The 144,179-nt window shown below is 38.7% G+C and overlaps 1 protein-coding gene and 1 pseudogene across 1 annotated transcript; one reads left to right on the top strand and one right to left on the bottom strand.

Annotated features, from left to right (window-relative positions):
• Window positions 1-28,217: 28,217 nt before the first annotated feature.
• LOC121442587 (synaptotagmin-like protein 5) lies at window positions 28,218-131,421 on the bottom strand. Its single transcript, XM_041644181.1, has 17 exons — window positions 131,303-131,421; window positions 116,445-116,654; window positions 104,192-104,307; window positions 102,541-102,649; window positions 98,332-98,466; window positions 88,586-88,727; window positions 83,710-83,839; window positions 80,100-80,206; window positions 74,303-74,395; window positions 73,539-73,604; window positions 70,301-70,479; window positions 68,517-68,616; window positions 66,605-66,766; window positions 41,759-41,867; window positions 40,292-40,427; window positions 36,627-36,835; window positions 28,218-35,275 (listed from the first exon to the last, which is right to left on the bottom strand). Exons 1-17 carry the CDS (start codon window positions 131,419-131,421, stop codon window positions 35,133-35,135), a joined length of 2,265 nt encoding a protein of 754 aa, XP_041500115.1. The 3' UTR covers window positions 28,218-35,132.
• Window positions 116,977-118,146, top strand: LOC121442586 (annotated as a pseudogene).
• Window positions 131,422-144,179: the final 12,758 nt, after the last annotated feature.

Below are 144,179 nucleotides of genomic sequence, written 5' to 3'. Positions count from 1 at the left end.
GAAATATATCATCAGGCATGATGTAATCAATTGGCATGATTAGCCTCCCCCATCAATCCAGGTGGAGCAAAAAGAGAAGGCATGTGTGGTGACTAATCTATGGAGAGATGAGTTAATTGTAGCATTGATGAATCATGTGATTGCCCATGAGGACAAGAATCCATCTGAAAAGAAATAAAAGCAATAGTGGAGCTGGCATATTGAAAGATTGTTAGAACAGGTATTGATCTTAAGGTAGTTAAAGAATAAAGTAAAAATAGAGATTGAGTGCCTTTAGGAAGAAAGCATTATCAAAATTTGTCCATGGTTCTTCATGGTCATGGGTGCTTTGTCATCTGACACTTGTCCATGGTTATTCGTGGTCACTGTTAACTGTGCTTTGCCATCTCACACTTGATTGTGGTCACCAGTAACTGTGCCTTGTCATTTGACAATTGTTCATGGTTTTCCGTGGTCACTGGTAACTGTGCTTTGCAGTGTGATATTTCTCCATGGTCACTGTTCACTGTGCTTTGCCATCTCACACTTGTCCGTGGTTGTTCATGGTCACTGGTAACTGTGATATGCCATCTGACAGGTGTCCATGGTGACTGTTAACTGTGTTTGCCATCTGATACTTCTCTGTGGCCCACATAGATAAGAATAATGGGTTAATCTAAGTTATAAGAGTTAATAAGAAGCCTGAGCTAATGGGATAATCAGTTTATCATTAATACAGACCTCTGTGTGATTTCTTTGGGGCTAAATGGCTGTGGGACCTGGTGGGAGGACAGAAACCAGGCAGGACAGGAAACCCAGGCAACAACTGGTAACTGTGCTTTCTTATCTGACACTCGTCCAAGGTTATTTGTAGTCACCGTTAACTGTGCTTTGTCATTTGGCACTTATCCGTGGTCACTGTTAAGTGTGCTTTGCCACATGACACTTTTCTGTGGTCATTGTTACCTGTGCTTTACCATTTGACACTTGTACATGGTTACTGGTAACTGGACTTTGCTGTCTGCTACTTCTACGTGGTCACTGTTAACAGTTCTTTGCTGTCTGACAAATTCTGTGGTCACGGTTAACTGATTTGCCATCTGACACTTGTCCCTAGTTGTCTGTGATCACTGTTAACTGTGTTTTCCCATCTCACACCTAGCCATTGTTACTGGTAACTGTGCCTTGCCCTCTGACAATTGTTCTTGGTCTTCCGTGGTCACTTGTAACTGTGCTTAACTCTCACACTTGTTTGTGGTTGTTCATGGTCAATGTAAAGTTTGCTTTGCAGTGTTATAATTCTCCATGGTCACTGTTAACTGTGTTTGGCCATATGACAGTTTTCTGTGGTCACTGGTAACTATACTTCACTGTCTGTCACTTGTTTATGGTCACTGTTAACTGTCCTTTGCTGGCTGACACTTGTACATGGTCACTATTAACTCTGTTTTGCTGGTAGACATTTGTACATGGTCACTATTAACTCTGTTTTGCTGGCAGACATTTGTACATGGTCACTGTTAACTGTGCTTTGCTGTCTGACAACTTTCTGTGGTCACAGTCAAATGATTTGCCATCTGACACTTGTCCCAGGTTGTCCATGCTCACTGTTAACTGGAGTTTGCCATCTTATACTTGTTCGTGGTCACCAGTAACTGTGCCTTAACATCTGACAATTGTTCATGGTGTTCCATGGTCACTGGTAACTGTGCTGTCCTCTCTCTCACTTGTCTGTGGTTGTTCATAGTTATTGGTAACTTTGCTTTGCAATGTGATACTTTTCCATCTTATGCTTACCCATGGTTGTCTGTATTCACTGATAACGTTGCTTTGTGATCTGAAAGTTTTCCGTGGTCACTGGTAACTGTGCTTTCCTGTGTCTCAGCTGTCCGTTGCTGTTCGTGGTTACTGGCAAATATGACTTGTTGTCAGACAATTGTCCATGAGTTTTCATGGTTACATTTCTTTGCTCTCTGACACTTGTCCATGGTCACTGATAACTGTGCTTCGTTGTCTGACGCTTGTCCATGGTCACTGTTAACTGTGTTTTGACATCTCACACTTGGCCGTGGTCACTGGTAACTGTGCCTTGCTATCTGACAATTATTCATGGTTTCCATGGTAACTGATAACTGTGCTTTCCTCTCTCACACTTGTTCATAGTTGTACGTGAGTACTGTTAACTGTGCTTTGCCATCTGACAGCTTTCAGTGGTCGATGTTAACTGTGCTTTCCTTTCTCACACTTGTTAGTAGTGGTTTGTGGTCATTGTTAACTGTGTTTTGCCATCTGACAGCTCTCCGTGGTCATTCTTAACTATGCTTTGCATTTCACGCATGTCTGATGCCACCAGTAAGTGTGTCTTGGCCTCTGACCAATGTTCATGGTTTTCTATGGTCACATGTAGCTGTGCTTACCTCTCACACTTGTCAGTGGTTGTTTCAGGTCACTGGTAAGATTGCTTTGCAGTATGATAGTTCTCCGTGGTCACTGTTAACTATGTTTTGCTCTCTGACAGCTGTCAGTGGTCACTCTTAACTATGCTTTGCCATCTTCAACATGTCTGATGTCATCTGTAACTGTGTCTTTCCCTCTGAGCATTGTTCGTGGTTTTCCCTGGTCACTTGTAACTCTGCTTTCCTCTCACACTTGTCCATTGTTGTTCTTGGTTACGGGTAAGTTTGTTTTGCAGTGTGAAACTTCTTTGTGGTCACTTTTAACTATGCTATCTCATACATGTCTGTAGTCTTCAGTGACTGTGTCTTGCCCTCTGATAATTGTTCCTGGTTTTCGGTGTTGACTTCTAACTGTGCTTACATCTCACACTTGTCCATGGTATTCCTGGTCTCTGGTAAGATTGATTGCAAGTATACTTCTTTGTGGACACTGTTTACTATGCTTTGCTATCTCACACATATCTATTGTCACCAGTGATTTGTCTTGCTCTCTGACTTTGTTCGTGTTTTTTGTGGTCACTTGTAACTGTGCTTACCTCTCACACTTGTCTGTGGTGTTCCTGATAACTATTAATATTCCTTTGCAGTATGATACTTCTTCGTGGACACTGCTAACTATGCTTTGCCATCTCACACGTCTGTTGTCACCAGTAACTGTGCATTGCCCTCTAACAAATGTTCTTGGTTTTCCTTGGTCACTTGTCAATGTGCTTACCTCACACTTGTCCATTGTCACTGGTAACTGTGTTTTGCCCTCTGACAATTGTCCGTGGTTTTCCGTGGTCACTAGTAACTGTGCTTACCTATCACACTTATCCGTGGTTGTTCCTTGTAACTGATAATTTTGTTTTGCAGTATGATGCATTTTTGTGGTCACTGTTAAGTGTGTTTTGCCACCTGACAGTCTTCTGTGGTAACTGTTAACTAAGCTTTGCCATCTCACACATGTCCGTAGTCACCAGTAACTGTGTCTTGCCTTCTGACAATTGTTCGTGGTTTTCCACGGTTACTTGCAAGTGTTCCTACCTCTCACAGTTTCGTGCTTGTTTGTGGTCACTGTTATGTTTGCTTGGCAGTATGATACTTCTCCTTGGACACTGTTAACTATGTTTGGCTCTCTGACAGTTTCGTGGTCACACTTAACTGTGCTTTGTTGTCTCACACATGTGCGATGTCACCAGTAACTATGTCATGCCCTTTTACCATTGTTCGTTGTTTTCGGTGGTCACTTATGATTGTGCTTACCTCTCACACTTGTCCTTGGCTGCTTGTGGTCACTGTTAAGTTTGCTTGGCAGTATGATACTTGTTCGTGGATACTGTTAACTATGCTTTACCATTTTTCACATGTCCAATGTCACCAGTAACTGTGTTTTGCCCTGACAATTTTTTGTGGTTTTCCGTGGTCACTTGAAACTGTGCTTATCTCTCACACTTGTCCGTGGTGTATCTAGTCACTGGGAATATTGCTTTGCAGGGTGAAACTTCTCCGTGGACACTGGTAACTATGCTTTGCCATCTCACACATGTCCGTCATCACCAGTAACTGTGTCTTGCCTTCTGACAGTTGTTTGTTGTTTTCCACGGTTACTTGCAAGTGTTCCTACCTCTCACAGTTTCGTGCTTGTTTGTGGTCACTGGTATGTTTGCTTGGCAGTATGATACTTCTCCTTGGTCACTGTTAACTATGTTTGGCTCTCTGACAGTTTTCGTGGTCACATTTAACTGTGCTTTGTTGTCTCACACATGTGCGATGTCACCAGTCACTATGTCTTGCTCTTTTACCATTGTTCGTTGTTTTCGGTGGTCACTTCTAACTGTGCTTACCTCTCACACTTGTCCGTGGTTGCCTGTGGTCACTGTTAAGTTTGCTTGGCAGTATGATACTTATCCGTGGATACTGTTAACTATGCTTTACCATCTTTCACTTGTCCCTTGTCACCAGTAACTGTGTTTTGCCCTCTGACAATCTTTTGTGGTATCCTGTGGTCACTAGTAACTGTGCTTACCTCTCACACTTTTCTGTGGTGTATCTAGTCACTGGGAATATTACTTTGCAGTATGACACTTCTCCAGGGATACTGCTAACTATGCTTTGCCATCTCACACGTTTTTTGTCACCAGTAACTGTGCATTGCCCTCTAACAAATGTTCTTGGTTTTCCTTGGTCACTTGTCAATGTGCTTACCTCACACTTGTCTGTTGTCTCTGATAACTGTGTTTCGCCTTCTGACAATTATCCATGGTTTTCGGTGGTCACTTGTAACTGTGCTTACCTATCACACTTATCCGTGGTTGTTCCTTGTCACTGATAAGTTTGTTTTGCAGTATGATACATTTTTGTGGTCACTGTTAAGTGTGGTTTGCCATCTGACAATCTTCTGTGGTCACTGTTAACTATGCTTTGCCATCTCCCACATGTCCGTTGTCACCAATAACTGTGTCTTGCCTTCTCACAATTGTTCGTGGTTTTCCACGGTCACTTGTAAGTGTTCCTACCTCTCACACTTGCCCGTGGTAGTCCGTGGTCACTTGTAAGTTTTCTTTGCAGTGTGATACTTCTCTGTGGTCACTGTTAACCTTGTTTTGCCATTTGTCAGTTCTCCATGGTAACTGTTAACTCTTCTTTGCCATCTGATACAAGCTCATTGTCAACAGTTAGTCTGTCTTGCGCTCTGACAATTGTTTGTGGTTTTCTGTGGTCACTTGTAACTGTTCCTACCTCTCAAACTTCTCCATGGTTGTTTGTGTTCACTGGTAAATTTGCTTGCAGAATGATACTTTTCTGTGGTCAGTGTTAACTGTATTTTGCCATCTGACAATACTTTGTGGTCACTCTTTACAATGCTTTGCCATCTCATACATATCTGTCATCATCAGTGTCTTGCCCTCTGACAATTGTTCCTGGTTTTCCGTGTTCACTTGTAACTGTGCTGACCACTCACACTCGTCCGTATTTCTTAGTGTTCACTTGTATGTTTGTTTTGCATTGTAATACTTCTTTGTGGTCACTGTTCACTATGCTTAGCCATCTCACACATGTCCGTTGTCACCAGTAACTGTGTTTTGTCCTCTGACAATTGTTCATCGTTTTCCATGGTCACTTGTAACTGTGCTTAACTTTCTCACAATTGTCTGAGGTTGTTTCAGGTCACTGGTAAGATTGCTTTGCAGTATGATAGTTCTCCGTGGTCACTGTTAACTATGTTTTGCTCTCTGACAGCTGTCAGTGGTCACTCTTAACTATGCTTTGCCATCTTTAACATGTCTGATGTCATCTGTAACTGTGTCTTTCCCTCCGAGCATTGTTCGTGGTTTTCCCTGGTCACTTGTAACTCTGCTTACCTCTCACACTTGTCCATTGTTGTTCGTGGTTACGGGTAAGTTTGTTTTGCAGTGTGAAACTTCTTTGTGGTCACTTTTAACTATGCTATCTCACACCTGTCCGTAGTCTTCAGTGACTGTGTCTTGCCCTCTGATAATTGTTCGTGGTTTTCGGTGTTGACTTCTAACTGTGCTTACCTCTCACACTTGTCCATGGTATTCCTGGTCTCTGGTAAGATTGATTGCAAGTATACTTCTTTGTGGACACTGTTTACTATGCTTTGCTATCTCACACATGTCCATTGTCACCAGTGATTTGTCTTGCTCTCTGACTTTGTTCGTGTTTTTTGTGGTCACTTGTAACTGTGCTTACCGCTCACCCTCGTCTGTTGTCACGACTAACTGTGTCTTGCCCTCTAACTAGTGTTTGTGGTTTTCAGTGGTCACTTGTAACTGTGCTTACCTATCACACTTTTCGTGGTTGTTTGTGGTCACTGGTATGTTTGCTTGGCAGTATGATACTTCTCCTTGGTCACTGTTAACTATGTTTGGCTCTCTGACAGTTTTCGTGGTCACACTTAACTATGCTTTGTTATCTCACACATGTGCGATGTCACCAGTAACTGTGTTTTGCCCTCTGACAAATTTTTGTGGGTTTCCGTGGTCACTTGTAACTGTGCTTACCTCTCACACTTTTCGTGTTTGTTCTTTGTCACTGGTATGTTTGCTTGGCCATATGATACTTCTCTGTGGACACTGTTAACTATGCTTTACCATCTTTCACATGTCCATTGTCACCAGTAAGTGTGTTTTGCCCTTTGACAATTTTTTTCTGGTTTTGCGTGATCACTTGTAACAGTGCTTACCTCTCCTCTTGTCTGTTATGTTCCTGATAACTGTTAATTTTGTTTTGCCGTATGATACTTCTTCGTGGACACTGCTAACTATGCTTTGCCATCTCACACGTCTGTTGTCACCAGTAACTGTGTATTGCCCTCTAGCAAATGTTCATGGTTTTCCCTGGTCACTTGTATCTGTGCTCACCTCACACTTGTCCGTTGTCACTGGTAACTGTGTTTTGCCCTGTGACAATTGTCCGTGGTTTTCCATGGTCACTTGTAACTCTGTTTACCTATCATACTTTTCGTGGTTGTTCTTTGTCACTGGTAAGTTTGCTGAGCAGTATTATACTTCTCTGTGGATACTGTTAACTATGCTTTACCATCTTACACATCTCCATTTTCAACAGTAACAGTGTTTTGCCCTCTGACCATTTTTTGTGGTTTTCTGTTTTCACTTGTAACTGTACTTACCTCTCATACTTCTCTTTGGTATTCCTAATCACTGGTAATTTTTTTTCCATATGATACTTTTCCGTGGACACTCTTAACTATCCTTTAGTATCTTACACATGTCCATTGTCACCAGTAACTGTGTTTTGCCCTTTTACATCTGTTCGTGCTTTTCTATGGTCACTTGTAACTGTGCTTACCTCACACTTGTCCGTTGTCACCAGTAATGTGTTTTGCCCCCTGACAATTTTTTGTGGTTTTTTGTGGTCACTTGTAACTCTCCTTACCTCTCACAATTTTCATGGTTGTCCATGTTCACACTTAAGTATGTTTTGCAATATGATACTTCTCCTTGATCACTGTTAACTATGTTTTGCTCTCTGACAGTTTTGGTTTTCATACTTAATTATGCTTTGCCATCTCACTTATGTCCGATGTCACCAGTAAGTATGTCTTGCCCTTTGACCATTTATCGTGGTTTTCTATAGTCACTTGTAACTGTACTTACTTCTCACACTTGTCTGTAGCTAATTGTGGTCAACGGTTAGGTTACTTAGCAGTATGATATTTTTCCGTGAACACTGTTATGTATGCTTTACCATCTCACACGTCTGTTTTCGCCAGTAACTCTGTATTGCCCTCTCACAAATGTCCGTTGTTTTCCATGGTCACTTGTAACTGAATACCTCAAAAATTTGTCCTACGTGACCAATAACTGTGTCTTTCTTTCTGACAATTGTTTGTGGTTTTTTGTGGTCACTTGTAATTGTGTTTACCTATCACACTTGTCCATGGCTGTTGTGGTCACTGGTAAGGTTCTTTGCAATATGATAGTTCTCCGTGGTTACTGTTAACTATGTTTTCCTGTCTGACAGTTCTCCATGGTCACACTTAACTATGCTTTGCTATCTTTCAAATGTCCTATGTCACCAGTCATTGTGTCTTGCCCTCTAACCAATGTTCATGGTTTTCTGTGGTCACTTGTAGCTATGCTTACCTCTCATACTTGTTCCTTGTGTTTCTGGTCACTTTTAAGTTTGCTTTGCAGTGTGATACTTCTCCGTGGTCCCTTGTATTTGTGCTTACCTCTAACGCTTGTCCGGTGTTACCAGAAATTCTGTCTTGCCCTATGACAATTTCTCCATGGTTTTTCATGGTCACTTGTAACTGTGCTTACCTATCACACCTGTCTGTGGTTATTCGTGGTCAGTGGCAAGTTTACTTTGCAATATGATACTTCTCTGTGGTCACTGTTAATATTTTTTGCTCTCTTACAGTTTTTGTTCACGCTTAACTATGCTTTGTCATCTCACACATGTCCGATGTCACCAGTAATTATGTCTTGCCCTCTGACAAGACATAGTGGTTTTCCCTGGTAACTTGTAACTGTGCTTACCTTTCACACTTTTCTGTGGTAATCTGTGATTACTGGTAATTTTGCTTTCCAGTATGAAACTATTCTAAGGTCACAGTTAACTCTGTTTTGCCATCTAACAGTTCTCTGTGGTCACTCTTAACTATGCTTTGCATCTCAAAATTGACCATTGTAACCAGTAACTGTCTTGCCCTTGACAATTTTTCATAGTTTTCCTTGGTCACTAGAAATTGTGCTTATGTCTTACACTTGTCTGTGGTTGTTTGTGGTCATTGGTACATTTGATTTGCAGTATGAAAGTATTCTATGGTCACTGTTAACAATGTTTTGCCATCTGACAGTTCTCCGTGGACACTGTTAACTATGCTTTGCCATCTCACACATCTGCTGTCACCAGTAACTCTTTATTGCCCTCTGACAAATGTTCGTGGTTTTCACTGGTCACTTGTAACTGTACTTAACTCTTACACTTGTCCGTTTTCACCAATAACTTTGTCTTTCCCTCTGACAATTGTTCGTGGTGTTCTGTGGTCACTTGTAACTGTGCTTACCTATCACACTTGTCCTTGGTTGTTCGTGGTCAATGGTAAGTTTGTTTTGCCCTATGAGACTTCTTTGTGGTCAGTGTTAACTATATTTTGCTCTCTGACAGTTTTAGTGGTCATACTTAACTATGACCTTGTCTACTTGTCTCACACTTGTCTACTTTCACCAATAACTATGTCCTTCCCTCTGACAATATTTCGTGGTTTTCCATGTTCACTTGTAACTGTGCTTACCTTTCTCACACTTGTTTGTGCTTGTCGTGGTCACTGGTTTGCTTGCTTTGCAATATGAAACTTCTCCGTGGTCACGGTTAACTATGTTTTGCCATCTGATAGTTCTCTGTGGGTGTTCTTTGAAGGCATAAGTCATAAACAATGCCACACCAGTTTGGAATTATGATTAATAGGGTGGTATTTATTTAAAGGGGAAAAAACTTACAGATCACTGTCAGCCCTATGCGCAACCAGGAAGTGAGTCTAGTCGCCGGCGGAGCAGGAAATGAAGAGAGAGAGGAGAGGGAAGTGGCCGCTTTTTTAAAGAGAGAGAGACCACGCCCCAATGGGCTGGTATCTCAGCGGCGATAGGCTAGAGGAGTGGGAGGACCTCCCGTAACACCTCCCCCTTTTGTTTAAATAAGAGAGTTCTAAACCTACTATGAAATTATATACAATAAGTACAAATATCCTATTCTAACTAGCTTAGGTCTTGTATAATAAATAACTTGGCCAAGTCATGAGAGAAAGTAACTGCATTTATATAGTCTTCAACCCCATCGAAGATCTGAGAAGGGAAATAATGTTACCTGGGTAATTAGGAAGTTCAGTAAAACAACTTCCAAAACATGCAACAAATCATAGAGACAACTAGCTACCTAGGCAATCACCCAAAGTCACATTAGCAGCGTTGAAGCAACCAACATTGGCTAAGGCCTAACATAACTGACATACCATTTTTCAAAGGCAAGCAACTTTTCAAAACTATCTTACCCTGTCTTGGCAGGATATGACAGCCCTGTTTTATCCATTGATGCATGCTCTGTATCTTTGTCAGTGATTGGGGTATGGGCATTTCTTTGCCCCAAGGCCAGTTCTGCCAAAAAGAAGGCTCCAGGTGGAGTGTCTTTGGTGCTCAACATTCTCTCGGGAATAGAGTGGTGTTGCCAGGAGCAATTGTGTCTCACTACCGCAAAACTCTGAGTTAGATTAAAGGCCATTTTCTACAGCTCTTTGAAGAAGTTGAAGATTATCTATCTATACTGAGTATAATCTCTATATACCTAAAGAACCTATTAGTCTAATTATAAATGACAAACTTAGATGACTATTAGTCTATATAATTCTCAATATCTATCTAACTTAAAGACTAAGACAATAAACGACTGTGAAACAAATGAGGACAATGGCCTCCAAATATAAACAATGTACAAATATACATTGCAGTAGGTAAATATATATCAATACACAAACATTATATAAGTATCTTAATCAGAGGTAGAAATGTACACTGCAATATGGTAAATATATACAATATATATATCAATACAATATATGTAAATACATAAAAAATGTTTTAAGCAGAGGTAGAAACATGCATGCTTACAATAGTCAATATAATTTAACTTTGTGTCAATATACAAGAATCTATACCAATATATTTGTCTAAAAACAGCAACTCACAATTACAAATCTATTATCCCATCATCCCTCTTTTTTTTTTTCCAAAATGATCCCTGAGTTTATAAAATTCCTCCCCCAACCCTTAATCGTATACTAATTATAATCAACCCCTAAATGATGTCCCTAAACCCAAGGGCAAACTTTACTGGGAGAGGGGACGTCGTCCTCTAGAATTACTTCCAGCTGTCATGGGGGCGACGTTCTTTCTGGGTGATCCTGTGAAAGTAAAATGATGGTTAAATTTCCAGATCAATGTCTTTTAAAATTGCCAATAGTCTCTGAGTATTTTGTGCAGGTCTGGCCAAAATGTTGCATAAGATGTGCACCATTTCAGCTAACCAAGTTGGAACTGTCTTGTGCAGCTGGTATCCAAAGCAGGTCTTGTAGTAGCGCTATCAGTATCATGACGTCATATCAACCAGGTGGAGTTGTTGTTATGGGGCCCCATCTTCTTCCTGGAAACTTCAAATGTCACTTCAGGAAAAACTCATTGTTCATTATGAAAAACTTAAACATTAATCATATAGACATATATATATATTCAATGAAAGACATGATAGATATATTCAATGAAAAGTATGATAGATATGAAGAAAAGCAAAGATGTTTTCTAAACTCATATTTCTTTCTGTCCCACATCATGGCTCTTGACATGAGACAGAAACTCCAGAAACTCTGGGTTTTTCTCTTACTAACAGGCTTGGAATTGGAGAGGGACTGAGCCAGAATCCAACTTCAAAACCAGCTTTATAAATTTAGAAATATGGTTTAATTTTACTTACACAACCCATTCAGTTTTCTTGATATTTCCTATTGGGCAGGTATTTTTCCATCTGTCAGTATCCAAATATCCAGGGTCCCTTGAATTTTTCAAAGATGAGTGTTTTCCTGTGGAGATAAGAACAGAACCCTGCCCCCATTCTATATGTTTTTCTTACCACCTGTATGAAAATCATCATTGTGGATAAGTTGTCATTTCTCCTTTCCAAGAGGTTTCTCCTCTTCAAATCGAAACTTTATTAATTTTGATGGTATCCACAATTTTTCTTCTCCTGTGGAAACATTAGCAAAACCCCTTCCCCAACGTAGCACATCTCCCGGCTTCCATTGAGAGGTCAGCACATCTTTGAAATAAATCGGTTGATTTAGTTCAGCAGACTTTTCCATTATCCAATGTCTCTCTGCTGCTGTCGTTCCTTTCTCATTAGCGTTAAGAAAATTCAAGGTTAATAAAGCATTATGTAATCTATTTCTAGGGGTATTTTCGGTCCCTTTCTGTTTGTTCAGCATATCCTTTATAGTACGATTTGATCTTTCTATAACTGCCTGACCTGTAGGATTATTTGGTATACCTGTAATGTGTTTTATATTATAATAATCAAAAAAAGTTTCATTTTCTTAGATACATATGCTGGACCATTATCTGTCTTTATTTGCGCAGGTATACCCATGATGGCCATAACTTCCAATAAATGTGTGATTACTGAATCAGCCTTTTCTGAGCTCAGGGCAGTAGCCCATTGAAAACCTGAATACGTGTCTATGGTGTGGTGTACATATTTTAGTTTACCAAATTCCATAAAGTGGAACACATCCATCTGCCAGATTTCATTTCTCTTAGTACCCTTTGGGTTACTCCCTGCAGGCAACGGTGTTTGATTATAGAAAGAACAAGTAGGACATCTCTTTATAATGTCCTTAGCTTGTTGCCAAGTAATGGAAAATTCTTTCTTTAGGCCTTTACTATTGACATGATGCTTCTTATGAAATTCTGAGGCCTGCAACACACTTCCAATCAATAATTGATCAATCTCAGCGTTGCCTTGGGCTAGAGGACCAGGCAGACCTGTATGGGACTGGATGTGTGTTATGTACATCGGACAAAGCCTGTTCCTGATTATGTCTTGTACCTGGATAAACAATGAAGTCAACTCTGTGTCATCTGGTATAAATTCAGCGGTTTCAATATGCAAGATAACTCTTTCTGCATATTGTGAATCTGTAACTATATTAAGAGGTTCTTTAAAATCCCTTAGCACCATAAGAATGGCATATAATTCTGCCTTCTGGACAGAATTATAAGGGCTTTGTTCCACCTTACTCAATTCATCTGACTTGTAACCTGCTTTCCCTGATTTATTTGCATCAGTATAGAACGTACGGGCTCCAGTTATTGGAGCATCACGTACAATTCTAGGAAGAATCCAAGAAGTTCTTTTTATGAGGTTAAGTCTACCACTTTTGGGATAGTTGCTATTAATTTCTCCCAAAAAATTAGCACAAGCTCTTTGCCACGGTTCATTGTCTTCCCATAACTTTTTTATTTCTTCAGTAGTAAAAGGCACTATAATTTCTGCTGGGTCTATACCTGGTAGTTGATGAAGTCTCAGCTTACCTTTTATAATTAATTCAGAGACTTTCTCCACATAAGTTTTTAATTTTTTACTTGGTTTATTAGGTATAAATATCCACTCTAAAATAATATCTTCCCTCTGCATTAGAATCCCTGTAGGAGAAATTCTGGAAGGCAATATGACTAGGATGCAGCTAAGATTTGGGTTCACCCTATCCACATGTGCCTCCTGTAATTTTTCCTCAATCATTGTCAGTTCCTTTTCTGCTTCAGCTGTCAGTTTTCTTGGACTATTCAAATCTTTATCACCATCTAAGGTTTTGTTTAAATGAACTATTAGATCAGGTGTTATCCCAACAGCTGGTCGTAGACTGGAAATGTCTCCTAACAATCTTTGGAAGTCATTAAGAGTCTTTAAGCGGTCTCTCCTAATTTGTGCCTTTTGCGTTTTAATTTTCTCTAACCCTATTCTGTAACCTAGGTAATTAATAGAATTTCCTCTTTGAATCTTTTCAGGGGCAATTTGTAATCCCCACCTAGGCAAGACTTTCTTTACTTCTTCAAACATCCTTTCTAAAGTATCTTTATTTGAATCAGATAACAAGATGTCATCCATGTAATGATAAATGATGGACTTGGGGAATTGTTTACGAATTATTTCCAATGGCTTACTTACAAAATATTGGCATAGTGTAGGACTATTGAGCATACCCTGTGGGAGGACAGTCCATTGATATCTCCTATTAGGCTGAGAATTATTATAAGTAGGCACTGTGAAGGCAAATTTTTCTCTATCCTTTTCTTGTAACGGAATAGTGAAAAAACAATCTTTCAAATCAATAACTATAAGAGGCCATCCTTTTGGTAACAGAGAAGGCAAAGGAATTCCAGATTGTAGTGGGCCCATAGGTTGAATTACTTTGTTGACAGCTCTTAGATCTGTCACCATTCTCCATTTACCAGATTTCTTTTTTACAACAAACACAGGAGAATTCCAAGGGCTGGTTGATTCTTCAATATGGTGAGCATCTAGTTGCTCTTGCACCAGCTGTTCCAATGCCTGTAGTTTATCTTCAGCTAGAGGCCACTGTTTGATCCATATTGGCTTCTCAGTTAGCCATTTTAAAGGTAGGGCTGTTGGTACCTCTAAAGGTTTGGTATTTGCTGTATGTTCTTGTACAGCCTGAATGGCTGGTGACCTTTTTCCATAATACCTCATCATATCCTTCCCAGAATTATGAGTTCCTGGAACTACAGGAATGTTAACCTGGGTATTCCATTGCTGTAGCAGGTCACGGCCCCATAAATTTATGGCAATATTGGCTATATATGGCCTTAGTCTTCCTATTTGCCCTTCGGGCCCTATGCATTCAACCCATCTTGTGCTTTGTTTTACACGAGATAGGGTTCCAATTTCCAGGAACTGAACATCTACCTCTTGAAGAGGCCAATTCGGATGCCAAGATTCTGGGGTAATGATACTTACATCCGCACCTGTGTCTAATAAGCCTTCAATAAAAGTGCCATTTATACAGACTCTTAGCTTTGGTCTTTGATCATTAATAGAAGTCTGCCAAAATACACGTTTACTCTGTCCTACTGGGTTTTTTTTTGACTCATCCTCCACACCTATTTCATCATTTAGACCAGTATTACTTTTTACAGCAGAAATTGGAGCTTTTAATTTTCTTGTTGAGGCACGTTCTCCACTGTGACTGGGAATGACTGGGCCACTGTTGGCTTGGGGGCCTGCAAGAGGCCCCTCAAGGAGTTTCCCGACGGTATCGGGTTGCCTTGTTTGTCTGTTGTTGACCTGCATTCATTGGACCAATGTCGGCCTTTACCGCATCTCCTACATATACCTGAAGGCCTAGGTCTCCTATTTTTGTCATTCCCAGAGGAGATAATATTCCTAGAAATTCTGTGCCTGCAATCCCTTTCCAGATGTCCTAATTTACCACAATTAAAACACCTGGCAGTTTGATATCTCCTCATTGCTGTGGAAATCGCTTCTCCTACCCAAGGTTCATCGTTATAACTAAACGTCTCAACATTCATTGTATGCTGAATCCATTCATCCATAGGTGCTGATCTAGACTTTAAAGGCCCAATTATCTTTTTGCATTCTATGTTTGCATTCTCAAAAGCTAGAGATTCAAGAAGTATTCGTCTAGCTTCTGGGTCTGTTACCCCTATGTCCAGAGCCTTAATTAATCTTTGCAAAAAGTCAATAGAGGGTTCTCTCGGTCCCTGCCTAATTCTAGTATATGATTCAACCCTTTTTGCTGGATCTTATATCCTATTCCAAGCATTTAAAGCTGCTTGGTGACATAGACACAGTACTTCATCATCATAAAGAGCTTGGACCTGTGGATCAGCGTATTCTCCTGCACCAAGAATTTGATCTTGGGAAACCTCGACACCTTTTGCTCTTCCTTGCTGTTCCATATGTTTGGATTCTTCTCTGAAATAAATTCCAAACATCAAGGAAGGTCCATTATCTAAAACTGCAGACACTAACTGATGGAAATCATGGGGGGTAGCTCTAACATTAGAAGCCCAAGTCCTTATCATTTCCTTTACATATGCAGAGTGCAAGCCAAAATTAACAATAGCTTGCTTAATTTCTTTTAGATCATTCATTGCTATTGGCGTCCATCTAGCTTCTCTGACTCCCTTTGAGCCTTTAGAAGTTGACGCTTTGTCAGAATTAAGTATAGGGTATGCCGTTAAAACCTTTGGTAAGCTAGTTCTAATGGCTGGTATTGGCATTGTATCCTGTCCTTGTGCCTTATTACTCTGTTCACCAGCTCCAATCATTTCTTCAATCATTTCAAGTCTTTTTATTATTGTCTTTATTATTGTCTCTTTTGAATCCTGAATCTCCTGACCTGCATGAGTTTCTAGTAAAGATTGTATGGTTCTTAGGAGTGCCATGATCTTCCTAAATGATAGAATATTCAAAAGAATACTGAAGCCTAGTAACCAGTAAATTAAGTTATCCCCATAGTCATATAAATCTTGCATGATATAACCCATTGTATTGGCAACCAGAACAGTAAAATTCGCGTTGGAAACGAAAACTGCCATATTACCTATTATCCAGCAGGTGGCGCTGTTGCCAATTCGCGACGAAAACAGAGTCCTGTTTCAGAGTCCGCCTAGTATTTGTTAAAAACTGGAAAATGTAAGTTGCTCAACAAAGTAAATGTAATTAAATCGATTCCAGAGACGGAACCAGAAACCCAGAATCCAGGCATAGAGAGAAGAGCAACCTGGAAGCCGCTTATGCCTCCACGTGACAGAGTCACCCTGAGGGGTTGTAGCTTTCAGCAACCGCGTGCTCTGGTTCGTGCCACTTAAGAGCTGTGCTTGCAAGGGAGATTTAAAAACGACTCAGAAAAGAGCAAACCACGCGGCAGAGACTACGCGGGCCTGTGGAGTTTAAATCCACGTGGGGAGGCCAAGGCTGCGGGAGGCGGCTGAGGAAGGGAGGGCTCCCACCAAGCCAAACTCGCGGCCGGCAGCCGAGCAGGGAAAGGAGAGGTTCTAAAACCAAACGTTGGGCGCCAACTGAAGGCGTAAGTCATAAACAATGCCACACCAGTTTGGAATTATGATTAATAGGGTGGTATTTATTTAAAGGGGAAAAAACTTACAGATCACTGTCAGCCCTATGCGCAACCAGGAAGGGAGTCTAGTCGCCGGCGGAGCAGGAAGTGAAGAGAGAGAGGAGAGGGAAGTGGCCGCTTTTTTAAAGGAAGAGAGACCACGCCCCAATGGGCTGGTATCTCAGCGGTGATAGGCTGGAGGAGTGGGAGGACCTCCCGTAACAGTTCTTATCTATGCTTTGCTATCTGACACATGTATGATGTCACCAGTAACTGTGTCTGGCCCTCTGACAGTATTTCGTGGTTTTCTGTGGTCACTTGTCATTGTGCTTACCTCTCACACTTTTCTGTGGTTGTTTGTGGTCTTTGGTATTTTGCTTTTTAGTTAGATACTTCTCTGTGAAAACTGTAAACTGTGTTTGGCCATCTGACTGTTCTTTGTGGTCACTCTTAAGTATGCCTTGCCATCTTATACATGTCTGTTGTCACTAGTAAATGTGTCTTGCCCTCAGACATTTTTTCGTCTTTTTCCATGGTCACTTACAACTGTGTTTAACTCTCACACCTGTACGTTTTCAACAGTAACTGTGTCTTGCCCTCTGACAATTGTTCATGATTTTCCGTGGTAATTTGTAACTGCGCTTACCTTATACCCTTGTGGTTTTCGTGGACACTGGTAAGTTTGCTTTGCAGTACGATACTTCTATTTTCATAGTTAACTGTATTTTACCATTGACAGTTCTCCGTGGACACTCTTAACTCTGCTTTGCCATCTTACACATGTCAAATGTCACCAGTAACTGTGTGTTGACCTCTGACAATTGTTCGTGATTTTCCGTGGTCACTTGTAAATGTGCTTACATCTCATACTTGTCGTGGTGCTTTTGGTCACTGGTAAGATTGATTTGCAATATGATACTTCTCTGTGGACACAGTTTACTATGCTTTGCCATCTTACACATGTCTATTATCACCAGTAACTGTGTCTTGCCCTCTTACATTGTTCGTGGTTTTCTGTGGTCACTTGTAACTGAGCTTACGTCTCACCCTTGTCTGTTGTTACCAGAACTGTGTATTGCCTTCTGACAATTTTTTGTGGTTTTCCGTGGTCACTTGTTACTGTGCTTACCTCTCACACTTGTCCGTGGTAATTCGTCGTCACTGCTAAGTTTGCTTTCCAGTATGATACTTCTCTGTGGTCACTGTTAACTATGTTTTGCCCTCTGACAGTTCTCCATGGTCACTTTTAACTACGCTTTGCCATCTCACACATGTCTGTTGTCACCAGTAACTGTGTCTTTCCCTCAACAATTGTTTGTGGTTTTCTCTGGTTACTTCTCACTGTGCTTAACTCTCACACTTGTTCATGGTTCCTCGTGGTCACTGATAAGTTTGTTTGGCAGTGTGATACTTCTCTGTGGTGACTTTTAACTGTGCTTTGCCATCTCACACATGTCTGTTGTCACCAGTATCTGTGTCTTGACTTCTGACAGTTGTTCGTGGTTTTCCATGTTTACTTGTAACTGTCCTTACCTCTCACACTTGTCCATGGTCTTCCTGGTCTCTGGTAAGTTTGATTTGAAGTATATTTCTCTGTTTACACTGTATACTATGCTTTGCCATCTCACATGTACATTGTCACCAGTAACTGAGTCTTACCCTCTAACAACTGTGTTTTTCAGTGGTCATTTGTAATTGTGCTTACCTCTCACACTTGTCCGTGATTGTTTGTGGTCACCGGTATGTTTGCTTTGCAGTATGATACTTCTTCATGAACACTGTTCGAGACAGGGTTTCTATGTGTTTTTGGAGCCTATCCTGGAACTAGCTCTTGTAGACCAGGCTGGTCTCAAACTCACAGAGATCCACCTGCCTCTGCCTCCCAAGTGCTGGGATTAAAGGCATGCGCCACCACCTCCTGGCCTGTTGTCACTTTTAACTATGCTTTGCCATCTTACATATGTCCGTTTCACCAGTAACTGTATCTTGCCCTCTGACAATTGTTCATGGTTTCCCGTGGCCACTTGTAAGTGTGCTAACCTCTCACACTTGTCCATGCTTGTTCGTGGTCACTGGTAAGTTTGTTTTGTATTATGATATTTCTCTGTGGTCACTTTTAACTCTGCTTTGCCATCTCACACATGTCCATTGTCACTAGTAATTGTTACATGGCCTCTGACAATTGATCATGGTTTTCCATAGTCACTTGTAACTGTGCTTAACATTTTCACAATTGTCCGTGGTGTTCGTGAAAACTGGTAAGTTTACTTTTCAGTGGTATAATTCTCCATGGTCAATGTTAACTGCACTTTGCCATCTGACAGTTTTCTTTGGTCACTGTTAACTATGTTTTGCCATATCAAACATGTCTGTGCTAAACAGTAACTGTGTCTTGCCCTCTCACATTTGTTCGTGGTTTTCTGTGGTAATGTATAATTGTGCTTACCTATCACACTTATCCATGGTTGTTCATGTTCACTGGTAAGTTTGCTTTTCAATGTGATACTTCTCTGTGATCACTATTAACTGTGCTTTGCCATCTGACAGTTCTCCGTGGTCACTGTTAACTATGCTTTTCCATATCACATTTGTCCGTTGTTACCAGTAACTCTGTCTTGTCCTCTGACAATTTTTCGTGGTTTTCCATGGTCACTTGTAACTGTCCTTACCTGTCTCCCTTGTACGTGGTTGTTCGTGGTCACTGGTAAGTTTGCTTTCCCGTGTGATACATCTCTAGGTCACTGTTAAATGTGCTTTGCTATTTGACAGTTTTCCATGGCCATTGTTAACTATTCTTTGCTGTCTCACTGATGTCCGTTGTCACCAGTGAATGTTTCTTCCCCTCTGATAATTGTTCATGGTTTTCCGTGGTCACTTGTACCTATGCTTACCTATCACACTTATCCGTGGTTGTTCCTTCTCACTGGTAAGTTTTTTTTTGCAGTATGACACTTTTTTGTGGTCACTGTTAGCTTTGTTTTGCATCTGACAGTCCTCCATGGTCACTGTTAACTATGCTTTGCCATCTCACACATGTCTGTTGTCACCAGTAACTGTGTCTTGCCTTCTGACAATTGTTCGTGGTTTTCCGTGGTCACTTGTAACTGTTCCTACCTCTCACACTTGTCCGTGGTTGTTCGTGGTCACTTGTAAATTTGCTTTGCAGGATGAAACTTCTCTGTGGTCACTGTTAACTGTGTTTTGCCATCTGACATTTCTCCGTGGTCATTGATAACTATATCACACATGTCCGTTTCACCAGTAACTATGTCATGCTCTCTGAAAATTGTTCGTGGTTTTCCATGTTACTTTGAAATGTGCTTACCTCTCACACCTGTCTGTGTTTGTTGGTTGTCACTCGTAAGTTTGCTTTGCAATGTGATACATCTCTGTGGTCACTGTTAACTGTGTTTTGCCATCTGACAGTTCTCCATGGTAACTGTTAACTTTTCTTTGTGATTCAACATAAGCCTATTGTCAACAGTTAGTCTGTCTTGCCCTCTGACAATTGTTCCAATTGTTCGTGGTTTTCTGTGGTCACTTGTAACTGTTGTAATATGAGTGGCGGGGCTATGTTCCTGGCACCAGGCTGTACGAATGGCTAGCTTATGCCCCGAAATAATTACACGGAAACTGTATTCTTTCAAACACTGCCTGGCCCATTAGTTCTAGCCTCCTATTGGCTAGCTCTTACATATTGATGTAACCCATTTCTAATATTCTGTGTAGCACCACAAGCTGGCTTACCAGGAAAGATCTTAACCTGAGTCTGTCTGGAGTGGGAGAATCATGGCGACTGTCTGACTCAGCTTCTTTCTCCCAGCATTCTGTTCTGTTTACTCGGCCTACCTAAGGGTTGGCCTATCAAATGGGCCAAGGCTGTATCTTTATTAATTAACCAATGAACGCAACAGATTAGAAAGAAATCACTCAGTGACTATGCTTTGCCATCTGACAGTTTTCTGTGGTCACTGGTAACTGTGCTTTCCCATATAACACTTGTCAGTGGTTGTTTGTAGTCACTGGTAACTATGATTTGCTGTATGGCACTTATCTGTGGTCACTTTTAAGTGTGCTCTGCCATCTGACACTTGTCTGTGATCCCAGTTAACTTTTCCTTGCAGTCGGACACTTGTCTGTGCTCACTGTTAACTGTGCTTTGACATCTGACACTTGCCCGTGTTCATTTTTAACTTTGCTTTGCCATCTGACAGTTGTCCATGGTTACTGTTCACTTAACTCTACTTTGCTGTCTGACACTTGTCCTAGGTTTTTCGTGGTCACTGGTAATTGTGCTTTTCCATCTGACACTTGTCTGTGGTTGTTCATGATCATTGTTAACTATGATTTGCCATCTAACTGTTTTCCGTGGTCACTGTTAACTGTGCTTTTCAGTCTGACGCTTGTCCGTTGTTGTTTGTAGTCACTGGTAACTGTGCTTTGCTGTATGGCACTCGTCTGTGGTTGTCCATGGTCACTGTTAACTGTGCATTGTTGTCTGACACTTGTCTGTGGTCACTTTAAACTGTGCTTTGCCATCTGATACTTTTCCATGGTTGTCCTTGGTCACCGTTAACTGTGCTTTGCCATCTGACACTTGTCCATGGTCACTGTTAAGTGTGCTTTGCAGTCAAAACATCCAAATACTAACAATGCACTCACAATTAGTCATCCCCAGAAATCACAAATATTTCCTCTTCTCCATGCTTTACTTACTTTTCACCATCATTAGTGCTATACTGGGATTTCAAGCAACAGAAACACAGCAGCACCCTAAGTGCCTCTACTCAGAGAGCAGGTGTTTGGAGCAAAAGACCTACAACCATCGTACCCCTGTGTTGGTGTCTGGTGCCAACCTTGCCCCTAAATTATTTCTCCAGACCAGAGGGGAGGTTAAGACACAACTCACATGGCTATATTGGGAGAGAGATTCTCAGTGATTCCCTCATGAAATCCCGAGTTCACATTCTGAAATTTTCCCTGTGTTTATTCTCCAAACAGCCTTATATACCAAAACATAAACTGAGGGGGAAGTTCAATAGCATTCTGTTTCCTAGGTAACCAGGTAACTGGCTGTGGTCATGTCCCTATCTACCTATGCCTGCTCTGTCATGTCTTTCTATCTTCCTGCTTCGTATGCTAGGTCTGTCACATAGGCTGTATTAACTTCCTTTTTCAAGTATCTTCCAAATTACAAAGAAGGAACAGAACAACATCCTGACCCTTTGTTAGGGATGGTAACAGGCTAGATGACTGAACACCTCCTATATGGCAGTTACAAACTATGGCCTGAAATTCTGGGCACCATACCATGTAGAAATATGGGTCTATACCCCTGACATCATCTCAACGCCTTTTTGTGTTAACCTTGCGTGCTCATTGGGACAGCTTGAGACATTTTATAAACTACTGATGCTCAGGGATGATGATGTAGTATGCTGTAGGCAGACAGCACATCCATATAAAATAACTTCCAAGGGTTGCCTGGCAGTGGTGGCACACATTTTTTTTAATCTCAGGACTCCGGGAGCCAGAGCCAGGCAGATCTCTGAGAATTCAAGGCCAGCCTGGTCTACAGACATCTACAAATAGTCATTATTTATTCAGAATTATGAATAATAAAGGGTTATTTATTTAGGGGAAACTTTCAGATCACTGTCCTAGATAACATACTCTGCATGAATGGGGAACAGGAACAGTCTAGCAGCTGGAGAGCCAGAAGCAAGAGAGAGAGCACGCACTTTACAGTTATATTTACAGTATAAGAAACTCCACCCAAGTGCATTTACAGTATAAGAGACTATACCCAAGTGAGCTGGTATCTTAAATGCTATTGGTTGAAGGAGTGGAATGTGCTCCCACAGCAGCCAAGGCTACAAGATAAACCCTGTCTCTAACAAAGAAACAAAAACCCTAAAACAATGAAAAGAAAAACCAAACCAAAATGACACAAAGAAACAACTTCCAAGGGAATGTTCATTGTATCCTGTTTCATGTGAAGTGAGGAGGTTGGGGGTGTTTTTCCTTCGGAGGAACACTAATTAGTGCTTCTCTGCCTTGGACAGTGCTTAGTGTCTATACTTACACCACTAGAATTATACTCAACTCATTTCAAATGTAGCACTCATTTCTTCTTAGGCTAAAGGCAGAGAAATGTGGGAATCTAGCTTTTACAGTTGTTGTTGTTTGAAATAGTCTCATCTAGCCCATGTTGGCCAGTGTAATGATTGTCCTGTCTCTTTAAGAGACAAGCCATGCCCTTTCCCTCCCCCATTCACTGAGGCAGGCACATCTTCCTTCCAGCTTGCAGCCTTAGTCTCTCTCTCTCTTTCTCTTTTCCAGCTCCCTCTTTGAGAGGCAGCTTCGGTCTCTCCTCTCTCTCTCTCTCTCTCTCTCTCTCTCTCTCTCTCTCTCTCTCTCGTCTCTGTCTGTCTCTCTCTCTGCCTCTCTGTTCTTCTCCCCTTATCCCTTCCCTTCCATATCCATAACCACTAAATAAATATCCAACCTCACTCTACATGGTGTGCCTATCTGTCTGTCTCTTGCCCACCACCACCACAAGGTTCGCTGCTGTGGACCAGTCACCTTCAGTGACCTGACACGTGGTCTTGTGTGCTGTCCCTGCCTGGGACTGGCTGCTCTTGGGACCCACCAAACCCTGCCTGCCACCACTTGGGGACCTGCAGCATTTCTGCTGCCTGCTGCTACCAGGGATCCTGCAGCAATTTTTAATAATCCATTATAGCTAGGATCTGACTCTACATCCTGAATGTTGGAATTTATATGGATACACATCATTCTTGCTTATACAGTGCTGACTATTGGATCCAGACTTTTGGGTATGTTAAACAAGAACTCTATCAAATGAGTTACACCTCCAAGCCCTAGATTCTTTAATCAGAATCAATTTTACTGGTGGTTGTACATTCCTGTTTATTTTATGACATTGTCTGTCTAAATTCTCTTAGATTGTCCTTGAACTCAGTCTGTAGTGAAGATTGGCCTTGAACTTGTGATCCTTGTGACCTAGACTCCTGAGTAGCAATGATTGCAGGCCTGTGCCCCATAAAGCACGAACTGCTAGATTTAGAGAGAAAACATTTGCTTCTTTTTTAAAACCATAAAGGGGAAAATGTTAAGTGGCAGTGATGTAGACTTCTGAAAGAACTGAGTTCCAAAACGCTCTAGACAAAAGCTTCTCACAGTTTGGTCATCCTATTTGTTGCTAAATCCTGAACCACTTATTATGGGTCATCAAGATAAGGAGGCTCTGCAAGATGGCTCAGTAGATAAAGTTTTTTCACCAAGCCTAACGACCCGAGTTCAATTACTCATTCCCACATGTTGGTAAGAAAGAATTGATTCCTGTAACTTATTTTCTGACCTCCACAAGTGTGCTTTGGCGTGTGGGTGTCCCCCTTGAAAGAATAACTAAATGCAATGAAATAATCTAAGAAAAGAAGCTATAGAGCTTGCCCCTGAGCAGGTATTAAAGATGTCAACAACTATTACATTGTTCAGCTGGAAGTTTTGATAGCAAAATTTTCTCAATGAAGGAATCAGCACATTGATTTAACTTCTGGTGAAAACACTTCATCTTATCCAGGATTAGCACTCTAAGAAACACTGAGGAGGGCTAGGTGTGAGATACTTGTTCCTTTATCTCCATATGAACAACCAGGAAGTTGTAAATTAAGGAGGAAATGCAATAGACTTTTTCAAAGGTACAGCTGCTTCTGCTTTGGATTGAGTAGCCATCATCATTACTAGTTTTCTGTAATATGACATGTGCAGCTTTGCTAGAGGGTTTCTAAATTCAAGATAGACAGTCTGAAGTAAATAATGTCTGAGAAGTGATGGCAGTAAAGAAGACCATGTCTGTGAGAAAGCCTTGGCCACTATTGCTAGGAGACTTCTTAATGTGCCAGAGTTTGTTGACTCCCCATGGTAGCCCTTAGCCATTGGGAGGAGTGGATGGGGGGGGGGCTGCTGGGAGAGGGAGGAGGGGTGCAGGGAGAGCTGTGCTTGGAATGTAGAATGAAATTTAAAAAATAAATTCAAAAAAGCCTTGAAGCCGGGCGGTGGTGGCGCACGCCTTTAATCCCAGCACTCGGGAGGCAGAGGCAGGCGGATCTCTGGGAGTTCGAGGCCAGCCTGGTCTACAAGAGCTAGTTCCGGGATAGGCACCAAAGCTACAGAGAAACCCTGTCTCGAAAAAACCAAAAAAAAAAAAACCCTTGATCATAATATATCTGTCACCGCATAAGGCAGTGGCTATGAGTGTAACCTCCCCCTGAGGAATCTGATGTGCTCCCATGCTGCTGAACTGTTCTTCTCCAGAAAGCTTAGAATATAGTTTTTATAGACACAAGTAACCATCTTGACAGGTCCTGCATTGCTAGGACTTGATCTGTCCTGGGAGGGGCATTGGGGAAAGAAGAAATGACAGATACACTAACAAGCACATATATAGAAAAGCTGGGACCAGGTGGAATGTGCACCTCTGACGGAGGATACCTGACTATTCAACAATCCAGAACATCAGCATGTTTATTATGCACAACATGGGAGGAGAAATTAGCTGGTTTCCATAGGAGAACAGTCTCAGGTTGCAGTCGTTGGAGAGGAGGAAGCTGCAGTAGTTAGTTTTTGCAGACTAGTCAATCATTCAGAAACACTTATACTTGCACATACTGTCCACTCTCAAACTCAGACCAGAGGAAAGCTTTGCCATCCCTCTGAGCATCACCCTGGGAAGGCTTTGGGCACTATCATAGAGACTTTGGATTCCTTGAGGTGCTCAAGTCAAACAGTACATGCACATTCACTCAGGATTCCATCTGCTCTTTACACATTTGCTCAAGGCTTCCTTGGATCCCTATGCAGTCCCTACTACCATTTCACAGAAAGGAAAAGTATCGTTGGAAGCATTTGCTTTGGAATGATCTCTTAAGAAATGGTATCACTCAATCACCTTTTAAGGTTTTTGCTTCTGGTCTAACAACTAGGAGTCCTGAGATCTTTTTTGTTGGTTTCCAGAAACAACGCCCAAAGACAGCATCTAAGTAGTTAGCAAGGAGCTGTGTTGATTCTGATTTTTCAAATTCATTCTGTATAACACATAAATTGATAAAACCACACTGCCCTACTGACTGATAGTAACTCATTGATTCATTCATTTATCAGGCATGCAATACCAAATGGTATAGTTCATTGATCTTAAGGTACAGATTTCTTTTCAGATTTTAACATCTCTGAAGTAACAGTGTCTTTAAATTAACAACATCCTTCTCAGTCAAGGTCCTAGTGGGAAACACAACAGACTGAAATGGGAATTAAAGAAGGCATATTGAAAGGATTATTTTGCAAGGATGTGGGCATAAGAAAACGAACTCAATAAGAGGTTTGGGAGCATTCCAAGCCAGCAGCACCAAGAAACATCTATTGCAGGCCTAAAGGGCAAGAAGAGGGCATGATTGATTGTGGGAAGCTAAAAAGAACTGTGTGTATAGATTCAGAAGTCATAGAGAACAGCAGTAGAGAAGCACAATCTTTGGGCCAGTAGGAAGAAAGCACTGGAAATAAAAGCCTAACATTGCTGCTCCTGTTCTCTGAGCTCCTGCTATTGGCTGAAACTGTTCCAAACCAACCAAAACCCAGAGGGTAAAGGAGCAAAGCACAAAAGTCTGGGAAGCTTTAGAGAGTGGATGTGGTGGGACAAACCAAACTACCCAACACAGTTCTTCCTTTGAACCCTTCACACCTACTCTACTTTTTTGTTCTTTTAGTATTTCTATCAATCAATCTGCTGTGGGCTCAAAAGGAAAATATTCTGATGTACTGATACACTGCAGGGCAATGGCAGATAACAATAATGAACTTTACATTTTAAAATGCTGGAAGAAAATACTTTGAAAGTTTGTGGCATCTTTTTTTTTTGTCCAAATAAAATCTCATTCCTCAGGACAGGAATCCCATAATTTCACCATCATGTACTCCAAGACTCAGCAGACTACAGCCCACAGGCTGGCCATCTGATTTTGCTAGGAAACTTTTAGTTGAGACACAGTCACACACGTTCTTTCACATATTGTTTATAGCTCTTTTCATGCTAGAGCAGCAGAGAGGAGTCATTGTGACGAAGAGCATATGGTTCATGAAGTTCAATTTAACATCTTTCCCTTTAAAAAAAATGTTTAGTCTCACAACTACTCTCAGAGAAGGGCAATATCAGTTTGTCATATTCCCATATGAGCTCTAAAACTTTATCTACCACAGTTTTTCTCCATACAATATAGCGAGGAGACAATCCATTTGGGGAGAAGAAGCTAATTAAAGTAAAATTTATGTGCTTCAGTCTCATTTCTGTGACTAGTCATGAGATGAAAGTTCATATGTCATTTAGATTCTCTTTGAATCTTTCCCAGCACTTCAGCTACATTGATCGCTTTACCCAGATGATGAATCCAACCTTTCATTTCTAGAATGTATGCTTCTTAGTGGATCTGTTTTGATTGTTTGCTTGGAGTTTCCACTGGTCAGAATTATAGATCACAGTGCTAGGAAGAGTTATCCTTAGACAACCCCCTGGCCTGGTTACCCATTTCTCCTTGTATCCCTGTGTGTGAACAACCTAATCTCCTTTCAATAGCCACTCTCCCATTCTTTACCCAGATCAACTGAGTGGCATGTATTCAGGACACATAGGCTCACTGAAGTCAAGCTTATGGAAATAAGTAAAGGACATTTCTTTAGTAGTCAATTAGGTTTAAAAATAAGAGGAGTCATTCACAGCTCTACATCATGGTCCTTCACCCATGCTTTTTGGCGTTCTGAGAGACAATGCCATATATATATGGCACATATATGGTAAACACATAAATACACAGATATGGTGTACATGCATATATATATATACACACACACAAACACATATATGTGTCTCTTGTTTAAGGTACACACTGTATCATGAAGTTATTTCTTCATCCTCAGTAAATGTTTATCAGTTGTTTTAGATACTGAGCTTTGAGAAAGACATCAAAGCAACTATTTTGGAATGATGTGGTAAGACTAATAAATTTCATAACATGAGCCCACAGGTGCATATTCTTCATCATAAAATGAATTTCTTGGCCAAAGGCATGTAAGGTGTTCTTTGAGTCTAAGTATGTGGTACAGTCACACTATAGGAAAATAACATCTCTCTACTTTCCAAACTAAGGGCTGCATTAGTCCTATTATTTTTGTTAAGACCTTGATTATTTTTGTACATGAGATCACAGGTTAAGCTTTAATTTATTGAGGATAAGACAAAATGAGTGTGAATGCCAGGGTCCAGCTGGAGGAGATAAGTTAGGAAAAAACCAAAGCAGGGGGCAGATGTAATACTAAGCAGGGATAAGAATTGTCCAGCACCACTTTACCTTCAAAATGGAAACGTCATGTTTATCTATTCCATGTCAGCTCAGCAAATGTTCATGTCTTCAAAGACAAATAAGTATAAGAACAGTAAGACTAGATGGCACATAATCAGTCTTCAAGGACATACAATCCATCTTCCAGAACTCAGATGACTTGGAAGACACAATGTTAGAGATGTTGGAAAGTGAATTTAATGAACAATACATTATCATTTGCATAATGTACAAGATAGCATACAGCTTTAGTCTAGCATAAGAACTCCATTAAGAAGCTTACAAACAAACATATTCAACATTTAAATAGGATCATTACTAATTTTGTGCTATACATGTTAAGGTAAGCCAATAGGAACTTTGTAGCCAACAATAACAAAATAGACAAAGGAGCGCCAACTTATCATCTATTGAGATTAAAACATTGATTCTATACTTTGATTGTCTTATACTTAAAAGGAAACTTAAATACATATAAATATATATTATAATTCAAATTTTGTGAAGAGCATTGATATCATATTAAGTGCACTTACAACAGGAAACATTAAAGTATCACATCACAAAAAGACAGGAAAGAAACTTAAATGCATATTGCTAAGCAAAAGAAACAAGTCTACAAGGAGTCTTTACTGTGTTTATGCATTTATCAGGGCAGGCAATACTCTAAAACACAAAGCATGGGCCTTGTTATAAAGCAGTACCTTAAGTTTAAAATAATGCCCAAATATTGTCTCATCAGTTCTAAAGAATGTGCCACACTGATAGAAGGGGGCAACTAGAGAAACTATGGAAATGGACAGTATATATTAAAATGCTCTGTAACTTCCACACAGCTGTTCTGTAAACCCAAATTTTCTCTAAGAACTAAAATCTACTAAATATAAACAGGCAAAATAGGTCAACTTTTGACCAGGAAAAAATTTGGAAGGGTACCTTGGGAAGCGAATGAACATGTGGATAGATGGTTCAGTCTGTAACAAAATTGAGAAAACCGCCTTTTTTTATTTTTCCTCAAGTGCAGGTCTGACTCTGGCCCAGTGATTCAAAGATGTTCATGAGACATTGAAAATGTGCCTTTCTTCTGAAATCCACTAAACCCGCAAACTCATCTATAGGTGCCAGAGAAAATCTTGGCTTGCTCATCAGTACAATGCGTACTCCAGGAATGGGAGACCCAGTGCATTCACAGAACTGATGAAGTGATGTATTTCTCAGATCAATTGAATTTAATGTTGATGCTGAAGACTGAACCCAGGGTCTCACACATGTGAGGCAAGGGCTCTAACACGGAGCTCCAGCTCATGTCTTAAAAAAAATTTTTTTTGAGACAATGCCTTCCTAAGTTATCCAAGCTGGCCCCAAACTTGTGATCCTCCTGCCATAGCATCCTGAGTAGATAGGGTTGCAATTGTGCCCCATCACTTTATGGCCTTGGTATCCTCCTTAAATATTTGCCTGACATTTATATTGAGGCACACTTTACTGATGGAAGAGATACAAAGGAATCCCTGAAGGAAGGCAAGCCCCTCTTTCTCCTTTATTCCTAGCAATTTATGTCTGGACCAAACTGGTAAATCATAGTCATCAAAACAACCCCATTGTCCTACAACTGTCCTTAGAAAGCAATTTACTACTCATGAATTGCTCTTCAGGGACAGGATCTCTGCCTCATCTATATACTAAAGCAGCTGCTATAGGTTTTTTTTTTCTGTTAATACCATATTCTTCGTCAGAGCAGTTCTCTACTTCATTATACTTTCAGTAATGCTTGTTACCTCTTGGGACCTTGGAAAGCTGCCAGGGTACCTTGCTCTTCACATGGCTGTGATAGTTCGTATGTTTTATGAGTAGTCTTGTTAATATGGGTTCTGAGGTTCCAGAAAATAATTTAATTGAATAATGATTTTTCCAGAAACCTATATGCAAAAAAGCAGCAAAGGGATCTCCTAAACCTCTGTGAGTACTCCATCAACCTGAGGAGCACCAGAAAGAGTGAAAAAAAGTCTAGATGTCCCTTTCTCTATGTCAACTGGGAATAATCTCTCTTTTAAAATATCCATTTACGAAGAGAAGACACAGTCACACTTCTCACTCTTACTCTCAACTATACAGTCCAACTCTGAGTGACAGACACGACTGCTTTTGATGGAATGACTTCCTTTCTTAGTTGTTTCTAAAAGAGAATGAAGGAAATTGAAGTGTTATGGTTCATCAATTCCTAGGCATTTTCACAAACAAGTGTGAACTCTCTGATGCCCAAATAAAATCTCGGTAAGTAAAAAATTCAGTGGCAAGTATAATAGGATTCCTGTTATTGGCATGAGTGTATTAACAGCAGAGATGACACACATCTGGTTCTCTGACCTCCCAGCGGAGTCTACTGACTTACACTTTACTGTAATTGTGTGCATTCATTTCAGCCTCATTTAGAGAAAAAGGAAAACATAGACAGGTTTCTTCTTGTGTTAAAACATTGGATAAAAATATGAGCATTTTCACCTTCCTAGACCTGGATGGAGGGGGGAGGACCTTGGACTCCCCACAGGGCAGGGAACCCTGACTGTTCTTAGGACTGCAGAGGGAGTGGGAAGGGGAGTGGGAGGTAAATGGGAGGATTGGAGGAGGTGGAAATTTTTAATAAATTAAAAAAAGAAAATATATGAGCATTTGGCACTTACAGGCTATATACTAAATAGAAAAATGCCAACATTCTCTCCCTTCTTCAATTTTCATGCAGATATCTTAATAATCATCAGCGTTATACCTATAACAGTGATGAAGAATCAGAAATCTTAATCCAGGGGAAAACAGCCTGCAAATCACAGCTGTGCAAACTAGAATAAAAGCCCTCCCTACAGGCTTACGAATGATAATCCAGTTACACTCTTATATAATCTTAAGGGTATTTTTTGTTACTTGTAGTTGAAAATAGACTGAGTGTTGCAAGCTGATCTCTCTTCACCATGTCCTGGATACAGCAGCTAGGGGGATGCTGTTGAAACACATTCTAGTTTACCATTCTTTGGCTCAGAACTCTCAGTAGTTCCCATTTCATTCAGCCAATGACCCAAATCCCTGGTTAAGACATGCAAGTCCCTATCCACCCTTGCTCTATCTCCTCCTTCCCCTCGCACTTCGAAAGAGTAGCTTTAAAAACTGCTTACTTATGTAATGCTCTGTGGAGCTATTTTGTTTTTCTTTGATCACCTATTCTCAGCCAAGCACTGGGGATACTGCTATGAAAATGTATTGCACCTGCCCTTATGAATCTTAAGTGAAGAGACAGTACACATGGGCATGAAAAGTTTCATTACATGAATAATTTAATGTAATTGTGATGGGTGCCATGGAGGGGAAATGAAAGCAAGTTTCTGTGGCCTAGCTTAGCACACGATCAGGAAGGTTTTCCTGAGGAAGTAGCAGTTAAGACCTGGAAGATTTATGGGGATTAGATTAATGAGAACAAAAAAAAAAAGTCCACAAGGTGGCTTAAGAGAAAGGGAGGATGGGGATGGGGAGGGGAGGCACAGCTTGGGATATGCTAGAGAAAAGGCAGTGGTCTTCATATTCTGGACCACATACAATAATTTGTATTTTATTTTCAGGTCAACTGTGAAGATGGAAAGAGAGGAGTCCACAGAGCTGTTCTCTGACCTCCACATGTACATTCAACACATGCATCACAGATACACACAATAAATAATAATAAGCAATTCAAAATGATTAAAGCTAGGAGACTACTGAAATAGTCATGGAAAGCAGTGATGTTAGTTCGGCTTTGGGTAATATCACAGAGACGAGGAAACACAAGAAGTAGGCTCAATATGATTTCTTGACTTATTTTGCTTCAGGGCAAAAAAGGAGCAAGAAATACATGTATCTACTTCTGTAGGGAAGATGTATGAAAGTGGAGGGCTGAGTAAAATATATATCTCATTTTGAATTTCAAAGTGTTTTTAAAAAGAAAAGATTGCTTGGAGAAGCCATTGAGCACAGATGTTTTACCCATATTTCTTGTGGCTTCTGCTAATACCAGCTGAACATATTCAGTGGACTGCTATGAAGCAGTACTCTACAGGCATAGAAAAGCCTGACACTGACATGTGGAAGTGGTGGACAAGGCTCTTCATAGTTTTTAAGCTCTTGAATTCTATGCCGTTCATAGAATATTTTCCTTCTGACATAGGCTCTTGTTGTAGTCTAGGCTGATGTTGAACTTGTGGTCCTCCTGAATTAGTCTCCCAGATGCTAGGATTCCAGCTATCTACCAACACATCCCACTTATATTTTAAACTGTTGTTTTGTATGTACATTTAGAAAAAGAGAATGATCTTAAGGTGTTTGCTTTTGTTTCCAGGAGCAACGAGAGTGGGTTTCTGATCTTTTTTTGTATATGTGGGGTTTGTTTTATAGAAATATCCAGTTAGACACAGGATATCATGAAACCATTGTACAGAGAATTGCTTTGAATTTGACCTGACACGAAGATTCATGCTTTTCTTGAGTTTAAGTTGTAAATTTAAAAATCATTTAGTCACATTTTCTTAGTGAATAAATCTACTTTGTTGTATACACTCCAGAGACAGGCTTCACCGTCATCAGCTTCTCACATCCCCTAAATGTCACTGAATAGTGTTTGAGTCCCATCACATTTGAAGACAATTTATTTTCCAATGTGGGAAATTATACTGATGTTCTATTTATGATTTAATAAATAAAGCTTGTCTGAAGATCAGAAAAGCAAAACAACCAAGCCACTACCTCTTACCTCTACTAAAGTTGGGCAACTGCAGACTGAGCCCTGAGCCTGTCTCCTCCCATCTTATTTTCCCCTCTAGTGCTGGGATTAAAGGTGTGAGTTACCACCATCTGGTTCTGTATTGATCTTGTGTAGCCCAGGGTGGCCTTGAACTCACAGAGATCCATTTGCCTCTGTCTTCCAAATCGTGAGATTAAAAGTGTGTGACACCACTGTCTGGCTTCCAGTGGCTTATTTTTACCTTCTGATCTTCACCTTGCACCCCAATATCTGTCTCTGGGTTTTTATTATTCATGATCCAGGAAATAGTACCAAGCATATAGGTTTTTCCTGCTTTTGAGAAGGACAGAATAATGGTGTGTAAATTCTTAAGAAGTACTGTATTTATTGAGCTATGATAGGTGAAGTTTTCTACAGATGGTCTCTTTTTGAATAATGCTTAAATGGTTTGTGTGTTTCCTTACTATGAAGAATATTAAATAGATTCTTAAATTAGTCTTCAAATTTCAAAAACATACCTATAAACTTGCAACTACTCTGTGGAATGAATCTGAACATGGTTTTAGTTCTACTACTAAAATTCATTTGCTATATTTTAAAGGGTTTGCATGTTTACATGTATTCAAATGAAGAAATGAGCTATGGGGGATTGAATCTGACTCCATAACATCTGGAGCATACATATTTTGGTACATGAGGTGCCATTGAGATAAGCCCAGGATAGCTTAAAATTCTCTACGTAGCCAAGGCATACCTTGGGCTCCTGATCCTCCCACCTCTACCTTCAAAGTGCTGGAATTACAAGTGTAACCCACCACACCTGGCATAGACTATGTATGTTTATGCTTACATAATCAAACCATGATCTACTTTCTTTGACATGTCATCTTCTATCCACCTTGATAAGCATAGAGTCACGTCAAAGTTGCCTAGGAACTGTCCAGATTCAGTCACAGCCTCTACACGACCGTAGACAAATTATTTCAGTTCTCTGGACTGCAAGGTTGTAACCCACAAAATAAAGAACCAGACTTGGCATCCTTTCTGGATTTACCTGACTTTGCTTCTAAATTTGGTAGCTTAGGCACATAAATGACAAGACGTAGAGTACATTCAACTACTTGTCTCTCTTTCACCATCCTTTCTTGAACCTTCACTCTTGTCATTGGGCAAGGCATATTTCCTTTTCTATTGATTTTGGTATTAGCAATATGGCTTCCTTTTGACCAATGAGGTACAAGACACTTATGTGCTTGAGCAGTGGGACTTATCCAAGTACACCTCTGCTATCACCATACTCAGGCTATTCTTTTGGTCTAATGAGGATTGAGAAATAAGTACCTGATTTAGACCCTCGGGCTTATAAGGAAAAAACAGAGTTCTCCTAGCCAACCTTCATAGACACCCAAAAAATTGATTTTCATTTTAAGTCATTGATTTTTGGGGTGGTTTGTTACTTGTCATTGTAATAGCTTAAGAAAGCAGTAATTACTTGGGTAAAGAGAAAATGAAAGAGAGAACATGGAGTTCCTAGCTCTTTCCTATAGCAGCACAGCAAACAGTGGAGTATCTCCCTTTTCACTTAACTAGTCTCACTAGTAAACAAAATGTAAAGATAAGAATTAATTGCTTATTTCTTATTTCCTTATACTTAATGGCTTTTAATATTTGATGAAATAATTTTTGTAACAGAGTTCTCTAATTCCTAGTTTATCAACAAGATGGTCCTACATTCTAATTTCTCTACACACATTCCAGTTTGTGTCTGCTTTTGTATTTTGTTTTTTTTTTGTTTTTTCTTTTGTTTTTTTAGTGTGAGTGTGTATAATCATGGAGCTCTCTTCACTTTCAAAAGGAGCCTGACTTCTCCCAAACCACCCCTAGCATGTCTTCTTTGCATTACAGGCAATCTGCTGAGAAGACAAAGATCTCTCTCTTTGTTAGTCTCTAAGCAATCTACCTTCTTGGTGTTTCCTTCTTTTCTCAAACTGAAGAAAACTTAAGTAACTTGGTTGGAAAAGAGTTGAGGAGCCCAGCAATATTTTCCAGTAAGCTCTTGTCATTGCGGTCAGTATAAAGCCCATGAGCCATTGCACAGTCTGCTTGTTGGCAAGATGGTGGGGTCCACTTCCTATCGTCTAATCAGGGAAACCTGAGTGGGGGAACATATAGAAGGATATGCTTTTCAGACAATCAGCAAGATCCTAGATGTTCACAACACTGACATATCTCCTCTCATGTCCTAAGAGGTGAGAAATAACAGGGCAACATAATTCAAGGGCCCAGTGTTTGCTTAGAGAAAACAGTAGGCAACCAGAGATGTAGTTCTTGGAGAACTGATCCCTTCAGAGCCTCCATTTTGCCATGCTGGATCGCAGCATGAGAATGCCCTCTACAGATACCCCAGGGCTGTCAATCATCCTTTGCCAAAGGCGTTGTTCCTCTCCTCGAGAGTCCATCCAGTACACATTCTTCCCATGACTGACACCTGAAGAAGAGAAAAAGGGGCACAACATTTCACACAGGGGCTGGAGCTTCTAGAAGGCAAGTAACAATCTCTGAGGACCTCTTCTTGGTTCCCATATCTAGTGAGAGGTGTTAAAACGAGTCAGTCTTTTGAAGCCTGCATTATTTCCTTCTGTTTAGGTTGAACAGAGGAACCAGAGTGGCCCCTGGTGACTCATATTCTCCTGACTTTGATAGAACCAACTCATCAAAACCAAGTCAATGTGAGTTCACAATATGCCCTGAGATATGAAGATCTCTATTTCAAACACAGCTACTCTCTGACCCTGGAGGTTTCAATTTTACTGACACATGTATTCCCTGATCTCCTTAATTTTTTTTTTTTTGGTTTTTCGAGATCCTTAATTTATAAAAAAAAAAGTGTCATATAAATGGGGACTTTCTCAACCAAAATGTTGACATGGCACATGGCTGGCCTAAGATATGGGGTAAAGAGACTTGGGGTCTTCCAGTGTTAGTTCATGTGCACTTCTAGTGTTAAAGCATTTGACCACCGGGATGTCTCCCTACCTAGTTCACACCTTGTTATATTTTATGACGTGAGTTATTTGTTTTCATTCTGTGTTTAGTATCCTATCAACGTGACACACTCAGGTCATCGGGAATGCATCCATCTGATTGGCCTGTGGACAAGTCTGTGGGGGCAGTTTCTTGATTGTTGATTGATGTGGGAGGAAACAGCTTGCCCCCTTAGGCAGGTGGTCCTGGCTTATATTAAAAATATCAGGCTTAGCAATCAAGTAAGCAGGATTCCTCTGTGGTTCTGCTTCAGTTCTGCTTCAATGTTCCTACCTTGACTTCCTACCCTGATTCACCTTCATGATGAAGTAGGCACTAAAGTGAAATAAACCCCTTTTCCCCAAGTTGCTTCACATTGTTATCTTTATCATAGCAATAGAAAGCAAACTAAGAACACATTGCTTGATCATTGTTGAAGTACTAGACACAAGTGAAAGGAAGATGAAGTAAAGACAACCTTATGAGGCCTTCCTCTCCTGTCTTGATTTTCATTTAAGCAAAACCTTAAGACCCAAAAAAGTACTTGAAATTCCCTTATATGAATGTATTGAAGATTTTTCTATGAAAGGATCAAATATAACATTTCTTCAACTTTAAGCCTAAGAATACAAAGTTGTTACAGAAACACATTTTAACAGTGATCAGATCTCCATCTAAAAGAATGAGGCACCTGGGCTATTTCAGGAGCTAGTTGTAGCTCACACTACATAAAAATCTACAGCATATCACACCTGGAGTAATCACTGTTGCCCATGCCCAGTCATACACCAGCTCTAGTTCTCTCAATTCCTTACCGCTTCCAGAATTTAAACGAACACCTCCTAGAAAGATGTTGCTGGAAAAGGCTTCCTTGTCCCAGATGGTGAGTTCTAGGCAAACATTCTTTATATCCTGAGGATACAGGCCGCTGAATATGAATGTATGATTCCATTGAGGGTTAATACTCTTTTTGACAACCGCCGTTTTGTGCTTGGTGGCTTTGTTATCATCAGGAAGCAGGTAGCTGCAGAAGGAAACACAGTTACATTGGTGGGAAAGTAAAAATGCAACCTTTGAGTTGTCATTTGGATCTCCTACAATTCTGTGTAACTGTATGTGACTACAATATGCATTCTTGATGTTCTCTCCCTGATATCTTATTTGGAGAGATGTCTAGTAAATACATTTACAATAGTAAAATGCCCTTCCTCCATTTTTGATTACAATTTTTGTCTTTTCAAACCCTTCCAAATATTTGGTTCTCCATCTGGTAAAGAAAAGACCCCTGGTGGTAGCCACTATTGTTTGACTTTGTATGTTTTTGTTTGTTTGTATGTATCTGTAAACTGATTTGCAGCTAAGGTGGATAATTCCTGAATGTTTTCAGCTTCTTACCCGTCTTACATGAGTTTACTCCCTCATGTTCAGAGTACCTAGAGTTACTGAGGACTGAAGGCTAACCCAAGCAGTGGGTTTTAGAAAAGGCCGATGAGTTCTGCAGTTCTTCAAGGGATACTCCTAAAGAACATTACATGGAGTTCTTGCTGCTTTCTTTCCCAGTGGAACTGAACCCTACAGCGATAACCTTTCCATTAACATAACTTTTAAAACTGCTTCCCTCTGTCTTTTGTTTCATGGTCTACACTCTTTCACTGATGTTTCCTGGAAGCCCTTCTCTGATAGACTACCTGTGCCCTAGGTCTTCTCTACTGTGTTCAAACTCTAAGTCTCAAAAACCTTTGTGCCTTCAAAACACATGGTTTGGGGAAGAAAATGAGTGTAGATGGAATCAGTACATAAAACAATTATGAAAAATACAAGTAAATGGCCCAGGGATAAAGAAGATAATTGAGTCATGTTGTATTTCATTTACTATATTGGTCAGCATGAGTAAGTAGGACAATGACAAAGTGCTTGCTGAGCAAGGACCTGAGTTTGATCCTGGCACTACCACCAAAAAGGGGAAAAAATTAATAAATTAATCAGCGAACACTGTTATTTCTCAATCTCCATTCTACGCTTATTCTCTTTTAAAATTCCTAGTTTTTATTGTTACCATCTTACATTTTATCTTATTTCAATTTTTGTATCCATCATTAAAAGAAAACCTTGGTTCTAAATTTGAACACATGTTTCCCCAGAATAAAGACCATAAAGCTGTCTTACAATTCACATAGCTACAGACCTAGGTTCTGGTCAATAGAATACAAGTACCTCTATGAAAAAGTTACAGGAAGCTCCCTATAAGCTTGGATTTGCATAGGATGGCTGAACTCTGTATAACTAGGTATCTTGGTCCATGGAGAAGATACGATAATGATATAGAAAAACTCCTTTGTCCCTGATAAACATGATATTTCCACATCTATCCTAGATAAGTTACCTTCAATCACTGTTTCAATGTAAGAGAAAGTGGTTTTTAATTTTTTTAATATTTATTTTGAATGTGCATAAATATGTATGAGAGCAAGCCATGACATAGATGTGGAAGACCAAGGTTAACCTGTGAGAGTCAGTTATCATGACCAAGAGGATTCCAGCTATCAAAATTGGCTTATTAGGTTTGGTGGCAGGCCCATTTCCCATTATTTGCCGAACCATCTTGTGGGCCCTAATGTCTTTCTTAAGTCACAAATATTTCAGTTCATAAGTAGAGAATATGAAATTATGTAATTTACATATTTTATAACATTACCTATGTATCTGTTCTTGCTTGCTCTCTGGCTCTTTGAAATTATATATCAGTTTTTTCTTTAAGGGTATTTATTTTTATGTATATGAAGGTTTTCCCTACATGTATGTTTATGTACCATGTGCAAGCAATGCCTATGAAGACCAGAAGATAGCATCAGATCTCCTGAGTCTGGAGTTAGAGATGGCTGCGAGCTGCCATGTGGGTGTTGGGAATTGAAATTGGGTCCTCTACAAGAGCAGCCAGTGCTCTTTACTACTGAACCATTTCTCCAACTCCTTGGATAATTTTTAAATTGGCTTAATATTTAAGTATTCACTGAAAAGTTAGTGCTTAAAAAATAGGATGAATTACTGTTCTTTATCATTTGTCCTTCATAAATTCTCAACAAGAGCATGTAAAAGCTGTTCCAGACAATATTAACTCATGCCTGGAAGGGCATGTTAGAGCCACAGGCCAGGGACAATATTTTTACCATACAAGACAGTAAGGAGCAGAGTCCTAAACTGGATGCGGGGCTTCCTAAGTTGGACTGTAGCAGTATGACTCAAAGACAGTGTGTCTTTTATGCTAAAGAACACAATTCAACAATGGGGAAACCCTAGTCATCTTACTCTCATCAATATATGGTTTACTGAACTTAAAACATATAAGAATAAAGGTATGACTTATTTCCTGTGGGAAAATACACCCATGGGAGGCCTACCCCTTTCTGAATGGAGACGGAGGAGGAGTGGATAGGGTAGATGGTAAGATGGTAGGCAGGAGATGGTGAACAGGAAGAGAAGAGAAAGGGGGAACTGTGGTCAGTATATAAAATGAATAAAATTTTAAATAAAATTTAAAAAAAAGATTGTACAAAAAAGCAGGATCTCATCCTCTGTCCCCTGCTGGTCTGGCACTGCTACATGTATCCCAGGATGGACACAAACTTGTGATCTTCCTGACTCAGGGTCCACAGTACCAGTATTTCAGGCACTGCTATCAGGCCTGGATCACTTTTCAAAGAGGCAACATCTCTGTCAAAGATTCATCCCATGGCTTGGCATCATGGGAACTGGCTTTACTTCATGGTTCTCTGTGAGGTCAGCTATCATATCTATTTTTCAAAGATCAGCATCTAATTCGTGGTACATATACATCTGAGTGTTTGCTTGAATGAATGGAAAAATATTCCTTTAGCCCAGCTTCTTCTAATTACACGAGAAAAGTCTACAATAGTCAGAAACTAGACTATTTGCTATTTGGAAGGCCTAGAACGAGCAAGAATATTCATTTAAATGGTAGTATTCCCTCAAGAAAATGTCATTTGCTCCACATGGAAATAAATGTATATCAAGTAGTCCTGGAGCCTGCCTCAAACACTCTTTAGGGAAGATGCTGAAATTTTTCTGCATTTTACAATTTTCCCCAACAGAGCAAACCAGCAAGTATTTAGTATTTTTGTTGGTGTACCAAATGATAACAAAACAAAAATAAAAGTAAATTATACATAGAACATCATATTTTCTTCTCTTTTTAGAAAGGAATCTCCTTGGGCAGTCAGGGTGAGAGCGATCCTCACAGTGGCCCTCCAGAAATCTGCTGGAGACACAGTGAGAGCCAGAACAGCAACTCTGTCCCACACTCACATTGCTTTAGATGAAAGAGCAAACACGTAAGGGTAGCTTTTCCAACGTGCATGCAATAAGCAGAACGTGGGCCTTTCACAACTACCATTGTCTACTGGATCATAGCTCCTTTCAGTACCCAGGAAGTGTCATGGGCGATGAGCTAGAGCAAAATTACCCCTTCACGAAGCTATCAGAAGTGCCTCCCGATTTGGCTGCTGTCAGATTCTTTGCCTCTTTGATGAACACTTCAAGTATTCCCCCAGAGATGACAGATGACTCTTTCTTCTTTCCCTTTTTAAAGATCTTCTTTCCTGCACGAACCAGCAAAGAGGAGGTGGAAGTGGAGGAGATCGGAGATTCTACTTCATAATTTACCAAGAACATCTACAAAGAGCTACTTCATTTTCTGACAATCAAGCCTTTTTGTCATATGTATGTGTTTGTATACATATACAGACATACACACACACAAAGCTTCTGTAAAGGAAAAATGCAACGATTCTAAAGGAATAGAATAATGGAAAACATCCTGCCAGCACCATCATCTTATTCTATTGCGAAGGCCAGACCCAAGTCCCAGAGCTGCAAGAGAGACATTTCTATGACTTGGATATATTAACCTTACTTCCAAAGGGTCTATTCAATAATCCCCTTTTTATAAATTGTCAGCTTCAGGAAGGGTCAGGTTTAGAGGGTGCAACCTAGAGTCAGTTACATTTTGTGGTTGGGAGAAAACCTTGTCACTTTTAATATTTATTTTGATGTAATAGACTAAACATGAGCAATAACCACTACATGACTGCCACCTTTACATATATGAACCTATTTAATCCTCACAACCCTCTTAAATTTTTTTCTTTTTTCAGAGATTATACTATAATTCTATCATTTCCCCTATTCTTTCTTCCCTCCAAACTCCAAAATGTATTCTTCCATTGCTCTCTTTCAAATTAATGGTCTCTTTTTTCATTGGCTGTTATTACGTGCATATATGTACATACATATTTATTCCTAACTATTACCTGCTCAATCTGAATAATGTTATTTGTATGTGTATTTTCAGGACTGACCATATTGCATTGCCAAATTAGATGGGAAAACAACATGGGGTCTCAACCCGCCACAAAGAACTATGGACAAGTGAAGTGAGGAAACTCAGACCAAGAGCTGAGTTCCTTTCACGGGGAAGCCCTGAAAATGGTGACCATGAATGGAAAGAAAAAGGAAGCTGCCTAAGACACTGATGAAAGGAGGAAGAAAAGGAAAATTTCAAATAGATTTCTTCTGGATTCCCCTTTGTTTTCTATATTTTATGCCAGATATTTCTTTTTTAGACTCCCTGAGTAGCTGTGAATGAGTCCATAGAACAGCTTCCTAGAAATCCCCTCACACAACACATCTCTCCCCCTGGGGAAAGATCGTGTATCTCTTGGACTGACAGTAAATAATCTCCCTATCAGGGCTGGCTTATAAGTATGGATTTTTGTCCTGTACTTTTCTTCTCCACATATGTTATAGCATGTACTTCTTAACTCTCAAAAGATCCCAAACCCTATTTTTATTATACTACATATGTAACACAGTCCATCCAAACCCTAATATCTACAATGTGACAGATAAGAGGTATTGATTTTAACCCTACCTTGAGGTTGTTCTACTTGGAATATAGGGCTCTCCTCTGGAGGAATGTATCGTAAGACAACCGTTAGCTCTCCTTTGTATTGAAGGCCAATATCAGGAGCCAACTCCACCTAGTCAAGGGGAGATAAGTGAAAAGGACGTTAGAATACTGGACATCATCTTCTTAAATGAAATACAGAATATTTAGAAAGACAAATACTTCATGTTTTCTCTCACATTTGTAATAGAAGGAGTACATATTTCCTTAGATATTATTTCATCAGGAGACCTGACTCCCCTATGGGGAGGACCCAACTAAGACTCCTAGCAATAGTGAACAAAGAGCCTGAACTGGGCATCTCCTGTGACCAGATCGGTGCTGGGCCCAGTTGTCATCAGAGAGGTGTCACCCAGCAGATGATGGAGGCAGATGCAGAAACCTACAGACAAACATTAGGCAGAGTTTGGGAATCCTGCAGAGATGGAAGAGGAGAAAGGAATGCAGGAGTCTGATGGGTCAAGGACACTACAAGAAAACTCACAGAATCAACTAACCTGGGCTTATAGGGACTCACAGAATCTAAACCAACAACCAGGTAGCCTCCATGAGACTGACATAGACACTCGGCATATATGTTACAGTTATATAGCTTGGCCCTCTTAGGGGACTTCTAACAGTGGGAGCAAGAGATGTCTCCAACTCTTTTACTGACTTTTGGGACCCCGTTTCTTTCTTTTACTTTTTTTTTACATTTAACCTAATTTTATTCATGTTTGCCTAGTGATGGGGTATAGATCATTCAATAAAAACATACAGTAAAAGCAGGGGTGGGGGAGGCTTATCATGTACAATGTTTAAACTACAATAATGATGTACCTTAATTACTTTCATGCACACAAGTCTAACATTACAAGTTTTTTTTTAAAAAAACACAATTAAGACTTCTAGGAGCATTTTATAATAAATTCCTAATTTTTCTTTGTGGATAGATCAAGCACCATCAAAATACAGATTCCTATACACAGTGAGTACTTTACTTAATATACATGGACAGCCTCAGGGCAAGCTGACGTTATATCATCTTATAATAGGTCATCTTGCCCATTCTTAATAATGGGGAGCTGTTTAGTCTTATTGAAACTTGATATGCCATGTTTTATTGATATTTTCAGGAAACATGCTCTTTCCTGGATGGAGATGGAAGAGGGAGGGGATTTGGGAGTGGGAGTAGGGGAATGGGGAAGAAGGACTGGCAGGGGAGGATGGGGGAGGCTGCAGAGAGGTTGTAAAATGAATAAATGAAAAAAATTCTTTAGAGAGAGAGAGACAAAGAGAGATAGTGATATTTTAACAAATAACGCTTGTCTGAAGATCGGAGTGTAGAGCTAAGCCACTGGAGGCCAGGGAGTGGTGGCACACACCTTTAATTTCAGGACTCAGAAAATAGGCAGAGGGATTGATGATAACTCAAGGCCACTCTCGGCTACACAAGATTGAATCTGCCTAAAAGAGAAACAGCTCATGCCAAGATAATCCCAGCTCTTAAAATCACACACTTTTAATACCAGCATTAGGGAGATGAAGACAGGAATGATATGGCTGGGTGGGGAGAGGAATCTAAGGCTGAAGGAGACAGGAGCTTAGGGAAGTCTGAGGTTTGGTGGAGAAAGTTGCAGTCTGAGGTTTAGTGGAGACAGGTTCAGTCTGGAGATGCAGTCTAAGGACAGGATTGCCTCATTGGTAGAGGTAAAATAACTCTCCAGTGGCTGGACTCTCTACTTCTCTGATTTTTAGCATTAACCCCTATATTTGACTCTGGGCTTTTATTATTAATATCAAATAGAATTCAGGCAAAATCTGGCACCCAACTTTTGGGTTACAAGTCAGTATCTTTGAATACTTGGGACAGAATTGAAGAAGTAGAGAAAAAAAGATTCATTTACTAAAGTCATATAGGGCCCAAAAGAAACCATCACTGATTTCTTACAAATATTGACATCAGCAGTAACTAGAATGATAATAAATTCTAAAGCTGGAATAATAATAATTGAATCTCTGGTCTTTAAAAATGCTTATTGTCAAGGCAAAAGGATAATTAACGTTTTTAATGACAAGATCAGCACCCTTAGAAGAATGGATTTGAAATATAATTGGTATTAAATTTCATGACCATGATGATACTTGGCTAGGAGAGGTGATTTCCAGATATCTGAGGAAAAATTGAAATGTCAAGTGTTATAATTGTGGCAAACAAGGTAACTTTAAAAGAGACTGTAAACAGAGTGTTCCTAGAAACAATGTTTTTTTCTAAGCATAATTCAAACAAAACACCCGTCCCTTCCAGATTATGTAGAAGGTGTGGCAAAGACAGACATTGGACTAATGAATGTACATCAACAAAGGACATTCAAGGTAAACCTTTGCTATCAGGAAACTCCTTGAGGGGCCTACAAAAGGCCCTTATGCCAAATCTGGTTTAGCCATTTTCAGTCATCATGGAGGAAACTCCTCAGAGCAATTGAAGAATTAATGCCTATTGTAAGAAATCATTGTGCTCTGGATAATATAACAGCTATAAAAGAGAGAACAAAAAATTTTGGAAAAACCATAAAGTGGGTATTATGAACAAAGTCCTAAATTAAAAATATGAAATAATGACATTATCAATGATGTCTGGTAGACACAGTTGTGAATGCACCAGAATGTTGGCATCCAAATTGACCTCTTCAGGAGATAAATGTCTGGCTTTTAGGGAGTGAAACTTTATCGCAGGTAAAACAGAGCACAAGATGGGTCAAATATATAGGACTAGGAGGTCAGAGAGAAAATTAAAACCATATGTGGCTAATGTAGCAGTGAATTTATTACAGCAATGAAATACTCAGATTAACATTCCTTCAGTTTTAGGAACAAACCAAAAAATTATCATACATTACTGGGAAAAATATTAAAAGGTACTGAAAAGAATAGTCACCAATCATACAGGTTGTACAAGAACAGGGCACAACAGCTGCTTGTCTTTCAAAGGCACCAAGAGTCTTGCCTTTAAAATGATTAACAGAGACGTAAGCGGCGGGGACCGGCGAGGTGGCAGACGCACAAGGCGGGGACGGTCACACAATAACGAGAGCAGATCGCCCCACTACAATTAAATCAAAGAGGTAGGCCTTTTGTTGGCGAGGTCACTGGCAAACGGGGAGCATGGTCATGATTCTGAAGACCCTTCGGAGTGGTGACAGGGTTCTTGGCCTGCGGCAGGAACCAGGAAACAGAGCAAGGGCATTTGGTAAGAGGAACCCTTGGCCAGCAGGGAAACCTGATCCAGTTTTAAAAGACCCATTAGATAGGATCAATAGGAAGAGATGGGCAGGCCCCAAGGCAAGAATTCACCCAATAACCTGAAAAACAACATGAAAACACCAGAACACAATGATTTTACAACAGAAGTATTTGAACACCCTAACAGAGAAGAAGTGGAAAAAATTGACTTTATGAAAGCAATAGAGTCCCTTAAACAACCTGTAAAAAATGCCCTTATAGAATTGGATGAGAAGTATAACAAAAAGTTTGAAGAAATGAGTAAATACGTACATGATACCCTGGGAAACCAAGAAAAAACGATCAAACAGGTAATGGAAACAGTTCAACAATTAAAAACTGAAATGAAGGCAAGGAAGAAAACACAAACTGAGGACCACCTCGTTATGGAAAATCTAGGTCAACGAGCAGAGTCTACAGAAACAAGCATAATCAATAGAATACAAGAGATAGAAGAAAGAATCTCAGATTCTGAGGACACCATAGAGAAAATAAACGCACAGATCAAAGAAAACAGCAAAGCCAACAAATTATCAACAGAAAACATTCAGGAAATATGAGACACAATAAAAAGACCAAACCTAAGAATAATAGGAATAGAAGAAGGAGAAGAGTCACAACTCAAAGGCCCAGAAAATATTTTTAACAAAATTATGGAAGAAAATTTCCCAACCTAAAGAAAGATATTCATTTAAATATTCAAGAAGAATAGAGAACACCAAACAGACTGGATCAAAGAAAAACATCTCGCCATATAATAATCAAAACACAAAATATACAGGTTAAAGAAAGAATATTAAGAGCTGCAAAGGAAAAAGGGCAAGTAACTTATAAAGGTAAACCGATCAGACTTACACCTGACTTCTCTATGGAAACTATGAAAGCCAGAAGGTCCTGGATAGATGTACTGCAGAAACTAAGGGACCATGGATGCAAACCCAAACTACTATGCCCAGCCAAGCTATCATTCACTATCAATGGAGAAAACAAGACATTCCAGGATAAGAACAAATGTAAACAATACATAGCCACAAATCCAGCCCTACAGAAAGTAATAGAAGGAAAATCGCAACCCAAGGAATCCAACATTGCCAACACTGCCTACAATAACTCAGGCATCTAGCGACCCTTCACCAGCACATCTCAAAGAAGGGAGACACACAAACTCTACTATCAAAACCAATAAGAATAACCGGAGTAAACAACCACTGGTCATTAATATCACTTAATAGTAATAGGCTCAATTCACCTATAAAAAGGCACAGGCTAAGAGATTGGATACGAAAACAGGATCCAACAGTCTGCTGTTTGCAAGAAACACATCTCAACCACAAAGACAGACATCTACTCAGAGTAAAGAGTTGGGAAAAGGTGTTTCAAGCAAACGGTCCTAAGAAAAAAGCAGGTGTGGCCATACTAATTTCTAACAAAACTGACTTCAAACTAAAATCAATCAGAAGAGATCGAGATGGACACTTTATACTCATAACAGGAACAATTCATCAGGATGACGTCTCAATCCTGAATATCAACGCCCCTAACATAAAAGCACCCACTTATGTAAAAGAAATATTACTAGAACTCAAGGCAGACATCAAACCACACACACTAGTAGTAGGAGACTTCAATACACCTCTCTCTCCAAGGGACAGGTCAATCAGACAGAAACCTAATAGAGAATTAAGAGAATTATTGGAGGTAATGAAGCAAATGGACTTAACAGACATCTATAGAACATTCCATCCAATTAGGAAAGAATATACCTTCTTCTCTGCAGCTCATGGAACCTTCTCAAAAATTGATCACATACTCTGAAACAAAGGAAACCTCCACAGATACAAAAAAAATCACTGTCCACCTGTGTCTTATCAGATCACCACGGACTAAAGTTAGAAGGCAACAACAATGCTACCCACAGAAAGCCGACAAACTCGTGGAAACTGAACAGTCAACTACTGAACCACACCTGGGTCAAGGAAGAAATTAAGAAAGAAATTAAAGTCTTCCTTCAATTTAATGAACATAAAGAGACAACATACTCAAACCTATGGGACACAATGAAAGCAGTGCTAAGAGGAAAGTTCATAGCACTAAGTGCCCACTTAAAGAAAACGGAGAATGCATACATTGGGGACTTAACAACACACCTGAAAGCTCTAGAAAAAAAGAAGCAGACAAGCAGACAGGCCCAGGAGAAATAGAAGACTGGAAATAATAAAACTGAGGGCGGAAATCAACAAAATAGAAACGCAGAAAACAGTCCAAAGAATCAATGAAACAAAAAGTTGGTTCTTGGAGAAAATCAACAAGATCGACAAACCCCTATCCAAACTAATTAAACGACAGAGAGAGAACACGCAAATAAATAAGATAAGAAATGAAAAGGGGGACATAACCACAGACACAGAGGAAATTCAGAGAATCATTAGATCTTACTTACAAAAGCCTGTATGCCACAAAACTGGAAGATACGAAAGAATGGACATTTTTTTTAAATAAGTACCATATACCAAAGCTAAACCAAGACCAGGTGAATGATCTAAATAAACCTGTTAGTCGCGAAGAATTAGAAACCATTATCAAAAATCTCCCTTTGAAAAAAAGCCCAGGACCAGATGGTTTCAATGCAGAATTCTACCAGAACTTCCAAGAAGAACTAATACCTATACTCCTTAATGAATTTCACAATATAGAAACATAAGAGTCATTGCCAATTTCCTTTTATGAAGCTACAGTTACCCTGATACCAAAACCACACAAAGACCCAACCAAGAAAGAGAATTACAGGCCTATCTTACTCATGAATATCGATGCAAAAATTCTCAATAAAATACTGGCAAACTGAATCCAAGAACACATTAGAAAAATTATCCATTATGATCAAGTAGGCTTCATCCCAGAGATGCAGGGCTGGTTCAACATATGCAAATCTATCAATGTGATCCACCATATAAATAAACTGAAAGAAAAAAACCATATGATCATTTCATTAGATGCTGAAAAAGCATTTGACAAAATTCAACACCCCTTTATGATAAAGGTCTTGGAGAGATTAGGGATTCAAGGGTCATACCTAAATATAATAAAAGCTATTTACAGCAAGCCGACAGCTAACATTAAATTAAACGGAGAAAAACTCAAAGCCATCCCACTAAAATCAGGAACATGACAAGGCTGTCCACTCTCTCCACACCTCTTCAATATAGTGCTTGAAGTTCTAGCAATAGCAATAAGACAACATAAGGGGATCAAGGGGATTCGTATTGGAAAGGAAGAAGTTAAGCTTTCGTTATTTGCAGATGATATGATAGTATACATAAGCGACCCCAAAAACTCTACTAAAGAACTCCTACAGCTGATAAACACCTTTAGTAATGTGGCAGGATACAAGATCAACTCCAAAAAATCAGTTGCCTTCCTATACACTAAGGATAAGGAAGCAGAGAGGGAAATCAGAGAAGCATCACCTTTCACGATAGCCACAAATAGCATACAATATCTTGGGGTAACTCTGACCAAGGAAGTGAAAGATCTATTTGACAAGAACTTTAAGGCATTGAAGAAAGAAATTGAAGAAGATACCAGAAAATGGAGTGATCTCCCTTGCTCTTGGATTGGGAGGATCAACATAGTAAAAATGGCAATTCTACCAAAAGCAATCTATAAATTCAATGCAATCCCCATCTAAATTCTTCACAGATCTGGAGAAGACAATAATCAACTTGATATGGAAAAACAAAAAACCCAGAATAGCCAAAACAATCTTATACAATAAAGGATTGTCTGGAGGCATTACCATCCCTGACTTCAAACACTATTACAGAGGTACAGTATTGAAAACAGCTTGGTATTGGCATAAAAAACAGAGAAGTCAACAAATGGAATCGTATAGAAGACCCAGATTTTAAACCACAAACCTATGAACACCTGATTTTCGATAAAGGAGCTAAAAGTATACAATGAAAAAAAGAGAGCATCTTCAACAAATTGTGCTGGCAAAACTGGATGTCAATCTGTAGAAGAATGAAAATAGATCCATATCTATCACCATGCACAAAACTCAAGTCCAAATGGATTAAGGACCTCAATATCAGTCTGAACACACTGAAAAGGATAGAAGAGAAAGTGGGAAGTACTCTACAAACACATGGGCACAGGAGACCACTTCCTACGTATAACCCCAGCAGCACAGACATTAAGGGCTTCATTGAATAAATGTGACCTCCTGAGACTGAGAAGCTTCTGTAAAGCAAAGGACAGTGTCACTAAGACAAAAAGGCAACCCCGCAACTGACAAAGGTCTCATCTCCAAAATATATAAAGAACTCAAGAAACTAGACCGTAAAAGGCTAATCAACCCAATTATAAAATGGGGCACTGAGCTGAACAGAGAATTCTCAACAGAAGAACTTCAAATGGCCAAAAGACACTTAAGGTCATGCTCAACTTCCTTTGCGATCAGGGAAATGCAAATCAAGACAACTTTAAGATACCATCTTACACCTGTCAGAATGGCTAAAATGAAAAACACCAATGATAGCCTTTGCTGGAGAGGCTGTGGAGTAAGGGGTACACTCATCCATTGCTGGTGGGAATGCAAACGTGTGCAACCACTCTGGAAAGCAGTGTGGCGGTTTCTCAGGAAATTTGGGATCAACCTACCCCTGGATGCAGCAATACCACTCTTGGGAATATACCCAAGAGAGGCCCTATCATACAACAAAATATATGCTCAACTATTGTCAGGAGCCAATTTCCTCCTAAAATCACTACAGGAACCGTCACCCTGGGGAGTCTGCAGAGAACCCCACACCCTTAATTGTGTTAGGAATAGTTGTATTGACAGAGCCTACCCCACACCCAAATTGGCTGTTAATGGGAGCTATCTGTTAGCGGAACCCACCCCACATTCCAAACTATCTAGGGAGCTAGGTGTGTCAACTCGTGACTTCTTGGCCTACAGTGACCTGACCGAAGATAACCTCCTGCCTACGTGACCAACTCGGATCATGTGACCAACGTGAACCACGCGGCAAGAGCCCAGGCCCCTGTGCCTATCCCCCAACTCTTTACACTATAAAAGTTGTACCCCGTCTCTAATAAACGGAGGCTCTGACAAACTTAGCATGGCCTCCTTCCTGTCTCCTAGCCCATATCTTACAGGTAGTGCCTCTCCGGGACCCTGGAATAACTGACTGCCGGGTGGGTTACAACCCCTAGACTGAGTAGCCCACCCAAAGGCAATCAACAAACTATCTTTATAGCAGCATTGTTTGTAATAGCCAGAACCTGGAAACAACCTAGATGTCCTTCAATGGAAGAATCGATGAAGAAAGTATGGAATATATACATATTAGAGTATTACTCAGCAGTAAAAAACAAGGACTTCTTGAAGTTTGCGTGCAAATGGATGGAAATAGAAAACACTATCCTGAGTGAGGTAAGCCAGACCCAAAAAGAGGAGCATGGGATGTACTCACTCATTTTTGGTTTCTAGCCATAAATAAAGGACATTGAGCTTATAATTTGCGATCCTAGAGAAACTAAATAAGAAGGTGAATCCAAAGACAAACGTAGGCATCCTCCTGAATATTAACCTTCATCAGGCGATGAAAGGAGACAGAGACAGAGACCCACATTGGAGCACCGGACAGAAATCTCAAGGTCCAAATCAGGAGCAGAAGGAGAGGGAGCACGAGCAAGGAACTCAGGACCACGAGGGGTACACACCCACACACTGAGACAATGGGGATGTTCTATCGGGAATTCACCAAGGCCAGCTGGCCTGGGTCTGAAAAAGCATGGGATAAAACCGGACTGCTGAACATAGCGGACAATGAGGACTACTGAGAACTCAAGAACAATGGCAATGGGTTTTTGATTCTACTGCAAGTACTGGCTTTGGGGGAGCCTAGGCAGTTTGGATGCTCACCTTACTAAACCTGGATGGAGGTGGGCGGTCCTTGGACTTCCCACAGGTCAGAGAACCCTGATTGCTCTTCAAGCTAATGAGGGAGAGGGACTTGATCGGGGGAGGGGGAGGGAAATGGGAGGCGGTGGTGGGGATGAGGCAGAAATCCTTAATAAATAAATAAATTTAAAATAAAAAAATAAAATGATTAACAGATAAACTTTTATGCAATGACCTTTATCAACAGAGAATTTGCAGGCTTTAGAACAGCTGGCACAGAAGCAACTAAATGATCAGTATACTGAAGAATCAATCAGCCCTAAATGCTGGCTTTGGAGTTGAACTGTGGTTCTATCCTTTTCTAAACCCAAGCATATTTAATAAAGTAAAATTCAAAATCTCTGTCTCATGTCAGAAGAGCCACCTGATATGGGACAGAAGAAATATAAAAATTTAAGGACACAAATTTAAGGACATTAATATAACCAGAATTGCCACTAATGTCATAATCTTTTGATTTTATTTTGACTTTTTAACAGCTTTTCTTGAGGTATAAATATTATCTCATTTATATAATATATATAATACATATATATTATAAATTTTTGTCATGATATTAATGGTCATATAGAGTACTAACTAATTCTAGAAAAAGGCTTCATCTATCTTCCTGTACGTGATTTCAGATTTGATCTTCTATCAGTTCCCTACAGTGAAACATGAATATGCCTAACAGTGAACTTGAAGTCTCCAAAAGGAATATGGGACCTCATAACAATGATTCCTCCAACACTTTGTTAATACCATTATGCTGAAAACCACCTAACAATAGGCTTTGGACTACAAACTGCTCAGAACAAATTGGAAGTGGCTAGCTGAGATGATTCAACCTCACAGACTACTTTAGCCAGGACTTGAGAAAAGCCCGAAACTTTCCTACTACACAGGAACTAGACAATAAATCATTCAGCTGCCTCTCCCAGGACTTGACAATTAAGCCAAATTTTTTTTCAGGATATCCTAAATGAAGTTGTCACCTCTAGACAGCAGGAAGTAAATTTAAGAACATGACTCCCACATTCCCAAGAGGTGGGGTGTGTGGTTTTTGGTCTTTCATTGGGTTATGAATATTTGTCATTGTTTAGGGAGATTGGTTACAAGTTGTTATTGGTAATGGTCAGAAAAAAAGCTAAACAACAGGGTTTATATTCAGGGTTCTTGTTTTGAAAAGAAAATAGGGCTTATAGATATGATAGGATAAAAGGGTAGGTTATTGAATCTACTCTAAAAGGAATATCATATCTATATGATATAAGATAAAAAGATTGATTACTGAGTCTACTTTTTAAAAAGCAACTACTAGTTTTAAATATCTTACTTTAAATTGGACTTTTATATATTATATGCAAATTTTGTATATTGATACAAATTTGAGATTAATTTCGTTAGAGCATACTGTACATACATTTCTACTCTTGTTCAAGGTATTATACCTATACAGATCAATTAACAATGCAATGCAAATTTCTAGTTCTTGAAAATTATTATTACCAACTATTTAGGATAATAAAGAAACGTAGATTAGTAGTTAGTTACCTATTATAATCAAACTTGTAGTCATATTGGGTATGTTTTCAAGGTCAAACAGATATATTTTAAATAGACAGGGTGTTCTCAAATACTTCAGAGATCTACAGAAAATGGTATTTAAGATGTTTTAATAACATAGGTTCTTTTATATGATAATGAGACATGTCTGCTCCTGACAGTACCAATCAACTTCAGAGAAGATAATGGGCATTGAAGAAAATCCACATGAATTTTGCTTTCTTTGTGGCAAAAGTAAGCCACTGGACAAGAAAATGCCCTTGCCTCGACTGTTGACAATATACTGTTCTTATTTGATAAACAGGACACAAAAGAGAGTGGCTGCCAAACCTTGCTAAGTCAAGTGGGATAGTCCTTTTTAAAAAAAATCCTGCTTCACTGTAAAGTCTGTTGAATATTCCAGGCTTATAGGCCAAATATGGATGCCCCATAATTGCAGAGAAGATTTGATTGTCCTTCCAGAGAAGGGTGACTATCCTGGCAGCAAGCTATTTTTGTCATTTCTCCCATTTTTAGAAATCACTTGCTCACTCTTCATGCTTACTCAGTTAATATTATTTCCTTCTCAGATCTCGGGGGTGGGTAGGTGAAGATTAGGTAGTTATAGCTACAGTTTTCCTTGTTTGCCAGATTCAAAAAAGAAATTCACTATGGAAATGTAAAGTATATAAGGTTGAGAGACATAAAAAGATAATTTTGAATTGGTAATGTAAGTTAAAATAGAAAGTGAATTATATACAACACTTTGGACTCACCAAAAAAGGATAAACAATGGAGTATTTTTTTCTGAATTTGTCAAATGCAAATGGATTAGACATTGTTGATGCATTTATTGCCTGCATATATAGTTACTGCATTTATTATATTTAGTTTTTCTAATATTAATTATAGCTGTTTTATTTTAGACAAAAAGGAGAAATACTTTGTTTACTTTTTAACAAATAAAGCTTGCCTAAAGATCAGTGTGCAAAGCTAAGCCACTGGAGGCTGGGGAGTAGTGACACACACCTTTAATACCAGTACTTGGGAGACAGAGGCAGATGGATCTCTTTGAGTTCAAAACCACCCTGGGCTATACAATATTAAATCTGTTTTAAAGAGAAACAGAGCTCATACAAAGGTGATCCCAGCTCTTGGGATCACACAGATTTAATTCCAGCATTAGAGAGGTGGAGACAGGAGTGATATGGCTGGGTGGAGAGAGGAATCTAAGGCTGAAGGAGACAGAAACTCAGGGTAGTCTGAGGTTTGGTAGAGACAGATTCAGTCTGGGGATGATGCCTGAGAACAGGCTCGTCCCTTGGGTCTTAGCATTGGTAGTGATAAAAGAACTCTCTAGTGGCTGGCCTCTCTGCTTCACTGATCTTTAGCTTAACCAATATATCTGTCTCTGGGTTTTATTATTAAGATCAAATAGAATTCGAGTGGGGAGGGAAGGAGGGAGAGGGGAAGAGAGAGTAAGAATAAGAGAGAGTTGACTTCTGCACACTGAATCAAGGAGAACTGTGCTCCTCAGTTCTCTGAGAAAGTAGATGGAAGGTGCTCTGGAGCCAAACTTTCACATAGTAAAGCTAGAGACTCTTGAAAACTTAACACACAGACATATACACAGATACACCTCCCCCCGCCAACACACATATACTGGAAATATTTTACTAATTTGCACAGATAATATTATAAACTAAAGTACATCAGGTAATACTTTGTTCTTTTTAAATAAGGTATGTTTCAAAGACTTTTCTTATTATTCTATAGTTTTTAGTAGTGCTGAAGGTAGGACCTAATAGTAGATCTTTGCTCAGAATACATGGCACTTAGGGATTTGATCCCCAATTCTACCAAAACCCAAAAATGCAGCAATTTTAGTTTATATGTCATAATTGAAAAATTTTACACTACAGTTGATTAGAATAGTCTTTACTGTTTTGATACTATGACAGGCTATTCATCTTTTCTAAGACTGAGTAGCTGTTGCTTTACTTTGGTTAATGGAACATGACAGAGGTGGCAATATATTTGTTTCTGGGCTCATGTCTAAAGGTTGACAGCTTCTTTCTATTTCCCTTCTTGGAATGGGTATTTATAGAATACGCTCTCTTAGACCCCCCCCCCATTGTGAGAGTTTCAGCCCACATGTTGAAGAGACAAATACCTGATCTAGTTTGCAGACCTCATTGTATCAGCCAGAATATAGCAACACCAAGTATGGGATATGGAAGTAAGCTAACCTAAACATCCAATTCAGTCAGTTCTTCAGCAATGTCAGATTTAGTCAACTATCTGGCTGCAACTCTCCAATACCTTGACTGAGAACTGTCTTGATGAGCTCATTCAATACACAGAATTATGAGAAACAGCAATCCCAGATTTTTGTTTAAAGCTTGGAAGGTTTCCATTAGTTTACTATACTGTCATAGTTAATCGAAGAAGTCCTATTTTATATTAGGTGAAATTTTAAAGTTATGAAATACATTGTCGGAAAAGTGATAAGTGCAAATTGTACATACAAATACAGAACATATTAGGACAGACTCACACCATGCATTGTCGGGATGCGTTGATGCTATGCGGACTTTCAGCTAAAGGGAAAATATACTAGTGATTTTTTTTATAAACACAAACCTTAAGAATTATAAAAGTTGATCCCGAATTTCCTGAGAAACCGAAACACCGACTTCCAAAGTGGTTGCACAAGATTGCATTCCCACCAGCAATGGATGAGGGTACCCCTTCCTCCACAGCCTCTCCAGCAAAGGCTATCATTGGAGTTTTTTATTTTAGCCATTCTGACAGGTGTAAGATGATATCTCAAAGTTGTTTTCATTGCATTTCCCTGATTGCTAAGGAGCTAAGTAAGAAGGTGAACCAAAGGAAAAACATATAGTTGTCCTCTTGGCTATGGGAAGTAGACAAAATGGCCGGGGAGAAAATTGAGATCTTGGGGGTGGGGTGGGATGGGGGTAAGGGGAGATGGGGAGAGAAAAGGGAGAAGGGGAGAATGGGGAAAAAGGAGGATTGGGATAAAGGAAGGTTGGATAGGGGACCACGGAAGCACAATTCTTAGTTAAGGGAGCCACCTTAGAGTTGGCAAGAGACTTGAACCTAGAGTGGCTCCCAGATGCCCAAGCCAAGGTCCCCAGTTAGTTCCGTGGGCAGCTGAGGATAGGGAACCTGAAATGACCCTATCCTATAGCAATACTGACGAATATCTTGCATATCATCATAGAACCTTCATCTGGTGATGGATGGAGATAGAGACAGAGACCCACACTGGAGCATTGGACTGAGTTCCCAAGGTCCCAATGAGGAGCAGAAGGAGGGAGAACATGAGCAAAGAAGTCGGGACCACGAGGGGTGCACCCACCCACTGAGACAGTGGAGCTGATCTATTGGGAGCTCACCAAGGCCAGCTGGACTGTGACTGAAAAAGCATGGGATAAAACTGGACTCTCTGAGCATGGCGAACAATGAGGGCTGATGAGAAGCCAAGGACAATGGCACGGGGTTTTGAACCTATGTAATGTGCTGGCTTTGTGGGAGCCTAGCCAGTTTGGATGTTCACCTTCCTAGAAATGGACGGAGAGGGGAGGACCTAGGACTTACCACAGGGCAGGGAACCCTGACTTCTCTTTGGACTGGGGAGGGAGGGGGAGAGGAGTGGGGGGAGGGGGAGAAGGGTGGGAGGAGGGGGAGAAGGGTGGGAGGAGGGGGAGGGAAATGGGAGGCTGGGAGGAGGTGGAAACTTGTTTTTTTTTCTCCTTTTCTCAATAAAAAAATGGAAAAAAAATGGAAAAAAAGAATTATAAAAGTATAACATAATAGCAATGAGATCTTATGATGTTTTAATTTGTTTTTTAGTGTTCTGTCAAACCACATGTCCAAAGCAATTTTGGGAGTAAAGGGTTTATTTCACCTTACAGTTCATCCTGAAGAGAAATCAGTGAAGGAACTCAAAAACAGGAGCCTGGAGGCAGGAACTGAAGGAGAGTCCATACAGAAAGTTACTAATTAGCTTGTTCCTTGTGGCTTGTTCAACCTCTTTCTTATACAGCTCATGAATACCTGCCCAGGGTTGGAACTGCTCCCATGTGCTCCCCTCCCACATCAATCATTCAAGAAAATGTCCCACAGACTTGCCTACAGGCCAATTTGATAGAGACAATTTCTCAGTTGAAGTACCCTTTATCAGATGTCCCTAGATTGTGCAAAATTGACAAAAAAGTAACCAGTGCATTTTATAGCAAAGTAATATACAAAGACAGATAAAATGTAGGGTTATTTTGAAATCTGCACATATATATTTGGGTATATTTGATATTCTGGCTTGGAAGTTTTGAGGTAACATGTTCCTTCCATACCATAATTTTCATTATCCAACCAATTTCTGCTCAGAAAAATATAGGATTTAATTCAGTTTCATACAGGGCCTTTTTGTAAGTGTTGTGGGGATGCATTAGACATAGATGCTACTGTCAATAGTGTTTAGAAGCTGTTTTAAACTACCCAATTTCTAACTCATTGAATTAATGTATTATCCTCAGCAATGAACAGGGTTACCTCTACAAAGATGGTATGTTTCTTCTGCTCAATTCATATCCACAGAGAGTCAGCTGTATTAGTCTCTAAGGTTCTTAATGGCAGGCACATTGGCGTGGTAATTATATAACTCAATATTACATAAATTGATTTGTGTACAAAGACAGCTGTCATTGTAGAAATTAGGCTTAAATACTTTACAGAAACAAATATTTGAATGCCAAGTTGTTGGTTTATGTAGCTGTAAAACTGTAGATTAGAGCAATTATGAATAGTTAGAAAAATTTATTAAGAATGACACCAAGAACTGACAAACAGGCAAGAGACCTGTTTTCAGGCTGTACCACTATCCCTGCCACCCACTGGACTCTGTCCTTCCAATATCCACTCCAGCACCCAACACCATGCACCTGAACATCTTCCTGTGGCCCACCTCCTCTACAACCCCAGCAGACTACATAGACATAGGCACGACATATTCTAGTTAGTAGAACAGGTGAGTGACTGACCTCCTAGCTGAACTGCCCCAACATCCAAACCCTAAATCCCAGGACATATCTTTTTCCCCTCCCCTTCTCATCATAGTACCAGCAAGGCAGCTTGGCCCTCCCCCCACCTCTGGATGAACTCCAGTGTTCTGGCGCAGTCCCCACAAGCCTGCAGGCAGGTGAGAGACCTGTCTCCCTGTTGTACCAACCCCACCACCAACCACTGGATTCTGTTCCTCCAAGACCCACTCTGCGGCTCAACCCCATGAACCTGAACACCCTCCCCATGACCAGCCCTCCCCTGCCACCCCAGCAGACTACATAGGGACAAGTACAAATCACACCAGTTGGAAGAACAGATTGCATAGACACAGGCATGACTTATACCCTTTGGAAGAACAGATGAGTGAATGCCAGTGTAAGAATACATGTAACAATTGAAAGAACAAGATGGCACCACCAGAACCCAGTGATCCTACAGCAGTAAGACCTGAATATTCCAATGCAGCTGAAACACAAGAAGGCAACCTTAAAAATAACTTAATGAAGATAATAGAGGTCCTTAAAGAAGAAATAAAAAATTCCTTTAAAGAAATCAAGGAAATGCAAATAAAAATTTGGAAGAAATCAATAAATCCCTTAACAAAAGTCAAAAAATAAAGCAACAAACATGTGAAGGAAGTGGTTCAAGACTTGAAAATTGAAGTAGAAATAATAAAGAAAACACAAACTGAGGGAAATGAACAGGAATTAATCATTTGTCATCAACATCTCTTAATATCAATGGATTCAATATGCTTATACAAAACACAGGCTAACAGAATGGAATCAAAAACAGGATCTGTCCTTCTGCTGCATATACGAAACACAACTCAACTTCAAAGACAGACATTAATTACCTCAGAGTAAAAGGTTTGGAAAAGATCTTGGAATCAAATGAACCTAAGAAGCAAGCCAGTGTAGCTATCCTAATATAGACTTCAAACTAAAATCATTCAAAAGAGATAGAGACGGTTATTTCACATTCATCAAAGGAAAAAAATCCATCAAGATGAAATCTCAATTCTGAACATCTATGTCCCAAATACAAGGGAACCCACATTTGTGAAAGAAACATTATTAAAATGTAAACACATCAAACCTCACATATTAATATAGGGAGACTTCAACACTTCACTTTCTCCAGTGGACAGGTCTGCCAGACAGAAACTTAACAAAGCAATAAGGGAAATAGCAGATGCTATTACTCAAATGAACTTAACATGTATCTATAGAATATTCCACCCAAACACAAAAGAATATACCTTCTCAGCCCTTCATGGAACCATGTCGAATACTGATCACATACTTGGTCACAAATCATATCTCACCAGACAGAAAAAAAATTGGAATAACCTCCTGTACCTTATTGCATCCCCGTGGGTTAAAGTTCAACAACAACAACAAAAACTAAAGAAAGCCTACAAACTCATGGAAATTGAACAACTCTCAACTGAATCACCAGTGACTGGGTCAAAGAATAGATAAAAAAAATAAACACTTCTTAGAATTCAATGAAAATGAATCCACAACATATTCAAACTTATGGGACACTATGAAAGCAGTGTTCAGAGGAGTTTATAGCACTTTATAGGTACCACATACCAAAATTAAATCAAGACCAAATAAATAATTTAAATAACTCATAAAGAAATAGAAGTAGTCATTAAAAGTTTCCAAACCAAAACAAACAAAAAAAAACAAAAAAAAACCCCTCAGGGCCAGATGATTTCAGCATAAACTTTATCATAATTTCAAAGAAAAGCTAATACCAATACTCCTGAAATTGTTCCACACAATAGAAACAGAAGGAACATTACCAAATTCTTTTTATGAAGCCATAGTTACCTGATACCCAAACCATACAGAGATGAAACAAAGAAAGAGAATTACAGACCAATCTCCCTCATGAACAATGATGCAAATGTACTAACTAAAATACTGGCAAACAAAATACAAAAATATATCTGGGACGGGTGGTGGTGGTACACGCCTTTAATCCCAGCACTCAGGAAGCAGAGAGAGGCAGATCTCTGTGAGTTTGAGGCCAGCCTGGTCTACAGAGCTAGTTCCATGATAGGCTTCAAAGCTACAGAGAAACCCTGTCTTGAAAAAACAAAACAAAACAAAAAATAACATATCCAAAATTCCTTCAACATGATCAAGTAGGCTTCTTCATTCCAGAGATGCAGGGATGGTTTAACATATGAAAATCTGTTATTGTAATTCACCAGATAAGCAAACTGAAAGAAAAAAAACATATGAGCTTCTCATTAGATGCTGAAAAAGCCTTTGAGAAAATCCAACATCCCTTCATGACAAAGGTTCTGGAGAGACCAGATGTACAAGGAACATACCTAAACATAATAGAAGTAATATACAGCAAGCTGACAGTCAACATTAAATCAAATGGAGAAAAATTCAAAGCAATTCCACTAAAAACTCAGGAACAAGACAAAGCTGTCCGTTTTCTCCATATCTATTCAGTATAGCATTTGAAGTTCTAGCTAGAACAGTAAGACAACAAGAGGAGATCATGGGGATAAAAAATGGGAAAGGAAGAAGTCAAAGTTTTGCTATTTGCATATGCTATGATAGTATACATAAGCAACCCCAAAATCTCTACCAGGGAATTCCTACAGATGATAAACACTTTCATCAATCCATCAGGATATGAGATTAACTAAAAAAAAAAAAGTCAATAACCCTCCTATATACAAATGATAAATGGGCTGAGGAAGAAAGCAGAGAAGCATCACCCTTTATAATAGCCACAACAATAAAACAAAAATATAGCCAAATTTTAATTACCAAACATATATCCGAACAAGATTGTTTCCTATCAATATTTATATACAAATGCATATTTATTAGCTTTACACTGAAACACATATGTGCTCCCTTGTAAAAGTAATGAAAACAATATGGTACTGAGATAAAAAATAGACAAATATGCATATGGAATCTTATGAAGAATCCAGAAATAAATACAGGACCTTGTGGTCAACTGATTTTCAATAAAAGTACTGTAGTGGTTTGGAAAAGAATGCCCTCCATAGGTTTATATATTTGAATACTTAGTTGAAGCACAATTAATAAAACCTCAGAGAGAAAAATTTGGGGTTCAACCTGAAGATCTGAAAAGTAAAACAGCCTGGCTCTTATCTCGACCTCAGTCTGAAAATAGCAATCCTGCCACCAGGAATCTCAGAATGAGACTGTCTGAGAGCTGTTTTGCCCCATCTTATATTTTTCTCTAGGACTGGGATTAAAGGCATGAACTACTGGTATTAAATGCATGCACCACCCGATTTCTATGGCAACTAGTGCAGCTACTGGGTTTAAAGGTGCATCTCATTATGGCTACTGAGATTAAAGGTGTGTGCCATTGTGGATATTGGGATTAAAGGTGTGTTACCATAAACTGGTCCAGAAGACTGACCAGTGGGACTGTTTTACTCTCAGATCTTCAGGCAGTGTTTATTTATTAAAATTCAACTTAAATGTCACTACGCTTAGTCACAAAGGAGTGAAATTATTTGAATAGGATTAGGAGATATGACCTTGTTGGAGCAGGTGTGACTTCGTTGGAGAAAGTGTCATTGAGAGGTGGGCTTTACAGTTCCAAAAGCACATACCAGGCTCAGTCTCTCTCTATTTTCTCCTTCTCCCTCTTTCTCTCTTTCCCCACCCCTCTGCAGATCAGTATGTAGTTTTTAACTACTTCTCCAGCACCATGTCTGCCTGTGTGGCACCATGGTCTCTGTCATGATGATAATGGACTAAACCTCTGAAAAGGTAAGCAAGCTCCAAATTAAATGCTTTCTCTTTGCCTTGGTCAAAGCGTCTCTTCATAGCAATAAAACAGTGACTAACACACATGGACAAAGGACCATATCTTTAATAAACAGTGCAGGAAAGATTGGGTGTCTACAAACAGAAGAATAAAACTAAATACTTAACCTATGTAAACATTATATAGCATATATAAAGTCAAAACAAAATGGATTAGAGATTTACCTGTAAGACCCAAAAGGGTAAGACAACTAGAAAATAATTTGGAAAGTGTAGGGGAAAAGTTATATGGCACTGATTTTGTCAATCATTTATTTTGTCAGGGGCAGGGATATGATCTCAGAAGCATAAGAAACAAAAGCAAAAACACAAGTGGGATCACATCTTATAACCTGGAATGACAACAATTTCAATACTTCTGTATAACAAGGGAAACACTCAACAAAGAGACAGTCTAGGTGGTGTGAGAAAATATCTACCCCTGATAGGACGTAAGTAACCAAGATACAGAGGGAATTCAAATAGGTCAAAATTAAACCAAATAACCTTGTTAAATTTTGGTAAAATTGTCAAAAGAACGCATGTAAATGCCAATGGGTTTATGAATAGTGCTTAAAACTATCAATTTTAGGTAAAAACAAATCAAGCTCACATGCCATTTATCCTCAGACCTGCTGGAATAGCTCCTACTACAAAGATGATATGTACAACTGTTAAAGATGTACAGATACAGATAAGGGAATGATTGCACATTGTTACTAGAGAAATGCAGATTAATAAAGCTGTAATACAAAGTAGCATGGATGCCTTTCAAAAATGAAGATAAAAACTGGCACTACCATATTATTCATTATTCCTTCTATTGGTTATATGGCCAAAGGAAATGAAAAAGACCTTTGCATTCTCATGTTCATTGCAACACGTTCCGGATAGCTAAAATTCTAATCAGCTTATTCCATATTACAAGGGCCCTTCACCTGCAAATACTGGGAGGTCAGGGAATGTGGGTAAAGAAACAGTGGAGAGCTGTATTTATTCGAAAATAAAGGTATGGTATGCTAGGCTGCAACCAAATCTGGGGCATATCAAGTGAGGATTTTAGAGTCAGGAAAAGAGGTAGCATTGATTAAAAGTATACCCCAAAGCAGTAAAAAATTATTGAGATTCTCAAAGCAGATGGGTGTGTGTTTGTGTGAAATAATCAAATGACACTCACTGTCTTTTACTGTCTGAAAAGACAAATCCACTTTCCATGCAGAAAAAAAAAAAAAAAAAAACAACCCTGAGACATTCAAATACATTTGCAGGTGTAAGGTAGGGAAATAAATTACAGACAAAAGTGTCAATACTGTCAAGTAAAGAACAGCTTTTAGCTAGGTAATAATTCTACAGAAATGTACATTTACTCTTTGCTTGGAGGCAAAATAAGAGAACATTTCCTTAGAAAACCACTTAAACTTTCTGTCGGTTTCCAGAGGCTTTTGTTTTTCTAATAGCGCCTCCTGGGAAGGCTTGAATGACAATTCATACCGACAAACACTTCTTGTCTAACTAGCTAACGTGACTTTCAAAAGGATAATGAGTCATAGGTAATCAAGCATTCCACGTCATGCAGTAAAATGGAAGTTGTACTGTGAAACTACTTCACAGTACTCAAGTTTGACAACTTGAATCCCTTTTTTTTGTCTGCACCAGCCTCCCCACTGGCTCCTGTTGTAGAACCTAACACAAATAAAGCTGTCAGTACTGAAGGACTTTCAGTAACACAAGAAAAAGCAGTACAACAGCATATTGCTCTGCCATTTCCCCTGTAAAGGGAAGTTAGGATTGCGGAAATATTAATTCTGATCTTTTATTACTAGAGAAACCAGTCCCTATAACTCACACTCCACCTTAGCTGGATAAGAGATAAAAACCTCAAGACTCTAGGGTTGCTCACAATAAATCCTAAGCAGCCGGTAGTGTGTCACCTGAACTGAAATGACTGACACAGGAAGGAGACTGTTTCAAATAATTGTACTGAATTTGATTTTATGGTTTGTTATTGCCTTTATTTTATTGGCAGAAAAAGCAAGAAATTTTGTGAAAATCAACTCTATAACACACAACACGAAGATCTATAACTAGAATTACTGTCTTGCTGGGTATGGTGGTATATACTTTTAATTCCAGTACTTGGGAGACAAAGGCAAGCAGATCTCTGTGAGTTTGAGGCCAGCCTGGTCTATGTAGTGAGTTCAAAGGCAGCTAGTGCTATATAAAAATACAGTGTCTCAAAAAAAGACAAAACAGACAAATGACAATAATCAAGTCTTGTCACTTCTGACCTTTAATCAGTGAAGATCATCTGTCTTTAATGGAGGTGAAAAAAATCATCACATTAAACCACACAAGTTTGACATTTTATCTTTTCTTTCTAAGCTTTTTGCATTCATCAACTACTATTCCTAAGTACATAAAGGTTGAGGAGTTCTAGGTGTGTTTGTCTGAGAGCACACATGTCATAGCATATGTGTGGAGGTAGAGGAAAACTTTGAAGGTAGTTTGAATGTAATTGGCCCCCACAAGTTCATAGGGAGTGGCAGCATTAGGAGTTGTGGCTTTAGTGGCCTTGATGAAGAAAGTGTGCCACTACGGAAGTAGGCTTTGAGATTTCATATCTGCTCAAGCCATGTCCAGTGTCTCAGTTCACTTACTGTTGCCTGTGGGCCAAAGATGTAGGATTCTCAGCTCCTTATCCAGCACTATGTCTGCCTGCATGCCACCAAGTGTCCTGCCATGATGAAAATGGACTAAACCTCTAAAACTATAAGCCACCCAATTAAATGTTTTTCCTGTATAAGAGTTGCTATGGTCATGGTGACTCTTCATAGCAATAGAAACCCTAACTAAGACAAGTAGGTTCTCTCTTTCCACCCTTTTATAGATTCTGGGGATCAAACTCAGGTTACCAGGCCCACAGAGCAATTGCTTTTACCTGTTGCGCCATCTCAGAAGGCTATGTGTTGTAAGGCTATGTCTTTAAAATTTGGAAAACATGGGACCATCAAGATAGTTTAGCAGATAAGAACTTGCCAGCAAGCCTGGTGCAATCTCCAGGAGCCACATGGCAGGAAAGAATGGACTTCTATGAGTTGTGCTTTATCTTTCACACATGCTCCATGGCAGGCACTTATTATAATAATAATAATTATTATTATAATTATTGTAGCCATACTTATTCTTTGATGGAGGAATCACATGGATATTGTGAAGATAGACATTGTGGATCACCATTTGGTAAAGTACATTACCTTCTTTCATGATTTCTTCAGTCTTTTTGTCAGTAGACTTATGCTTAACAAAGAAGTTTGAATCTTTCACATACAGTTTAGCTCCTGGTAGAAGATGGACTGAACCATCAACTGTTATAATACTGTTGACAGCCATTTCTCAGTTCCTTCTAATGTGCAATCTGAACAAAATCTATGCAGAGCAGAGGGAGAGGAAAAGATTTCAAGTCTTCTAACTTTGTAGAAATGTGGTAGTGCCAGTCATATTACATTTGATAGGAAACTCTGTTGCCTCTGATGGAGACAAGTACTTACAACTCACCCTCTCTGCCAGCACCCTCACTGCTTGGCCAATTAGCTCTAGCTTCTTATTGGCTTACTCTCACATGTTAATTTAACCCATTTCTATTGATCTGTGTATCATCCCCAGGTTGTGGCCTACCAGCAAAGTTTCAGCATGTCTATCTCTGGTGGAGGCTCTATGGCGTCCCCTGACTCAGCTCTTCCTTCTCCCAACATTCAGTCCAGCATTCCCTGACTACCTAAGTTCTGCCTTGCTATAGGTCCAAAACATTTTCTTTATTCATTAATGATAATCACAGCACAATAGGGGGCTCCCACATCAACTTTCAAATTAGTTATATCTATTGGGTCTGATTTTTTGTGGCTATCCTACAGTTCTGACCAGACTGTGTTTTCAATATTTTTATTCCAACCACTACATCTTACCTCACTGGCAAGTTATCAGCTTACGATTGGAAGGATAATATATTTAGAGTTAAGAGAACCAGGCAGGCCAAAGACATTGTTTTGACTGTTAGAAGAGAAAAAAAAAGTTTTCTTTTCTGAACAGTATAGTGCAGAGCTAATAATGTACAGGTTTAGCATTCGTGGAGCTAGGAAGAGAGGTCAATGATGTGTGTACCTGAAACTGAAGCCAAAGAAGTATAGAAAGCCGAGACTCCAAAGTCTAGGTAAGATTTGCCAATCTGGGTCAAGCTACTAATCAATGCAAATACTACCAAGCTTTTATTTACAGTTTACAGTGTGCCTAACAGAATGCTGACAGGCTTATAGAAAATGCTTATACAAATATAATACCAATTCTCTAAGAGAACCAAGCACTTCAGATATCCCAGGTCTCAGAGTTATAGTGACAGATACCATACTGATTATTATGTTACAAATTAGAATATCAAGGTTGAGAAAGTAACTTGCTCAAGATCACATAGGCATTTTGAAGCCATGAGGAAATCAATGCTAATTTCAGTTCACTACCTTTACCGAATGACCTTTTGCTACAACATATAAAGAATAATCTCTGGCAGCACAAATGTAACCTTTTCATTCTCTTTCTTACTTAGAAACTGACAGTAAATGTCAAGAAATTTAGTTGGTTATAATGAATTCAAGGCTTTGTTGTTCTAGGACTGAACATGCTAGATTACACGGCCATTTTATGAATCCCTAAAGTAAAAATATTTTGGCAAGTAGTTGCTTTTTCGTGTGAGCCAAGAAGACCATCCCTGCCTATGAAAAAGAGAGATAATGTTTTGAAAGTGGTCATACTCTGTGGATATGTTTTTGATGGCATAAAAAAGGCTTTCTTGTTATAATAGGATCATGTAGGATGGTCTTTAGCAATCCATGAAGATCTTCAAATGATAAATGGATTTAAGTAATAAAAGTTATTCATATATGATTACATATTTTTATATTATACAACATGCATCTATGAAGAGCTTCTAAAATAACGGATTTATAGTATCTATTAAAATTACAATAATATTTGTTATTACTTGAAAATAGAAGCCTTCAGCATTTTCAGGCCTAAACTATCACATTTGTTCACGCTTGTCTAATTGTGTAGCTGGTGGACTAATCTGAAAGTATTTCCTACCTTGGGCTGAAGCACAAACCACTCATCACATGGGTTTTCAAAGTTCCATGAGTCAAAAGCTATCTCCACCTCTCCAAGAAAACTGTTGTGCCCAAAGCGATCGTAGTGCCAGACTGAGAGCTGCAGAGTTCTTGTTTCCAGCTGGGTGTGGCTGATGGTATACTACAAATGAGAAGTAAAGAATCACACTCTGCAGTGAGGATTCGATCTAATTGTAGAGCAGGCTAAAGTTTACTTCACCAATTTTCAGACCATAGGCATCAGCAATATGAAAAAAAAAACCCTGATACTTTTGCTACAATTGAAGATATGCTTTAAAACACATTCTAGGTTTTACCTAGTTAAGAACTATACATACACATTACATATATACATGTATACATACATACACACACATATATTAATAAACAAATTATTATAGGGGTCAACAAACTTCAGGGACAATATTGAAAGTATTAGGTGAAGAGGAAAGCTCTTTCCAATTTTACTTGGTTTTCTTTTTTGTCATTTCCCTGTTTGTTTTTGTCAAGTCTACTTTGTAGCTCTAGGTTTAATATAACCATACACCAGTTTACTAATTCATAATAAAAAACCTCGAATGCAGACAAGTATTAACATGTGAAATTGTAGCCTAAGATTCATAAATCCCAGTCGAAGTTAAAACTACACACAGGTTTAGCAGAAAATAAATACTATGGGGTTTGCAGCACAATATTTTCCAGCAAAATGTTCAGCATGGCCACGTGACCACATATTCTCTAATCTTCTGTTGTTCTGTATATCCATCTGGGTCATGCTTCAGACTGACTCATTTCTGAGCTTGGATTTGCATGTATCCCTGTCCCAGCTGTTACCATCATGACTAATTTTAGCTCTCTACCTCCTGAATTTATCTGTCACTGTAATTATGTGTTCTGCTTGGGATCATCTTTGCTACCCTATTATGACCAGTGGATTCAAAGTCAGCCTGCATTTGTTCATTTTTCATTTGGTCTGTCTTAATATTGACCCCTGCTTCCACACGTACCTCTCCTAACGCATGTGGACAACTTGTGGCTTTCTCCCATCACTACTGCTCAGTGTGATAAACTCTGAATCCATTACTCTGGGCACAAGTTAAAACATTTTCTTATGATTATTAATATTATTAATTTATTTTATCTTTCCTTTGTCTTTCTTACCAGGCCATGTGGATTCAAAGTGAAAGAAGGGGTTGTTTATGGCTACCCATTAGAAATAGAAATTTCTTTAGAATTTAGAACCCAAAGTCTGGATCATGTTTTATCTAGGCATTTTCTGAGACTTCTCAAACCTGACCTTGCATTGCTAGTGCTCATTAACCACACACCTATATTTATCCAAACTCAGAGATCCTAATAAGAAACAACACAAAGCAATAAATATGTACAAAGTGATTTGCTGAGTTAGTGACAAAGTTCATTTAAGAAAAATGTCCAAGAAAGCTGATTTCTCAAAGGAGCAACTTATTTTGTGACAAGATATACCAGCTTAGATTTAATTTGCAGTTTCCTGGCTCATCTTGACATAAGGCACAACCCCAGAAATAGTGGAGAATGACCAGAGCAAGGATAGTTTACTGTTTTTTTCTTTTCCATAAACTTCCAGAAAGTTAATAACATTCAAATTCAAGCTTTCCAAAACACATATAAACTTTGGAATTCACAAATGCTCCATTTAGTTATTTCTTCATTTCTTTTTGGTATCTTTGTATTTTTGAAATAGGGACTAGTCTTCTTCTGTAGGCCAAGCTTGTTTGAATGTCACCATGCTATCTCAGACTAGCCTTGAACTTTTAACAATACCCCACCACAACCTTCTGACCTGTAGTTTATTATAAATTAAAGAAGTTCTAGTTAATATGACATAAGTCCCTATATTGGTATTTATTTACCTTAAGTGTTTCGTTAAATTCTGGATTGGTGCCTATTCTGATTTTGGTCTTGCGCTTATTGTTTCGGGACTTGTCTGGAAGAAGGTATGACTTGACATAACTGTAAATAACATAGGATAAAAAAAATCATTATTTACAAACATAAACTTTACTAGAAATATTCCAGGACTTTAGTGAGTAAAGGGAATGGGTAAGTGGATAAAAGATATAGAAATAAGAGACTTCAGGGTGTCATAAATATAATTCTGGGCTTTCTATAAGAAAGAAGCAGTGTTGTATATTGGTGGAGAACTACCCATGCATCACTGCTTTTGATAGCCTTGGGTTTTTAACTTTTCTTTATCTGTTTCCTCAAATGTAGAAAGTGGGATATCAGCAATACCTAACTCATGAAACATATAGGAGGAGCTGCCATATTGTACTACTGCACAAATGGAATCTGCTAACAACAATGATCTTACAACCTTTTCTGAGATATATGTCTCTCCATTACTAGCTCTATCTTCTGATGTCAGGGCACAGGGTTAATTGGAATGAAAGAAAGAAAGCAGTGAATTGGAAGCAATGGAAAATGGCAACTTGACAGAATTTCAATGCCATTTCTTGGCTTGTGTTGGCTAGCCATTTTAGAAGTGTTTTGGGACAGAGACATTAGAAAAGACAGAGACAAGAACAAGATTGAAACATATTATACTAGAGTTCTGAAACACATCCACTGGGGTTTTAGATGATTCCTTTCTATGCAAGCCAAAATAATTATGTTTGTCATTTAGCCATCTAAAATTTAGAGAGTATAAAATGAGCAACAAATCACACCCCCCCCTCTTAGAAGCTATTTATGATTAAGAGATGCTGGGAGAGAGAAAATGGATTTCTTCAATGGCGTAACACTGGGTATAATCAAGTATACTCCAAAGCAGGCCTCATGCTCAGGAGTAGTTGACTAGCACAAATTGGACTCTGTATTGTGTGTGTGTGTTGTGCACACGCATATGCACACATGCGTGCACACACATGCTTTAGTTTTGTTCTAAGAGAGAGAAAGAACATAAAGTTGGTAGGGGGAATCTGGGAGGGTTGAGAGGGAAAAGAATATGATCACAATATACTGCATGAAAAATATTTTAAGCAATCAGCACAACCCTCTTAGGCATCATGCTGTGTGCCAATATGTCAGTTTTCTTCCTCCACAAGTGGCCTCTGTTAGTTCTGAATCATTTAAAGGCCTCTTTCAAATCAGATAATCGGGGATACAATATTTATATTCATACTCCAGAGAATATTTAGAACTACAGTATAGGAAGGAAATGAAAAATAGCTTTCTTTCTTTTTCTTTTCTTTCTTTCTTTTGTTTTTTGAGACAGGGTTTCTCTGTGTAACAACCCTGGCTGTCCTGGAACTCACTTTGTAGACCAGGCTGATCTTGAACTCACAGAGATCCTCCTGCTTCTGCCTCCCGAGTGCAAGTGCTAGGATTAAAGGCATGTACCACCATGCCTAGACACAAGTAGCTTTCTAAGAAGGTTTTTGATTTTGTTTGTTGGTTGGTTTATCAAGACAGAATTTTGCTGTATAACAGTTATGGCTGTCCTGGAATTGCTCTGTAGACCAGAGTGGCTTTGTTGTTGGGATTAAAGGCATGCACTGCCACCTCCTGACTCTGAGAAAGTTCTTAACTAAAGGTAATCCTTAACTTCTTCTGAAGAGGACATATGCGTGACATGGAAAAGTGAAGACAGAGAATGTAGTACTAGAGACAGCTCTGGAGCATCCCATGTACTTACGCATCTGTCCTCTGTCTCTTTTCATCACCTATGGCCAGGTTTCTGCAATTCTTGACAAAAATGTAGAGGTTGCCAGTTTTGTAGCAGTAGCTGATGTGGAGGAGAATTTCCCCGGTTACCTTCACATTGCCGTAGTCTCCTGTCTCACTGTAAACACTCATCATGCTGTTAAGGCTGGTCTGTAGTAAACAAGATGAAGAAAGTCAGCCAGTAATATTTTCAGGCTCTATGCAAAACTCAACCCCCTTTAGTCAATGTTAGTTGGTGTTCTATGTAACTAGCAGGGGAGTCAAAGGTGAGGGAAGGAAGCAAGTTAATACCTTTACTTGTTTTGCTGGTGCTGCACAAAATTCTAACCTGAAAAGAATACTCACTTAGCTCCATCAGTAAGGGAGGCAGAAAGCTTGCGAGAGAGGAAGTATCTCCTTTAAGTTAGCTAAAATCCTTTATTCATGTCTTCTAAAGAATACGGAGTCATTTGGAGATTTCTAACACAATCTTGCTTCTCCATCCCTGTCACTGTCTACTTTTTTTGATGATAGACTCAAATGCAATATATTTACATATCTAGACCATAATGATCAGAAGAAAGAAAAGTTCACTCTACATTGTGAGTTAACAAAAATCTTAGTGTCTTTCTTTGCACTCTTAAGGTTTGTGTTATCAGTCCTCAGGGAACCACAGCTACAGCCTTAACAAAGGTATAGCTAGACATCCTATATTCACAGGGTGTAAGTTCCCCAGCTTCATAGCTGTGTGGATACATAGGTAGTTTAAGAACCATGGCTTTGAAATTCCATGTAATAGTAAACGACCTAAATATAGCACCAAGAAATTAAGGACCTCATTTAATATAAAAACCTAAAAAATTCTATAAGGGTGAATAAAAATTCTGTCAAAACATTCAGAACATAATATACATATTTTAAATCAATGTAGCATTATTATTAAGTACCAGAAACAAAGACTCTGTATCTTATTAACATGATGGAAACAAAAACCCAGTGACATTCATGAATGATGCAGTAATTTCATTAACCTCTTATTCACCACTGAGAAGCAAAGACTACAGAAGTACAAAGAATGTAGAATTTTCATTCATTCATATACATGGATATATATCTGTATCTATATCTCATCTATCCATCATATATCATGTGTGGATACATGAATGTATCTATATTTCTATCTATTTATCTCTGTGTCTGTATATGTCCATGGTTGGATTTTTATTGTCATTGTTTTTAAAAGGCTATTGTGTTTTAAACAGGATGTATTTTTTCAAGAAACAGGATTATCTGACTTAGTTCAATATCTCTTTTAAACAGAAGTCAAAGGCAAGAATGAACCAATAATTTTAAAATTGCATATACGTTATTTCTTTTTCTTTTAATGTATAGCCCAGGCTGATTTTGAACACATGATCCTCCTGCTTGTGCCTCCTCCAGCAAATCTTACAGGTGTGAGCTATCACAACCCACACAAGCGATTTCTTAAAGAGAATCAATAAGTAACAGAATTTGTCTTTCTTATTCTTAAAATAATGCAACAGAATTTAAAATGTTAACTACATAAAAAATCTACTGAAGATCATTTTAGAATGAAGATTAAGTCTGGATTACAGTCTGGCATTTTAGTTTTTCTACAGACAACTAGATCTTAGGGCCCGAATAATGTGTACTTGTACCCCAGAGTATCACTGTAAATTCAAGGAGTTCCAAAAAAGATTTAAAAGGGAAACACAGCTACAGCAGCATACATCAGACAGCATACAGAGTTGGTAAAGCACTAACTAGCAGGTTGCAGTGTCATTATTAAGATCATACTTTATTTTTATAATGAATTACTATTTGTGATATGATGAACTTTTGACAATTTCTTCAATCTAAAAAATCCATTAAAATCTATATAGAATGCAGGTATGGTGGTGCATGCCCTTCATCTGAGAATTTGGGAGATGAAGGCAGAAGGATCTTGAGTTTCTCAAACAAAATGAACTTTTCTCAAGGCAAAAAAAGCAGAAACATTAATTTTGGTTGAATATGGTGCTATCTAATGAGATTCTAAGATCTGAAAAACTATATAGTACTCAGCAAGTACACACATGCTGTTAGTAAGTAATGAAAGCACTTAAGTTCAGAACTTAGTCACTATTTGAAAAAAGAATAATTCAGGTAAATTAAAAAATTCTGTTCTTAAGTTTTTGGGAAACTAGTCCTTACTTCTTCTCACTTAGGAGTTACATTAGAGAATTATTGAGATTCTAGGGGCTGCATTAATTGGGAAAGTTTGGGGGTCCATGGTTATACAATATTGTTGATATATGGAGCATGGTTCAAGCCTTAAGAGCTTCATGAATGAACCTCAACTAATCTACACACGGAGAAACTCTGGTTCACAAATTTGTTAGTAAAACTAAGCCATAGAGGAATGTTGGGAGCTGCATACCCACAGACCCTGAACTTTCTATCACTTTTGCCTGCTGGAAGTAAATAACTTGTTTTTCTATGCTTGCAGCTGCTCTGAGCCCAAAACCCACATGAGCTCCTGATGACAAGGAAATGGTTTCTGGAAGCTTGCACTAGAAAATCCTGAGAGCTGGGGCATGGCCACTAGTCAAGGAGAACACTATATAAGCTGCCTTGGAACATAATAAAATTGACATTGTTGCTTCAAGAGTGACCCACGTCTCCGTGTATTCTTTAATCTCCAGACCCTTGCCTGACCACAGTTCCAGGTGTGCAGGATGCCACAGAGAAAAGTTCTGGGTTTCTAGTCAAAAGCCGTGTGGACTACAACTCAACACCTTCTTGTATAACTGACCCATACTTTCAACAAAGCCTCCTGTAACTATATGATCAGACAAGGATGAGGGATCCCTATGAGTAGAAAAAATTTAAGCAGTCACAAAATTGAGACTTAGGAGGATTTAAATTAATTATGACAATTTTACTACTGATAAACCACTTTTTTAAAATCAAAACATGGCTGTGACTTAAAATAGAGATACTCATCAATAAACCATTTTGGGACATGTCTTTTGACTGGTACTCAGATTCTAACATTTAATGAACTGGAACTATTGAGATGTTTCAGCTTATGAATCCCTTCTGAAAGGAGTATCTGGCTGTGTACCAGTCAGAAAACAAGTGGAACTGCTAATCCAATCATATTTCTCAAACCATGGAACTTCTGAAGTATGGTTGGAAAGGGGAAAATAGCAAGGGTGAAGACTCACGGTGTCTGAATCAGCATCAGGCACATTTAGGTAGCTCCTCTTCCTATCAGATCCTGCTTGGGAGTTCTTTAAGGATGCCATCCAATGACCAAAAGAAAAAGGGTATTAGAGCATCGAAATCAGAGAAGCAAAGAAATGCACGGCTCTCAAAGGGGATTTTTAACTCAAGGTAAGAGCAGAGTTTTCCTTGAAGACACTGGGAAACTCTGAGCAGTTCTTTTGAGTAGGAAAGAAAGGAAAGTAGGGATGTTTTGTAGGAAAATGGCTGGCAGTAGTGCAGAGAACATTTGGGGAATTGTGAGAATGATATGAGAAGAACTTATCAACAGAGAATTGGAATAATTTATAGACTTCAGATGACTGGGCCTAAATTAGAAAATGAAGAAATTTAAGAATTTCTGCAGATATTTACGAAACAATTGTGTATGTTTATAGGAGTGCCAAAGACTCATGCACCTGTCAATGATCATATCATCGCAATTAGCCTTTCTAACTCCTTCACCATTTAATTTTTTGTGCTGTGAGTTTTCAAACTCTTCTTTATCCAGGACTTTATAAAATGGAAATGAATCCAGTTCAAAAGCTGGATTATGATCATGGCAGAAAAGAAAGGATTCAAGTATCAAAATAGAGTGTAAGGTGGTGTATGGGCACAGGGCAAGCAGGAACCTGTGGCAGCTTGGGACGTATGATCAAACCTTCCCACCTCTTGAAAATGCACAGGGAATGAACAAGATAAAGAAAGTTTCTGTGAGAATGTTTACCATTGAAAGGCCTGTTGCCAGACTGTGGGGACTTGCAGAAAACCCAGAGGACACTAAGTCATTGGCATCATCTTCAGCATCTTCTAAGGAGTTCTAGAAAGGATGTAAAAGTCAATAGTTTAAGCTTATTTTTACCATAGGAGGATATCTTTTTAAATGAAATAAAGGTTTATCTCACAAACAGTTGGAAAATCAAAGAAAAACAGGCTTAGGTTTTTGCATTTTCAGTTAATCTTAATTATAAAATCAAAGGAGTAGACAGGGGTTGGGCATTAGAGGGTATCTTTTCTAGCATCACTTTCTTGAAGGAAATTTGGAATTCTTCAGATCTGGGTTTAATTTCCACCTTCCTGGTCTCTATGGCTTGTGTATTGGACAATGCACCAGATATTTAGTTCAGAGTTGCACCCTGCCCTGCTGCCACACACACCTCTCTCTCACACACACTCTCCCTCTTGCTCCAGGCTCTTTCTACCCTATCTCTGTTATGATTTCTTTCTTAACTAATTTTTAGCAATGCATTTTTAACATAAAAATTCATGAATGATTTTGTTTTGTGTAATTCATGAGTTCCATTTTTTGTTTTTGATGCTTAATATAAGTGCTATAGGATTAGTGATTTTTAATCAGAATTAAAAGACTTGTTTAATGTGTTTCCTTTATTTTCTGCTTCTTTCATCTTAGCTTTTTTTTTTAGTATAACTTGGCCAATTTATGTAATGACATTTGCTTTTAAAACCTTTTGCAATAGTTCTAAGATTTCTTCTTTGCATAAGTATATTTGAACCTAAACTGCTTTTAATATGGGCTCTTGTTGAGTATGTCTTGGAGGTCATGCTATATTTAAGTAGGTTTTTAAAGGCTTGAGTCTAAAATAGTTTTCTTAAAATAATTTAAAAATATTACTGCTTTCATCTTGTACTCAGTGTTACCATAGAAAACTGATACTAATTGGATCTTTATTTATATTAAATCATATTTCTACTGGAAGTTTTTAAGAATTTAATATTTCTGGTCTGAATTATTATTTATTTATCATCTTGAATACTTTCAAACTAGACATTTCTTTAAAGTATGGCAAAAATATCCTTACTACTGCATCAACTAGTGCTTTTTCTGTATTTACTACATTTCCTATTTCTGAGTGTACACTTATAAACTGGTTATAACACAAACTTCTAGTCATCATGTCTCTTTACTTTACTATTTTATTTAATTGTTTTTAAAAGAAAACAATCTTTTTTCATTATATATACCAATCCAAGTTTCCACTCCCTCCTCTCCTCCCATTCCCTCCACATACCCCCACCACACCCCCAATCACTCTTCAGAGTGGGTAAGAAACTTGCTTTGTGGAAGGCCCAAGGCCCTCCCTACTATATCTAGGCTGAGCAAGGTATCCATTCAAAGAGAATAAGTTTCCAAAAAGCCAGTACAAGCAGTAGGGATAAATCCCAGTGCCACTGCCAGTGGACCCCCAGTCTGCCCCAGCCATACATCTGTCAACCACATTCAGAGGGACTAGTTTGGTCTTATGCTTGTTCCTTCCCTGTCCTGCTGGAGTTGGTGAGCTCCCATTAGCTCAGGTAAACTGTTTCAGTGGATGAACCCATCATGGTCTTGACCTCTTTGCTCATATTCTCATTCCTCTCACTCTTCAACTGGACTTTGGGAGCTCAGCCCAGTGCTTCATTGTGAGTCTCTGCCTCTGTTTCCATCAGTTGCTGGATGAAAGCTCTATGGTGATATTTAAGATATTCATCAGTCTGACTACAGGACAAGGCCAGCTCGGGCACCCTCTCCTTTATTGCTTAGGGTCTTAGCTGGGTTCATCCTTGTCTCTTTACTTTCTTTTAAAAGTAGATTATTACAAAAACTTCTAAGCATCCAGATGAGAAGGGATGTGTTCAAAAGTGTGTTCATGCATTCATAAAAGTAGAAAGATTAATATAAAGAATTCATAGTAACAACTATTTAGCTTTAAAGTCTTTTACACACGAAGGTGACTATTTGTCTTTTTACTATTGAATGTAGGGTACCCATATATATGTCCAAGACAGAAGTTCTTAACAAATATATGATTCACAAACATTTATGTCTGTTTTCATTTTTGTAACAGTGTTTATAGTAGTACAAATACTTTTAATCTTGATGAAATTCAATTTTTCTTAAGTGAATCACGCATAACAATTATGGTGCTCTGTCGATGTATTGCCTGTACTTGCACCAATAACTTTATAAATGAAGCTATTTAAAATCAAATCATGCAAGTCATTCAACTTTGTTAAAATTTTGTTCTGGTCTCCTAGTAAGTTCATATGAATTTCAAAATTCTCATATTCATTTCTATAGAATATCTTAGTTGAATTTGATTGGTATATATTCACTAGATTAACCTGGAAGGAATTTTCTTCTTAAAAACACAAAATTTTCTAATCTATAAATGAATTATCTCTTCATTTATTCAGGTCTCTAATTTACGTCAATAAAACTTTGTAAGTCACAAAGTATGCCTTATACTTTTTAATATGCACTTATTTTCTACTTTTTAAAACTATTTTCACATTATTGATAGGATTACATTCTTAACTTTGTTTCCTACTGTTTACTGATAGCATATAACATATTATTGCTTTTTATATTAATCTTTTGTCTTGCAACCTTTATGAATTAGCTGCAGTCATACCATATTTTATATCATTTAGGATTTTCTACACATAGGATCACATCATCTGAAAATTAATGACACTGAAACTGTTTTTCCCCACTGAGAACCTTTCTTTACTTTGTCTTTTCCATTCTTTTCTTTATCCCTTTTATACCAATAGCTCTACCTTCCTGTGCAATGTTGAATGAAGGAACTCTGATTATATGTTGGACTTAGACATCATTTATTCATTTTTGCCATTAAGTACCACTTTAATTGTATTGTTTATACATGCCCTTCATTAGGTTGAAGAAATTCTTCATTCTAGCTTGTTGAGGTTTATATATATATATGGTTTTTTCAAATAATTTTTCTCCTACTGAGATATTATGGCTAGTAATTTTCTAATATTGCCTTCATTTAATTTTAAAAGCTTTACATTTTATTTTGATTTCTATGTGTATGTACTCATGGAGGCCAGAAGAGGGTGTCAGATCCCCTGGAACTAGAATTAGATATACTTGTGAGTCAGCTGATGTAGGTGCTAGGAACAAAATCTTGATTGAGGGAGCCAATAACCAGACTAGCTAGAAAACTGGCACTAGAGAAATTCCAAGGAATCCACAAGGATGACCCCAGCTAAGACATTAATCAGTAGTGGAGAGGGTGCCCGAACTGGCCTTGTCCTGTATTCAGATTGATGCCTAACTTAGTTGTCATCATAGAACTTCATCCAGCAACTGGTGGAAGCAGATGCAGAGACCTGCATTAGAGCACTGGGTTGAGCTCCCAAAGTCCAGTTGAAGACAGGGAGGGGTGATAATATGAGCGAAGGAGTCAAGACCATGATGGTGATATCCAGTGAAACAGCTGACCCAAGCTAATGGGAGCTCACTGGCTCCAGACTGACAATAGGAGAACCTGCATAGGACTAAACTAGGCCCTCTGAATGTGGGTGGCAGTTGTGTGGCTGGGGCAGACTGAGGGGCCACTGGCAGTGGGACCAGGATTTATCCCTACTGCTTGCATTGTATTTTTGGAATCCATTCTTTTTTGAAGAATACTTTCCTCAGCCTAGATATAATGGGAAGGACCTTGGTCCTGCAACAAAGCAATGTGCTAGACTTTGGTGACTCCCCATGGGAAGCCTTACCCTCTCTGAGGAGTGGATTGGGAGTGGACTGGGAGGAAGGTGGCAAGAACAGGAGGAGGGGAGGGAGTGAGAACTGGGATTGTTATGTAAAATGAGAACAGATAGGGTTTTTTTAATAAATAAATTAATTAAAAGTATTCAGGTCCTCTTTAAGAGCAGTAAGTATTCTTAACTTTTAAGCTCTCTTTCCAGCCCCTACATTCATTTATTTTTTTAAATGGTTGATCAACCTTGCTTCTATGGAGTAAATCTCACTTAGTTATAGTATGTGATTCTTTTTTTCTTTTTGTAAGAGGATGGGGCTTATTGAGATTTTATTAAAGAATAGCACTTGTATTCGTTCTATGTTCTGAGCTGCTGTTTTCTCTTCTCGTGATGCCTATGGAGCTTTGTTAACCAGAGAAGTAATGGACTATGGGAATACTTCCATCATGCCCTCAACTTTCTGACTGAATTTGTGAATTGCATGGTTTCTTTTTCAAATACTTAATGGACCAGGCCTGGTGGCTCACACCTTTAACATCATTATTAGGGAAGCTAGGGTCAGAGGACTGCATGCAAGTTTAGGGACAGCCTGGGCTACATAGTACCAGTCTAGTCTGGGTTACAGAGTGATACTGTGTCTACAACAGCAATAAGCTCAAGTATTTGATGGAATTCATTTGTAAAGCTGTATACACCTTGAATTTTTCCATAGGAAATTTTAAGTTTGACCCAAAGAGGCTTCCATATAAAATTTAAGTTTGGCCTAAAGGTGTTTCCATACACAATGCACCACAAAATAACTTGATATGTAAATAGCTGTAACTTAGATAACTGTAGATGAGTCTTAGCCAATCATGAGCAGACAATCACAAAATTGCTACTAAAACAGACAAGCTACAATCTCTTCCTCAATTCCATTTTCAGTATGTCATTTCCTTTTTAATGCCCATTATTCTGGTTAGGTCTATCTGGAAAGAGGGAACCTCAGTTGAGAAAATATCCTTATCAGATTGGCCTGTAGGCAAGTCTGTGGGGGCATTTTCTTGATTGATTAATGTGGAACGGCCCAATTTATTATGAGCCCTTATAAAAACATTCTAAAAACTTATAAAACATTTCTATTTTATCTTATTGCATTTTCCAAACCCCCAGAACCTTATTTATTAATATGAAAATCCATGATGTATTCTAAGTTGTAATGTAAATGGCTTAATAATATCAACATTTAAAATGGCATATACTGTGACTGTTTGAAATCATATTTTAATGACTTTCATCAATCAATTTTCATTTTTATTTTTAAAAAGAAAACAAAACTATCTTTTTTTCATTATATTTATCAATCCAAGTTCCATCCTCCCATTTCCTCCACTTATACCCCATCCCCATCCACTCCTCGGAGAGGGTAAGGCACATTGATGGGGAAGGTCCAAGGCCCTTTCTACTGTATCTAGGCTGAGCAAGGAATCCATTCAAAGATAATGGGTTCCCAAAAATTCAGTGCATGCAGTAGGAATAAAACCTGGTGCCACTGTCAGTGACTCCTCAGTCTGCCACAGCCATGCAACTGTCTAGAGTTAAACTGTTAAAGTACAGTTTTATAGATATAACTAAAATTTTACCACAAGGTTGTGGCTTTATAAAACACAGTTTTATGTGTTTTTAATATATAGTTGGAATATAATGTTACTTCATTTCATGTACATATTAAATATCCCATTCATACTGAGAACACAATGTACTTTCTCTTACTATATAATTTTTAATTCATTGCTCTTTCTTTATATCATCTCAAATTACATGTATATATTGCAATTTTAATTGCAGTACTGTTTTTAGTTTTTCGATTACAGTGTTTTAGTTACTTTTATATTTGATCATAAAATCTACCAGAAGACATATTCTGTGTCTTCTTTCTACCCTCAACTTGTCACCTAAAACTGCAAATGCTTGAAGCAAGATCATGCCTTTCTTTCCATGTGTTATCGAACTTTCTCCCGCATCCAACTTACCAAGTCTTTGTCTAATGTCCCAGGGACAGATCTGCTTCTTATGCTTGAAGTATCCTCTACGTCTTCTGTAAATGACTCACTGAAATCTAACTCAGATTGACTTTGGTCTGGAGGGATAAATACGAAATGCAGATGTGAACCAGCTTATTCCATCGTGGTTCTGCATTTCCATTGCAAACATTTAAGTATTTCAATATTTCAGTTTATACATGCATACACACACACACACACACACACACACACACAGAGAGAGAGAGAGAGAGAGAGAGAGAGAGAGACAGAGACAGAGAGACAGAGAGAATACAATACAGTAAAAACAGCATCCAGGCTCACAAACTCCATGCTGCTTTAATTTGACACACTCACATTTTTATAGTGTTTTTGAAATTGCCTTAATTCGACCATGAACACATCTGTGTTCATTTGTCCTTTGATCACAGGGAGTTAAATGCTCTATTATAAGATCCAAGGGTAGGTTTAAGCTGTTTAAAGATTCTGATTTACTCCTTTTGAAATACTAAAAATGCTCATAGATTGGGTCCTTAAGCTTGACAAGAAAAGAACTTAACATTCTTGAAGAGAATTCACTGTTTCCACATTTGACATAAGATGAAGTCAACCGATCATAAATTTCCACTTTTAAATGATGTGACTTCCTTTCATGCAAAAGGGAGTGACTATAGAGAGATTGAGAGGTTTTAATTTCATTAGCTACTAGAACATTCCTTCATGAATAGAAGATCTTTATTTCAGTTTTTAAATTAACAGTGAAAAAATGATGTGCTTCTCAGCAATGCTGTAGACACCTTACCAAGTCAGGGCAGCTTACTTTCACAGAATAGTTCTGTTCTAAAGCCCTGCTGAGACAAATATAGTTGCTTATGGAGGAGAGAGACTGGAGAGAGCAATCAGATACTTAAGTTTGAAATGGCAAATAGAGTGATGAGGAGGGGTTTAGCACAGTGCCTGGTAGAATACACTCTAAATGATCGGGGGTTGTGGAAGACATGCAGTAGAAGGTAACTTCATGACGTTAGCGTCTAGGATATGTTACAGCTTTTCATCAAATGAGTGAACTACTTTATTATCTTTCTTTTAAAAAATATATTCATTTATTTAACGTATGTGCACATTCATGTGTGCCATGATGCAAAAGTGAAAATCACAGGACAGCTTTTGGGAGTTGGTTCTCTCCTTTCATCATGTGGGCCCAGGGAACTGAACACAGGTTGTCAGGGTTGGCAGCAAGTGCCTTTACCCACTTCACCTTGTTGTTGGGCCCCCTTTCCTAATTTTAAGAACATGCATTTTTAGAGACCTCCGGTCCCCAGTGCCACACCTGTACATGGGTATGCCCACAAACACACAAAAACATGCACACACAAACCCTTTAGGAGCCTGTTGCCTAGAAAAGGCCTCTTTGCAAGTCAAGTTACAAGCTAGAATCCAGCCTTAGGCAGCATGCAGATATTATCCTTTAGCAATAGATAATGGTTTAATGCTGAGCATTTAATCATGAATTGAGTTCAGCATATGGTACATAAACATTACAATAACAATGTATTTCTCTGAAGAATTTTCTTACTCATAGGTAATAAACTGCAATATAAATATCTATATAAATAAAAAGATTTCTTGCTAATATCTTTAATATACATGCTTGATAGTTTTTTCTTTAAAGTATCATGGAATTCCTCTTATAGAGATGATATTGTACTTATTTATTTTATTTATTTATTTATTTTTTTTAGAGTCTAAAAACATTTTATTATAAAAATTCCAAAGCAATAAATAGGGCTAGCTTCTTTTCAAAACTTGCTTTTATTATTATCATTATTGCTCCTTTAAAATCAACACATGCAGCTGTGCCATCAACAAACTAAGACACTGTTTTTTTTTTTTTTAAATCACAGAAATTTGCTAAAAGCTTTCCAAGGTCAGGCTTTTGATGATTTAGTGAAATACTATATTTCCCGGCCCCTCTTGTCACTAGAATTGCATGAGCAGGAAACCTTGATAACAGTTTTACTTCTTCAATAAATTAAACCCAACAATGTTAAAGTCTATAGAGTTTGTCCATGGAGAAAATGTGGGCATTGAGAGATGGAAGAATATGTTTCAAAAGGCATTACTGACAAGATGTGATTGAGGTTTTTCAAATCCTTCTTCCTTGGCTCTCCTTATTCTCCTCATTCTATTCTGTGAGAGAGATACAGAATCCACACACTATAGGGGTGACCAGGTCCCAGACCTTCTTGGTTCTTCACACATTTCACGTAAAAGATTTGAAACAACCATTGCGTACATAGATTCAAAACTTGGTACCTTTTTTTTTAAAAAAATATTTATTTATTTATTATGTATACAATATTCTGTCTGTATGCCTGAAGGCCAGAAGAGGGCGCCAGATCTCTTTGCAGATGGTTGTGAGCCACCATGTGGTTGCTGGGAATTGAACTCAGGACCTTTGGAAAAGCAGGCGATGCTCTTAACCACTGAGTCATCTCTCCAGCCCCGAACTTGGTATCTTTTTACACTGTTTTTCTTTTTATCCTTGAGAAGTTGCTTTATGGGAGTTTGTTTGCGATTCAGCATTTTCTGAACTTGTTGGTAAACCTGAATGTAGTTAGTTTAATTGACAGTTTCTGGAATGTTAAGTATTCAATGAAAAGGGCCGTAGGCGATACGTATGTAGAGATAACTTATTTATTTTAATATATATTTGAAATTATAGTATAATTTTATCACTTCCCCTTCCCTTAGGTCCCTCCAAACCATCCCATGTACACACCCCACCCAAACTTTTTTAGACTCATGGCTCTTTTTTTAACTCTTATTACTGGGAAGAGGCAAGGTCAGTTGAGAAAATGTCTCCCTCTCTCAGATTGGCCAGTAGGTAAGTCTGTGAGGAATTTTCTTGATGGTTATTAATATGGAAGGAACCAGATCAGTGTTGCCAACACTACCCCTGAACAGGTGGTCCTGGGGTGTAGATGGAAGCAGGTTGAGCAAGCTGTGAGGAGCAAGCTAGTAAACCACATTCGTCCACAGTCTGACAGTCTGTCATTAGTTCCTGCTTTCCCTTCATGAGAGACTATAAGCTATATAAGGAAATAAACCCATTCTTCTCCAAGTTGCCTTAGGTCATGGTGTTTATCACCACAATAGGAAGCACACCAAGCTACTTACAAATAATTCCGTTTTAAAGGATGAAACAGTTTGTGTGGGTATATGGAATGTCTGGTCTCTACTGATGGAACTTTCATTTCCTTGATCCCTAGGCGAGAGTTATTACCCGTCATAAGAAATGTACCCTAGAACTATTTGTATTTTCTATCTTTCTAAATTGATAGCCTTGTATAGCTTTGAACCGTAACAATGACTTAGAGCAAAGCTATACACTCAATAAGTAGATTTTATTTTAGTGCATTGGACCTAAGGCTCACCTGGGATCACTCTTGGAAACTGGTTATGCTTTGACCTATTACTATAATGGATGATTGTCTTCTCAAGTCTAAAACATCTACTCAGTACCCTATAAAGCAGGCAATTCGATTTGTTTCAGTCTTTTTTTTTTTAGCAGTACAGTGCTCATATTGTGACTACCTACCTGAAGAAAGGGAGGCACCCGACACGGCGATGGAAGGTGGCCCAGATGTGTTTCTGCGGTGACTCTTTGTCAGCTCCTCAGAGGGGCTTTCCTTGGCACCCACAGCCATGGACTTTTCAACAACACGGTCCTTCCCGCAGAGGAAGAAAATGAAAAACAGGAACATTATACTGACTGATTTCTCTTAAAACCCCTTCATATAAATACACTTTAGTATAAAGATATTTATATGTATTATTGGAGGAGAGGATGAAATAACATTTGAAGGATCCTTATCAGAAGCCCATACTTAGAAAGCTACTGTATAAAATGGAATTCAAGAAGGTTTCAATTTGGCATAAAACATATTTGAATACTTCTTTCACTCATGAACTAGTGATATAAGATTAGCAAGAAAGATTGTATAGGAACTTCTAATCTTACATGGAGTAGCGCTTAGCCTTAGAACTGCTTGGTTTTTGATTTGTCCTCTGTCAACATCCATCTCCTCAAATACTCTGCTGTGGTTTTAATCAGGGAACTTACACCAAAGGGCCAAACAACGGGTACTTTGATCTTCAGGTTGGTGTTACGGGATGATAATAAAATCCTTTAAGATGTGTGCCAAGTGCATGGTTTTCAGTAATTGGCAATCATGACATGAGCAGTTTGCTTCTGGCATATTCTTATTTTATTATTTGCCACAAAGGAGGGTATTTTTTCTCTTTATTTTTTTTCTGATCTGTAAGCCCCAAAACTTTAAGCTAAAGCAAACTTTTCTTTTTAAGTTGCATCTCAAACATTGTGGCAATAATGGAAAACCAAGTAAGCCAACTCACATAAACTATACTTCCTCTGACCACAATTATCCAAGACCCATCATAGTTTCCACCTAGAAGACTGGGTGATCAAAATATAGTTACATGTATGTTGAAATAAAAATGTCACGCATGATGCTTATCAGTGTTTATGAGAATGGAAACGTAGGCAGCAAGTGAAGTCCTGAGTGTATGTATATCATTCAATAGAAGAATAGCCATGTCAAGGACCGATGCCTCATTCACAGAGGAATGGCAAAGCCTTCTTCTGGTATTTATACAATGTTGATAGTGTGTGTAGAAAATATCCACAGTAGCTTTATTCTCCCTTGGATGTTTATGGCCAGAAGACAGCTACTGAGTTTAGCTAAACTGTAAGCATGTTCAGCTGTACGCAATGAGCCCACCTCCCTACTAGACTGTTATATAATAAACAGGCTGAGATTGGGATGGGGTTGCAGCTTTTCCATCAGAGAGCCCAGTGCACCCAATCCCAACAGTCCTGCAGGATGCAGCAGGTACTTCTTCATCTTAGAGCCATAGGTGATTTAGGGGATGCCAAGCTACAAATAAATGTTTGTACAGGTGGCAGAATACAGTCTGAGATTAGTTTTCATTGTGTACTCTGACAAAAAGCAAACCCTATCCCAGATCTGCTGATTTCTATAAGGGCAGTGTAAGCTTGCTTTTGTAAAAAAAAAAAATGGTGAGTACTTCCATCTACATCACTCTACACCTCAACTCCTTTCTTGATTCATTCCCAAATTAATAATATCTTCTTTAATTATTTTTAATCTGTCATTAATATTAGGCCATTATTGAATATATAAAACAATAGTTCGTATAAACACATATAAAAATATAGTATAGTATATACTATATATATATATATATATATATATATATATATATATATATATATATAACATGTGTGTGTAACTTACTGTGTTCATTTAGCATTGCCTGTATGTACATGTGTGTCCAAGGCTGACCACTTGAGATTGGAAAACCTATGTGAGAACCCAGCCTTGGAGGAAACTGATTCACCCCCTCAGCAGTCATATTGTTGACATTTCATAGGTACATTTTCTCTGTCATGTCTAGGGGACACTATGTAGTTAAGCTTTTTTTGTTTGTTTGTTTCGGTTTTTTTTTTTTTTTTTTGAGACAAGTTTTCTCTGTGTAATAGCCCTGGCTGTCCTGGAACTTGCTCTGTAGACCAGTCTGGCCTCAAACTCAGGTAGACACATCCCAAATGCTGGGGTTAAACATGTGCACCACCACCTCCTAACACTGAGCTTTATTTAATATTTTATAAAAATCCTGTACTTCTCTTGAGAACTAGGCTGAGATTAAATGTCAAGGAAGATGGCACCATGGTGTGATAACTGTTAAACCTAAGAGACATTTTACCATTCTTTTCATTATAAATGGTTAAGTAGTGCCTACAGGATGAAATCCCTCTTGGTTGCCTGACATCTTAGACCTACAGGAATACTTTAATGAAGTCTCCACAGATAGATCTGCTTCTTACTTGTTTAGCATGCTAATCAATTCAGCTCCAGTAGACTGTATTCAGTATTTCATAATTTCCAACATGTAAAACCTATAGCAGAAAGTATATTTCTTCTAATTCCTCTAATTATCATAGCCTAGCAAAGTTTGTCTGGACTGTAATAGAGGTCAAATGGATGAAGTAGTTTAGGTCAGTTTTTAACAGCTCATCATAAAATTCTTTGCACATGAAAGTCCTCTAACGAAGCAAGACTAAGCTCCTCACCGGTAATTATGATGATGGAAAATTTCCCCACGGGTGATCTGGTGGTGCCATTAATATTGAACATTAATAGGTCAGTTAACATTGTACAGTCTTTAACATGTAACACATAGTCTATAGCAAGGGTTCTCAGCCTTTGGGGTTGAAAGACCCTTTCATGGAGGTCACTTAAGACCATCAGAAAACACAAATATTTACATTACAATTTATAACAGTAGCAAAATTACATCTATGAAGTAGCAAGGAAAATAATTTTGCAGTTGGGAGTCACCACAACATGAGGAACTGTATCAAAGGGGTGCAGCATTAGGAAGGTTGAGAACCACTGGTCTGGAACTTCAGGTGGTGAAGCCTAGACTTAGCAGTTTATATCTAGCATAAACAGAGATAGTCAAAAGGTTTTCATTTATAGGAGAAACTGTGCTTAGATCAGTTACAACACAAGAACAAGTTCCGCTCCCTCACTGTATATGAATCGAAAAATTTTCCAATTTCATTGTAGGAAATAACTTTAGGCAAAATTGTTCTTTCCCTTCAAATGACACCTGGGAAGATAATCCTTCTTTTGTGATCAACCAAACTGAGTTCCCTTATTGGCATTCAGCTGTTACCCACTGGCACAGGCACAGCAGTTGACAACTTTTTTGAATGCTTGTTTATCATAGTAACTGGTAAACATTATCATAATCTTCATTGGAACCCTCCTTTCCTCATGCCTTTCCTTGCCCACAATTCTCTTTATAAGGAATGCAAGGCTCCTGAGCCTTGTACAAGTAATCACTCTGACTGGTCAGTGTCTCCTTACTACCAGCTCCTAAATACATTCAATATCACTCCTTGCTAGGTTACTGAAGAAGAAAATATAGTCATCAACAACCTCTGCACTTTTCTGACAGCTGAACAGAAGCCAGTTGCTGAGCTTAGCATAAATATTTATGAAACTCAGAAGATGCCTTTTATCTAAGGAAATACAGTTTAGGCTATATTGAAACAGATCAATCAGTGATATTCAGGCTGTCTGAATGTCTTTTGATTCTTCCTCCAAAATACTGAACCACTCTGCTCACTACACATCCTGCTGCTACCTTCCTGTTTCCTGTTTCCATGCCCCCTTTAATAGCTGCAGTATGGCAAAGGCTTCCAAAAGGGTCTGTAGGCTTCGCTTACTTCCCTCAGCTGTTTCTCAGCAGCTCCCTCCCGAGATCCTGCCTAAACAAATGCTAAGCCATGTTGCTCTGCTATATGAGCCCTACAGCAGCACGCTGGCCCTTTTGGTCTTCCTTTAGTAAATTGGCCATGCCTATCTCTGGTTCTTTGTGCTGGCAGCTCCTCATGAAGTGTCCAGATATTTTACAAACTATTTGAGTCAGGGCATTAATTATTAAAGATAGATCAGCCTTCTTTCTATGTGTTGAACATTGATTTAGTCTGTCTGGAGGATACTTTGCCAGTCCAGACATTTGCATGTCTGATTCTTTCACTTATTTTAAATCTTTGTTTGTCCAGGACATTTCAGGAGGTTTCACTTCGCTAAATTATGGCTGAATCAAAGTACTAAAGTATATATATAATGATTTCTTAACTATATATTCCAGAAACATGGGATTTCTTGCTTAATAAAAAGTTCTAGAGTGGGTGGTGGTGGCGTGCGCCTTTAGCGAGGCAGAGGCAGGAGGATATCTGTGAGTTCGAGGCCAGCCTGGTCTACAAGAGCTAGTTCCAGGACAGGCTCCAAAGCTACAGAGAAACCTTGTCTTGAAAACATCCCCCAAAAGTCTAATAGATGGTAATGTTTTCCAAGAATGACTTCCAATAGAATAGTGGGTAAAAGAAAGTATTACTCCCAAATGCTTTGTGCCTTTTCTTCCTTAAAGGAAAATAATGTGATACAAACAATAATTTCTCATTTAGCATATTTATATATAATAGCAATTTAAGCATTTATTATGTGTTTGACCTGTCATTTTAATAGATGTAAAGAAAGAAAATTATAAAATCACTCCAAGGTTCTACTTTTCCTGTAGAGAAACAGCTAATTTATAAATATGTCCTCGGAGAAGTAATGTGAAAGTTTCCTATTTCTTTAAATTGCACAGCCATTTAAGGATGGGCCACATAACAGCACGTTTCAAAACTGTCTTGCCCTTTTGTCCTCACTTTGGATTTCTGGCGCAAAGCTACGGATACAGTCCATTCAACAGTATGAACAACATGTGCAGAGATACAGAGAATTTAAACGAGTCATGGGTGGTGGTAAAGCAAGTCCTGGAGACTGGATGTCTCTTCACAGTTGTATACTCACTCTACTGCTGATGGAGGTCACACTACGAACACTTGGGGCTGGTGACCTCTGGGTGGCTGGGGTTCCACCGTTGCTGTAGCTATTTGTCGGTGTTCCTCGTCCTGCCTCCTGGTCAATGAGATCTGGTGAAGCAGTACTTCTCCTATACATAAGGATAAGGCACATTTGAACTTTGACAGCAGTCAAAGATGCCAGCCCAGAAATGTTGATGAGGAATGCAAACCACACCACTCTGACTAGGGCCAGCCACACTGGAGCTGCTCAGTAGTGTTCATGGTGCCTTCCTCAAAGACCTGCAGGAGTTCACTAGGTCCTGTGTCCACATCCCAACTTGTCTAATTCCAATGTCATTTAACTGAGCTTCACCCTACCTTTCCAACTTTATTTCCCTGTTTTCATCAGTACTCTAAGTCATTCATAATTCTTAAATGACAAAATTTACAGGCACATCTAAGTCATATGCATCCACCATCCTCATCTTTTTTTTTTTATTCTTTGTCCATGAGAACCCTCCTCTCCTTTCAGTACAGAAGTTCTGCCTTCCCCATCAGATCTTTCTTGACAAGCACAGACCTTGTTTTTCTTGCTCTGTTCACTTACAGGTTTTAACTAACTATTCCCTCTTGCTACAGAGTGTATTGTTTAGTGTCTTAAGTCCTGTGCATATGTGCAAGTTTTTGACATCTGACTAAGAATCTTGAAAAACCTGCTATATAGCATCCTTTTGATAGCACGGAGCATGTTTGGCCTCCTCTCTCTAGTGGTAACTCCAAATTTCAGAACTATGGATATAGCTCAAAGTAGTTGCTCACTGCTTGCTGATCCTGACAAAATAACACATTTGCTGTTTCAATTGTTTGAAGCAATTTGGAGTTCTAAGTTTTAGAACAATTTCCCTGAACCACTGCATTTTGACAACAGTTAATCAATCTGCACTTTTCTACATGCGTTCATCTCAGACACGGACCCAGTGATGTGTCATGTCCATAGATGATCAATTCTCAGAACAATATTCTAAATAAGTACATCTCCATAATGTTTTTTTGGGGGGGGATCACCTTTAAAAATGTCTCTTCAAAAAGAGCTCAAGAAAGTAAAAAAGAATTCGTGTGAATATTTGTGCTTCCCTGTGTTGAAGGCCTTCCAACACCCAAGTGGCTTTGCCAAATTTCCCAAGATGGTTTCAAAAGGGCTGAAAGCAAAGTCCTATTTACTGTAGATTCTCTGGCAGCATCTGGTTAATCAGAATGATAACATTTAACAGGTTCACCTGTAGTAAGAAAAATCTTCTTGTGATCCTAAGTCAACTACTGGAAATTATTGTTGCCAACAGCATTAGCTGAAAAATGACACAGACTTTCCTATTTGTCCATGACATTTACTGTGAGTGTCAAAAATATTTCCTTTTGCTTGATTATACCAAGAAAAGGTTGAATCTAAAGAGGCACAGACTTTTAAATGCTTAGCTGCCAAGTGTTTTAGATGCTATTTAAAATAGGATATAAGTTCATGGTCTTTTGCCACTTAAGTAGGAAGATTATGATGGCATCTACATTAAATTTAGAGAAGTTTGAAATCCATTTTTGATGTTACCATGATTTAAATATGTATTAGAGACTATTGGCAACAAATGTTCAGGCTCATGTGGCTAAGGGGAAACTGGAAAGAAGGAGACCCAGTTGACAGGGTCTGTGGTGCTTAGTTATGTTAGGTTATGGGAAGACAGATTTTCGAGATTAGAAGAGTTTTGTCTAACTTAGTTTATGAAATATACTTTGAACAGCCTACGTGTTTGTTATCTCTAATTCCGTGATGCCCCCAAATATTGATAATGGCTTTTGAGATATGTGCAATTCTGGACAGAGGAGCCAAGGATAAGACAGATACTATAAATTGCCTTGCCTTTCTGAGCTTACATAATGCTCTCCCAGGAATGGTATCTAGGAAATAATTTTCCAGCGTTCTCCCTTTCTAGACTGATAATGTTGAGCTTGCGCTACATGGTCAAATGATTATGTCCAGAAGGCAGCATTAGAGCCATTAACACTGAGATCAAGGTATAAAGCATGGTACCACACAGAATGCAGGGTATTCCTACCGAGGCATATAAGCCTTTTTTAAAGTTCTTTTAATTATTTTAAATCTGAAATGAATTCATAAGAAAATGAGAAATAAAAAATTATAACTAGAAAATAAGATAAGTCTGATACATGAGGAAGAAATACCAAACTCTAAAAAGAAAAGAGAAAAAGGCTAAATGCAGTTCTCTTCTAGTCTTTGGTGTCCCCAGATGCTACATCTTTAAACTTTATGTGAGCTAAGCCTTGACCCCCTATGGTATATCTGAAACATCACATTGGATACCCTGAGCATGTGATCTAGAAATAAATATATTAAAACCCCCTGTCTGATTCCAATACACAGAAAAAGCTGGAAAATATTGTGCTAAACTGCTCAGTAAGTTCATTAGTCTCAGACATGCATCTGCCTACACTCATTCTTTCCCATGCACTACCATGTTTCCTGCTTAGTATGGTGCTCACATGGAAAGTGCTGAGCTGCCCTCATGGTGACTGTCTTAGATAAAGATACATTTTCTGGTTTAGTGAGTGACTGTGAGATACTAAGTGTTCCCTTATAATAATTTTGTGGCTAGCAAGATGAAAATAATTTCTCATTTTTAGATTGATGATAAAAACAAAAGAAAAGTATCTTATGATACATAAATACTATAATTCATATTTAAATATCAATAAAGTTATTTCATTTTCTAGACTTATCTCTTTTAATGTTGTTGGAAAGCAGGCATACCCTTTCATTTATGTATTGTCTGTACTTCTTTCTTTCTCCAACAGAATTGAAAAATTGAGGTGGAGAATTTATAGGCCATAAGGCCAAACATTAGCTTGAATATACATACTCATTCACAGATATGAATATCTATATTTAAAAATCAAACTATTTGGAAAGGCTAACACATTCCAAAGGAAAAAGTTGTAAATGGGTTATAAATACAGACTTTATGCATTTCCTGATGATAATATGACTGAATCCGTATTTTCCTACCTGTTCTATCATTTATCCTCACTTTAATACTTAAAGAATTCTTTATTCATAAGCTCTCAATTGTCTGACAATTTTGCTTTAGGCTGTTTATGACCATTTGTGGCTTTGGTTTCAAATCCCTTGTTTCTATTAAAGAAAGGTCTCCTTACCCAATAGAAGTTAAAATAGAAAAAGAAAGAATTAGTAGATCTGGATGCAAGGACAATAGTGGCACAAAGCTTATGAGAATAACCAAATAATAACTAATTTGACATAAGGTCCACTCCTTATCCCTGACACTGCTTGGGTGACCAAGAACCAGAGACTAGATAGCCCAGGGACTTAGAGTAAAAGCAAATACTACCAGTATTTCATGTTTTCAGTTGTCATCTACCTGTTTTTTGATGTAGTCTCTCAGTGGTACTTGAACTCACCAAGTAGTAGCCTGACTATGGGTACAAGCATGTACCTCAATTTCCCAACCATTTTAAAGGTAGAACACTATCCCCAACACTCATAGGTAAATTTATGGAATAAAATTCACAGGTTTTTAGAGACACAACACACATAAAAACAGTTTTAAAGCTTCTTTTCTTTTTTTGAAGAAGTTTGCTGAGTAAATTATAGTGTTTCATTTAAAGGAAAAAAGTCAAATAAACTAGTGTTGACTATGTACATGATCTTGACTGCAAACTAAAACAATCCCACCATGCTATAGAATACTACCATGAAGAAGATACTGCCTACCTGAAATCTCAGTTGCAAAGAGATTAAAAATTCTATATAGGACATGAAAATAATATTACTTCTAATGAAAGTAGAGATAGTATTAAATCATGGGATGGATTTAATAAACTTGCTTTCACCAAATACACATACGGAAAACAGAATTTTTGAATAGTGAAGGTACCTAATGTGACCTATTTCTAGTAGACATGGAAAATAGAAAAGTGAAGCATAGAATGAGGATGAGCAATTAAAAGTAAAAGGATAATCTTAGTGTGTGTATAGGGGACCGAAATGGAAGAAAGAACCACAAAATAGGTGAGTATGATGATGTGCAAAGGCTCATGGCAAGAATGCTTGCCATACCCTTCAGCAACATGGAAGAAATTCTGCCTAGAAATACAGCTCCATCTTCTACCAACTTCTACTAAACAGCACATTTCAGGCTCAGTGTTCTACATTTTTATATAATGTTAAGGGGACATTGCTAGTGTCCCACCTAAACCCTCACATCCTATTACTAGTTCTATGTAGTGATATTTCATTTGTATTGTAATAAATAAAGCTTACTTGAAGATCAGAGTGTAAAACAGCCTCATTGATTAGCCTTACAGACCAGGCAGTGAAGGCATACCCGTTTAATCCCAGTAGCCACGCAGTTTGCCATAGAAACTGGGCAGTAGTGGTGCATGCCTTTAAAGCCCTAGAAAGGAATATAAGATGGGAGGAGACAGCTCTCAGACACAGTCTTATTCTGAGATTCCTGGAGACAGGATTGCCATTTTGGACTGAAGTAAGAGCCAGGAGCTAGCTGTTTTGCTTTTCTAAACTTCAGCTTGAACCCCAATTTCTGTCTCTGGGTTTTTATTAATCATGGTACAGTTCTACATAATTCTCCATAGTTTCAAAGAGCATTTCTATGGTGCCTTGCAATTTATGTCTTTAGGATTTGTCTATTGACACTACAGACAGTTACAGGCCTAGAAAATGACTTGGAATTTTTCTCCCTCTCACCCACATGGTAGAAAACTTAGATTAAAATACAAAATTCTAAGTTAAATTTTAATTTTATATAAATAATCAAAATTTATTAAGAATTGGAACCTTCTAAATATTTCACTATGTATACTTATACTAAAAATATTGTTTATCTCAAATTCATGTTTATCTAGATATATTTTGTCTTTATTTGTTAAGCAAGGAAACCCTATGTGAGGGGATTCACAGTGGCAGAGTTGGATGAGAGTAAGATGGCCTAGCTCCTCCAATTGCAAAGGGACAGTTTATATTCCTAAAACTGTGGCTAGGCCCTCAGACTCAGTCCTCACCTGAGCTATGTCATTACCTATCTTTCCCTGTAGTAATAGGAGCTGCGGGGCTGCGTCCCCAGCACCCAGCCACCCACATGACTAGCTTATGCCCGAAATAACAACACACAAACTGTATTCATTTAAACACTGCTTGGCCCATTTAGCTCTAGCCCTTACAGGCTAATTCTGATATCCCGATCAACCCATCTCTAATAATCTGTGAGCACCGGTCTTACCGGGAAGATTCTAGCCTACGTCCATCCTGGGTCGGAGCTTCATCGCGTGCATCTTCCCGGGAGTGGGGAGCATGGTGTCTCTCTGAGGCGTCTGACCCCGAGAGAAGAGCTGTCGAGTCTGAGCTCACTTCCTCTTCCTCCCAGCATTCTGTTCTGTTTACTCCACCCACCTATGTTCTAAGCTATGAGCCCAAGCAGTTTCTTTATTACTTAGCCAATGAAATCAACAGATTGATATATGACACTCCCACATCATTTCCCCTTCTCTGTTCTGTATCTCCTACTGCCTTCTTGTTTTTTTTTCCCTCAGAATCAGTTGATTGAGGGGCTAGAGAGATAGTTCAATGGTTAAGAGCACTGACCACTCTTGTAAAGGACATACATTCTTTCCCCACAACCCATTTGGCAACTCACAACAATCTGTAACTCTAGCTCCAGGCACATGTGTGACCCACAGACATACATGCAAGCGAAACACCCATATACATAAAATACATTTTTTTAAAAAATAAGTTGTTTGGTTGATAAATTTCTTACATGAATTCTTGTCTGAAGGTCTGTTTCTGGTGGAGCACAACAACCATTCACTAGAACTTAGAAGGAATTTGGAATAGCTGCTTTTAGTGGCATCCCTTTGATTAAGTACAGTTTACATTTACAACCGTTAAAAAATGCCTTTTGTTTTGTATGTCCAGTCTCTAGCAACTAGTGCATAGCAATTTGTTATGCTCGCCTCAGAGGCTGCTATGCCTTTCGTATCCTGTTTATATTTCTCCAGTTTTGAAACTACTGACGATAAATAAATCAACTAGGCACCTGATAAAACATCATTTCCACTCATATATGATATGAGTTTTTTAAAAGGATGCCTTAGCCCAGCTGCTCCAGGAAAAAACTAATGAACCATGAAGAAATATGCTTTATCAAGAAGAATAGAGAATAATTGCTTAGCTGGGTCAGGTCATTGATGAAAGAAATGGGCATCTCACAATCTCTTTAGATGATAGTTAAAAAAAGAGATAGCCCCCTCCACTTTTTAAGCAATCACTTGGAATGAAGTGTTGCCATAATGTGAGTCATCCCCAAGGTCAATAAATGTTCCAGGGAAAGGACAGCTTGCTCTCCTGATCTCTTGAGTATCTTCATTTTCTTGATAGGAAATCCTTGCTCTTGACATGCTAAAGCCGAATAACTCTGAGGCCAATATTTGGATTGCCTATAAACTATTTCAGATATTCACAACTTAAAAGATAAAGTCTTCTTTGGCAACATAAAGGAGCCATCTGGAAGAGGTTGTGGGGACAAGTGGGGAATGAATATGATCAATATACATTGTGTGAATGCATACAATTTCCAAAGAATAAATATAAATATTTTTAAAGTCTAATTACAGACTGTCTTACAGTTTATAATTACAAGAAAGTCTTGTGTCAAAACACTAGTATATGATGAAACATGCCCATATGGCATAACTGCTTTATAGTTATTCATGCCCAGCAACAGAGCAGACAAAAGAAACAAATCCAGGCAGAGTGATTCTGGAATAAAACACCTTGATGATCATGGGGAGAAAGCCCCTCATTCTTGATGAGTCAGTATAAGGTAAATAATTCAAAATAGCATAATTTAATTTTCCTCAATAGGCCCAGGATCCTTTATTTTCTTTAAACAAGGAACTCAGTCTTTCCTCTTCTTACATGGTACCCTTCTTAATGTTAGCCCAAAGTGGAAAACAGTCTGACTGGGCTGGAGAGATGGCCCAAGGCTTAAGAGTACTGGTTGCTCTTCCAGAGAACCCAGGTTTGATTTCCTGCACCCACATGGCAGCTCATGATCACCTGTTACTCCAGGCCCAGGAGATCCGATATCTTCTTTTATGGGCATCAGGTATGCATTCAGTGCACAAACATATATCCAACATAACATCCATGCGCACAATAATAAAAATTAAATCTATTAAGAAAAATGAAAGCAAAATGGTTCAGCAACAGGGTCCCAAAGAGGCTAAGAAAAATAGACCAACACTAATTTAGGTACAATATCATTTTGAGTGACTTTCATATCTACTCAGAGCCAAGGAAGCAAAAAGAAAGACCAAATGTTTCTTTTTTTTTTTTCTTATTGAATTTCTGAGATATGGCCTCACCATGTAGCCACAGCTGTCCCGTTACTCATTATGCAGTCCAGGCTGAAACTCACAACAGTCCTGCTTTATCATCCTGAAAACTGAGTTAACAGGCAATACCATGACTGATTGAGGTTTTGAAGAAAAAATATATAATGAAGGCAGCATAGAAGAGAAGTCAAACTATCCACAAACTATCAGGCAAATGGATGGAGCTAGAAAACATTTTATTTTGTGAGGTAACCCAGACATATATGCAAGAACAGAAATAAATATATTATATATTAAATATATATATATGTTATATTATAATATATAATATATATAAATATATGTTATTTCTGCTCTTGTTTAAGGTATTGTGTTTGTGCAGCTCATTTAAAAATGGGCTCATAGGAAATCACAGAGACTGAACCAGCAACCGGGAAGCCTGCAAGGCTGCATCGGACTGACCTAGATCCTCTGCATATATGTGATAGTTATGTAGCTTGGTCTAAATAGAAACTGAGGAAGAGTAGACTGGGGATGCAGAGAGGAGGTAGGGGGTACTTGGAGGAGAAGAGAGAGGGGAAACTGTCATTAGAATATAAATAAATAAATAGAAGGGAAATGAAGTAAAACTATTTTTTATTGATTTTATTGAGCTATATGTTTTCCTCTGCTCCCCTCCCTGCCTTTCCCCTCCCCTTCAACCCTCTTCCATGGTCCCCATGCTCCCAATTTACTCAGGAGATCCTGTCTTTTCCTACTTCCCATGTAGATTAGATCTATGTATGAATCTCTTAGGGTCCTCATTGTTGTCTAGGTTCCCTGGGATTGCAATTTGTAGGCTGGTTTTCTTTGCTTTATGTTTAAAAACCACTTATGATTGAGTACATGTGATAATTGTCTCTCTGGGTTTGGGTTACCTCACTAAATAAAATGTTTTCTAACTCCATCCATTTGCCTGAAAATTTCAAAATGTCATTCTTTTTCTCTGCTGTATAGTACTCCATTGTATAAATGTACCACACTTTCCTTATCCATTCTTTGGTCGAGGGGCATTTAGGTTGTTTCCAGGTTCTGGCTATGACAAACAATGGTGCTATGAATATAGTTGAGCATATGTCTTTGTGGTACGATTGAGCTTCCTTTGGATATATACCCAAAAGTGGTATTGCTAAGTCTTGAGGAAGTTGTTTCCTAAGCAAAACTAGTTCAAGGGCAAAGATGCTTTGCTTGCATTTTAATCACACAGGGGTTCTTTAATGTTACAGAGAATATATCTACATTATTGAAAAATTTGAAAATTCTGAATATAACACTGATCCTCTGAGAGAAGATAATAAATTATTTTTTCCTATAGTTTTTCTCTAAAGTCTTATAAAAAGTGATATGTAGAAGAATTCTAGAGAAAAATGAAACCCATATAAACAGATATCATTAATAAAAATACTAATAATCAAAACAATGTCTTCTCTGGGGACATATATAGTTCTGATTTGTATACTAGACTCCAACATGCAAGATCCTGTGTTCCATGCTCAGTACCACAATGAGCAAAAAGGGCCAGGTGTTATAAGAAAAATGAAATTCTGCTTGTAGAACCTAAACAGAAAAGAATAGAAATACTAGCAGAATTGCAGCCACCTGAGCAATAAAAGAACAAAATGGAATTAGCATGTGGACAAATCAATGTACCATGAGAGCAGATAATTTTTCCTTACTTTTAGCTTTGATAGTAATGAAAATAAGGCCTGGCATATGCCAAAACAAGCTAGAAAATCAAATGTTATTAGAAGTGACTATGCTCTTGGCTATCCTGATGAGTGTTGACACTATGCACAATAGATTCTCACTTGACCCGTCTGGAAATCAGTTAGAGGCAGTGAAACAAGAAATAAATGGAATTACAAGAAAATTCCCTGGAGCAACACAAAAATGATGAAATTATTAATAGTTTTTGAAAGCTGCAAAGAATGGGTATGACACTTAGAGGGTTTTATTTTAGAAGTTGAAACAGAAAAAGACCAAGCAATCAATGAAAGAATTATCTGTCATGTACACCTGTATTTGAACTTAGAATCCCAACTCCCCAAACATAAGGCTGCAGCCTTTCACATTACAAAAAAAAAAAATGTTTCTCATAGCTGTAAATCAAGAGGAAAGGTTTTCTATAACAACTGTAAAACATCTTCTTGTCTTTTGTATTATATGTTAGACACTCTCTGTGTGCCGGTCCTTTACAGATACATAGACTCCCTATGTGGGTAGAAGGTTATCAACCTGATTTCCAGGCTGCCCACTGCTCAATTTGTTGCTTACCTGTCTGATCCAGAGGCTGACTTGAAACTCTGAAGTGTATGACTGTCTAAGTCCAAGCTATAGCTCCTCCCACTTTCAGGTTTTGGAGTTCTGATTTCTCCTCTGGTTGCTGATCTGAACTTGCTCAGAAGAAATCTGAAAATCAACATATGAATTCAAGAGCAAGATAAGAAAACTCTTATCATTATACCCATAGACTAAAGCATCCGTCCACCCCCATTAGGGAATCTTCTAATTAAAGTAAATGGTAATTAATACAGACTCACAACTGGGAAAGGCAAAGGAAACGTGAGACTGCAGAATGCTTAGCTTGAAAAGGAACATATATACGGTTCCACTCCTCTTCAGGCTCAGGCATTGTTGCAGAAGAGGGACAGAAAGATTGAAAGGCCTAGAGATGTTGGACAACTGCAAGGAAGCATTATCTTCTGGTCACAGAATGATAGCAACACATATGAACACACAGTGTTTGTGACAGCATGCAAAAAATCCACATATGCAAGTCCAAGACAGTCAAAAATGCCAGTGTGCAAAGGAGAATTGTGTGCTAAATTCCTATCCATACCCATGGAGCAACTGCCAATCTCTACAGAGGAGAGTCAGGCTTCTCTAAGAATGTAGCCCCTGATAAGTCAATTGTACTCAAGTGGAAGACCACATAGCCAAGACTGTTTAGATATTACAAATAGGTCTTGGTAGGTTAAAAAAAGTAAAGGAGGGGATGTAGAGACAATCTAGCAGTTAAAATTACTAACTGTTCTTCTGGAGGACCCAAGCTCAACTCTCAGCACCTATACAGTGACTCACAACAGTGTATAACTCCAGTTACACTGATACCTGACACCCTCTTCTGGCAATCTTGGGCACCACACACACTCAGATTGCATAGACATTCATGGAGGCAAAGCACCTACACACATTGTATGTATATATAATATGCATAATATAATTTCCAGTGTAGCTCAGTGATAGAGAACATGTTTCATAAGAACTAAGATCAGGGTTTGAATAGTAAAAATATTTTATATTACTTTTGCCAATAAATGATTGTTCAATAAAAGACCATAATTGAGGAGTTTTGCGTAGTGGGGTGCCAGGGCCTCTAGTTCCCCAGTAAGCGTACTACTGCCGGGTCTCTGCCCCTGCTTAGCAAAAGACTGCTTAGTTTGGAAACTCATCAGTAGCAGCTGAGATGGAGAAGCATATTCCAGGCTGGGATTCTTTGCAAGCAGGCTGGGAATAGGGAATTGCATAGAAAGGAACTGAGTCTCTGGGACGAACGAAGGTGGCAACTTAGAGCAGACACGATTCGAGTTGGGACTACCTTTCTCATCAGTGGAACCCAGAACAGCTCTGGGGAATAAAAGAATATGCTATGTTCTTACTAAGCATGCTCTGTATCACTGAGCTTCACTGGGAATGGCACAGCTTTTAAATTATTTATTAGCTCTTGGACAGCTTCGTACAATGTGTCTTGATTATATTCACTCTCCCAACTTGACACCCATCCACCCTTCCTTACCCATTTACCCACTTTGTGTTGTCTCCCTCTTTCTCGCTAGTTCTCTTTAGTGTGTGTGTGTGTGTGTGTGTGTGTGTGTGTGTGTGTGTGTGTGTACATGCTTTAATGGAACATGCCTTTATATATCTTGCCTTTATGTCTTCCATGGCACCTCTCCCGTGGTAATGAAGTTTATACAAAGAAAGGTCACATGCTGGGTGAAATCTGAGTGCATTACTATGTCATGTAGTTAACTGGCATTAAAACAAAAATAACTTTTGAGGAAATGCAGTTCAAGTTCTGATCCAGGATAGTGAGTGCACCAAACATGGATGTTTCTAAATACACTTAAACAAAAATTGAACTCAGGGGTCTATTAATAAGAATAATTTTGTAAAGGCACATGAAATGTGGAAGGGGATGGGTTTGTGAGTCCAAGGGAGAGTTGCTGGTAAGCAGTATGGGTGGAAAAGATCAGAATACAGTGTATACATATTTGAAATTTTTAAAGAATAAAAAATATTAAAAATGAAAGCAACAAAATCCCATCTATATTCTTTAGAAAGATGGTACCGAGCCACCATTTTATTTATTTTTTATTCAACAATGTTCTAAGTGGACAAATGGACTTGAAAGGTACTGGCATAATTATAACAGAATCTGCTAAGTTGTCTCTGCTTCAAAGGACCCTAGCAAAATGTCACTGTCAAAATGTCAGAACCTTCACTCTGCTGGAAAATTACATTTGGGGTGAGAATGAAGCTTAATGCAATGCTAGCCTTTGATGTTCAGAATCACCCCTTCTTCCTTTTGATAGCGTGAACCCTATCCACCTGCCAGGCTCCTTGTCAAGTCCGGCTTGTAGTCTGATGTATGTCTCGATAACTCTTGTGTACCTCCAAAGCAGCTAGTATCTATTTATTTAATATGTGTCATTTATCACCTATGCCATATCTTGTGACTTATTTCCACATTGCTATATTTCTGACCTTGATAGTTTGCATTGGCACTTTATAGTTTCGTACAAGCCTTTCCAACCTAGCTACTCTTTTAGGTGTTAAGCTTTCCTCTCCAACTGGATGTTACAGTCCCTAAAGGCAGAACCACAGCTGCCTGTTTTGAGTGACAGCAGGCCTCAGCCTGGAGCTATGGTAGTTTGAATGAGTCAGGATCTGTGTGACTCATGTTTGCCAGTTAGTGTTTTCCGGCTCCCATCTTTCTTAGTTGTGTGACCTAATGGGATGCCTGAAATAAAGTCTGCAAATTACAGCTCTTAACAACATCTGTAGGCTCTGAGATCCTTAGGCAGTCAATCCATTTGTTTTTTTCAAGGTTAGGCACTATGCTAGATACCTAACGCAGAAGCAAAGAAGCCACCTGAGCAGCACTACAAAAGCTTACCATTAAGTGTGTGTATATGGGGCCAGGGTCAGAGTGCACAATGACACAGGCACAAGGCATTGTGGGTATCCTGATGAATAAATGAACGCAATACGATAGGGAGGATCAAATGCCTAGGAAAGGAGTTGAAGAAATTCAAGAAAATCTTTTGCATTTGTCGCTGCTAATTAGTAAACAAGGGGGTTAGTCAAGAGAGGCTGAGTTAAATTACACTTTTATTTCATTCCCACTCATAGTTCAGAACACTGAACAAATGGGAAAAGTCCACATTTCTTTGAGAGCTAGCTACAGTCTCAGTCAACATCAGCATTTCATGTTGGCTTCTGCTGAGGCAACAATGCAGTGCTACCTAGAGAGGGGCACCATGAGACTTGGCACATCTCAGAACCCTTGCTATGCAGCCCTCATTTGGGGGAACTCTCATTTTTTGTGGCACCTTACTGCCAGTTCCCAGTGCCTTCCTGCATCTTGTTCTCCGATATATTTCCCATTGCTCATTGTAGTACTCAATGTGCTAAGCTGAAGCAGTCAAATGTGACTTGTTTTTTCCTTAAGAAAGCCTACATTTTATTTTTTATTTATTTATTTATTTATTTATTTATTTATTTATTTATTTATTATACACACAGTGTTCTGTATGCATACCAGAAGAGGGCACCAGATCTTATCATAGATGGCTGTGAGCCACCATGTGGTTGCTGGGAATTGAACTCAGGAAGCCTACATTTTAAATATGTTCAAGTATCCATGCTTTCATTGGGTTGTTTTATATACCAGGGTTAGGTTGGAAGAGAGGGATACTAGCATTTGAACACAAAGGCTCTAGTCTTATAGTCAAGACTGACTTTGACGGTAGATCTGCCTGGAAATAATGTGCCATTTGGCACAAGAATAAATAAGGCATGAAATAAAAACTCTTACATGTTCAGGTCATCCAGGGATTTTGTTTAGTTTTGTATTTTGAGATAGGCTTTTACTGTGTAACAGCCTTGACTTTCTTGGAACTAATTCTGTAGACCATATGGGCCTTGTACTCACAGAGATCCACCTGTCTCTGCTTCCTGAGTGCTGGAATTAAAGGCATGGGCCACCACTGATTGGTTCCATCCAGGGAATTATTATTATTATTATTATTATTATTATTATTATTATTATTTTTAGCTGAGGTTGAAAGTACTTAAGACTGCATTTCCCTAGGATAAAATGTTACCCCAGTTAAGTCTCTCACCTCTTCTGGGTCACTGAAGTCAAATCGGACATGAAAACACTGAAGATTATTTATTTTAGAGGGGATGAACCGCACTTACCCCTTCCTCTTGGATCCATCATGAGTGGCCTTCTGTCTGATTGACGATGAAGTGTCTGACTTGTCTACATCTTGGTGGGCTTGCTCTTGGCTTTGTATTTCTTCAGATCCTTATGGAAAATAGAAAATAATACAAAAGCAGAAAGGATAACACATTTCTCTTCTGCACTCATGTTGCTAGATTGCCACAAAACAAAAAAGCCTATATTAATTGGTAATGACAGTTCAATCCCAAGTTATTTGGCATAAATAGGCATCTCTAATATGTTGAATGCTGTAGAGATAGCTATGAATTAAGACCAGGACTCATCAGGACAAGGTTTGACACATTAAGCTTTCCTAGGAAGGCTACAATAAAGGGACAAATAAAGGGACAAATTCATTATGCCTCTACAGATATCTTTAGGGTATGAAATGCTAAGTTTATGAAATCTCTAAGTCCATAGATTATAGGTACTAATTTTTATGGGTGTTGTTTTGTTTTGAGACAAATTCTCTCTATATTCCTAAAGCTGGTCTGGAACTCACTATGTACCCCAGACTGCTTTTACATACATAAGCGTTGTGCCTCAGTCTCCCAGCGGTAGTGAACACAAGTGTGTCCCCAAACACAGCCAGACATCTTGGAAATGAGAGGCCAGATTTCCTGGGATGACAGGCATGTGTGCATATGTCTTATGCCTGGAAATGTAGTCCATACACTGAAAGGCACTGAGGTTTAGTGTACAAGGGGGCTGTAGCTGACTGTATAATTTTCATTCAACCTGGCTCTTATAACATCAGATGTGGTGTTATTCACATTTAGGAGACCTTCTTTGTGAATGCCACACCCCAAAGTGACACAGGAAAAAGTTGCAAGATTTCAAGATCAAAAGATACCCATTCCACCTCTATTATATAAACCATGCATGAGAAATTTGCACTCAAGAACACTTTATTCAATACTGAACCAGTTAGATTGTAGTTTAAGTCTCAACTTAAAGACTTGAGACTCTTGGGAAGAGTCTCAAGATGGTTGTTCTTCATATTTGGGGCCAGTCTAACTAATTATTCACAAACTAAAACGTTCCTGCATACTTAAGCCTCCTAACTTATCATACTTGGTTCCTATCCAACAAATGCCATTGACTCAATCTAAGCATTATGACCACCAAAAATGCTCCTTGGCATTTCCCAGTGCTCCCACTTGTGAGAGTGGGACTTTAGGGTACAGTACCAGTGCTTGGTTAGGAACCAAGAATTAAATTTAAAAAATACTATTTAAAAGAAAATCTGAAATTAGATTTGGTGAAAAATCAAGAATTGCTTTAAAAATGGGAATAATTTATTTCACCTGTTTTAGGTTGCTTTCTTAAATGTTTAGTAAAACATCGTCAATGCACCTAGAGAAATAACTGGTTGTGATGAGGATAAATGGCTCCTTTGAAACTCTCAGCATGTCAGATATGTGGAAAATCAGTATGAAGTTTGCTTTTCTACTGACTTCATTTGGATGATTTTTAGATTTCAAGCTACCAAGTTGTGAAATGACCTATGGGATTGAGGGAAAAAATTCAACTGTGTTCACCTGCTACATTACCATAGGGAAGTTCCTTAACCCAAACAAATTTAACCCAAGCAAAGTCTTGGAGACAAATAATTGCATTAGTTACCTGGGCTTCTTCTTAAGATGGACTGTCGGACAACATCAGTGCCCAGAACATTGACTTGCTTGAAACGCTTTGCCTTTTCTTCATAAAACCATTCTCCACTTATAAACTTTAGCTGCCTGCTCGTGAAGAAAAAGGAAGGCACTAAAATTAAATTATTTAAATTATTTTCTCCTAAAGTTGTTTTTGGTCAATGTTTTATCACAGAAACAAAAAATGAAACTAGGACAGGTCCTATCCATCTTTTGAATTCTACCTATAAAGGCTATGTGAAATCACCTCCTATCTTCCCTCTAGGAATGTCTGTGGTCTTCTTGTATGCCTTCACTCTTTCTATGACCTTTAGAGTTTTAGAATTTTTCTTATAATTTTAGTCATGCCTATTGTTCTATTAACTCTCTGAGACAATCTCTATGTAACTCTACTCCACCCCCATAGTACTATAATAATAGGAATTTTATAGACTGTCTCTCAAACCATAGTTTATTCTTTTTTATTATAAATGCTAACATACATTTGTTACACAGATGATGACATTTATTGTGGTATTTTTGTTGTTCAAAAATTGCACATAAACAGTACTGATCTATACGTCTTCGGGTTATAATTTTAACCTGAATAAGTGACCACTGCTCCATCATTTTAAGACTTAAACTTCTTTTCATATCTTCATCACAAACATCATTATCACCAGTGATATGAAGGCAGGAGTCTTGACTCTTTTGGTTATCATCTTTAGCGGTAACATTCAGCACTGTAGTTTATAAACATTTGTGAAATGAATCAAGATTCCTAGAACTCAACCTATAGCAGCTATGTGCTGTAAAGCTCAGTTTGAGGCTTACAATAAAGACATAAAACCATAGAAGTCATTAGGTAGTCTAAAATTGTTTCTAATTAAACAAGAAAAAATAGCATGAGCTCAGAATTGAAAATAGTCCTGTACTATTGGATAATTGATTTCTAGAGGATTATAGTAGAAAATGAGATTGGGAAGTAGGCCTGGGCTATGAAATACCCTTTGAATGCCATGCTAAGAAGCTAAAATTTCGTTTTGGAGGCAATAGGGAACTTATACTAAAGTTCATACTTGATTATATAATACTTGGAGAAATACATCGAGAAATGAGAGACTAGCAAAATTATTAGGAAATTTCTTTAGTTAACAAGACAAGAACTGACAAAATATAAATCAAGGTATCGTGAGAATAAATGTTGCAAGAATTGGTAAGTCTGCTTTGGTAACTGAAGAAAAGCAACTAATTTCCCAGATACACAAACCACACATAGATACTACTAACAAAGAGAATCACAGACCAATCTCGCTCATGAACACTAATGCAAAAATACTCAATAAAATATTGGCAAACCGAATACAAGAACACATCAGAAAAATCATCTACCACAGTCAAGTAAGCTTCATCCCAGAGATGCAGGGAATGGTACAACAAATGAAAATCTGTCAATGTAATCTACCATATAGACAAACCAATAACCAACATCAAACTAAATGGAGAGAAACTCAAAGCAATCCCACTAAAATCAGGAACAAGGCAAGGTCGTCCACTCTCTCCATATCTATTCAATATAGCACTTGAAGTTCTAGCTAGAGCAATAAGACAACAAAAGGAGATCAAGGGGATAAAATCAGAAAATAAGAAGTCAAACTCTCAATATTTGCAGACAATATGATGGTATACTTAAGTGACCCCAAAAATTCTACCAGGGGATGCCTACAACTCATAAACACCTTCATTAATGTAGCAGGATACAAGATTAACTAAAAAAAACTCAGTAGTCCTCTTTTATACAGATGATAAATGATCCAAGAAAGAAATCAGAGAAACATTACCCTTCATAATAGCCACAAATAATATAAAATATCTTGGGGTAATGCTAACCAAACAAATGAAAGACTTGTATGACAAGAACTTTAAAACTTTGAAGAAAGAAATTCAAGAAGATACTAGAAAATAAAAAGATCTCCCAATTCTCAGGTAGGCAGAATTAACATAGTTAAAATGCTTCTGTAAAGCAAAGGACATGGTCAAAAAGACAAAATAGCTGCCTACAGAATGGGAAAAGATCTTCACCAACCCCATATCAGACAGAGGGCTGATCTCCAAAACATACAAAGAAACTTGACATCAAAAGAACAAATAATCCAATTAAAAAAATGGAGTACATACCTAAACAGAGAACTCTCAAGAGAGGAATCTAAAATGGCTTAAAGACACCTAAGGAAATGTTTAACATCCTTAGCCATCGGAGAAATACAAATCTAAACAACTCTGAGATTTCCATCTTACCCCTGTCAGAATAGCCAAGATCAGAAACAATGATGACAACTTATGCTGGAGAGGATGTGGGGTAAAGGGAACACTCCCCCATTGCTGGTGGGAGTGCAAAATTGTATAGCTGCTTTGGAAATCAGTATGGCGATTTCTCAGAAAATTGGGAAACAATCTACCTCAAGATTCATCAATCCCACTGTTGGGTATACATCCAAAAGATGCTCAATCATACCACAAGGGACATATGCTCAACTATGTTTATAGCAGTGTTATTTGTTATAGCCAGAACCTGGAAACAGCCTAGATGCCTTATAACCAAAGAATGGATAAGGGGAATGTAGTACATTTACACATGAAGTACTGCTCAGTGTTAAAAAATAATAACATCTTGAAATTTGCAGGCAAATAGATGTATCTAGAAAAAAATTATATTGAGTGAGGTAGCCCAGACCCAGAAAGACAAACATAATATGTATTCACTCATTAGTGGCTTTCAGAATAAAGCAAAGAAAACCCAGTCTACAATTCACAATCCCAGAGAACTTAGACAAAAAAGAGAACCCTATAAGAGATGTACATGGATCTACGTAGGAAAGTGAAAAGACAAGAGCTCCTGAGTGAACTGGGAGTGTGGAGGTCACGGAAGAGGGCAGAAGGGGAGAGTGAAGGAAAGGAGGGGAGTGGAGAAAAATGTAAAACTCAAATTAAAACAATAAAAAGAAAGCAACTGAGATCCAAATAGAGATTTCTAGCCCCAGAGCATGATATTAAGATTTAACAACAAATTTTACTTTAAAATCAGCAGTCAGATCCCAAATATAAAATTCATCCAGAAAAATATCAGTTTTGTTCCTTACAGTAGCTGAAAACCTGCTTCTTAGTATAAGAGACAACAGCAAGATAAGTTCAGCACAGTTCTACCACTTTCAAAAATGCCAACCTGTTAACCTCAGAGAGGGCATACAGTGAAATATGATTATACGAGGCATACCACACACTCATTCCTGGTGGCTATATAACCCCTTGAAAAGCACAGATTTTTGCGTGGCTAATTCATAACTGTAGCTATTACAAATTGCATCATATCTAAGGAACATATAATCTACCAAAAGAATGAATTTGAATAGATTATTCCTGGATATATCTCCAGAGATTTATAGGCTTATATATTATTACTTATTCTAGAAATACAGGTGTTTGCAGAATGTTAATTTCTAAAGATATTCTTTCAAGATTACTGTCAATCACAAACTCATATATGTACTGATGTAATCTGATTTTACTGCAAGAATTGAGCCATTAATCTAGTGACTTTAAAATACCAAGATTGTCTTAGGTCATTCATGTGAATCCAAAGTAATCACATGAGCTTGAAACCAAGGAAAATAACTGGAAGTCAAAAGAGACAGTGTAGAGTGGGAAGTCAAAGAGTGAAATGCGAACAAGAAGGGGGACATAGCTGAGTGCTTAAAAATTATCCAAGGGGGTATGCTAAAGTCTTGTCTCTTATGTGTGTATGTGCTTGTGTGTGAGGGGCTGCAGAGGATAGCACAGTGGCAGTTCCATGTGTGGCAATCTACATTCTAAAGGAAATAAATCTCCATATTATCTTTACCATACACCTACAGCTGCCAACAGATAGCACAAATACTGTTTCTCCAGAAGTGTTAATCACTACCTCCTGTCATCTGTGTGAGAACAACAGTCATAACTATTTGTTCACCTTCCACATGAACTTGGATAATTTATCATTTTTAGAACTATGAAGTATCAGAGATAATGCCTTTGTTCCCATCACAGGTTCTGGAGGTAGACAGAAAGTTAATAGAAGAATAAGAAACTAATACTGAGTACCTATCATGTACCAAGTAATGTGCTAGGCACTTTATATGTAATATCTCCAATCTTCACTATGTGATATAAACTAGCAATGACAGATCTCACTTTTTAGACTAGAAAACTCACATGGGTTAAGCATTTTCCTCAAAGTTACAGAGGCATGATGGTAAATATAACATTCATACTCCAAGTTTCATACTCTTTCCATTGGGCAATATCATCAGAAGAGAATTCATGTTTGTCAGTTTCAAAAAGGCTTTGATGAGGGCCAAAGGTGTGTGGAAGCAAAAACCAATAGAAAGCAACGCTTAGCATTTCAAATGAATGTGTGCACACTTTCCCAAGTGTGCCCACAAGGGGCCAAGTAGCAAGAATAAAGAAATGGTGAGAGGATAAAAAATAATCTTACAGTGGTACTCGCTGTAAGATTTCAACCCATCTACCATGCCACTGTAGTATTCAAACAATTCAAGGCTTGAAACAGACTCTGTTCCCTCTATGTTGAACTCTGAAGAATGGGTCTTGACTGAAATGACCACACATCATACTTACTATCTGTGAACACCAATTGCTAACTATCACAGAGTGTCAGCTTTTGGTTTTAGTAACATTAAACTACTGGGACTTATGTTTCCTTTACTTGTAAACTTACACAATGGGAAGAAGTTCTTTTCTCTTTGGATTCACAGTGCAAATAGGTAATTTTGTTTTAAAAATACATAGCAACCAGAGTATTTTGTTTGCTTATCTATCATTAACTACTGGAGACACCTGTTATAAGATATGCTTTGTAAGGTATTAGTTTCCATCTGTTAATCACAAAGAAGCTAGTTAAACTTATTATTTATAAATTTATTCACAACACAGAACATATTTATTGAATTCCTACTGTTGGGATTGAAATAACAAAGAAGAGAAACACAAACACTTTGTCCCTTTAGCAAGGGTGGTCAGTCTAGGTTCTTTTTTTCCAATCAGGAAAGAAATGCATGAGTATATGATAGTGAAACTGCTAACCACTTGAAGGCAAAGAAAACATCTTAAATATAGTTAAGGGGCAACAAAATCAAAAATGGATTAACTACAAAAAGAGCAGCCTCCCTCTACCAATGCTTGCTATAATTTCAGTGCTTCAGAAAGAAAGCCCTGTCCAACGTAAATAACAATAAAGGTTGTTCTGCCAACTGATAAGAGAATGAGTCACTTTTTGACTCATCTCATCTCTTAGAAATTAGGGTGGGAATTTCAATTTCATGGTCTATTAAACATGGAGACATCCAGGTAGGGCTGTAATATTCTCTTATAACAAACAAAGGACATTCTTTGCCAATAAAATATTATTTGTGCTTCCTTATTGAAAATCACTCCATGAATAGCAAACAGGCTATTTCCAATACTGAAAGCTTTAGTCTCAGAGGGCACACAAACAAGTAGCTTAAATATTAGGAAAGTATTACTAATAAATTCTTCAGCTGGAGAAGTAAGCATGGATATTCATATATTAAATACTCATAAATTTCTGTTTATCACAGGAAAAATCTAACTATAGACAAATTGTTTCTGGAAAAGTATAAGAATCACACATTGAAAGCTATTTTCTCTTTAGAATGTCCAGAATGACAAAGACTTTTTTGAATAAGCACAAAAAACATAATAACTTTACTTTTTACATTAGACTACAAAGTTATTGAAGGCATTTGATGCTTCCCTATCCTTGTATCTTAGCCAACTTTATACCAATAGACTAACAACAAATGTATAGAAGGCATGCACAGATGTATGGATGAATACATCAATTAGACAAATAAATGGTTGTTTTGATTAAGTTAATGTTTCACCAAAAAAGAAGGCAATTGATTGATAAGTTTTATATTAATACTTCCTAAAAAAAGCAGCTGGTTCAACATCTTAATATTTATGCTTGCATCTACTAACAACAACCTGTATTTTTCTATGACAAGTAGGTATTTACTTTGTTTAACAGGCAGATGTACTTGTCATGGCTCTTGTTTTTTCCCCTATCATCATGTTCCCAATAGAATAAAATTGTATTTGTTCTATTTTTCTTCCTTGTACTCCACAATGATGTGCTTTAAGTAGGAGACATTCATTCATCCATTTATCATTTCATTATTTTGCTTATCCATCCATCTACTCATTTAACAAATACACATGGAGTACCTGATTTAGGCATTCCTTTAGGTATGAGACCATCATACAGATTTTTTTTTAAATCTCTTGTCTCTATGGTTATTAAGTTTATATTATAGTAGAGGAAGAGAGATGAGGAAAACAATAAATGAGTGAAATATGTAGCACATGTGATCTAAGTGGTAGGCCAGTTTCTATGACAATCTCCAAATTCAACTCAACATATTAAGAGTTAATTTCCTGTTAATACACCCTAAAGAGAATCTGACTCCTGCCTTTCTGAAGTAATAATAAGGCCGGCAGAGGGGCTGCGTCCCCAACACCCCAACCGCCTGCCCGGCTAGCTTATGCCCCGAAATAATTACATGGACACTGTATTCTTTTAAACACTGCTTGGCCCATTCTCTTCTAGGCTAATTCTCACATATTAATTTAGCCCATTTCTAATCATCTGTGTGTAGCACCCCAAGGTGCGCTTACCAGGAAGATTCTAGCCTATGTCCATCCTGGGTCGGAGCTTCATCCCGGGAGCGGGGCATGGCGTCTCTCTCAGGCGTCTGCTCCTGAGAGGAGAGCTTTCGAGTCTCTGAGCTCACTTCCTCTTCCTCCCAGTGTTCTGTCCTGTTTTCTCCTCCCACCTATCCTCTAACCAATAAAATGGGCCAGGGCAGTGCCTTTATTAGCCAATGACCTTCCTCCATCATTTACTCTTTTTCGGTTTAAACAAAAAAAAAAAAGGCTTTAACATAGCAAAATTACATATAACAAAACAGTTATCAAGTAAAAGTTACAATAATCTTTATCATAACTAAGGAAAACTATAACTAACTATTCTTAACTCCATCAAAGACTCCAGAAAGATATATTACCTAAGTAAACAAGAACTAAGAAACTTCAAACTCTAGAAATGACAAAGACATCTCGCTGCCTGGACCCAAAGTTCTTTTGTACCGTTGGGGCATCCATCTTCAGCCTTCAGGCCCATGGTATCCAGCAGACATTTCCATAAAGCAGGGAAATTCAAAGTCAGTTCAGTCACTATCTGTTGTGTCCTGCAGAATGTCTCGCAGACTCTTTCAAAATGAATCAGGAACCCCGAAAGATCATCTCACCTTAGGCAAGTTCAGTAGTCCCCTCTCTGCGGGTTCTCTGTGTCCAGTTGATGCAATAGTCCAGGCAAGAGTAGTTTCTTGCCCAAATGGCTATCAAACTCCATAAGGTGCCTCTTCGATGCCCATCTTCCTCTTGAAGTAGATTGGTGCTGCCAGGAGCAGAGTGTCTCATTGTCATGAAAAGTCCTCAGTTATTAAAACATTAAATGTCCTATTCTGTAATCTTTGAAAGACATGAAGAATGTCTATCTAAAATATATCTCTATATATCTAGAAAATCTAACTAACATGACTACAATCTTTACTATTATCGATGATTATCCATTAACAACCTATATTTCTTAATTATACAGTACATATTTAAATGAACTACACAATCACAATACCTTAATCAAAATCAGAAACACTTATACATATAACAAAATTGACCTTAAATCTCTATCAATAAAGCAAAATCTATACTAATGCAAATTATTCATATCTATATCATATCCCCCTTTAAATGTAAAAGAACATTTATAAACATTTTTGGGAACATGGGCGCAGTTTTTTCTCTCCAAACTGCTTCCTGCTGAATGGGGGCGTCGTTAATTAGGTCTTTCATGGTATAACCTGTGTGCTAGTTTCATCTCAGTTGGCAGTTGAGCGAAGCAATTTTCTGAAGATGTTCACTGCAACCCTTCAGGAGGGCGTGGTCCATCATACCAAATCGGAATAGAAGAAATGAACAGCGTCTCATCCTCTGTGAAAACAAAATAAGAAACTCCTTTCCAAAGCATCATGTCCTTAGATCCAAATTTCAAAGTTAAGGCATCAAAATATCTATGTCGGATTAGTTCAGCAGCATTTATCAATAAATATCTTTTAGCAGCTGTTGCTTCTTCTTCAGCATTCAAACAATTCAAAGAGAGCATAATAGCATACAGTATCAAGATTCTCTGTGTATTTTCCATCTTTGTGCAGCTTTGTTTTAACCTCTATTTTGTTTATTTTTACTTTTAACTCTTTGCTTTTTGGGACAGGTTCTCTGTATCTTTGACCTGAAGTAACTCTGTAAACCAGGCTGTCTTTGAACTCTCAGAGATCCGCCTGTCTCTGCCTCCCAGGCATTCGGGATTAAAGGTGTACACTACTACACCTTGAACTCACAGAGATCTGTTTGTCTCTGCCTTCTAGGCACTGGGATTAAAGGCGTGTGCTACCACACACACAACTTTCTTCCTTTTTTTTTTGTTACTTTAAGAACTTTAAATTTTAGTCTGCATATATTTTTAACACACTTCAAACCATTTAGAAATTTTCTTTGTCTTTGAATCTCTCTTTACTATATATCTCTCTTTTTCTGACCACAAGAGTCTTTCATTTACCAAGCAATATCAGTAGGATTAAAGGCGTGGCTTTGTCGGCTGGATCCAGCCCATTTCTTAGCTTTCCAACCTCATGGCTGAGGTACTGGCTGTAGCCAGAAAGCAAGCTTCAGCAGCCTGTGCTTACAAACCGCACAAACCGCCTGCGTAAAAGAGTCAGAGTTTGCCCTGGCAGGACAGCCCAGAAAGCCAGCATTTTTAAACGGCACAGCTTTTTTCCTGCTACGGCTGAAAACCGAAAAGCATGTGTTCAGCTTTTCGTCAACATCATTTAAGTGTTTCGTGTCAGGACCTCTTAATGAGCTGCAGGGTTTTGCAGCTAAAGCTGAGTCAGGAAGCTTCTCTTAGATGAGAGCGCTTGCTTGCCTCTAGCAAACAGAGTAGAACCGAGAAATTGATGCTACCAAGAAACCAGGCACAATGCTTTCATTTTGTTCTAGAATTACTTCCCAAGCTGTCTCAGGCTTTATGTGGAAGCAGTTGTCCACGTGGGCGCCATATGAAGTAATAATAAGGCCGGCAGAGGGGCTGCGTCCCCAACACCCCAACCGCCTGCCCGGCTAGCTTATGCCCCGAAATAATTACATGGACACTGTATTCTTTTAAACACTGCTTGGCCCATTCTCTTCTAGGCTAATTCTCACATATTAATTTAGCCCATTTCTAATCATCTGTGTGTAGCACCCCAAGGTGCGCTTACCAGGAAGATTCTAGCCTATGTCCATCCTGGGTCGGAGCTTCATCCCGGGAGCGGGGCATGGCGTCTCTCTCAGGCGTCTGCTCCTGAGAGGAGAGCTTTCGAGTCTCTGAGCTCACTTCCTCTTCCTCCCAGTGTTCTGTCCTGTTTTCTCCTCCCACCTATCCTCTAACCAATAAAATGGGCCAGGGCAGTGCCTTTATTAGCCAATGACCTTCCTCCATCACCTTTCAGAGGAAGATACAGTGAATTAGACCTTTATTTACCTCCCACATTATTTAGCAAATTACCTTACTGCTACAACATAAGGTCATGGGGTTGTGATTTAGTAATTAATAATTTACAGTAAAGTAAAAATTTGTCTTCTTATATTGAAGTCTGAGACTCCATGTAACAGTTTAAAGACTTCTGAGTCTTAGGCCTTAGGTCCTTTTGTCAGAACAAATGAGGGTCTGGGCTATATAAGAGAATGAACAGAAATAGGATAAATGGGGGAAGAATACATACTAAGAATCAACTCAGAAAATATTGGATAAGAACTGAAGAAATAGTTATTGAAAAAATTCTCATCAATCCTGGGAGATTTGTTTAAGCAATTCCACTAAAATCAGAAATGAGGCAAGGTTGTCCTCTCTCCCCATACCTATTCAATATAGCATTGAAGTCTTAGCTAGAGCAATAAGACAATTGAAGGAGATCAAGTGAATATAAATTGGAAAGAGAGAAGTCAAAATATTTATCTATGCAAATGATAAAATATTATACTGAAGTGACCCTAAAATTTCAATTGGGGATCTCCTACAGCTGATAAACACTCATCAAAGTAGCTGGATACCAAATTAACTAACACAAATCAGTAGCACTCCTTATATACAAATGACAAATGGACTGAGAAAGAAATCAGTGAAACAACACCTAGCACAATATTCTCAAAACTATAAAATATCTTGAGGTAACTCTAACCAAGCAAATAAAAGATTTGTATGATTAAAAACTTAAAGTCTTTGAAGAAAGATATCAAAGAAGATATTAGGAGATGGAAAGATCTTCCATGCCCATTAATTGGTAGATACAACATAGTAAATATGATCATTCTACTAAAATCAATCTACACATTTAATGTAATCCCCACCAAAATTCCAACTCAATTCTTTCCAGACCTCAACACAAGCTAAAGTTACCTGAGAGGAGGAAGCCTCAACTGAAAACTTGCCTCCATAAAGCCTAGCTGTAGGCAACCCTATAAAGCATTTTCATAATTAGTGATTGGTAGGGGAGGGCCCAGCCCTTTTTGGCTGCTGCCATTCCCGGGCTTGGTAGTCCCGTGTTCTATAAGTAAACAGGCTGAACAAGCCATGGGGAGCAAGCTAGTAAGCAGCACCCCACCATGGTTTCAGTATCAGCTTTTGCCTTCAGGGTTCTGCCCTATTTGAGATCCTGTACTGGTTCCCTTCAGTGATGGACTGAAATGTGGAAATTTAAGTACTATAAACCCTTTCCTTCCCAGCTTGCTCTTATCATGGTGTTTCATTGCAGCAATAGAAACTAAGACGGAGATAGAGTCTCAACTGGCCATTTCCTGTCACCAAATGAAGCTTCCAGTACTAATACTGGGTTACACCCAACCAAATTGTTGGCAAAAGGCAGTGGTTTGTTCTCAACCTTCCCGATGTTGTGACAATTTAAAACAGTTCCTTATGTTGTGTTAACCCCAACCATAAAATTATTTTGTTACTGTTATGAATCATAATATAAATATCTGATATGCAGGATATCTGATATGTGACCTCCAAAAGGGTTGTGACCCACTCAGAGGTTGAGACTCACTGGCCAAAGGGGTCCCATGGAAATTCTCAAACAATCCAGGCCATTGCCAAGGTGGTAAATTGTTCTCCAAAAACTAACAGCAAGGCCCCACAACTCACTGCACATGAAGATCTCAAGGTGATACCTACATAGAGCTTTCATATCTAGATCCTAGGGCAGTGGTACTCGATATGTGGGTCACAACCCCTTTGCAGTCAAGTGACCCTTTCACAGGGGTCACCTAAGACCATCAGAAAACACAAGTACTTACATTATGATTCATACCAGTAGTAAAATTACAGTTATGAAGTAGTAATGAAAATAATTTTATGGTTGGGGATCACCACAACATGAGGAACTGTATTTAAGCGTTGCAGTATTAAGAAGGTTGAGAACCACTGAGCTAGACAGAAGCTAAACAGAAGCATAATGGGAAAGTTGCCCGCTTTTGTCCTTTTTGGTGAACAACTAAGCCTGGAGAACATTAAGGAACTGCTCCACCTCAGCTGATACACGCAGCACACAGAACATTTGGCACTCATCTTGCCAAGTTTCTCAAATGTTGACGAATGTCAAAAGAATTCTGTCTCTGCCTCTTGTAGAAACCACGTGGAGTCTTGAAGGGCTTAGAAAAAAGAAAATATCTTGCTGGTTTTTAAATACAAACATTTTTAGACATTGATTTTAAAATACTGCTCTTTACTTTTATAGCTGCCTTTACCTGTTTCTCTCCCACTGAACACTCCTTTATCTCTGTCTTTATGCCTGTCTCTATATTCCTCTCTGTGTCTGTCTCTCTATCTCTGTCTCTGTCTCTGTCTCTCTCTCTCTCTCTCTCACACACACACACATATACCTATCAAGCCTGTGACTAGATTGTGCTTTTAAATCTACACTAATTTAAAATCCTTTTTTCTCATTTCTTACTACTCCATTCTAATCCTGTCAATTATCAAATATGGATTTTGCACAGAAAGGCAGGAAACTCACGCGACTTTGGCACAGACAGTGCACTTCCAGTTGCCATCGGGGCCCATGACTCGACATTCACTGCACACCTTGAGGAAGCAGACTTGGCATGGATATCCCCGGTCAAAGATGAAGCCAAGGCTTTTCTGACAGTGAACACAGACTCTACTGCTCTCTTGTTGAGTCTTCCCACTTCTACATTTTGCCTCTAAAAGTTCATTTTTCAGCTTCCTGGTAAGAGAAAAGGCGCATTAAAAATGGTTGTTTTGTGAGATAATAAAGGTGAAGTTCCTAGCATGATTCTTGCCACATATGTATTAAGTACATGCCTCTTTCATATTACCTTTTAAAAACTATTTGACAAAAATATATTTATCTGCCTTTTGGAAACTTGAAATTACAAGCATAGTCCTTTTTCCAGAAGCAGCACTTAGGAAATTCTTGGGAATGCTAAATATCAGGATCTGGTTTACTTAAAAAAGCATTTTAGGTGCTCCGGGTTCTAGCCACTCCGCCACCCTCTCCGTTGCCTCGGCAGCTGCCCTCGCTCGCCATGCTCTCCGTCTGCATCCCACTCGCCACCATCACCGACCAGCAGCAGCTGAGGATGTCGCCGCTGAAGCGACTCAACCTGTCCCAGAAGGAGAACACGCCCCCGAGTCTCAGCGGGACCCGCATCCTGGCGAGCAAGGCTTCGAGGAGAATCTTCCTGGACCCAGCAGAACCAGAAAGTAAAGAATCTACTAAGCCCAGCGTTGAGGATGAGCCCTTACTGAGAGAAAATCCCCGCCAGTTCGTGGTTTTTCCCATCGAATACCATGATATCTGGCAGATGTACAAGAAAGCCAAGGCCTCCTTCTGGACGGCTGAGGAGGTGGACCTCTCCAAGGATATTCAACACTGGGAAGCCCTGAAACCCGACAAGAGACATTTTATATCTTATGTCCTGGCTTTCTTTGCAGCGAGTGATGGCATAGTTAATGAAAACCTGGTGGAGCGCTTTAGCCAAGAAGTTCAGGTTACAGAGGCCCGCTGTTTCTATAGCTTCCAAATTGCCATGGAAAACATACATTCTGAAATGTACAGTCTCCTCATCGACACTTACATTGAAGATTTCAAAGAGAGGGAGTAGCTCTTCAATGCTATTGAGACAATGCCTTGTGTGAAAAAGAAGGCTGACTGGGCCCTGTGTTGGATTGGGGACAAAGAAGCTACCTATGGAGAAAGAGTTGTGGCCTTTGCTGCTGTGGAAGGGATCTTCTTCTCTGGCTCTTTTGCGTCAATATTCTGGCTCAAGAAACAGGGACTGATGCCTGGCCTTACGTTTTCCAATGAGCTTATTAGCAGAGATGAGGGTTTACACTGTGACTTTGCCTGCCTGATGTTCAGGCACCTGGTACACAAGCCGTCGGAGCAAAGAGTACAAGAAATTATCAACGCCGTGAGGATAGAGCAGGAGTTTCTCACGGAGGCCCTGCCTGTGAAGCTCATCGGGATGAGCTGCACCCTGATGAAGCACTACATCGAATTCGTGGCGGACAGGCTTATGCTGGAGCTAGGGTTCAGCAAGATTTCCAAAGTAGAAAATCCATTTGACTTCATGGAAAATATTTCACTAGAAGGGAAGACAAACTTCTTTGAGAAGCGAGTGGGCAAGTATCAGAGGATGGGGGTGATGTCAAATTCAGCAGAGAATTCTTTCACCTTGGATGCTGACTTCTGAGTAAACTGCCTGCTCTTTGCTGATTATTGTTCTCCCCTTGTCATAAAAAAATCAGCAAAAGCAATCAATTGGCTACACCATGAATTTGTTAACTGGTATCTAAGAACTGGGTAGCTACCTCAGTTGGTCCCTTTTTGCTAGTTGTGTCACTAGAGGAAGGATGTTAAAGGTACTCGGATTCTTAGGGGAAATTCTGCCCTTGGCTTCTGGGAGTAGTATGATAACCTTTGTCCCTAAGCACCAACAGACCCAGGCTCTATGAGAGGCGACCCTCCAGCAAACAGGATTCATTCAGCATTTGTTGCCACAAGACTGTTTAAAAGGATGTGAGCCTCATTCACTGCTTCCCGCGGACTCTAGCGTTTACTTAAGTTTGTAAATAAAACTAGAACTTTGCACACAAACATAGTACTGTCAAGGGGGAAAGCCTGCTTTATTTGGTTTCTACATCAAGCACTAAGTAGTGTTTTGTAAGAAGAGCGTTGCCAAGCTTAATTCTTCAGTGAATTAATTGAGATGCTCCATCAGCATCGAAGTCAGTCCTGTGCAATCTAGGCATTAGCCTGCTGGTGCTATTCATGTACAGGGTATGTGTGAGACCCCATACATCAGAGCATCTCTGCTTCACACAACCTCCAACTTTGAGTCACGAGAGACTTCGGCATGATTTGGTACAGTTGCTGGCTGGCCCAGGCCCAGTCTTCATTTTGTGAAAAGCAATATTTTTTTTCAAGTTATTCTTTGCCCCATTTCTAGTTAGTGCACAGTCTTGAAAAGGCTTTGTAGATAGGATTTCCAGTGGTAGCCCATGCACCAGTCTTGGTTTTTGTCAGTGGTAAAGCCAGGGCTGAAGTCAGCTTTCCTAAAAGATGCAGATTTTTGAGTGTGTGAACAAGTACTGTTGAAATTTGATCCATTTATTAACCCTGTCTAGGCCTAGAACTTGCTGTGCAGACTAGGTCAGCCTTTTAAACTTACCTGTCTCCCAAACACTGGGATTAGGGTTTGTGCCACAGTGCCCGGCTTTACCTGGTGAATTCCTACTAAACACCTGAAACCGTACTGTGTGGGCTGTTAATGTGTGTTCAGTTCAGATTGCAGGCTGAAATGTGGACAGTAGATGCACCTAACAGCCAGTGTGAATTAGTCTGTTCTATGTATTGATCTGTTTTCGTGTTTAGGGAACAAAATCCAGAATTCACCCAGTGAGTTTGAGGCTAGTTAGGGGTACATACGTGAAGCTGTCTTAAAACCCAAAACAATGAAAGCAAGTGTATTGGTTGCCTGGAGTAATTCACATTGGTCTCTGGCCTCCTTGCTAGCTGATGCTGTTGTGTTTTAGCAGTTTGACCCCCGATTTTTCTTTATTGTATATTTCCCATATTTCTGTAATATGAGACACTTTGTACCTTTTAAATTATTGTTACTGAAAATTAATAAACTGAAGTCTTGCACGGCAAAAAAAAAAGCATTTTATCAATTGATGGTAATATGGGAAGTACAGCTTCGGAACATGTGTTCTTTAAATTGTCTAGACACTGGAATAGCTTGGAAATACTGGTGGCCAAGTCTCATCTCCACAAATTTGAAAGCTTTTGGCTTGAGATGTGGCCTGGAAAACATTATATCTAAAGTGTCTTTATTTGTTATGGAATACTGCCAGATTTCCCAAACACTGCTATAGAAGATTGGCCCATTCCCATTTTAATATTTTTTAGATCTGCCATTCCTTTAGGTTACTGATCTCTTTATCTTGTCTTCAGTGCCAAGAGAGAAAACCCGGAAACATTCCACACCCTTTATACCATTTTCATTTCACAGTTACGACATTAAGTCTTGAGCATAGATTCAGAGTCTAAGTCCAGGCTAGTTTATAAAGCAGTTAAATACTTAAATGTAATAATTATTTCTTTTGTGAAGTCTTATAAATCTGCACTGGTTTAAGTGAAGTGTGTATGTACTGAAACCACAGTGAATGCTATTAACTGTTAATTTATGTCAAAAATATTTTGAAGACAATAGATGGGATAGATACAACTGGAATCTAGAACTTTTCATTCTTAGCCCAATTAGAGAGTCATAAGACAAGAATTTTAAACTCGGGAACAAGTTCTCCAAAACGATTGACATTTTTTTTCATATATTAATTCAGCATGTATTAGGTAGGTTGTCAGATATAAGCAAGTTTGAAGGTCACTGAGGATGAATGCTTCCATCATAGTTAACTTTGAACCCTACCTCCTGTTTCCCTGGTAACATTAGAAAGAGAAGCACCACAATTTTTGTATCTTTATGATTTAAAACACTGCATGAACAGGACTTTGTTTATTGGTACATTAAAAGAAAACTGATTTTTCTTGGCCAAAAGATCAAAATTTGAGTTCTACTTTTGACCTTGGGTGGAAACATGACCTTCTGACATGACTGAAATATACAATATCATCACCTCCCTTCAGAGTTAATCCAACCGGACCCATCAGTCACCTTGTCAGGAGACCACCCCTCAGGAAATATAACTGAAATGAAAACATGCTAAAGAGAGGAGAATCTCATTGATTTCCAATTGAATCCCAATATCCCATTGCTGAGACAATGTACTTGTACACATCAGGACCTCTCTGGCTCCCAGATCTGCTGCTTATAAATCTTAACTGCTGAATCTACCCACTTTTCTGAGTTCTAGCCCCCAAAGAATGATCTTTCCTCATTCCTTATTTCTTCTGGAGTACCAGTCAAAGTCCTAAAAATGTTTTTCCTGACATTCTGGGCATGCTTACTATTTTCACGAAAAACTCCATCTCTATTTCTTTAGCTCTTTTTAGCCTACCATTGCTGACTCTATCTCAAAGGTAGATCTTTCTCTCTCTCCTCCATTTCCCCTTACTGCTGTTTCCCTCTCATTCTAATAAAATGAACCTCAAGCCTTCTTCTAATCTGTTTTAAACTTCTTTTCTCAGGGGCTGGAGAAAGAGTTGAGCAGTAAGTACAAGTACAGCTTTTGTAGAGGACCTGAGTGCAGTTCTCCAGACCCACATTGGGAAGTTCACAACTTCTTAGAACTCCAGTGTGAAGTCCATCTGACACCCTCATCTGTTCTATGTAAGCACCTGCAATCCCACATGCATGTATCTATGCACACAAACATAATTAAAAATAAAATATTTTAAAAGCACAATCTCTTGTCAATGACACGAAAACCCACCAAAGAGGACTGTAGGCTGGCAATACTTGCATTTATCGAGTATCTGTTCTGTGCTAGTTCTTATGGTATACAGCTATCATAATGAGTTAATATAGGACACCTAATAAGGAGTTCCATTGTGTTTCGTTTTACTCCAGTGGCAAAGATGGAAGGGCATGAGATTTCAAGAGAATACGAGTGCCTGTAAATTGCTGTGATAACAAACCCACTGTTAGAACAATGATGAAGACAGTTCCATTAATGAGGAGGGCAGAGTGAGTCCTGATGATCTAAGCATCTCCCTTCTGCTTCTAGATATGATATACTGGGCATTAAGTTTCCAACACATCAGTATTTGTATTCTTATTTTGTGCATGAATGTTTTGCCTGTGTGTATTTATGAGTACCATATGTGTGCCTGGTGCCTGAAGAGGTCAGAAGAGGATGTCAGATCTTCTAGGACTAGAGTTATGGATGTTTGTGGGTACTTCAAATTAAAGCCAGGTACACTACAGGAGCAACAAGTGCTCTAAATCTCTAAGTCACCTCCCCAGTGTTCCCATCACAAGAGTTTTTAAGGATATAATAAAATAATAGCAGATAGTAATTAGAATAAATGAAGAAAATGTCTGATTGGGAAAATGGTACTAAGGGGAAAGAGAGTACCAGAAGATAGGAGAAAGGGATAAACTGAAACAGAATTTTTCTCTGTCCCAGCAGCCAGCTCTTAGAAATCAAAGTGGAGTTCATTTATATGTGTATGGCTATAGTAGCCGCAGGAAGGCACTTGAAGAAAATGAGCTTCTGGCTGGTATCTTAGTACCTCCTCTCTCACAAACAGAAAAGCCACCCTCAGAAGCCATGAATGCTTCCAGATCAAAGAACCAGGCTTTACAACTGGGGTTATTTTATGTTCTTTCAGATAACAAGAAACCCTGAGTTAGGCAGTTACTTCAATTAGTTTAGGTGCAAAATAGCATCATTACAGATCCAGTATCCTTTCATCTTGTTGCTTCTCTATGTACAAAATATGGTTTATTCATGTGCAAAATGACTAGGCAGTTCCAACATTGTAGCCTTGTTTACGGCAAAACAAGAGAGTACATGATTATGTGCTTATGCACATTGGTCTTCACAAACAAAGCAAAATCTACTTCAGAAATTCTCCCAAAGGACTTCTTGGACTCGACTAGACGGGGTCACATCATTGCCAACTAGTTGCAACAGCGGCTAAGGAATTGACACTTCACTCTGCTTGTGGAAGTGGGTAAAGAATATTGGGTGAAGAAAAATATATATATAGATCCTCCTGGAAATTGAAAGCAGACAAGATCGCCAGGCAAAAGTTGGGAGCGTGGGGGTGGGGAGAAGGAGAGAGTGGGAGAGAGAAGGGAGAAGGGAAGGATTGGGGAGAGCTTGGAGGAGTAGGAGGGTTGAGATGGAGGAAGGGCAGATATAGGAGCAGGGGAGAAGATATCTTAATTAAGGGAGCCATTTTAGGGTTGATAAGAGACTTGGTTCTAGAGGGGATCCCAGGTGTCCACGGGGATGTCCCCAGCTAGGTCCTTGGGCAGCAGAGGAGAGGGTGCCTGAACTGGCCTTGCCCCACTATCACACTGATGATTATCTCGAATATCTCCATAGAATCTTCGTCCGGTGATGGTTGGAGATAGAGACAGAGACCCTCATCAGAGCAACGGACTGAGCTCCCAAGGTCCAGTTGAAGAGCAGAAGGAGGGAGAACATGAGCAAGGAAGTCGGGACCGCGAGGGGCTAGTCCACTCACTGAGACAGTGTGCCTGATCTAATGGGAGTTCACCAAATCCAACTGGACCAGGTCTGAATGAGCATGTGATCAAACTGGACTCTATGAATGTGGCTGGCAATGGGGGCTGATTGAGAAGCCATTGATAAAGGCACTGGGACTTGTTTCTACTGCATGTACTGGCTTTTTGGGATCTTAGTCTGTTTGGATGCACACCTTCCTAGGCCTGGATGGAGGAGGGGAGGGCCTTGGACTTCCCACAGGGCAGGGTACCCTGCCCTCTCTAAGACTGGAGGGCAAGGGAGGAGGGTGTTGTGGGAACGGGAGGGAAATGGGAGGAGGGGAGGAAGTGGAAATCTTGAATGAAAAAATAAAATTAAAAACAAAACAAAACAAAAGAATATTGGGTGAAGAAGAACTCCCCTTTCCTGATGGATCACGTGCTGTGTTGTACTGTGAATTCTCTACAAGGCAGCAATCCCTCTTTTCTGGAGACAGCAGTGAACTTCGCCACATTTTATGTCTCACTTTACAATATTCCTATGTTTACAGGACAGAAAATGACAAGAATCTGACTCTGGGTAACACAAACACTCAGACCTAGGTGTTCTGCTTCACTACATTAATCATTAACTTACTTTCTTTCTAAATTGCAGTATTAGTTAAAGGAGGGGTGCTAGGTGGATTTGGGGCCACTCATTTAATTGCTACAGCATCCCTCTGAGATACAAATTGTCCAGCAATGTCACCTGCCCACTCTATCTCAGTGCTCATTAGTGTTTGTCAACATGACACAAAACAGGATTATCTGGGAAGAGGAAGCCTCAATTGAGAAACTGCTTCTATCAAATTGGCCTGTAGGGGTATTTATGTGATTAATGATTGATATGGAAAAACCCAGCCAACTGTGAGCAATGAACATCCCTGGGCATCCCAAGAAAGCAGGCTGAACAAGACAAGGGGATCAAGCTAGTAAGCAGTACTTTCCCATGGCTGCTGCATCAGCTCCTGTCTCAAGATTTCGGCCTTAAGTTCCTACCATGATGTCCCTGGATGAGAGACTACAAGATGTAAAGTGACATAGCTCTTTCCTCCCCAACTTGCTTTTGGTCATGGTGTTTATCACAGCAATAGAAAGCAAATGAGGCCGTCTCCTTAATTTTCACCACATATTACCTTCTTACTCACCTGCCTCATCCTGTACTCTGGATATAAAAATGTTAGCTTTTATACCCATGATATCTTACTAACATGGTTGTCTAAACATGAGCTGAACAAGGACAACACCAATAGACAAGATGGGAAAACGTAAGAGGCCCCAACCTTGCACAAAGAACTACATGCAGCTAGGCTATGCTGAAAGAAGTATTTTCCATTGGGTGGTGGTGGCGCACGCCTTTGATCCCAGCACTCAGGGGGCACAGGCAGGCAGATCTCTGTGAGTTCGAGGCTAGCCTGGTCTACAAGAGCTAGTTCCAGGACAGGAACCAAAGCTACAGAGAAACCCTGTCTCGAAAAACTAAAAAAAAAAGAAAGAAAGAAAGAAAGAAAGAAAGAAAGAAAGAAAGAAAGAAAGAAAGAAAGGAAGGAAGGAAGGAAGGAAGGAAGAAAGAAAGAAAGAAAGAAAGAAAGAAAGAAAGAAAGATAACTAGTTTTCCTCAGGGAAGGACATACCAATTAGTTATTCGGTGCAGAGTGGTCAGCTCTAAGAACATATATACAAGTAGCATATTAACAAAGCAGATTATATTTAGGAATTCATTTTTATATTCATGTACATATATGCATAGAACAAAACTGAATGAGAAAAGGCATAAATTTGAAATAGGGCAAGTTTGTGTACATGGAGCATGTACGTCCCTTCTCAGGTCTTCAGTGAGGTTGAAGATTTGATAGTCATAGTTACTTTCCTCTTATGAATTAGCTAAACCATTTCTAATAGAAGACATAGACTCCTTAGGATAGAATGATTATTGAAACATTTAGCATATGTTCCTTGCTTAATAAAGCTTATTGTGGTTGTAAAATTCTAATTCTTATACTTGATATCTGTTCTTATTTTATATAGTTTTGTATTGGGTTTGGAACTCTCTTATTTAGACAAAAGGAAGATGTGATGGTGAACCTCCTTCAGTCAATGGCCTTTGGGAGACTCGACCAGGTTGGGCGTGGCTTTGGGTACCAAAGGCTATGGTCCCTCCTGCTTGCCCTTCTTCTTCCTGTGCACCACACCTGGATATGGCACCCCATTTTTATTTCCTCGTTGTGATCCTTGAGTTTCCCTTTTAATAAAGAAAAACCTTAGTATACCCTATTGGGAGCTAGTGTGGGATTTCTTTATTTGCATTCCCCCATCTGACACATTCTGTTTTATGCATATATATATATATATATATATATATATATAACTGGTTTAAAAACATAAATCATTTGCACACAAATCCTAACTCAAGGTCTCCTTTTGATAAACACAACTTAAGATAATGGTTTCAGAGATTGCATGGCAAAGATAACTCATCACATTTCTAAAGAAGTGAGAAATGAATCAGTACTCTGTGACATTTTCTATTTACTAATTCTTTTTACATATTTATTATATATTATGTATATAATATTCTGTCTCTGTGTATGCCTGCAGGCCAGAAGAGGGCACCTGACCCCATTACAGATGGTTGTGAGCCACTATGTGGTTGCTGGGAATTGAACTCAGGACCTTTGGAAGAGCAGGCAATGCTCTTAACCTCTGAGCCATCTCTCCAGCCCCTCTATTTATTAATTCTTGTCTGATACCATACAGTGGATTAATTTTATATATAATTAGCAAACTGGGACTTCTGAAAACAACTATTGTTGTTTATCCTGACCCACAGATGAATAAAGATGCATTTTTCAAATAGTATCTTTCCTGAGCATCCAAACAACAAAACATCTTATTACTAATATGATCACTTAGATTAATAATTACTTAGAAAACACAGACACAGAGATGGAACCAATACAGAGACAGGTAGGAAAGTGGCATTTCTTTAAGAAACAACAAAGGACAAAATATTGTGCTTTAAAAGACCGTTGCTATGTCAAATGAAAGAATAGAACTGACTTAATAGAAAGAAATTGGGCATTTATGCAAAAATCAATATGCTTTAAAGAGAACACATTGCCCTTGAAAATAATTTTAAAAGCACTTCTGCCACTGGGTACAGGTAGTTTTTGCAGATATATAACACAGGTACATTTCTGAAATATTTCTAAATTGAATTTGTACAGTATCAGTTATTTTAGCTGTGTCAAGGAAGGAGAAATTGAACAGCAAAGTGTTCAGTACTTAATTTCCACATTTAATTTTTAAGAAGATAATTATGTAGATTCATATTTTCAAGATGATACAGTACAAAAAACACATTCATGAGTTTTTTTCTGGTTGTTGTATAAGTTAAGCTACCATTTAATCAAAACTCCCTAAAGATTAATAGGTGACTTAAATGTGCTTTTTGAAAAAAAATCTTATATGCTTCTGGAAAACTACAACTGATCATTTTAGATTCTATAACAGAAATATGAGATGTTCATCTTTAAACAATAAACAAAACCAATCCATGAGATTCTTGATCCTATTTATATCAAAAAGATTGTTGACTTGAAGTTTAAAATCTGAAATCTGATATTTAATAATAAAATTTTACTTATTACTTATTAGAAATAAAATGCTTTTGGGCAGTGGTGGCGCACGCCTTTAATCCCAGCACTCGGGAGGCAGAGGCAGGTGGATCTCTGTGAGTTTGAGGCCAGCCTGGTCTACTGAGTGAGTTCCAGGACAGGCTCCAAAGCTACAGAGAAACCCTGTCTCAAAAAGAAAGAAAGAAAAAAAAAGAAAGAAAGAAAGAAAGAAAGAAAGAAAGAAAGAAAGAAAGAAAGAAAGAAAATGCCTACCAAATCAAGAATACACATGACATTATATAATTTTTTTATGAACTGACCACCACTGGAGGTGGTGCCAACATTCAGTCATATTCTAGCTTACATGGACTTCGTCGTACTCTCTGTACCATTTACAGTAAAAGGAGAACCGTAGTCTCCTGGCAATCAGTGCAGATTACCTTCTGCTACCTAGAGGTTTGTCCTCAACATCCATTCTTCCTAAAGACAAGACATTAAAACAGAGAGCACTAAAATGAGCATACATGGGAGAGACAAGGATACTAAAATGGGCGTGCATGGGAGACACAAGGATGAAGACAGACTTGGATACACACATTTATTTGGAAGACAGTTGATTTTCCTATCTATTTCTATATCTAGTATATAACTTTAAAATAATAATATAAATTGTAAATAAAATAGTATACTATATAGCTCCACAGAGAGATAAACACAAGAATATACACATCCAGATGAAAAACATAAAAAAGCAGCAAACTTATTATGACTATAGTGACATTATTTCAAACAAAGAATAGTTCATCATGTATAAAAGCATTTAGCAGTCCAATGTTTGACAAGTCTCCAAATATCAAGTGTTTGTATGTCTGTACCTAGAATATACCTTGACAGTAAAATAGTAAAAATCACTTGAAGGAAAACTGTGTAAAATCAAATTTCAGTTGGACTCCATGTATCTATTCACTAAAACTTTTTTCTGAAATACATAAAAGCATTGATATTTTCTATAAAACTCTAGTGAGAACATCAGTTTGCTCCACGCATATAAAACCAGCAAGTCTTTCTCCACGTTCCCGTGTTCTTCACAGAGTCACTTGCTCACAGTTCTCTCCAATACTCAGCATGGACTGCTTTTTCCTCAAGAGGTTTACTTTCCAGGAACAGTATAAGCTCAAGAAAACAGACTCAACAATTATGCAATAGAATTATGTCATAACAATCTAATTGCACATTATGCTTTGAAAGTAGGTTTGGATGAAGTTCTCAAACACTTTGGTATATGTTCCTCAGGGACTTCTACTACAAGTAACAGAAAAATCTAAGTTCCTTCAATCCCCATTTTGCATTAAAATGGACAAGTCTTTGGTTAAAGGTCCACATTTTGGGCATTTATCATCAATTAAAATGGTCCCCAAACTGCTAAATGGTGCTGTGTCCCGGTTCACAGACCTCATGGAACCTGTTTCTGATGCAGCTGGATGCACTAATGTTCCTCTGCTAACGCTACCGCCAGCTCCAGTCTTTGACTAACAACAGAGAAATCACCAGGGTTTCACTTCTGAGTTTTCTGTCGTAAACTGTACACCAATTTGCAGTTAACTACAGACACTTCCACAGAATGGATTAAGGTTAGAGTGCTAGAGAGCATTCACTTTAGAGTTAGCTTATTCTGACAGGTCAATATTAGGTTGTAGATGAGTCTGCGTTAACTACAGGAAGTTGCCATGTAATGCTTATTGTAAAACCCCAAACCATTCCACGTACAAGAGAAACTGTGGCAAATGTATAAAGCAGCAGATATACAAGGCGAACACCAAATATACTATACTAGCACAAGAAAGCAGCCAGAACAAGGCACCGCAAGCAGAGACAGATGCTAGCAGTCAAAGGGTCAGTGCTGCATACAAACATAGCATTTCTTTTCAGTAGCCCAGGCAATAGCCAGAGGGATATAAAATAGCCTTTGCAGCAGCTGGCGTGGACCCCAGGAGTGCTCACCAGCGGGCACAGAGCAGTCACAGACAACAAGAATGGACTTGGTTACTGTAGTGCAAATGTCTAGGACAGAGCCTAGAACTCAGCCCAACACTGAGAAGCAACACTAGAATCTGACAATACTTCCCAAAGCGCTCACTCAATTTGTGCTACATACTATTCTAAGTGACAAAAGGTGCCAAATATTAAGTTCTTGGTAGAACTTCTTCATTTTTCTGTGGGACTCATAAACAGTTTGAGTTCCATTTTAGGAACTAGTATTTTCACATTGTGATCTCTTATCTTTAATTATGCCTATGTATGTATCTATGTGTGGATATATGCATGTGAGTGTTTGTGCCCAAAGAGGCAGGTAGGAGTGAAACTAGAGTCACTGGCAGTTGAGAGCCAGTCAGCGTGGGTGCAGGGACTGGAACTCAGGTCCTCTGCACAAGCAGTACACACTCAACTCTTGAGCCGTCTCTCCAGATTCCCTCATGCTGTGATTTATGCTAATGCGTTAAGAATCTTACTGAAAAATTCTCCTAAGATTAAAATAAAATGTTTACCAGGCTAGAAGTTCAGTCCCACATTTCTCTGAGATTTCTATGGAGGCAGTAAGTCTTCAGGCTTTTGGAAAGGTCAAACTAATTTCATTCTTAGTGGTAGAGTAATAAGATTTGATTAAAAAAACATACTTGCAGATTAAATATTTATAGAGTATTAAAAGAATATTATTCTTTGCACTTATTGGCCTCCTTGACTTCCAGGTTAAAAGAATTATTCCTGAAAATAAATTAAATTCACTTGAACCAAATGTTTACCTTATTTGTTTTTCTCTAATCTTTCTCCTTCCTTCTCTTCCCCCAGGACTAAAATGAAAGAATGACCCTTCAGATAAAGGAAAAAGGCAGTTTCTCAGTTGTGGTGGTGTAGGGTGACTGATGGTACAGAGTTTAGACTTGCTTAGTGGCCCATTTCAGCGGAACTAGGCATGCAGAGCAAAACAATGAACTTGCACTTCAGTTTTTCAGTCACCACATTAAGATCAACTTAAAGAACTTTTTGTCAGTTTTTAGTGTTTGATAAAAGTCAAAGTAACTTTGGATAATGGCATACAGCTTACGGGTCAGAACTATCAGTAAATGCCAGGCTGAAGTAATATTTTCCGTTCTGTTCCTTTTACTGATGGGAGTGGTAATGTCATGAGTGTGTTTTCAACAGGATCCTCAAAATGGCTATAATTACCACCAAAATCTCTGTTGTGGAATGTTTGCAGGCATGGCCACTGCTGCACTCGCAAACTTCAGACAGCTTTGGTTATCAACAGGAAATCTACACTAGATTGGAACCATTCATTTTCTGTTGTGGAGGTGGGAGTGGGTTCACAAAACCCTCCGTACCCCCGAGAATTTATAAACAGCTTGCAATTGCTAAAGGAGAGAACTCATGAGGTTACCCATTCTCCAGAATATACGGTCAGTTGAAGGTTGCTGGGGAGGAGGGAAATTCACAAGCATATGTAACAGCTTCCTTCATCTTTACAGCAGGTGCTATGAGGAATAATAATATTGTTACTGTTTTGTTGATGAAAAATCTAAATCAGAGAAATCGGGGGTAGTAGTAGCCAGTTCTTCTATTAGTGGAACAAAATTACCTGAGATGAAAAAATGAAAAAGAAGGGGATTTCTTTCAATGGCTGCTTGACTCTGTTTTTTAGAGATTGTAAAAACACATGATAACAAGATCATGTAGGAAGGGATGCGTATACACTTTCTGGTGGTCAGAAAGCAAGAAACCAGGGTCATGCTTTCAGTGACTTAAAATTTCTAACTAGATCCTACCTCTTAAAGATTTCACCCCTTCCCATTGAGACATTGTCTTCAACATATGAACCTTTGGGGAGCACACTAGATCTATCAGGTTTGAATTATGATGTCAATCTATGGATTTATATGTTTGAAAACTTGGTTCCCAGATGGTGGCATTGCTTTGACGGTTTATATAGGCTTCCTAGGTTTAAGGCTTAACTGCTGAATGTAGATTTGCACAGGTGGAAGTTGAGAGCTCTAAGGGCCAGCTCTGCTTTAAGTCTGTGTTTCTGCTTCCTGGATTGCTAGGACATGATATCATCGTCATCATCATCATCATCGTCATCATCATCATCGTCATCATCATCATCGTCATCATCATCATCGTCATCATCATCCTTTCCTTAGCCTGATGGATGGCATTCTCTGAACTGTAAGCCCAGGTAAATTCTCCCCCCTCACTTGCTTGTACAGTTACAGCAATGTAAAAGTAACACTGTAGCAAGTTGCTCAATGAGACAATCGGACATTCCAGAGTTGGGGAGTCTTTCTTCTTTGCTACTAGGTTGGCTCATTAACATTCTATTATTTGCTCATTTTCATCCTCTTCTCTGGCTAAATGGTATAGTGCTGAAGCCATTTTCAAATATTTGGGCTCCTTCTGGAAAGTCATAAAAATCCCTGGTCAGTAACGTCTAGTGTTACTGTCACATCACCAATCAAAATTATTGCAGTCAAAAGGGCAAAACAAAAAACATGCATTACCTTATTCTCTTTTCTTCCACTTTTTTCAAATATTCATCTCTCTTTAGGACTCCCAGGATCATTTCCTTCTCATGGTCTAATAAAAATGACAGATTGATGAACTCTGAGTTCTTAGACATGGTATTTCCGCAGCAGTTCAGTGTGGCAGTGCTTGAATCTTCCAGAAGGCAAATGGATATTTACTATTGTTAAGGTTCTCCCTGGCCAACCCAGAGTCGCAGTGGTTCAGTTAAGAGGGTTTCTATAAGGTCTCCACAGATTTGCTGACAAGTGCTGGGTATTCTTTCAGGTTACAGAGAAAGCATGTTATACTGAGATTACAGGCCATGAAAGTCATTGTTTGCACTGAAAAACTAATTCTCTAAAGGCTTTGCTGCGGTACCCAGTCAGCAGCTAAGACTCACTAATGATGCTGAACTTTGATCTCTCAAAAGCTTCAGAACAGGATTCAATTCCTCTGGGCCAAGAATGTAGAAAACACTAAAAAGTTGGAAAAAATAAAGATGAGAAAAGTTAATTAGGCCATATCACACATAGCACCCACTCAGCTATTCAATTTTTGAAATATTGGTGTACCTAGCTTGAGCACAACATTCAAATTAATAAAAATACATAGACCTTGTGTATGTGTGAGAGAGAGAATATGTGTGTTGTGTGTGTGCGTGTGCGTGTGCATGTGTGTGTGCATGTATTTAGTACTACTCACAGTTCTAGGTAGTCACTGGATATGTTGGAACACACTGCCTCCAGGTAGAAGAAACAACCATGCTGAGGAGGAGATGCACTTAAACTACTTGTCTTGACAACATAAGAAGGTCACCAGGCTCTAGATCATGTCCTTAACTTAGTTTTGTACCTGGATTCTCTTTTTATAACCCCCTAAAATTATAATTATTACAGTGTCTGCCAGATTTGGGGATTGCTACCATCCTAAAATACTGTACCTCAGGGTTCCCTCACACCTATGAACTATGAGCTACATAGTTTCCTTGGTTCTTGCCAGGCTTCTAGAAATAACTATATACCTATTCAAAGGCAAGGCTGCTATGGGACAGCCAACTAACCATGGTGTCAAACTGACCTAAAATATACTAGTTGATTCAAGAGAAAAGGATCTTTTTCAGAGCCTCTGTAACTTTTCAAAGCCATTAATGTATTGTACTCGGTGTGCACCAACCAGAACACTGCTGTAATGACTCCAAATTGAAATAATTCCTACAGACCAAGAAGTAGCTCCATTTAAGGAAATGTCCCAGGTCCTTCCAGACTGGATTTACTGGAGGTCTTTTGTCAATCTGCAAGGACTATATTAGACTGCAGAGATTAGAAATGAAGAGGAGGCAGCAAGGTCAAGGACAAGGGAGGCCCTACAGAAAACACAATGCTTGGCATAAGTGCCAGTGTCAGTTGCTGTCTCCCCAGAGAAAGTAAACAATTTGCTTTTTCATCCTTGTGTATCTCATCTGTTTTTAAGCTGAAATGGAAAAAATAATTGGAAATTCAGTGACTTTTAGTCTCGGTTTACTTGCAACATACTTTATTCCTAAAATGTCAAATTTCATATGCCCTACATGCATATTTTACAGAGTGGATTTTTTAAAATATGCAAGAGGTTGGAAATGCTTGAAGTAAATTAATAGTTAAGCATGTCTTGACCTGCAGATAGAAGTCTGCCCTCTTAAAATCAATGAGTTTATACCGTGAGTGAATCAAAGAAGAGAAGGCTGACAAGATGAAATAGTAAAGATGCTTGCTACCAAGCCTGATCATCTGACTTTGATCTCTATGACCTACATGGTGGAAGAATTGAACTGACTCCGGTGAGTTGAACTCTGACCTCTGCATTCACATGCTGCATGCATCCACCCACTCACTCATGCACTCAATAAATAAATAAATAAATACACATAAAAGTTGATAAAGGAAAGGAAGTAAACTATAAAAGTGAGAAAAGAGGGGAATTTAGAGAATTCAACAGAAACAAAATTGAATTGGCAGAAAGTAATTTAAAATATGATCCTTTTGTCTGTATGTGGACTAATATACTAATATATTAGTACCTGGATTGGCATATAAAATGGTGACCAAAGAGATCATAAGTAGTCAAAATTTCATCAAGAAAGTCAGGCTATTTCTCTGGAAGGCAGGACTGGACAGTGATTACAGTTTTAGTAAGAGTATCTTACTGAAGATGCTGAGAAACACAAGGTGAAAGAAAGAAGATGGTGAGTCTTGGCATAGTTAAGGGAGACTAAATTGAGCTGCAACTAGTTTACCTAACTATGTGTCAATTTATAAAACCTTTCTTCAGCGACATTGTAGCTCTGCTTTAGGAATCCTTTACTACCAACGCCCTTTAACAAAGAAAAATGAGAGAGAGAAAATGAGTTATCTATTCTAATCCTTTTTTTTAAAACACACTCTGAATACTAGTCAAATTAGAAGGGATAAACTCATTTATACATTATTCTTACTTCCTTTTGTAGCTAGAGCTTTTGGCTTACAAACTTCAAATGTGTTTTCCTCTCTGTGTGGTTAATAGCCTTGATGAACTGGGCTAATTTCTTCTGTTTGGGACATTGGTCACTTTGGACATGTAATTAACTCCAGTATTCTACAAAGATGTTACATCAGTAATTACCACAGCTTCAAATAGACACAGGAGTCTTTTTTTAAGTATCTGTTTCAGACAACACACAGTAGAAAATAACAAGGGCTAATAATGTCTAAGTTAAAAAATAGGTACGTCTGAGTATATGTCATTAAAATCTATTTTATTTGAAAACAATCTCTCTCCTTTCCCCCTCTCCCTCTGTGTATGTATGTGTATATATACATGTATATATTTGTGTGTGTCCTTGGAGGCCATAAGTGAGTGTTATATAGTGATATTTTATTTGTGTTTTAAAATAAAGCCTGCCTGAAGATCAGAGTGTAGAGTGTTCAGTTTGGTAGAGAGTATTGCAGTCTGCAGTCACACTGAGGACAGGATTGCCCCTTTGTTTGTCTGAGCCTTGGTAGAGGTAAGAAGTCCATAGTGGCTTAGCTGCTTTGCTTTTCTGATCTTCAGTTTGAACCTCAATATTTGTCTCTGGGTGTTTATTAGTTATGCTACACCTGGCACCCAATGTTTGGGGTATGAATTCACAAAAGAGCCATTTGCTTATGACTTTGTAGCCACTGGCAGAGGTTGGAGTTACACATGCATGGCTAGAGTCACCACCCTACCGCTAGTTTTTATTTTCTTCTCTCCTGGTGGGCTTTCCCTGAACCCTCTTCTCAGGCTGTTGCCAAACTAAGTAGCTGCCTTGAAATTCAGTCAGGCTTTTACTATTCTACACAGCAGCAATAAGCCTCACATCTTCATCATCATTGGTGGCAAATTTGGTGAGAATATTAGAAATTATTTAAGGGAGGAATTAGTTAAAAGGGAAAGCTTTTTTCCATATTAAAAAATGGGAAACATGAGTATGATGAGAAAGTTGTCTGTATGATTATGCAATGAGTAATTCTAAAATGGAACAACTAAATGAAGGGATAATCATCTTAACTGGGATTGACGTACGGTTAATTATCATTTTGATAATCCTTGTCATTTTGATAATTCTTGGTTTATCTCTTAAAAAGTTGTTTAGTTTGATTGCCAAGATAAAGACCTGAGAAAAACTTAATAAAACAGATCACAGAGATATTTAGATCCAGAAAGAGGAATTTAATGGAGAACCAAATTCAGCATTGCATTATAAGTTAGAGAGGAACATCCTAAGGTTTTCAAACAACCAACCTTATTACATCCAGTAATTTTACAGGAATTGCCAAGTGATAGAGGCTTTGTAAGACCTAATTGGACTCCTGTGCCAATGTTAGATTTAAGGAGATTCAAGGAAGTGATAGTCTCATAAGTCATGCATTTGCTTTTATGAAGCAAATATTCAACTTGTGATCAGTTTGTAATAGCATTATCCCTAAAGACTGGATAGACTTGATTGAAGCTGTTTTAGAGCCCGGACAATTACAATGGAGCATCTGGTTCAAAGAAGAGGCTAAGATTATTGAACAATGGAGTAAAGCCAGAGGTATGGAAATCTCCCAAGATCAAATTCTTGGAAAAGGAGACTATGCTACTATAAAAAGGAAATCTTTGTATAATGACTCTGTACTCACTTATACTGTGCACCAGCTTGGAATGCTTGTCACAGAATTGGAGAAGTAGGAAAGAAAATCAAGTCATTTACTAAAGTTATACAGCCCCCCACAAGGAAGCCTTTACAGATTTTTTTTTTTAACAAAGATTGACTTCAACACTAAATATAATGATACCAAATTCAGAAGCTAGACAAATAATAGTTGAATCTCTGGCTTTTGAAAATGCTAATTCTCAATGTAAAATAATAATAGGGCCTTTAAGAATAAAGTCAGCACCCTTGGAGGATTGAATCTGAAATACAATCAGTATTGAATCTCATGAGTCATAATGATTCTTAGATAGGAGAGGTGATTTCCAGAGGTCTGAGGAAAAATCGAAATGTCAAGTGTTATAATTGTGGCAAACGATGTTGCCTTAAAAGAGATTGTAGCCAGGCAGTGGTGGTGCATGCATTTAATCCCAGCACTCAGGAGGCAGAGGCAGGTAGGACTCTGTTAGTTAAAGGCCAGCCTGGTCTACAGAGAGTTTTTCAGGACAGGCTACAAAGCTACACAGAAAAACTCTGCCTTAAAAAAAAAAAGAATTGTAAGCAGTGCATTCCTAGAAACAATGTTTTTCTTAAGCATAATCCAAGCAGAACACTCTTCCCTTCTTGATTATGAAGAAGGCCTGACAAAGGTAGGTATTAAACTAATAAACACAGATCAAGAAAAGATATTCAAGATAATCATTTGTCATCAGGAAACTCCTTGAGGGGCCTCTTATAGGTCTCTATGACAAATGTGGTTCAGTTATTTCCTGTCATCATGGAGAAAATTCCTTCCCAAAGAAATTAAAAAGCCTATTGTAAGAAACCATACTGCTTTTGATGATGGAATAGCAATAGAAGACAAAACAAAAATTTCAGGAGAAATCCTAAGTCCAAATTGATAAAGATTATATTAGGAACCTCCCCAAAGTTAGGGTTGGGGAAGGGTTTGTTTTTGTCTCTTCAGTAAAATAAAAGCAAATATCTTGAGAAATTTAAGACCTTTGGAAAAATAAGCATCCAAAGCAGAAGGGAGAATTACCCAGAAAAAAAAAACACCAAGAAAAGAAATATTCTGACTTAATGCAATCTCTGAACTCTCCAAAAAGAAGATGGGATCCTACAACAATGATTCCTCCAGGATTATGATGACACCACATGCTGAAAAACACTACCTATAGATTGGCTTTGGATTACAAATTGTTCAGAACAATTTTGAGGTGGCTAGCTGAGATGATCCAGCCTCAAAGACTACTCTAACCAGGTCTTGAGACACTCTCCCATTACACAGAGACTGGATAACAAATGATAAAGTTACCTCTCCCAGGATTTGACAATTAACCAAAATTCTTCTTTGAAGAATCCCCTAAAGATGCCATCACCCCCAGGCAGCAGAAAAAAATATTTAAGAATATGATGCCCACATTCCCAAGAGGTAGGGTGAGTGGTTTTTGGTCTTTCATTGGGTTATGGATATTTGTCATTGTTTAGTGTTTTGGTTACAAACTATTATCAGTTACAGTGAGGAAGAAAGTTGAACAAAGGAGATTAGATAGTTCTTGTTTTGAAAAGAAAAAAGGGAGATACCAATATGTTAGGATAAAGGGATAGATTATTGAATCTACTTTGAAACGGAAAAAGGGAAGATATAGATATGATAAGGTAAAAAGTTAAATTATTCAATCTACTTTTAAAAAGCACTACTAGTTTTTAAATATTTTACACTAAATTGGACTTTTGTATATTATTTACAAATTTTGTAGATGGATACAAATTTGAAATTACTTTTGCTAAAACATACTTCACATACATTTATAATATTGTTCATTGTATTGTACCTATACAACTCATTTAACAATGTAGTGCAAATTTCTAGTTCTTAACAGTTATTATAACCAACTGTTTAGGATAATAAGGAAATGCAGGTTAGTAATTAGTCATTTATTATAATTATACTTGTGGCTATATTTGGTATGCTTTTTAGGTCAAACAGAAATATATTTTAAATAGACAGGTTGTCTTCAAACACTTCAGAGATCTACAGAATATGACATTTAAAATGTTTTTATAACATGAGTTCACTTTTATGAGAATGAGACATGTCTGCCCCTGGCAGCACCAATCAGCTTCAGAGAAGATAATGGACAGTGAAGAAACTCCATATGGGGTTTACCTTCTTTGTGGGAAAAGTAAGCCACTGGGCAAGAAAATGCCCTTGCCTCAACTGCTGACAGTATGCTGTCCTAATTGGACAAGCAGGACACAAAAGACAAGGTGGGACAATCCTTCAAAAACCCTGCTTCAGTAGTCCTCATTGTCTGCTATGTTCAGAGAGTCCGCACGCCTCGTGGTCCTGACTTCCTTGCTCTTGTTAAAGACCTCAATATCAGTCCGAACACACTGAACCTGATAGAAGAGAAAGTGGGAAGTACCCTACAACAGATGGGCACAGGAGATCACTTCCTATGTATAACCCCAGAAGCACAGACATTAAGGGCAACATTGAATAAATGGGACCTACTAAAACTAAGAAGCTTCTGTAAAGCAAAGGACACTGTCACTAAGACAAAAAAGCAACCTACTGACTGGGAGAAGATCTTCACCAACCCCGCAACAGACAAAGGTCTGATCTCCAAAATATATAGAAAACTCAAGAAACTAGACTTTAAAAGGCTAATTAACCCAATTAAAAAATGGGGTACTAAACTGAACAGAGAATTCTCAACAGAAGAAGTTCAAATGGCCAAAAGATACTTAAGGTCATGCTCAACCTCCTTAGCGATCAGGGAAATGCAAATCAAAACAACTTTGAGATATCATCTTACACCTGTCAGAATGGCTAAAATCAAAAACTCCAATGATAGCCTTTGCTGGAGAGGCCGTGGAGGAAGGGGTACCCTCATCCATTGCTGGTGGGAATGCAATCTTGTGCAACCACTTTGGAAATCAGTGTTTCGGTTTCTCAGGAAATTCAGAATCAACCTACCCCTGGACCCAGCAATACCACTCTTGGGAATATACCCAAGAGATGCCCTATCACATGACAAGAGCATTTGTTCAACTATGTTCATAGCAGCATTGTTTGTAATAGCCAGAACCTGGAAACAACCTAGATGCTCTTCAATGGAAGAATGGATGAAGAAAGTGTGGAATATATACACAGTAGGGTACTACGCTGCAGTAAAAAACAACGACTTCTCTAATTTTGCATGCAAATGGATGGAAATAGAAAACACTATACTGAGTGAGGTAACCCAGACCCAAAAAGATGAACATGGGATGTACTCACTCATAATTGGTTTCTAGCCATAAATAAGGGTCACGGAGTCTACAATTGGTGAACCTAAAGAAGCTAAGTAAGAAGATGAACCCAAGGAAAAACATATAGTGATCTTCTTGGCTCTGGGAAGTAGACAAAATTGCCGGGGAGAAAATTGGGATCTTGGGGGTGGGGTGGGATGGGGGTAAGGGGAGATGGGGAGAGAAAAGGGAGAAGGGGAGGACAGGGGGAACTTGGGGAAAAAGGATGATTGGGATAAAGGAAGGTTGGATAGGGGAGCACGGAAGCACAATTTTTAGTTAAGGGAGCCACCTTAGGGTTGGCAAGATACGTGAACCTAGAGTGGCTCCCAGAAGCCCAAGCCGAGGTCCCCAGTTAGTTCCCTGGGCATCTGAGGATAGGGAACCTGAAATGACCCTATCCTATAATAATACTGACGAATATCTTGCATATCACCATAGAACCTTCATCTGGTGATGGATGGAGATAGAGACAGAGACCCACACTGGAGCACTGGACTGAGCTTCCAAGGTCCCAATGAGGAGCAGAAGGCACTGGGTTTTTGATCCTACTGCACGTACTGGCTTTGTGGGAGCCTAGGCAGTTTGGATGCTCACCTTACTAGACCTGGATGGAGGTGGGTGGTCCTTGGACTTCCCACAGGGCAGGGAACCCTGATCGCACTTTGGGTTGACTAGGGAGGAGGACTTGATTGGGGGAGGGGGAGGGAAATGGGAGGCGGTGGCGGGGAAGAGACAGAAATCTTTAATAAATAAATAAACGGGAAAAAAATTTAAAAAAAAAAGACAGGAGGAGATAAGAACAGGGCAGCTGAAGTTTAGTGGAGAGAATTGCAGTTTGTACTCATGCTGAGGAGAGGATTGCCCCTTTGTTTGTCTGAGCCTTGGTAGAGGAAAGAGCTCTCTAGTAGCTGGCTTGTTTGTGTTTTTAATCTTCAGCTTGAACCCCAATATCTGTCTCTGGGTTTTTATTAGTTGTGGCTACATAATTGCTACAATGTTATATCCCCGAGAATCAGAGTTACAGATGGCTGTGAGCTTCCCTATTTGGGTGCTGGGAAGAGAGTTTGGGTCCTCTGGAAGAGCAGAAATTGTCCTTAACCTCTGAGCCTTCTCTTCAGTTCCATTATTAATTGCTTCAAGTTGAGCTTTAAAATAAAATGTTTATGAATGTTCTGTTAGTATAAAATTAACAAAAAATAAACTAATCTCTTCTTTGCTAGAGGGGATTCCAGGTATCCACGGGGATGTCCCCAGCTAGGTCCTTGGGCAGCAGAGTAGAGGGTGCCTGAACTGGCCTTGCCCCACTATCACACTGATGATTATCTCAAATATCACCATAGAGTCTTCGTCTGGCGACAGATGGAGATAGAGACAGAGACCCTCATCAGAACAATGGACTGAGCTCCCAAGGTCCAGTTGAAGAGCAGAAGGAGGGAGAAGATGAGCAAGGAAGTCAAGACTGCTAGGGGTTGGTCCACCCACTAAGACAGTGTGCCTGTTCTAATGGGAGTTCACCAAGCCCATCTAGACGGGGACTGAATGAGCATGCGATCAAACTGGACTCTCTGAATGTGACTGACTGTGGGGGCTGACTGAGAAACCATTGATAAAGGCACTGGGACTTGTTTCTACTGCATGTACTGGCTTTTTGGGATCTTAGTCTATTTGGATACAAAGCTTCCTAGGTCTGGATGTGGGGGCAGGGTGCTTGGACTTCCCACAGGGCTGGGTTCCCTGCCCTCTCTTAAGAAGGGAGGGGGAGGGAGGAAGGGGAGTGGAGGAGTGGAAGGGGAATGGTAGGAGGGGGAGGAAGTGTAAATTTTTGAATGGAAAAGTAAATTTAAAAAAGAAAAAAATAATAATGCAACATTTCCCCCACCTTCATTGTCAACTGACACAACTCTGAAATTGGTCAATAATGGTCCCTCAGCAACTAACTAGAGATAATTGGTCAATAATGGTCCCTCAGCAACTAACTAGAGATAATTGGTCAATAATGGTCCCTCAGCAACTAACTAGAGACAATTGCTCAATAATGGTCCCTCAGCAACTAACTAGAGATAATTGTCAAACGTTTGCTCCCTGAGTCTATGTCTGACTTCCTTGCATGTGCTTTCTCTCCTCCAGGCTCATGCCTTCATATTTTTGGTGCTGGGAACACAAACATGAAACACTAGGCCTTTCCCATGCTAGTTAAGTGCTCTATTACTCTGATAGAAATCCTAAACCTCATTTCCTTTACTCTTAACAGTTTAAATTGTTTCATCTGCTTTGCAACCCTTTTAACCCTTTTGCACCTGGTCCTTGACTACTCCTCTCTCATGTATCTATTTTCTAGCCGCATTCAACGTTTCATTTCTAAAGAAGCAATAACATTTTAATTTTTTACTTTTTGGTGAGTCAAAGACATAAAAATCAAAGTAAGACTGTTGGGATATGGAAGGGGATCAGTGGAAGTGGGAAGGGGACAAGAAAGGGTAAGGGGTGACAAATATGATACGGAATTGCATAGAAGGAAATGTCATAATTAAATCCATTGTTGAAATATATGCTAATAGAAATGTGAAAAGGAAGTCATGACCTTCCTTGCCTTCACCTCTTCCTACTTGCCTGCTTAGGAGTATAAACTAATAGTTTCCAAACATGCCCATTGTAATCCCCAGACCTATTCATACATTACCTTATATAGCAAAAAGTAATTTGCAGATGGGATTAAATCAAAGGTTCTGAGATGGAAAAATTAGTGTGGATTGTGTAGTGGCCTCGTCACAATCTCCAACATCGTCACAAAGGGGTGAATAGCTGGATTGATGGTGCACACCAGTAATTGGGTCACAAGTTTAAGGCCAGCCCTCACAACTATATAAGGAAATATAAGACACCAGAAAAAAGTCTGCTGGGTGGACAAAGATTAATTTTTTTATCGTCTACTGGATATAGTTCAGTAATAAAACGCTCTCCTAGCATATGCAAAGCTCTCTTGGTTTCATCATTAGTATCACAAATATAAGAAAGAGAACACACATATTAGAGTCGGAAAATTAGTTGTGACAGGACAGAAGTTGGAGTGATGGGCTTTTGAATAACTTCATGAATGAGAAGAAAGATTCAAAGTGTTGGGGAAATGCCCAAATAAACACTGGATTATATGGTATTTTATCATGAAAAAGTACACGGTCTATGATAGATGCACTGTAATGCTACTGGATTTACAGTGTGGCGTACCACTAAAACTATTGTATATGCCATTGTGGTGCCCCACAGCACGGATGGCCCATCACTTTCACCTGGTATTTTAAACCCTGGAAGCTCTCCTCTTGATTCACATCACATGAATTGGCCCACAGAAAACTAATGCATTTGTCTAAAGGAAAATTCAAAACTAGACCTGGTAACACACATAGCTGTAATTCCAGGTACCAGGGAGTCCAAAACAGGAGCATCACAAATTTAAGATCTACCTTGGCAACTTCATACACAATATTTTGATCACATTGTTCCCTCACTAAGCACTTCCCTGATTCTTCCCCCACCAAATTTCATGTTATTTCTCTTTCTTAAAAAACAAATACAAGCAAAACACCCCCCAAAAAACCCCACAAACATTGAGTCCATTTTGTGCTGTCCACGTGAAGCCTGTCCTGGTGTGTCATTGAAATATCCAGTGTCACTCCATTGAAGAAAACTGATGTTCTCTCTTCCAGCAGCCATCAATTGCAAATAACTTCATGGTTAGGAACACAACCTTGATTCTACTTCCCCTTCTCTCTATTGTGGTTTTGTCTGGCATTTACAGGTCTTGTGTATGTTGTCATAATCTCTGTGAATTCTCAGCCTTGTTGTACTAGAGACTGCTGCTGCTTGAAAGAGGGTAAGTATATGGTCAAAATATATTATATGAAAAAAATTAAATAAAAATTTTAAGTAAAAAACTGAGAGCTGACAGTATAATTTGGTGTAGAGGAATTGCAGCAGATATGAGGTCCTATATTCAATTCCTTGAACAGGATAAAAACTAACCAAATCAATCTAACCAAACAAAACACAAGAAGGTGAGATCTACATCAAAAAAGACAGGAAAAAGTTGAAATCTGGAGAGAAATCTTGCCTAAAATGAAGAATTCCTGCCTGTTGTTTGACTGTAACCTCTTTGGTAGCATAACATACCTTTATACTCTTGAGACTCCCAAAGACGGGCATCTGAGACATAAGTCCCCTCTATTTTCTCCAGAGCCAGCCTTTAATAAATCTCCTTATTCCACCAACTTCTGCATCCTGGCCTTTCCATAAGAACACAAACCTTCACTACTAGTAACACCATGCAGCATGCAGCTAGCAGAGCAGTGATGCAAATTTCCTTAGAAATCTATTATTAGTTCAAAATATAATGTAAACACTTGCTCCTTAATGATTCATTACCTGTTTGTCAGCAGCCAAGTACCCCAAAACTTTAGAGAGTTAAAATAAAATAAATATCAATAAGTTTTAGCTTTCTGTATTGAATGAGTTTCTCTGGAGGCTACACATTTGTGTCTCTCAAGGCTGTTTGTTAGATGGCCACTGGGGTTCTAGTCACTTGAAATGTTTTAGATTAAGAATAAGCCATTCTTGCCATTCTTTTAGTTCCTCATTGGAATGGGGAAGATGAATTTCAATTGGACAAAGAAAAATTAGTAAGATATAAATAACTAAATTATTAAGAGGTATTAGTATAAAAGTTTTCACACAAAAATGCACAAATCAGTTGATCTCCATCTATCAGCCAACAATATAATGGTATTGAGAAACTAGTTCTATAATTTATGAACTCATGAAAGGGTAATAGATCAAGAGCTAATGCTCTTTCTTGACACAGGCCCTGATAGGCAAAATTAAAGGCTTCATACACTTGTATATGCCAAATTATTTGCAATAGAGATTCATGAGGCTTTCTACAAATAGTTGAAGCTTAGAGAATGAGTGAATGACAGACTCTCTATCTTAATAATACATGTTCTAATGGTAAGAAGAGGGCATTTCCGAGGTTCATAAACCATCATCAAATGCCTTACAACCTTCAGAATATGCAGTAATAGATATTTAGAAGAAAGGATAATGTTGCATGCTCTCTCAGATTTGGTTAAAATTCTACTCTGAGAATGAACAAGCTGCAAGTTTTTGTGCCTCTGTTTATTCATATTTAAAATGAAAATATTAATATTGATTTCATGGATTTGTTGTTTCTATTGAAATGAATTATTGATAGAGTTTCTTAGCACATGCTCAAAAACATTTAGACCTTGATAAAGCTACATAATGTACCATTAAAATAATCCATCAAGAACATATTTCCATTTCCTTTGATTTACAAAATACCCAGAGCATCTCTAGCTTCCTAGATTTCTTATGAAAATATTTTA

The sequence above is a fragment of the Microtus oregoni genome, unplaced genomic scaffold (genome assembly GCF_018167655.1).
Source record: "Microtus oregoni isolate MIOR12 unplaced genomic scaffold, Mior012 000092F_000, whole genome shotgun sequence".
Classification (NCBI taxonomy): Eukaryota; Metazoa; Chordata; class Mammalia; order Rodentia; family Cricetidae; genus Microtus; species Microtus oregoni.
The sequence above is the reverse complement of the archived record's forward strand: the minus strand, read 5'-3'. Positions and strand labels throughout refer to the sequence as shown.

Coding starts and splice junctions, on each gene's coding strand:
- LOC121442587 (XM_041644181.1), bottom strand. CDS start 131,421: ATGTCTAAGAACTCAGAGTTCATCAATCTGTCATTTTTATTAGACCAT. Junction 102,650..104,191: donor CATCTTAAGAAGAAGCCCAG/GTAACTAATGCA, acceptor ATTTTCCATAAG/GATCTGAAGAAATACAAAGC. Junction 41,868..66,604: donor GGTTTGTGCTTCAGCCCAAG/GTAGGAAATACT, acceptor CCCCTTGACTAG/GTGGAGTTGGCTCCTGATAT.